At 36.7% G+C, this 144,179-nt stretch overlaps 5 protein-coding genes across 18 annotated transcripts in view; 3 read left to right on the top strand and 2 right to left on the bottom strand.

Moving 5' to 3' along the window:
• limch1a (LIM and calponin homology domains 1a) overlaps positions 1 to 4,438 on the top strand; it is a 52,719-nt gene extending 48,281 nt beyond the window's left edge. For all 7 annotated transcript variants that reach the window (XM_079851283.1, XM_079851285.1, XM_079851284.1 and 4 more), the window contains 3 exons: positions 403 to 511; positions 592 to 694; positions 1,646 to 4,438. In XM_079851283.1, coding sequence (XP_079707409.1) covers positions 403 to 511; positions 592 to 694; positions 1,646 to 1,671 — 238 coding nt within the window. In that variant the 3' untranslated portion in view covers positions 1,672 to 4,438. The remainder of the gene's footprint in view (positions 1 to 402; positions 512 to 591; positions 695 to 1,645) is intronic.
• A 316-nt stretch (positions 4,439 to 4,754) lies between these two features.
• Positions 4,755 to 7,120, bottom strand: phox2ba (paired like homeobox 2Ba). The gene is made up of 3 exons (XM_079897885.1): positions 6,996 to 7,120; positions 6,255 to 6,442; positions 4,755 to 5,156 (listed from the first exon to the last, which is right to left on the bottom strand). The coding sequence occupies exons 1-3, from the start codon at positions 7,033 to 7,035 to the stop codon at positions 4,857 to 4,859; spliced, it is 528 nt and encodes a 175-aa protein (XP_079754011.1). The 5' UTR covers positions 7,036 to 7,120; the 3' UTR covers positions 4,755 to 4,856.
• Positions 7,121 to 9,367: 2,247 nt separating this feature from the next.
• On the top strand, positions 9,368 to 13,773 carry exosc9 (exosome component 9). The gene is made up of 12 exons (XM_079846548.1): positions 9,368 to 9,517; positions 9,625 to 9,719; positions 10,030 to 10,149; positions 10,234 to 10,336; positions 10,944 to 11,081; positions 11,178 to 11,260; positions 12,303 to 12,435; positions 12,583 to 12,671; positions 12,849 to 12,995; positions 13,210 to 13,328; positions 13,455 to 13,518; positions 13,641 to 13,773. The coding sequence occupies exons 1-12, from the start codon at positions 9,452 to 9,454 to the stop codon at positions 13,663 to 13,665; spliced, it is 1,182 nt and encodes a 393-aa protein (XP_079702674.1). The 5' UTR covers positions 9,368 to 9,451; the 3' UTR covers positions 13,666 to 13,773.
• Positions 13,774 to 14,250: 477 nt separating this feature from the next.
• ptpn9b (protein tyrosine phosphatase non-receptor type 9b) lies at positions 14,251 to 28,693 on the top strand. 2 transcript variants are annotated; one of them, XM_079847490.1, is made up of 13 exons: positions 14,251 to 14,321; positions 16,208 to 16,351; positions 16,466 to 16,555; positions 17,864 to 17,988; positions 18,079 to 18,184; positions 21,671 to 21,781; positions 21,912 to 22,768; positions 22,893 to 22,989; positions 23,839 to 23,908; positions 23,998 to 24,076; positions 24,953 to 25,103; positions 27,484 to 27,691; positions 27,773 to 28,693. In XM_079847490.1, the coding sequence occupies exons 1-13, from the start codon at positions 14,289 to 14,291 to the stop codon at positions 27,994 to 27,996; spliced, it is 2,295 nt and encodes a 764-aa protein (XP_079703616.1). In that variant the 5' UTR covers positions 14,251 to 14,288; the 3' UTR covers positions 27,997 to 28,693. The 2 variants fall into 2 exon arrangements, with proteins under 2 accessions (XP_079703616.1, XP_079703617.1); XM_079847491.1 differs by lacking the exon at positions 14,251 to 14,321 and adding an exon at positions 15,024 to 15,093.
• Positions 28,694 to 35,228: 6,535 nt separating this feature from the next.
• Positions 35,229 to 111,300, bottom strand: ptprdb (protein tyrosine phosphatase receptor type Db). Of its 7 annotated transcripts, XM_079851038.1 has the most exons (35): positions 110,958 to 111,300; positions 106,774 to 106,796; positions 104,307 to 104,388; positions 99,604 to 99,643; positions 78,539 to 78,682; positions 74,974 to 75,119; positions 74,601 to 74,742; positions 73,024 to 73,209; positions 69,188 to 69,205; positions 66,238 to 66,348; positions 63,576 to 63,845; positions 62,049 to 62,630; positions 61,795 to 61,937; positions 61,549 to 61,690; positions 54,022 to 54,119; positions 52,409 to 52,665; positions 50,966 to 51,059; positions 50,572 to 50,781; positions 50,181 to 50,341; positions 49,843 to 49,854; positions 49,618 to 49,733; positions 49,449 to 49,487; positions 47,985 to 48,082; positions 47,610 to 47,733; positions 46,893 to 47,068; positions 45,430 to 45,453; positions 44,705 to 44,824; positions 43,084 to 43,238; positions 41,852 to 42,137; positions 41,431 to 41,609; positions 41,170 to 41,296; positions 40,327 to 40,452; positions 38,491 to 38,645; positions 38,046 to 38,181; positions 35,229 to 36,054 (listed from the first exon to the last, which is right to left on the bottom strand). In XM_079851038.1, exons 5-35 carry the CDS (start codon positions 78,624 to 78,626, stop codon positions 35,986 to 35,988), a joined length of 4,590 nt encoding a protein of 1,529 aa, XP_079707164.1. In that variant the 5' UTR covers positions 78,627 to 78,682; positions 99,604 to 99,643; positions 104,307 to 104,388; positions 106,774 to 106,796; positions 110,958 to 111,300; the 3' UTR covers positions 35,229 to 35,985. The 7 variants fall into 7 exon arrangements, with proteins under 7 accessions (XP_079707164.1, XP_079707165.1, XP_079707166.1 ...); XM_079851040.1 differs by lacking the exon at positions 69,188 to 69,205 and having other exon boundaries at positions 35,230 to 36,054; XM_079851042.1 differs by lacking the exon at positions 45,430 to 45,453 and having other exon boundaries at positions 35,231 to 36,054.
• Between the last annotated feature and the right edge of the window lie 32,879 nt (positions 111,301 to 144,179).

Below are 144,179 nucleotides of genomic sequence, written 5' to 3'. Positions count from 1 at the left end.
TACTTCCCTACTATATAGTAGATGAAAAACATTGTCACAATGTCCAAATTCACAGTACTCATATAAAGTAGGCAAAAAGTACCCGGGTGACCTACTTCTTCCGGCGAGATACTGAAGTGAGCATACGATGGACACTTTAATATCCCATGAGGCCACGGGAGAGGATTTATGAATGGCGGAGAAGTGACGCAATTGGTGCTGGAAAGTCACGTGATAATGATAACATGGCGAATGTAATATGTCCTGCGGTCGTGAAGTAATTACTTATTCAAAATAAGTACCTACTCAAAAGAGTATGCGATTTTAGACGCAGCCTCTCACAGCCTCTCACACCCTAGGGACGCTAGGGAGCTGATTGAGACCCACCCAATAACATATGGCTTTGTGTGGCGCCCTCTGCAGGTCAGTAAGTGGAAAGAAACTTTGCTCCAGCTGTGCACATCCGTTGGGTAAAGGAGCAGCTATGATCATTGAAACCTTGGGGCTGTACTTCCATATTCAGTGTTTTAAGGTAATTCTCGTTTGTGTTAGTGTCTGTGTATACGTGAGTAACCTCTACGTCTTCTCATATGAATATCTGATGTGTTCTAGTGTGGCGTGTGTAAAGGGTTACTTGGCGACACAAGTGCTGGGACTGACGTCCGAATTCGAAACGGACTTCTTAATTGTCAAGAATGCTACATAAAATCAAGGGGTGAGTCAATGTGTTTTAAGTGTATGATCCTAAATGTGCAGGATATTGTGATTGTAGTTTTTCTGATTTTGTAAGATAATGTGTGATCAAAAACATGTTCTAAATAACATTAGCTTTTAATCAATTTTAATAATTTTAGAAAATAATCTCAATATATTTGTCAATATGTTTTTCTCCAAAACACATTGGGAACAATTATCTGCCCCCTTTTATTAAATACTTTATTACAGTCTTATCCTAAAATGCCTGATGAGCTTGGAGAACACCTGACAAGAGATCAAAGACCATTCCTCCATTCCCAATGTGTTTTGGAGAAAAGCATTTATTTCATAATGTGATTTCCCCCCCACTTTCAATTCTTTTACTTCAATAAAAGGTTAGATTTTTGCTTTTTTATATATATATATAAAATATCAAAAGGATAAACAATGCAGATTTATTTTTTACAGCCATCTTTGATCATATTTACCAAGGGGGCAAATGACCAGCACTGTGCATTTGTAATTTATCTAATATATCTAATTATAATATTTTCACACTTTTTACATAATTTGGCAGTTTGACTGGAAATTATGCACAATACAAATATTGTGATTTTTTTTATACATCACATATCCCATATTTCATATCAATCTCTTCATTGACATGCTCTCCTTAGTAGTTCTCTATTTGTTAATTATTCATTTATTTTTTATAACTTTTTTTGTGGTAAAATTGGTGTTCGTGATGGAAACCGAGGGACATTTATAATTTGTGTAATTGTTTATGTAATTGGTTATGATTATTTTATCTTCTTAGATTATCATAGTTTTTTCAATGTAATAATATTTTTGTGATTGATTTTTTTTTTTTTTTTTTCATATTTTAAGGTCCCCTGGGTCTGGGACATGGGTAAAACGGTACAATACATATTGTCAAGACAATTTCTAATGCGCTCCTCCTTCCTTGCAGCTGCTGGCCAGCCGACAACATTGTGAGGCCTCTGCACTTCTGACAAGGAAATGGAACCGGAATCAGGTTAAACCAAGCCAGGACCAGAACCAAGAAGAACGGATTTTATGTTTCTACAACATTTCCAACTATTTTCCTTACAGCACAAGCACATATACATCAACATCAGAACTGGAATCATGAACGCATGATGGGTTTTCCTCTGGACTTTGACTGTTTTTGTGCTTACTGAAATATGATAAAGAGTTCATAAAATATACGACAGCGAGTCTGTTAATACTGTTAGTTAGTTTTACACTTTAGAATGAGTACTGGTGGCACTTTACCTCACAGTGGCCATGTTACACACAGTTCAATAGCAATAAGGCCAGAAACATACTTTACGCAAATGCAGATCAGTAACAAACCTCAGTACTTAATGGGGCGAATAGAGATCATGTCAAATGCCTGTGCCATTAGCCCAAATACAAGCCCATTTCAGGAAAAGTTGGGACATTTTATCGTTAACCTTTACTTGACTGACAAAAGTACAAAGAAAAGATTTCCAATGTTTTCAACAAATTTTGATTTTGATGGCTGCAACAGAAAGTTGGGACAGAGGCGTGTTTTCCACTGTGTCACATCACCTTTCCTTTTAATTACACTTTTAAATAGTTTGAGAATTAAGGATACTAATTGTTGCAAAGTGAAATTTTTGCCCAATCTTACCTGATACTGTCCAGCTGCTCAGTGGTCGTCGTTGTCTGATTCTCTATTTTATGATGGGCCGTACATTTTCAATAAGAGAGATCTGGACTGCAGACAGTGTGTGTGTCTAGTGTCAGAGGTTTCTTGCCCAACAAGGACTGAGATTTCTCTGGATTCCCTGAATCTTTTCACAATATTATGAGAATTGTTTGGCAATTCTCTCATGAAATTGGGCACAAAGTGGTGAGCCATGACCCGTATTTGTTCACAAAGACTTTGGTGGATTGTACTATTATTCCCAATCATGATACCCTCATCTAGTACCAATTCACTTGCTTATTGTGGACTGTTTCAAAACAGTTTAACTTTTATTTAGCCTCTGCTCCAACTTTTTTTGGAGTGTGTTGCAACCATCATCTTCAAAATGTGTTTCTATTTAGAAAATAGAATTAATTGGTCAGTGAAACCATTGTAAATCTTTGTACTTTTAAAGGTTAAAGAGTATGAACAAATCACAGATTCTTGATTTTATTGCATTTTACAAAATATCTCAACTTTCCTGGAAACGAGGTTGTACTTATTTAGTGTACGATAATGACATGGAATTAAAAACGTTGTTCTTTTAGTATTACTCAAATACACTGTAACATGGGCACTGTAATGTAGAGTGTGACTGAATCCGTTTCTATTGTTAGGTAGCACAAACGTCCAGTTTTCATCCAAGAAATTTTTGCATCTGTTATTTTATTAATAATAAATAATCTCAGTTTTTGTAATGGTCTTGCAGGTCTCTCACATTATTAATAAACGTTAGGCAACTGTTGTTGACGAACGCATGACGTGCGACTCTTAGGCCTAGCTGATTTGTCCTGATGCCTTAACTGACAACATGAAATGAATACTGATAAAATTGTCCTTATTTATGGTTTGAGAAAACCTTCTTCATGTCTTCATGAACTGGAGTGGATTTGATTGAAATGTTCCTTCCTCCATTTTGCATTGCCCGTTTTCTCCTGTTTGATAAGTGAGGGGTTTGATACTTTATTTGTGCAGTATTGTTTAACAACCCATGTAAACAGCATGTTGCTAGCAGGTAGATCTTACATTTCCATTTGATTATTTTTCCAACTTTATGTTATTAATATTTATGTTTTGCTCTGCATTTGAATGGTAAGACAATTGCATGATCCCAGTAACTTTCCTTGGTGACGCTTTACATTACAATGCCAATGTTACACATACATTACACGCTACTAAAATGAATTCCTGAAGTAATAACATTAACAGTGTGCAAAGCAGCTCTATAATCAAACATTTTATGTAATAACTGAAGCACTGTAATGTAAAGTGCAACCCTTTTTTAGCTTTTAAAAATGTCCCGTTAAAATCGGTTTTATGTGTTCTGTTGCCTTTCTCTCTTCTGCAATGTTGTGCCTTAGAAATACGCTCCAGATAACGTCTAGTGTCGGCCACCCTTGCACCCAAAGCTTCAAGTTACCAATGTGTATTGGTGAGAGTATTATGCATATGCACTGAGCACTCTGCTTTTACCCTTGTACTTTATTCAAACACTATGAATGTGCGAGCAAGAGATTAAAAAATGAAAAGCACACCCTTTGTAAGCTTTTCATGTCCATTTAGAGATGTAAAATTGTTAAATATCCATATTTATATTAATCTAAATCAGCTGGAAAGGATTCCATGTTCTGTTGAATGTCACCAAAATATCAAATACAACAACGACCGATTTTATTCAGCAAAAATAGCATATAATTTCTGCTTTTATAACTTCTTCTTTTGCTTTCTGTTAATATTTGAAATTTGATTAAAACACATCATCATTTAGATACAGGGGGTTTTGACTGTCGCTTGTATATCATTTGTTTTATTTTGTGACATTGTAAGAATATGAACTAAAGTAAGGCAATAATTACTGGAAAGATTAGCCAAGGATGAGTGAGATGTGTGTGACAAATAACTTCATATTCTGTATTTATTATACCCTTTTAAAAACGAGCGATATAAGACAACCTACAAGACGCTGAAATGCAATGGCTTTTATAGCAAGTGTATGTTTTTAAATAAACTATAATAAACTATTTTAAATGCACCTCCACCTTGTGTTTGTGACTGTAAGTAGAAGACTGAATAATGATGTGGTGAAGATTTATTTTGTAACAGCACCCTATAATATGAATATAATTTTAAGGGGAAAAATTAGCAGTTTTGTCACATACTATTAGTTGTTATAAATCACTGGAGCAAAGCTCTCTCTTTTAGAGCAAAAAGCAGTGAACGATTACAGTATGTGGAATGACTTTCCTATCCAACTGTATGAATTCAATGCAATAAAATAAGATAAATGTAGCATGCATGTCTCATGTGTAGGCCTACAAACTTTTTTTTTTAGCATTGTTGGTCATCAAAGAAGATCTTAACCGATAAATATAAATAAGGTTAGGAAATGGCACTAGCTGAGATCTAAACAGTGATGTTTGAAATGGCACTTCATGTCTTTTACTGCTCAACACATGCACACAGTAGTAGCACAGTGAGTTAGGTGACCGCTTGACCTCTGTGCTTCAAGAGAAGTTATGCCTAACAAGGGCAGATCTTCTGGAGCTTGGCCCTCTCTGAGACCGCTGTTGTCCTGTTCCTGGTCTTCGGTTAGGGTTAGAGTGGGCTGTGTGCTGTCTGGGTCAGGAACTGTCATTGTTTTGGAGCAGGCATGAGAAAGCGAACTGTGCACTTTGGATGATGACTCAATCCATGTGGCCGCACGCTCCAGTTTACGAAATTTAGCTCGTCTGTTCTGGAACCAGACCTGAATAAAATAAAATAAAATAAATTTTATATACTGTAAAAAAAATTCTGTTAAATTTACGGTAACAAACTGGCAGCTGTGGTTGCCAGAAATTTACCGTAAAAAATACAGTAGCAACATTTTAGATTTTACAGACTTAAGTTAAATTTACAGTAAAAAAAAATTTCATAATCCGATATAATGTTAATTTTCCGATCAGTTTACGTTTTTTCACTGTCAATTTTACAATTACTTTTTCACTTCCAAAAACGTAAATTTAACGGTATTTTACTGTAAAATTACATGAAATTAACGGTTAGATCTATCACATTTTTACCGTTAAAATCACGATAATTTTTTACAATGTGCATTTTTCATAGGGGTTCAGTATTTATTGTAGTAGCACAGGCTAATTGTGTTTTGAGGACAACTAGAACACTGTGTCAGATTCAACAGGCATTCACAACCAACACTATTAGATATTTATGATAAATAAAAAGAGGTTAGCCTATATATCCTCACCTTCCTAAAATAATTGCCCAAGTCATTTTTTTCAGGTTTCTCATGCAGAAAACACAAAAAACTGAACCTTAACTTCAGAGGTTGAGTAGATTTGCATTCTTCTTGATGCAACTGCCATCTTGTAAAGCTTGTAAAATTGCCTAAGTCTCATTGTCTTTTGACTTATAGGCAAAATAAAACGGCCTAAGTCACACTCTTGACATAGGCCATTATACTACAGGGGTAGAATTGCATGATCTGTTCAACTGAGGATGTGGGCGATTTTACCAGAGGTGGCCAGCATCATGAGGAGATGACTTATGCAAAAAAAAAAAAAAAAAAAAAAAAAATTGTCAAAAATTGACTTAGGCAATTATTTTAGGAAGGTGACGATATAATATCTCTGAACATGTTGAACCCCCCTCTCCCCCCCCCCCCCCCAATTATATTATTTTATTTCTTCCCCTTTCTGGTTTGTAGCTAATACTTTCTGCCACTTTTCTCTAAAATTCTGAAATGGTAAGCTCTTGTTTAAATAATCGGTTTTACGACTATGAAGGTGGTCTTAAACTCTCTGAGCCTAAACGGAACGTAAGAGAAGAAAAGAAGAACATATACCTGAACTCGAGCTTCAGTAAGATGGATCTCCTGCGCGAGCTCTTCTCGCGTGTAGATGTCTGGATACCGAGTCTGTGAGAACACGCGCTCGAGCGCTTTCAGCTGCGCGCTGGTGAAGATGGTGCGGACGCGTCTTTGTTTGCGTCTCTCCTGGACGCCTCGTTCATAACTCAAAAGATTGCGATGAACTGAAAATTAAATGAAATTTTAACTTAACACAAAAATAAATGTTGTACAATTAGTAAATAGACTGTATCTACACTAAAAATGTGTGGTCGGTAAGATTTTTAAATGATTTTATTGAAAAAAAGTCTCTTACGCTCACAAATGTTGCATAGATCAAAATACATTGTAATTTTGTGAAATATTTGTACAATTTAAAAAAAAAAATTATATTTAAATATATTTTAAAATGTAACATGTTCCTGTTGTGGCACATCTACATTTTATGTAAAATCTTGAATTTATTAATGATTTTATTAATTGCTGAATAACATGATTAATTTCTTTAAATAATAATAATAAAAAATAATAAAACCTTAACCCCAAACTTTTTAACGGTATGTTATAGATAGGCTATAGACTATGAAAAAGTATTAATGCTTTTTTTTCTGTAGTTCTAGGCTAGTTAAAAGGGTTATAGCTCTTTCAAGTTTTAAATCTTAGTCAAATCTCAAATGCAAATAATTACATCCTTAATTAATGTAATATACTAATTAATGAATTAAAGCACAGACCAACCTGTTATGTAATGTGAGGGTTGATGAGAACCGGGCGCCATGAAATGGCAACTGGTTGTGTTACCTAAATTGCACCTGTTATATTGGAAGCTGAAGGGCTGACTGCAGGAGCTGATAGAAGTTCGGCCAGTGTCCATCCCAGACTCGTATGCAGACGTTAGGTAGCTGTACTCCATCATAAGTATTGCAGTATTGAAGTCTCTCTGGTGCAGTCCTCTTAACTGTTCTTATGCGAGGGCTCTGTGGCTTTTATTATCCCCGAATTCAGCTGATTAAGTCGGTTACTGACACGTGGCGGTGGGTCTCATTGTATTATTCTTTTGACATGTCTCTCCATCATCTCTGCCCCCACCTGCATCATATCATTCAGCAGCCTATAATGATCCATTATAGCCTCTTATATTTTGTATACAAAATTTTCCCACTGTAAAAATAAAAAAAAATCTGACTTAATATTTTAAGTACAATCAACTTGGATGCTTAAGTCATTTCAACTTAAATTACATTAAACTGACTTAAAAAAATTAGTTGAATCATATAACTTGAAAGTTGAAATATACAATGAAAATTGCTTAACTTATTTTGATGAGTTAAAGCAATGTAAAAGCATAGTCATAACTTATTGATCATATTGGACCTTTTTTTTTTGTTAAAAGTTATAAAGCAAATCTCTGTGTGAATATAATAATACCCGAGTTTTTACACAACTCAAAACATATTTGTCATTTAATAGACTATTTATTTATTTATTTATATTAATTCATTCATTTAGTCAGCTTAAAAATGAAATAAGAACGTTCCACACCTCTGAAGGTTTTTTTTGGTATTGCCTTTACCAGAAATATTTGTGCATTTGTCATTAAAAGGACTAAGAATAACGAGGTTGTAAGCAGTTTCAGAAATAAAACATTTTGCATATGCATTATGCTTTTATAGTTAAAACCCTGGTGAAAATATGCAGCAATTTTTCACAACCAAAAATGTTGTATAAAGTTTCTTCGTATGCTTTGTAGGCCTTTAGCCATTCACATTTATTTGATCTTACTTAGTTTGAACCTTGCATGACATTTGACATGAACTAGGTCAAATAGTTATTGTGTCTTGTAAGTTTATATGTAGGTGGAGAAGAGAGACAGGAGATGATAGAGTGGGTTTTGATGCAAATATCCACGCGTCTTTCTTTGTGCTGAACAAGCGGGTATCACGTTGAGCTGCTCAAAAGATTGGCGAGTGTGCAGTCCATCCATCATAACGTTATGAGAGCAACAGTCCTACACAAGAGCACCAGCTGAACAATATCTACGCTGCCATGATTAGTCGTGTACGGCTGGTACCATTAACAGTGTATTTAAAAGGGACATCTGCGTACGTGTGAATTTGCCACAGGCACATTTGGGCTTAACAAAAGCTTTCTAATGATATCAAATGATAAATCACATTATTTTGTTACAGATTGCACGATATTGACCCATCAAACGATCTAAATTGCTGCACTGGAAGGGGGGACTGGTTAATAAATCAGTCTAATTTTTAATAAACGCTTAAATTCTTAATAAATCATTTTTGTTTCCATATGTACAGAACATTGTCTAGGCCTATGCCTCGTGCGTCGTGCACACGTCGACGTTTCTTACAACAAAGTGATTCATCTATCAGTTAAAAAAACAGTTAAAACACGTATATTGCTGGCCACTGCAATCAGTTTCACAGCTGGATAGCCTAGATAATGAATTTTAAAATGATAGGCCTACATAATAGATTCACATGCAACCCAACAACATTTCAGAATAAGATTATGAGTTTCTCACGCACAAAATCACCAAGATATTCGAATCTATACAACAATTCGACAAAATTCGACTGAAACTAGTTCCTGATAGGTGCACGTGTGCATGTATTGACCTAGCGCTGATAGCTTTTTTTTCTTCTGTTAAAATCCACAAGCCTAGCTATAGGCCTACTAGCCTATAATATGCACTTCAACAACAAATTATAACCATTTACAACAAATTCTATAACAATTATTTTCATATTCTGACATGCTTCGGAAAACTGAATGAATTCCTTGGATTTTTTAAAACTATATTTATCGGGGTAATACCATAGATATATGGGTAATACTACAAAATGTCTTACTATTATTAAGAAAATACAATTATTCTATGGCTACAACTCCGTCTCCTTATAATTTTTAATGGCGAATTATATAATTATATATTATATTTTTTTTATTTGTTGGAATAGGAAATTTCAAACAAACGGAACGACTGTGTTTTATGTTTTATAAATTCTAAAACTGAGCCGTCGTTCACCAAGCTCATCTGATGCATACGCAAATACCGTGCGCCAATGTTATACTTACGTCATAACATCGCGCAGGTTCTACACTGAAATAAGCGTGTGAGAGTATGCAGCGGTGGTGGATCGAGTTGTTTATGTGATATTCAAGCTGTCAAAATGAGGGATACTCCGCTGTCAAACTGCGAGAAGCTTTTTCTTCTTAAAGCTATTGAAGAGAAAAAAGTAAGTTGCACCTTGTGATTATATATTTTGACTTAATTAGTAATGAAAAGTTGTGATTGTTGTCATTCTACATCTCTAGCTGACTAGTAGTTTTCTATTTTCTGTAGCGCTTAGATGGGAGACAGACATACGATTACCGAAATATTAAAATCACCTTTGGAACCGATTATGGCTGTTGCATCGTGGAACTTGGGAAAACAAGGTATCAGTTATAGTTGCTTTAAAAATGACAAATCACCGATTATGAAGTCATAACAATCTCTTGTTTACTATCTAGGAAAATTTACCCCCTGTTTCACAGAGAAGGCTTAAGCCTAGCCTAGTCCAGACTAAAATGCATCATTGAGTGGAAAGCCACTTGCACTGATATATCTTAAAATATGTCAGTGCCATTGTTTTGTCTTAAGATGCACACCAGTAATGCTTTTTAAGGCTGTGAAATCAGGCCTTAGTTTACTTTGTTTGGGTACTTTCTCGAAAATCCCATTTTGAACACGTGTTTTTCCTTTCAGGGTGTTGTGTCAGGTCACTTGTGAGTTGGTCCCTCCAAAAGATTCACGTCCCACAGAAGGCATCGTGTTTTTTAATTTGGAGTTGTCTCCCATGGCATCGCCAGCCTTTGAGCCCAACAGGTTCACACTGTCACACACAATCATGTAAATTATTCTCTTGTGTGTTTTCTTACCTCCTAATTCCTGTTTGTTTGTGTTCTATAGGCAGTCAGAGCTGTTGGTGTTGCTAAACAGACAGCTTGAGAGGTGTCTACGGAATTCTAAATGCATAGACACGGAGTCTCTATGTGTAGTTTCAGGAGAAAAGGTGATATACATACCTGTCATATGATATATGCAATATCATTCAAAAGTTTGGAGTCAGTAAAACATTTTTTAAATGAAATTAATGCTTTTATTCGGCAAGGATGCATAGCCTAAAATTAAAGTGACAGTAAAGATATTGTTACAAAAAAAAAAAATCTATTAAATATTGTTCTTTTGAACTTTGAATTGATCAAAGAATCCTGAAAAATGTATCATGGTTTCCACAAACATATTAAGCAGCACAACTATTTTCAACGTTGATAATAATATTAATATTATTAATAATAAAATGTTTCTTGAGCACCAAATCAGCACATTAGAATGATTTCTGAAGGATCACGTGACACTGAAGACTGAAGTAATGGCTAATGAAAATTCATATTCAATTAAAAATAAAAAGTTATTTTAATAATATTTCACACTTTTTACTGTTTGATCAAATAAATGCAGACTTGGTGAGACATTAGAAAAGAATAAAAACGTACCGACCCCAAACTTTTAAATGGTAGCATAATTTTTTTATTCTCATAGTAAAAACCAGAGCAAATAATTCATCCTATTTGCCACATGAAATGTCCCTTCACTCACTGTACCTCTGTTATCGACAGGTTTGGCAGATACGGGTTGATGTCCATGTGTTAAATCATGATGGAAACTTGATGGATGCAGCAAGCATTGCTGCCATATCTGCACTCTCACACTTTAGGCGGCCAGACGTCGCTATTCAGGGACGAGATGTTACTGTGGTGAGTCCTGAAACCCCATAATGGATGCATTTGGTAGGTGATATCTTTGTACTGGTGGTGTATTCCAATTTTTTTTTTCTTTGGTGTTTTGAGCAGTTCAGTCCAGAGGAGAGAGATCCGATTCCTCTGAGCATTTATCACATGCCCATATGTGTCAGCTTTGCTTTCTTCCTGCAGGGGTAAGAAACATCACATGCACACAATTTCTTACAACAATCTCTTTACTGATATGATTTTGCTAGCCTGGGTTTCCCCATGCCGCCTTGGGCGCAGCGCGATTTTATTCACGCTGCTAGGCAGCCTGGATACCATGGACCAGATTTTCGCCTCAGCGAGGGGACCAATCATAGAACGGGGAGGGAGCAGCAAGACGATGACGATGAAACGATTGGCTATGAGCTACGTACAGGCGCATTTGATAGACATTCGTAGCGCCCAATAAACGGCTCTGGGCATTCGTAAACCACGCCTCAAATACGAGAAAATGAACATGTGGTTCCCAGACCACGTCTCAATGAGAAGAGGTCCGACGTTAGCCAGGCTATGATTTTGCTGGAAATTAGGAAAATGGATTCTATGGAAGCTTGTTTACGCTATGCAATAAAAAAGTCTTTCTCTCAATTTAAAAAAAAAAAGAAAAAAAAAATTCTAACAATTGTTTACGTCTTGTTTATAACCTGAGTTATAATGTCAGAATTGTGTGATATAAACTTGCAATTCTGACTTCTTTTTGCTTTCAATTGAAAGTTTATATCTTGCAATTCTGACTGCTTTTCTCAGAATTGTGAGATATAAACTCGTAATTGCAAGCTATAATGTCCAATTCTGAGTTTATATCTCACAATTCTGACTTCATAACTTGCAATGGTGTGAAAAAAGTCAGAATTTTGAGGAATAAACTCGCAAATTAATTGTGAGTTATAAAGTCAAATTATGAGGAAAAAAGAATGACTTTCTAACGCAATTGAGACACTATAATATGCAATTCTGAGGAAAAGAAAAAAGAAAAAGTCAGAATTGTGAGATATAAAGTCGCAGTTACCTATTATTTAGGGGTGGAAACAAGCTTCCATAGAATTCACTGCAAAATACTACTATGTATTGAGTTGCATTTCAAACTTGCCTTTCTCTTCTCTTCTATTCTATTACAGTAATTGCTTTGTTTTCATTTGACATAAGAGATATTGTTTTACAATCTTTGTTTACTTATTCCTTCCTAAGCTCGTATTTGCTTGTGGACCCTTGTGAACGAGAAGAGCGAGTGAAGGATGGATTGTTGGTGATAGCCATGAACAAACATCAGGAGATCTGCTCCATTCAGTCCAGTGGCGGGATCATGCTACTGAAAGACCAGGTAAGAGTGTGTGTTAGTTATAATTTCTTTAGTCTAATTTGACTTATTTTTAGTTAATGTCATTGATTTATCACATACTGAACTTTCAAAACTGTCTTACACTATTAATCTGTACTGTAGAACCATTAACATTTTGTTTTCCCACAGGTTTTGAGATGCAGCAAAATAGCAAGTGTAAAAGTTTCTGAAATTACACAGCTCATCAACAAAGCTTTAGAGAATGACAAAAAAATCAGGTATGTGTGTATTTTTTTAAATTACATTTAGATTTTAGAATTTGATCTTCCAATTCTTACAAGACCTTTTATCACTCTTTGTGTCATATTACAGCAAATATAAAGCATTAGAATAATTAAAATGTATATTATACATTTATATTAAATTGATTTACTGGTTTGTTTGTTTTTTTTTAGAAAGGAGGGTGGAAAGTTTGGCTTTGCTGAGTCCATGCCCAAAGAGCGAATCACAACTCTTAAGAGAGAAGAAGCCCCGGTGGAGATGACAGATGTCAAAGAGACAGCCAATGACATTGTGACCAGAACAGAAACCTCCACAGAAGCGTATCTGATTGCATACACGTGGGGGCATGGGGAATAGCCAGTTTTAGAACTCATGTTGATTGAGAATGTTTTAATATCTTGTTTAGGAACGCAGAAAAAGCAGTGTGATGGTTTGACGTCTCATTAGAGAAGCATGAAATGTTAAAGGAATATTGTATTGCTGTGCCAGGTGATTTTTTTTTAGCCGAATATTACTCCTTAACCCCAGAGCCAGTGTTTCCTCTCCTGTTCTTGTTGCTACGGGAACTGCACACGTAGGTGAGGGTATTGTAAACTCATGGGGACTCGATGAGGATGAAGAGGATGAACCTCAGACAGAGGACAGAAAAACAGGTACGTTGTGTGAGAGACTTGTGTTTTTTGTGATGTAGAGTAATAAACACATTATATATGTTTGTTCTAAAATCTGAGAAGAAAAACTGTCTGCCCAAAAACACGTGTGTGTGTGTGTGCGTGCAGATGAAGTGATGGTAATCTCAGACAGTGAAGAGGATGAAGTTGTCATTCTTAATGAAGAAGCCAAGTGAGTATAGTCAATAAATCTGTTATCTTAGTTACCTCACTCATAAAAGTACAACAAAACCACATAATGAATGCATACCCTCATACAGTGTGATATAACCAAAAATGTTCCTTTTTTTTAAGGAAATCCAAAAAGAATCGAAAATGAACTTCAGTGCTGCAGAGGATAAAGATGATCATATAATCAGACTCCCATACCACTGGACACTATTAGATATTTTTTGTATTACAAAATAAAATAAAATATGATATGGAATTCTTTTGTTTTTGAGTTATTAAAGTGAAATGAAAATACATAATGCTTCCAGTCATGTTAATTAACCGAATTACAAATATTTCAACTTAAGTTTTTTAAGATCTCTCTCATTTAAAATCATTAATGTTATAATAAAACGTCTTCTGGCCAGTACGGGGATCGAACCCGCGACCTTGGCGTTATTAGCACCACGCTCTAACCAACTGAGCTAACCGGCCAACTTGCTAAATGTAGTGGTACACACGATAACAAACTTAAACCAGTTGATAACTGTTGTACAAATAGATTGCCACAGATTTAGAACATCTATCTTGAAAAATAAACTGTTCCCAGTCTATTCTCCTCGTGCCTACTTAATTATTTTTTATAAATATCTTGTGTGCTAACTTTCAAGCATGGTTTCACCACATTACTGCGCGTGCGCGTCCATCCTGATGCACGCTTGACAGGCACCAGCGGCGCGTTCCCGTCAGTAGAGAGGGCGCGCCCGTAGACGTTGCTGCTCAGGCTTCAAGATGGCGGAAGCCCTGACAACTCAAGAGGAGGTGGTAAGATACCTAAATATTTTCACTAGTCCTTCGTCGATTCCGTGGCGTTTCACGCTGAGCCGCCACAAGCTCCTTTTTAGCATGTGTTATGGTGATATGTCAGATAATACAGTTTGTGGTTTATTTATTAACGCGAATCGCGGCCCTGTAGCTATTTTTTAAGGTGGCTGAGGTTAATGCTAGCCGTGTTAGCGAGCTAGCGGCGCTTAACAGAATTTTGAGCGCTTTATTAAATATTTATTGACAGGTATGATTGTAGATTTTTGGAGAGCTGGTTTATTGTAAAACGACCCTTACATGTGTTGGACTGAACACCAGCTGTCTAGCAGCTAGTAGCATTAGGTTGGCATACAACGTAAATGTGACTCGCGTTATTTAGTCTGTTTAAGTTAGTCTTATTCCAATATGACTGCATTAAATAAAAGCTGTTATAACACACTTCTGCATCGCTGTCCTGTCATATGTGTGGATATATGAATGCCCATGTCGCTGTCGGTAAATAACAGTGAACCGGGTGTGTGATGTGCTCCAGTGCTGGAAAATGTAAGACAGGTAACGTTAACGTTAACCTGTCTCACCACCGTGTGAACACTCGTATATAGTGCTGGAGCCTGGAGGTGCCATTTGTTCTGACTCGTTGAGGAAACCGTGTAATTATGAGTGTAGCATAACGTCTGTCAACACGATCCGTCTCTCTTTACAGATGTCAGATCATCCTCCTGCTTCTTCACATGCATTTGATTGAGTAGTATCATCTTTGGGCACTGCAGAAGTAAATGCTTTTTGTTTTTGTTTTTTTGCATTGGCAAAACTGGTTCATTTTTGGAAAATCAGGTAATGTGAGGTAGATAGACTGGAACGTTATTAGTGCATTAACTAGTGGAATTTAATGTATGGTAATATGGATAACTAGAGGGTGGGATGTACAGTAATGTTATTTTAGCCTGGTAAATATATAAACTACCTTTCTTATAAAGTTTGGGGTCAGTAAGATTTGAGTTTTTTAAAAGAAGTCTCATGCTCACTAAGGCTGCATTTATTTGATCAAACATACAGTAAGAAAAACAATAATCTAAGATATTATTACAATGTAAAATAACTCGTTTCTGTTTTAATGTAATTTATTCTTGTGATGGCAAAGCTGAATTTTCAGCATCATTACTCCAGTCTTCAGTGTCACATGATCCTTCAGAAATCCTTAGGCTATATGCTTGATTTGGTGCTCAAGAAACATTTATATTCAGGATATTTTGATTAATAGTAAGTTCCAAAGAACATCATTTAATTGAAATATCTATTGTGTCCATCCATGCTGAATATAAGTATTAATTTCTTTGAAAAAGTTTTTTACTAACCCTCATTTTTTCAATGTACACTGAAATTATTACATAAAGATTGTCAAAATTTACTAAAACTATCTGAAAACAGATGCATTATTCATTGACAAGGCTGTTGGTAGATTTTGAGTTTGTTGGTTTGACATGGGAGAGTTAATATTTTTGTAATAATACCTGGAGAAAGCCATCCGTTAGCATTCCTATTCATCTTAGTGTATTTTGCCAAGAATAAACAGTGACTTTTGAATGGCAGTCAATGAAAAGAATGCTGTTTGCAGCCAGATGGTGTCATGCTAATCAGCCAAACTTGGCCGAGCAGCACGGTTATTGGCCATAACGATAATCTCAGAATGCCAAATATCAACTGATTTATCAACAAGGTTTATGTATTTTTATCATTAGGAATAGCGGTCAGACAAAATTAACACTATATAGGAAAACATTTATTATAATAAATATACAAAAAAAAAAATAGATGATGTGAATGGGATGTGTAACTGTCATTAACATGTTTTTTTTAGATTAAATTTGTGTTTGTGTGTGCGCCAGGCGGTGGAGGAGTTTCTGGCTGAGCTGAGATGTCGGGAACAGTCTCAGAATGCAGATCTTGTCAGTCAGATGACAGCGGTTAAGTTCCTTATGGCAAGAAAGTTTGATGTTTCCAGAGCCATTGACCTCTTCCAAGCTTACAAGGTACAGTAACCTAACATAAAATGTGTGTGTGTGTGTGTGTGGTTGCTCATATGATAACATCCAATATACTGTGTGAGAGAGTCCATTTAAATTCTATCTTGTGTGTGTCTGCAGAACACCAGAATAAAGGAAGGCATCTACAATATTAACCCAAACGAGGAGCCTTTAAGGAGCGAGTTACTCAGTGGGAAATTCACAGTTCTGGTGAGTGTGATTTCAGATGAATGTAATGTGTGAACATTGCTAATGAACAGATCAGCTTTTGGGAGGCTGTTACCAGTTTGCTGTTGCTTCTCTACTGAAGGAACATTTTAGTTGTACAGATTGGAGATGGCATGATTTATAAACTCAAGTCATCGTTGTTTTTGTGGTCAGATCAGCTCTCGTAGTCGGATGTTAAAAACTATTTCAAACTATTTCAGATTTTGGACATTTTCAGTCATCTGAGCAAATAGTTCATCACTTACATTTACAGGAATGTAATGAACTTTCTAATACATTTTACAAAAATGCTGTGGGTACACTACTGTTTAAAAGTTATATATATATTTTTTAAATATATATAAATGTATACTTTTATTAAATACTTTTAAAATGTTACAAACGATTTGTATCTCCAATAAATGCTATTCCTTTGAACTTTCTATCAAATAATCCTGAAAAAATGTATCATTGGTTTCCACAAAATATTAAGCAGCACAATGTTTCCAACATTGATAATAGTAAGACATGTTTCTTAAGCACAACATCTTCAGCATATTAGAATGATTTCTGAAAGATCATGTGAAACACTGAAGACTGAGTAATGGCTGCTAAAAATAAGAAATAAATTACTTTTAAAAATACATTAAAATAGCAAACAGTCATTTTAAATTGTAATAATATTTCACAATATTGCTGTTTTTACTGTATTTTTTATCAAATAAATGCAGCTTTGGTGAGCATAAGAGACCTTTTTTCAAAAACATAAAAAAATTCCCAAACCTTTAAACAGTGGTGTTTATCTGCATTTGCACTTTTTGAAAGACTGATGAACGAAAGACACGCACTAAGAAACCCAAACTTTGGCCAACTGCTACGACAAGAAGAATTTGGACACAATAAGTTTTAAACACTTTCGGATTATGCGAAAGAAAAACTATGCAAGTCGCAATCATTCATATTTACTGTTCCTGTAAATGAAGCAGAAAATAAAGGCCACCATCATTGCTAAAGTGACGGCAAAGGAAATTTAATCTCTGATATCACACCATCACACACACAGCAGTTCCATGATCTTTGTTTAGTCTGGTCGTTACTGTTTGGTTCAGCCATTTTTCATTCAGTATCATGCTGTATACAGAGTTTGCGCAAGTGTTTGTGTAGGCAGGTCTGATGTATTCATCACATCTTAAACAGTTTGGCTACATTGACTGGTTTCACATGCACTTGCTGGTGATGTGTGTATGTATTAATTAAAGTATGTTGTGTATGTAAGTTGTATATGCATTAATTTGGCTTCTTTGTGTATAGCCCGGCCGTGACGCGAAAGGTGCAGCTTTGGCACTTTTTACGGCACGTCTCCATCGGCCAGACCTCACTACCCATAAGGCTGTTCTTCAAGCCATTATATATCAGCTGGACAAGGCCATTGAGAGGTAAAATAGACCACATCCATAAATCTGATCAAATGTAATGTGGTTAACTGCTCTGCATCTTCATCTGAAACATTTTTCTCTCCCCCTTAGTGTTCAGACACAGAGAGATGGGCTCATTTTCATCTATGATATGACTAACTCTACATATGCCAACTTTGACTATGAGCTTTGCGTCAAGATTTTGAATCTGCTTAAAGTAAGTGTTGTTATGCTGTCAAGACCATCTGTCTGTTTCACAGTGTGTTCATCAGTAGAACTCGGTGGGGTTTGGATTTGCTCTTTTGAGATCTATTAAGCTTTTCATCTGTCATATGTATTTAGTGTTATTAGGGCTGCCGTGATAACGGCATTACTGTAATACAAGCAACCGCCGCAACCACGTTGTTCACGTTTTTTATTTATTTTAAATAAGGCTCTGCCATTCTTGTTTTACACTTCATGCATGTGTACTGAATGTTAAATAAGTTAATGATAACAGAGTGAGGAATGTATTTTTTCCGGCCAACTGGTACTTTTTTACTTAATTAAGACTCAGTGTACAATTGTGATTTGTACAGAGGATCCGTAGATTTGTACTAAAGCTTAAACAGACCGAGAGTGAGAGAGAGACTGAGCAGGTGCGATTACCTGCGTCTGCCCTTCTTCAGGTCAAGGCATATATTTGTGAAAGAAAAGAAAGTTTGCCATGTCTGAAGAGGAAAGCGAAATCTTTGTCGTAGCATCCTGTCAACGTTTAAGGATATTTCCCATGAATGGCATCAGCGCTGGTCTATGCATTGAATCAATGCCATTGGTCTCTATGAGAGTTGAAGCGTCACCCCGGTGACACATTGCTGGTCGGTTGAGCCTTGTAAAGTGGTCCTCAAAGAAAAAATTATTTCAACATCTCGTTTCATTACTGAATGAATCAGCGTTTTTGAACGTATTAGTTGAATGAAAGGTTTAATGACTCACTCAAAGACTGTCCCTGGCCGCCACATAGTGCCGTAATAATGTAACCTGCAATGACTGACAGCCTGTCTAGAAAACGCAGAGACTAGCAATGCTGATCCTGGTGAAATATCAGCAATCTTAGAAATCCTCTCATCCAATAGCCCAACAAGCTATTTGTCAGGTTTCTATTCTGTTATTGTGGACCCTTATTTTGACATTCTGTTCTGTTTCCTTTAGTTCCTGTTTCCCCTCTCTGTTTAGTTTTGGTTTCGTTGGTTACTGATTATGTCTTCGTATGTTTCTATAGTTACATATTAGACATACTAGACAGTATATGATTTGTACAGAGACAGTATGTCTAATTTCCTTTGTTCTACCCGTTTATATAGCCCTGTGTTTCAGTTGTTCTTGGTCAGTTCTCGTTTATGCATTGTGTGTTTTGCATTATTGTCCTGCATGTTCATTCAGAGTGTTTGGATTATTAATAAAGCCTGTTTTGTTTTTGAATCTCCTTCATCTTGGTGCCTGCTGACCACACTGTAACACTTATTTATAGCAAAAATAAAATAAATAATATAAAAAATTGGTAATATTGCATATCACGATATTGAGCAACTCAAAATACAAGAAGGGCTGGTGATATATTGCATTTTTACAATATCATTCAACTGCATTTTACATATCGCAATGATTTTATTTACTTCCTTGCTACTTCCTTCAAAATCGTTGGTTTTCTTGCAACTGGCAAGGGTTTGTAATAGTGTCTTGAGTTCAGTTGCAAAAGCTACTGAATATGTTAGTGAACAAAAGGTTGATAATATTGCTGTTTGCTATGTGACTTTTGTTCATATGTATTAACATTCAAAGGTTTGGGGTCACTAGTTTTTGAAAGAAGTCTCTTGTACTCACCAAGGCTGCCATTATTTGAACAAAAATACAGTAAACAATAATATTTTGAAATATTTTGTACAACTTAAGTAATTGATTTCATTTTTAATACATTTTACAATGTAATATTCCTCTGATGGCAAAGCTGAATTTTCAGCATCATAACTCTTCAGTCTTCAGTGGCACATGATCCTTCAGAAATCTTCAAATTTCTCAGAAATATGCTGATTTGCTGCTCAAGAAATTTTTTATTATTATAAATGTTAAAAACAGTTGTGCTTAACGTGTTTGTGGAAACCGTGATTTTTTTTTTTTTTTCAGGATTTTTGATGAATTTATTTGAAATAGAAATCTTTAGTAATAATGTAAAGGTCTTTTCTGTCACTTCTGACTAATTTAATGCTTCTTTGCTGGGTAAAAGTTTAGATTGCTTTCAGAATCAAACAAAAACATTCTGACCTTCATTTGAATGGTACTGTAAATGAAAATTATTAAGCGTTTTTAGTACTTGTGCTCATTTAACTAGATTTCCAGTGTTTTAGTTCTTGCATTTTGAATCTTCTACTTGGAAACAGTGGTTTGTTTGGTTCCTCTGGTTGAAAAAAGTGGCAATGGAGGAAATAATGATCAGATCTTGAGAAATTTCCTGAAAAATGGGATTGTTCAGGTCGTTGAGTCCTACTATTTAGGGAGACTGTTGACCTTAGAAGGATTATTTTGAGAGTGCAACATGAGACAAAGTCTCTTTGCTTTGTCCAGAAATGGTGAAAAGTATGTAGACATTCCATTTTAATTAACCCAGAACAGGTGCAAAAAAATCAAGCATGCAGTCACACGGCCTCCATAGACAAACATTTTAGTAGAAAGAGACGAGCCTTTTTTGTTCAAGCATTACAATGCCCCAGTGCACATAGCAAGATCCATTAATAGATTATTTAATGAGTTTTGTGTGAAAACTTGACTGGCCTGCACAAAACCTGGATCTGAACTTCACTGAACACCTTTGGGATGAATTGGAACGCAGACTGCAATCCAAAAACCCATCACTCATCTTAACTGCCTGGCCTCGCTGATGCTGTACTCTCTGAATGGGAGCAAGTCCCCAACAATAATGCCTTCCCAGAATAGTGGAAGCTGCAGCAAAGAGAGGATGAACCGCTTATTAATGCAGATGGTTTAGCAAGCACATGGGTTTGTAGGCATACGCTATATGTCTATTCAAAGATAATCCACCCCTGAGAAAGTTGAGTCAGTACGTTTTTTTTGTTTGTTTGTTTTTTAATACGGTTTAAAACTTTATTCAGCAAGGACACATTAAATGAATCAAAAGTGACAGTAAATACATTTATATTCAAAAAAAGCATTTATATTTCAAATTAATAAACTTTCTATTCAAAGTATCCTGGAAATTCTTTCCACAAAAATATTAAGCAACACAACTGTTTTCAACACAGATATTTTCTGAGCAGCAAATCAGCATATTAAAGTGATATCTGAAGGGTCGTGCGAGATTAGAAAATTAAAGGCCGTTCACACCAAGGATAACTATCATCTTTGTGTGAATGGGCCTTACTGGCTGATCACCATCACAGGAATAAATCAACCAGAAAAGTTATTTGAAATTGTAATAATCTTTCACACAATATTATTTTTTACTGTATATTTGATCAAATAAATGCAGCCTTCATGAGCATAAGAGACTTATTTTAAAAACATTTAAAAGTCTTACTGACCTCAAACTTTTGAACCATTGTGTATGTTCCTGATTTTGTAGATGGTTTGTTTAATGGGTGGGTCTGTGAATGGAAATACCACAGTCCTTTGTGTATTGTGCTTACTGTCTGTCTTTTTTGTGATTTAGGGGGCTTTCCCTGCTCGTCTGAAATGCGTCTTCATTGTGTCGTCTCCGCTGTGGTTCCGAGCACCGTTTGCGGTACTCCGTCTGTTTGTGAGAGAGAAACTGAGAGAGAGGGTATGTCTAGAGCTCTGAATGACTGAATATACAAACATTAAACTTTTTGAAACTCTTGGAAGGTTTCAATAATTTGAATGTGATTGCTTATTTATATTCATGTGAATTTCTTTTTTCTCTACCTCTGCAGGTGTGCACTGTAAGAGCCCACGAACTGGTTAATCACATCCCGGTCAACTCCCTTCCAGAACATTTGGGTGGCTCATCACAGTATAGTCACATTGCCTGGATCCAGTCCTGTGTCAACTCCAGCCCCAATCACCCCAATAACTCTTCCTACGTCACTGCGGACTGCTTGGGCAGCCTGCTCCGCTCCTACTCCATGGAGCATGGGCAGAACACCTCAGCTGACCCCTTAACTGCCAATACTTCAGGGGCCACCCTCCTGGGGGACGGACTGAACTCGAACTGCACCTTACTAGATGACGGCAATGCCAACCTGCAGAACCACAGGGCTGCAGGGCATGCGCATTGGAATGGCTCTGTGCTGCCAGGTTCCGGGGGCATTTCGGGGTCCAACGCCAATGCCGTCAATGGCCGTGGCCGTCAGCCGCCCCCACAGTCAGACACGCCACCAGACACGCCCCTACATCACAAACACACAGCCGGTGCTGTATTACCAGGAGTAGGAGGGACTATGGGTGTGGAAGGAGCATGTTTAGACGACAGTAGGCAGGATGGCAACGGTGCTGAGGACAGCCAACAGGAAATGGAGTTTCTGGAAGAGGAAGTGGATGGAGATGGCGTTCCACCCCTCCCACTGAAATCAAGGCCGCCACCCCTCCATCACAGCCCCACTCCAGATATGAGCTGGTTCCCGGGAACGACGACGGAAGCGGCTGCGTTGTCGGTGCACGTTGCTGAGCCGGGCGGAATGAGCCTGCAGGATCTGGTGCAGCACGTGAAACGCAAAAAGAAGAAGGGCATTTATCAGGAGTACGAGGAGATCCGCAAGGAACCTCCTGCTGGAACCTTTGACTACTCTAAGTAAGAGACATTTGCATTTGGTTGTTTGACATATGATAAACTTCTTTGTCTGTAAATGTATTTGACGATACATTTACAGACCAAGAAGTGTTTGCTTGTATAAATATGATATTTATTCTGACAGGAAAGCCTCTAACCAGATAAAGAATCGCTACAGTGACGTCCTTTGCCTTGACCAATCACGCGTTCGGCTCTGTCCGCTCAATGATGAGGACGACGAGGTCAGAGTAATGCCCATTTCCCCTTATGATGATCTTCATGGTTGTCATTGTTCATTGCAGTCATATTATAGTATTAAGTATTTAATATTAGCTTCTTTCTTTTTTTAATTTTAATCTTAGTAAATTTATGTGTGTAATGTTAGGGATGCACTGAAACCGAAAATTCTGGAAGCACTTGGCCGAAAACCGAGAAGGACTTTAAAATAATGATTAATTTCTTATTTTGTATAATTGTATTAATATTAGACTTTTTAATTAAATTCAATAAATATATTGAATCTGAATTTAAAAAATACAAGCCAATAAAATAAAAATGACCATACTTTTATTTAAAGTAACACACCAAAAGGCTTCGACTCACCTGCTCGGCAGGGCTGTGTGATTTGGGGAAAATATCTAATTGTGATTTTTCTGACCGATATTGCGATTTGATTTGAAATTTAATTTGTAAAGTCAAGTTTCAGCTCAATATTCTCAGTATTGTGCAGCACATACTCTAAATTAAAGGAGTACAACATGCCTTTAATTTTAGACCCCTCCACTACCTTGTAGTCTAGCAGATGCAGTGTGCCCACTATTAAAACAACTGCAAATAACACTTATTGTCATACAGAGCTGCATAAGTGCAGTTATTCAATAACCACAGTCTGTCTATATGCTGGGGCATATATTTTCGGCCTTTTTCCTCTTTCGGCCAAAAACCTTAAATTTTCGGCGGGCAAAATTTCGGTGCATCCCTTCTAATGTTTATGTATTTTCTGCTTTATATCAATTACTGAAAACAATTTTTAAAAGTACTAGCTACCGATAATAACACATTACATTTGATTATTATTTTATTTTATATAGACGTCTGACTACATCAACGCTAGTTTCATGGATGGTTACAAGAGGAGTAATGCTTACATAGCTACTCAGGGTGAGACTTTTTGTTTTTCACAACTAAACATTTTTTTGTGAAGTACACATACAGTAAATGTGCATATGTCAAATTTTGGCTTGTTTCAGGGCCTTTGCCAAAAACGTTTGGAGACTTTTGGCGAATGGTGTGGGAGCAAATGGTTTTAATCATTGTTATGACTACAAGGTTAGTTTCCTTCTATAAAAAGTTATATTGCTTTTTCTTTAAGATTTTTTTAATGATGCTTTAACAGGATTTTGGACACAATAATAAAGGGCTGCAGCCTGCAACTGACAAGTACAATACCGTTCAAAAGTTTGGGGTCAGTAAGATGTTTGCTTTTTTTCAGCAAGGATGCATGAAATTGATCAAAAGTGACAGTAAAGACAAACATTTTTACAAAAGATTTCTATTTCAAATAAATGCTGTTCTTTTGAACTTACTCTTCATCATAGAATCATGATTTTTACAAAAATATTAAGCAGCACAGTTGTTTTCAACATTGGTAGATTATAAGAAATGTTGCTGCTGAAAATAAATGACCTTTTAAAATATTAAAATAGAAAACAGTTTAATAATATTTCACAATATTACTGTTTTGCTCTATTTTTGATTAAATAAATGCAGCCATGGTTCTTTCAAACCAACATTATAACATTTTACTGACCCAAAACTTTTAAACGGTAGTGTACTGGTTTGTCAAATACTTCAATTAAAAAAAGCTTTGTTGTTTTTTAATTTAATCGAACACATTCCAGATTAGCTCTAGAATGAAATTTGACAGACAAAATGGTTGCGCTCCCTTCCTTTATGCTGTCCATTTTCTTTGACATGCAGTTACAATTGTGGTAGAGTTATATTGTTGCAGCCCTATGATAGTTATTTACATTTTATGCTGTTGAATGACGGAAATAGTCATTTAAACAATATGAATTGATCATAGAATGTTTGTCCTTTTATTCCGTTTATTTATCTTTTGTCTTCATCATATTATTATAAGGATTAATGTCTGGTAAAGAAGACCAGTATAATTCTTGACAATCTTATCTTTGTCCATCTCAGAGTTGTAGAGCGAGGCCGAGTGAAATGCGGACAGTACTGGCCATTAGAGGCTGGCCGCACTGAGGATTATGGGTACTTTTTGGTGAGAAATGTCCATATTGAGATGTTTCAGGACTTTAAGCTATCACACTTGGAGCTCTTCAACACTCAGGTCAGTCCCTCAGTCTCTGTTTTTATCTTTTGTTGCCTATATATTCTTTTTACTGTTTTTATTACGGCTGGGCATTGACAAATGTCACGATTCGATTTCTGTTCATAAGCTTGTGATTTGATTCCGATACATTACTATGGTTAAAATGAAAAACTGATTTGTATATAATTGCATATAATGCATTTTTTATAATAATAACTTAATATAGTGTAATAATAGGAATATTATTATAAAAAATATAATAATTAGTATAATAATGAGTACAAATATGAATATCCTCTCCTTTCAATATACTTTCGGATGTTCGTTCATGTTTATTTTGTGCTGTAACTAGTAGTAAAGAGGAAGAGATGATCGGTTCACGTGCCACTTCAACTGAGGCTATAGCGATTTGTCATATGAAAGAGCGCCAAAACCACATTTATTGTTTGAATTTAGTTGTAAAATTGAAAGAATTGAGACTGCTGTCTTGTCTGCCGGTGCGTCCTCTTTGCTCTGCAATGTATTCTGGCGTTTGGCATGAGATCAGGGTTGTTGTTGTTGTTTTTTTTGTAGGTATGTTAGGGATGTTAACGATTAATCGACGATCGATTAATTGTCGATAATACATTTAATCGATAAAACTTATCGATCATTGATTAAGCAGGTTCATGCGCGTGTGCTGCTCAACCGCAAAACATGTATAGCGAGCACGCCGGAGTTATGTTTGGGACCATTTTATACCTTCATCATGACTATAAGTTTGCATGTGCATTCGCAGCCTTTTGTTTTGTGCAAATGTAAGTTGTAATGTTGTGTTTATTTTGTGGCCTATCTATATCTGATTTATCTCATATAGGATGCATTTGGTTAAGAATTAATGTAGTAAAGCTTACGGTGATCCTCTTCAGTTTCAGCGCGCGCAGCTCAAACGGGAATGCACGACTAATAATGACTATTGGACTGTCATATTACATAACATTATAAAGAGAACAATATTGTAATAAAATATTGTGAATTATTTGGGTTTAGTTGCCATAGTCGCGTTGCTCCAGAAATAGCGCGTCCACAACATGAGTCATTCTGAATGGCACGTAACTTAGTTCAAGTTCACTTGTGCATTCGCTTCATTTTGTGCAGATATCATTTGTAATATTATGTTTATTTTGTATATATCTGATTAATCTCATATAGGATGTGTTTCTTTGAGTTAAATAACGCGCTAGCAAAGTGCTCCAGTTTAACGGTATTTATTCAGCGCGCAACTCAAACAGCAGTGCACGGTTAATAATAACTATGATTAGGACTGTCATATTACATAACATGAGAACAGTGTTTTATTAAATCGTTGTGAATTCATTGGGTTTAGTTGCCATTTTCAGCGCGTTGTTCCAGGAAGAGCACGTCCACAACAGTCACATATTCCAAGCACGCATCTGAGGCGTTGGTGACACTTTTCATTAGTCGTTATATTTGATTATTAAATAATTAATTTAATTAAATGATCAATCACATTGAAACTTTTTACAATCCTACCTGCCCTTTATGTAGATTAAAACCCGTTCTCATTCATTTGGTGAGGAACATAGCGTTTTGTGCAGTATTTGCACACCCTGTCATGGTGTTGGCCATATGCCACTGCAGCAGACTCATAATGCAGTGTTACAGCTAACAATTAATAGATTAATTGATCGTTAATTTAAGCAACGATCGATCTTGGGAATTTGTTCAAATTGACATCCCTAAGGTATGTAAAATGTTCCCTTACTCTACTGGTTTGGCTTTGTTTGTACTCTGTGTCTTCTGTTGGAGTGCTACAGCGCCCCACTGGTCGAAACGCGTTATCGCTTTAAATTAGGCCCTTTGAGAGAGACTATTCGAAAAATAGTCGACTAATTGTTTCAGCCCTATTTACCAGCTGATAATTCATGAAGTGCTTATAAAATGTGTAAAGGAGTGAAAACAGCACCAGGAATCATTGCGCACACAAATGAAGATCTGACATAAGGAGACAGTGTTTCCGATGCCTGTGTCGAACCGTAATGGGCAATGTAGCTCCTATGACGAGAAAGGAACGAGAAGGTTTGCTTGAGCATTCTGTCCTTTTTAGGATCGCGTCTTGTGACATCGCATTCTATTTTTGGTTTGTTTAGATGTCCTTGCATTCATTTTTCAGTCAAACCACACCAAGGTTCGGTTGGCAGCGTTCACACTTATTTAAATGAACTGCACTAACAGAGAAATGGCGCCAGAGTTCGATTCAATTGAACCAAATCTGCCAAGAGTGAACACACCCTTAGATCACACACTTACTGTGTAGTTACAAGGGATACTTTGAGGTCTTTTATATGTATGTTAATGTCTATAATAATGTAAATGACAGTATAAGCTTCTCTTTCAGACAGGGGAATGTAGGGAAGTGTCTCAGTATCTCTACATGAGCTGGCCAGATTTTGGTGTTCCGAAGTCAGCGTCAGCCATGTTGGATTTCCGGGCACACGTGAAACAGAGACAAGAGTCCTCATTACGAACACTGTATCCTGATTGGACGGGCCCCCCAGGAGGCCCCCCAGTGCTGGTGCACTGCAGTGCAGGCATCGGCAGAACAGGTGAGTCTACATTCTTTTCCATCTAATTTCTTAACTGCACTATAGCGTGTCTTACAAGCTTTCTTTATTCTTCTCCCTCAGGCACGTTTTGTACTTTAGACATTTGTCTCTCCCGTCTGGAGGACATCGGGACAGTGGACATTAAGCAGACGGTGCGTCGCATGCGGACGCAGCGTGCCTTCAGCATCCAAACCTGGGACCAGTACTACTTCTGCTACAAAGCAGTGATCGAGTACGCCCAACAGAGCGGCCTGCTGCAGCCCGTGGAGTGGTCCGACACAGAGCTGGAGACCGACAGCGAGTGAATCAGGAAAAACAGAACTCGCACGAGAGGGCGCAAGAGGCACAGAAGGAAAAGAAGTGGTCTTTTCCCCTCTCCGGGCTACAGGTAGACTCCACTGCCACCTCTTTTCTTCCGAGGAAGATGCGGAGATAAAGAAACGAGGAGCGGAGGATGCTTTTATCCTGCCACTTTTCAAGCCCTTCTTTTTACTCTGATCTGGACGAGATCAGAGACTGTGGCTTGGCGTACGAGTTGTAGCATTTTTTTTATACATCTAAATATAAATACTGACTTGCACATGTGGAATGACAAACTTGAAAAATCCAGTTTATCGTATTACCTGCTCTTTTTTTGCTCAAAGTGTTGTCGAAATTCAATATCACTCAACTTGGGGTTAAATTCACACTTTTTATCAAAGTGTAAGAACATAAAACTTGAATATTCTTTTTTTTCTCTCTCTCTTCTCCGTCACATTTAAATAGCAATTTATTTGTGTCTGAACAGGTTTCAACAGTTTTCTCTCCTTTTTTTTTTGTTGATATTATTTGTGTACTTCACCGTTAAACTAATCTTCAAGCCAAAGGTATGGTGTCGAATGCTTGGATGTATCCGTAAAGATCGTTGTGACTTAAACCCTTGTATATCTTGTAGCATACATTTATATATTGTGCATAACAACCTTTGAAAAGCCTTGTTTTAATATAATACTCTTAACTTTCTTCAGAATTATGTGTATCTATATACACATCTATATATATATATATATATATATATATAAAGAATATATGTATAAGTATATGTTGGGTTAAAACAAAAGGAAAAGAGGAGGAGGAACACAACTACCGGTATGTTATATATGGTGTATCTTGGTGACTGTTCTGGAGGTCCTGCAGTTTTAATTTTTTAACTTACCGTAGTCCATGATTATCCAGCCTTAATGCAGGGCATCTATTGTTCACAGAGCGTCTCAACTGTTAGATTCTCTCTGAATTCTGGCCCTTAACCTTCAATCACTGCCTTGCTCCCTCTAAAGTATGAACTTTGACTCAGCTGTTTTTTTTTCCTACCTAAAAAAAAAACAAAACAAAAAAACTATGAGCCCCAAGTTGAAGTATCCTGAGCCGCACGGACACTAATTCTGTTACCACGATTATCTAAAGTGTTCCGTTCTGATGTGAAGTGTTGGAGTCATTTGTTACGAGTGAGCTGGGGGTCTTCAGCTGTGTGGTGTGTGGAGTCCTGGGGTCAAAAAGCCTCAGTTTTTGTGCCTTCAAGTTTTCCGTAGCGCAATGTGTAGTTTCAGGCAACGAGTAGAACAACTGGTCTCACATGCATATAGGGAATTTATTTTAATCTCAGGGGTGTACTTGGTGTTTTCCTGCTCTCAAAAACGTCATTTGCCTCTCTGGTAATTATTTCCACAAAAAAAAAACAAAAAAAAAAAAAAGAAGGAAAAAAAAAAAAAACTAAGTATACAAATTTTATTTTGAATTTTATACAGCATCATGTATTATATTCTGTTTTTTATTTATGCCTTTGTAGAACTTCAGCAGTATTGAAATTTGAATGTTGGTACGAAAAAATGAACAGTCATACTATTTTAAACAGATAAGCTAAAGAAATCAAACCGTAAAACAAAAGACTGATCAGTTTTATTTTAGTTTTTTTAAGTTGTTTTAAGTTCCGTGTGGAGTCATGTTACTCAGCATTTTGTTTTGGGAGAAAAAAACCTCAGTTATTTTTCCAGATGCCTGTAGCAGAACCTTTTTCATACTCTGTGAACTGTTAAAGGGCCAAGACTGAAACGGACATGTGACCCATCAGCACGCCTGCCACTAACAGTTTTTAACTATTTGCCAATCAACAAGACAGAAAGAGGTTTTACATGTAAGAAAACCAAAAAGAAGAAGAAGAAAAATAAAAAAACAAGATATGAACTTGAATGTTATGATTAGATAAAAACCACGTTGTCTTTGGGAGAACTTTGGAATGCTTTCTCCTTGAATATCAATGCTTGTATGATGACACATGGTAGTGAATGTGTGAAACGTCCCTCTCATCTAATGTTTACTTGTTGACTGACTTGTCCAATGCAGGTGTGCAGAACATGCTTGACTGTTTTATACAGCTGATTCCTGCTTGAATGAGATTAAGTGGAAGACACACTTGGCTCTGATTTATTAAAGCAGTCGGGAATGCAATGTGTGTCTTTCTTCTTTTGGTGCCCAAAGTTCTTGTGATTGAGTAATGGCCTTTTTACCCGACATCTGCAGTAGTGTCGTAGTGAACGTGAATATTATTCTGAAAATGAGCGTGTGTTTGTGTGTTAAATGTTGACGAGGATTGAAACTTGAAACAGTGACTGTATAGAAATATATATAACCGTTTTGTATTCAGAAAAGATGGATTTATTTCAGAATCTGCTACAGTTTTGTGTAATTTTTTTGAGCTAAACAGTAGTGATGTATGTCTCGAGACCGGTCTTGGTCTCGAGACCGGTCTCGAGACCACTTTTACGTGGTCTCGGTCTTGTCACGGCCTTGACGGTCTTTGGTCTTGGTCTCGGACCTCTTGGTCTTGGTCTCGGACCTCTCGGTCTTGTCTGGTCTCGCTGTCTCAGACCGACATAGTGGTCGGGGGATTTAGAAATACAATACTACAATATCCACGACGACACAACGTTCGATAATGCAACATTATTATCTGCAACGGAACGGATTGAAGCGCGCGCCGGATTGATGACAGTGCGGTGTGTGCGCGAGCCACACGAGAAAACATTTTATCCGCGCCACTGATCGCAGCGGCAACGAGCACTTTGATCACTTGGTTTAAAAAACACATATCAGTGACATGATGGGTATTAACTTCATTCAGGAGTCATTCATTTTGGGTAACTGCACAACTACACAACTGACAGATGACTTTGAGCGCACCGCCAACGGTGTGTGTGTTGTGTGTGTAACCATAGCGACAAAACGACCAACTTTCGGATCCCGCACTTAAGCCTATAATTTCGTTTTTAAAAATGTAATTATGTATTTAAAAGTTGCAGAATGGGTTAATTTGGAGTCTGAGACTCCGAAATCGGCAGAGATAGGCAGGCATTTGCTTGGATGAATTTGTGTCTTTGATATCTCTAGAGATACAGATTACAATGAGCTCACAGTCACACACATGACATGGTCTGTCTCTGTATTGTTCTGCCTGTGTAGTTGAAGTAATACCATCTAATATGTATTGAATGTAAACTGCGGCTGAACCCTAGTATGCTGCTGTTCTTGAATTCACAAGTTATTGCTTAGCTTCAACTAGTCTGTTTTTTTCCCCTCCGGTCTCGACTTGGTCTCGGTTTTGGTCTCGACTTGGTCTTGGTCTCGACTTGGTCTGTCTTGGTCTTGGTCTTGGTCTTGTCTTGGTCTCGATACCCTCTGGTCTTGGTAGTGTCTTGGTCTCGGTTTAGGCGGTCTTGACTACAAGTCTACTAAACAGCACTTTGACTTACTTTGGATATGATTGATTGCTGGTTTGAAAACTTCACATACAAAAGTAGTAATGAAACAATCAAATTGATGCCTGGAACTTAAGAGATTTGCTTGTGTGTGTGCTTGCTTACTTTCAGACCAACAGAAAGCTGCATAGGAATTATAATATGGATTTTTACTTGTTCATAACAGAAGGTGGATGTTATTCTCAGCTTCTGTATAGCCTGGAATTAGATATAAATATAAAAAGCTTACCAGCACTCTGTACATTGTTCCCACTATTGATTTAAACTAAAATTAGCTACCTTGTTTATACAAAATATTGAAAAATGATTGGGTGACTGCTATAATGCTGATAGTATATTATACGGTTTAAAAGCAAAGGAGATATACACAATGTTAACATGTTTACACAATATTTAATCAAAATGTACATTAAAACTAATATTAATGCATTATGAAGACTGTAGGTATACTGTTGAACTGACGCTAGGGGGCGCTAACAGCTGTTAATCCATAGGGACCAGACCTGCGCAGGAAGTAAAGCCAAGAGGTCCAAATCAACGCCCCGCCCGCCCTCACTCTCCCTGCACTGCTCCGTTCTGCTCCAATTTTGATGTGTGTTGAAGTGCAGTGCAGTGCGACAAGAGGCTTGTTAAAATAAAGTAATTACAATCTCCTCAGTCCTCCGAAAAAAAGTCCGTTGGTGCTTCAGTGACTACATCGCTCAGAGAACCTGTCAATCACAGCTGTCAATCATGACGTTACACCACCGTTTTTATAGCATCACGTAACTAAAAACAAACTTATTTTAAAAACAGACACTTGAACTTACATCGGCGTGACAAAAACGTAATTTAATTGTTTAGTTGGTCTCACGTCCCGGAATAACACGGGGTTTATGACCTATACTAGGACCAGTCACTGGGGGGCGATCGAGATGCTTTGGCTTCACTTTTCAGGGCTTGTGCGGCACGCTTGTTCAAGACACGTTCCTATGCTCGCACATCCAAGGGGAATGAAATGATTATTTTTCATTATTAGTATTATTTCACTCCAATGCTAAAACTCTGTATGACAATTACTTTATAAATTAATACAATTTATAATATTGTTGCTGTCGGGCAGAAGCTTGTATCTCCATATTTCATAATTACTTTTGGTCAGTCTGTACGTTTGTCTGTGGGTTTTGCAAATATGTAAACAATGAAAAGTATTGAAAAGAGCTTGACTACCTCGTAACTCCATTGGCTCCTCAAAACTCTCGGTCAAACCTCTTAATTCCCGCCTCTATCGTGACTGAAGTGTCAGTTAGGACCGTCTCTCTGCTTGTTTGCAAGGGTAAATAAAGAAACTGGTTATTTAAATAATTACAGCGTTTTCTTTACTCAAAAACACTATATATAAAGGCTAATGTTTATGTATTTGAGGAACGGAGAAGAGAGTCTTGGTCTAGCCTGGCTCCGCCCTCCAACGTACTTCCGCTCAATAGGACCAGGCTAGCACTTCATCTTTTATAAAATTAGATTTTGGCCTAAATAATGACAGAAAAAGTGAGCGGCGACATAGCTAAAGTAAACTTTATAACCTGTAAGTTGATGAAACGGAAATGTATTTTGCCTATGTCACTGCCATATCACTGGTCAATATAACCAATCACTTACTGTGAAGAATGGAAAGCCCCACAAACCATTACCAAGAGGACATAATGACTCACTGGACTATTCTTACCATTTTATTTGTAACAAATAAAACTTTTCCAGTACAATTGTATTCTCACACAGCTGTCCTTACAACATAAAGTAGGAAAATTAAAAAAGAAAACGTCCTCTGAAATATTTACATTTACTACAAAATCAGAGGTAAAAGATTTTCCCTTTTGTGTTTCACATTACTTGATGGGTGAAATTGTAAAACCACTCACAACATTTGACAATATGAAAATTGTGATACAATGCATATTTGGTCAGATTACATGATATAGATTGTGCTAGTTTATCACATGAAACAATGTCATGATTCATCAAAATCAGATGGTGCCTTCGTATTGTACAAATGGGGACTGTCATGCACTGGAAAATAGATGAATTTATTTCTTTTTTGACATTAGCAGATAATGTCCCATTACACAAATGCTAATTTATATCCTCTTGAAAAAATAAGCATAGCTAGTTTCAACAAAAGTTGAAATTTGAAAAACCCTGAAACTTGGTTGTGATATTAATATGTTGTAATGTGTAATAATAAGGAGAAGGTAGATCTGCAAGACTCAAACTCAAAACTCAACTCTCAAAAGACAAAGATGTTGCAAATAAAGAAAAATGTCCTTACACTGAAAGTAAAATGAGCTGAAGTTCGCAGTGACCAGACTTCCTTGGGAATTACTGAATGATGACTATTAGAAGGAAAATCACTCATTTTATACCACCCTGTCATCTTAAGAATTCAACAATAACATTATGCGCATGTTTTCTTAAGCTTTGTAACCAAAACTGATTTTTCTCTTAACATGCACACACTGTGAGCAACACTGTGAAATTAATCTCATTCAATACAAAGAACATTCTGTGTTGAAGAAATAGTAAGGGTTAGTGCATAGAACAAGAGTGCAGTCATTTCCAAAACCATAACCAGACTGTCATGGGCCATGATACTCATACAGACACGTCAGGGTCACTTTTATGTGTTGTAATACAAGTTGTAGGTCTAATTTGTCATGCATTGATGTTTTATGAATCAAATTCGAGACATCAAACTAACAGTGAACACTTTTCAATTTAATTTAGTTTGAAGCAACTAGCTCTGGCTTTGAAATCTCGTCATATCGTCTTTTTGTTGATGTTCACACACCAACATCACTGATGCTTTCAAACATATGTGAAGATGATGACACCTCACAACGCTGATAAACAAGAAAGCAGACATTAACCGTTAGAAATGAAAGTTTCCTGCAGCGGTATGGACTGAAACTGCGAAAAACATTACTGAATTATAATTATAATTTCAAATACAAATCATTTATAATGTAATAGCTATTATATATGTAATGGAATATGCAGTTCTCTTGGCCCAATATAGATGCAATAAACGTGTGCCCTCTCAAAAATGGACACATATTGGCTTTCAATAATATAATTGTCTAGTCTTCTTGGCAGTAATTCACTTGAATGAATAAACCGCACTGGTACTTAAAATTGGTCTGTGTGTGAAATATATATTAAAATTCGCTCAGGTGGATATAACTGTATTTGATTCTGTTTTATTACGCATTGTATATATATATATATATATTGTTTTATATGTGTTTTTTTTAAAGATAAATCAGGTTCATATCCATAAATATTGAACATATAACCATTTTAAACATGTGACTATGATAAGGCACTACCAGTGTCAAATGATCCATTATGTTATTGTTTTGAACACATCAGCTCATGTTTAGAGAGTTTAGTTTCGACATTTTAACTTCCAAACCTGATTGAAAGCATCTAAATAGTTGTTTTGGTAACAGTTTAGTGAAAAAAAAAAAAAAAACTCTTTAAATTTTACTGCAATCAGTACTTTTCTTAACGTATGTGCATTGACAAGAACCTCACTCACATAGTATAAATATCACTCAATACATTGACAGTTTATATATATATATATATATATATATATATATATATATATATATATATATATATGTATATATGTATATATATGTATATATGTATATATATGTATATGTATTGCTAATATGCATAATAACACATTTGTTTTATACTTTATATCATATAGGATTAATGAGACAATATAATTACAGTGAGAATATCTCTAATACTTGAGTGGTTTAAAACTTGAAGGTGCCGTCACGTTCAATATTGCACAGTTTTTGAGACAAATCTCCATTTTCAGCTTGTTATTTTTCCTTGCCTTAAATCTGTGATAGATATGTACGTATATCTATGTGTGTGTGCTACAGATAAACGAACAGGATACTGGCGTAAGCACCAATACTTAGGGTTCTTTAGAATTTAATTTTGTATGTATCACTTAAACAAGTGAGTTGGTGGATCCACTATACAACTGGTGACAAAAAAACAGTGGAAACTCTAAACCCCGGACTGCATCCCCTTACTGCTTTTTTTTTTTTGTTAAACAAATTATGACACATAAGAAGTACCATCAAATTGTTTGATTGTTGTCGTCTCCCACAATTTCAGAGTCTCATTGGTCTGTTGAATTGGTCCAGACGGCACATGGTTGGCTTCAGGAGATTTCATTGGATCTGTTGGCCTGTTAGCTGTAATGCCAAATCTGTACTCAACCCCAAATATGACTTGACAACTTTCAGCTATATGATTGCAGCTACAATGTGTTGTGACAATTCTGTATCTCAGCTGCCCTCCCTGGCTGGCTGTTAAATTGTGTGCTGTCTAGAGAAATCAAACAGACTCTGGAGCTGTGGGCAACACAAAGAGGCAGTCAGATTGATCAGACGCAGGTCTCGGTGTGTGATGATGTGGCCCTTGGTCCAGGAGAAGGTTTTAGGTTGCATAGTGATCAAAACTGCCCAGGTATTCCAGCGCTGCACGATAGCAGAACTGGTACTGCTCCTGTGGAGGGCACACACACACACACACACACATCATTTGATCCGAATCTCAGAGCTGATCTGTATACTACTGAAATTGGTGTACGCCTCAGGGTAAAAGTAAAATTGAAAGTAATATAAACTTGTAGATTTTTTGGGAAAGATGCAATTTTGAGATATGAAGTCATAATTATGAGTGATAAAGTCACAATTGACCCTTCGCTAAGCCACGGCCGAAAACCGCCACAGGTCAATCTTGGCTTAGCAACCGTAACTAGGCGCAGGAGGTCTGGCAAGCTTTCGAGCGAGGGAAACATGCCGAAGCGTTGTGCGTATGGATTGTGCAAATCCAATACTCGGTATCCTAAAAGTTTGGACGGGGTGGTGGAATTTTTTCCTTTCTCGAAACCTAAAACCCAAGGGGAGAAATGCCGGGCGTGTGATTAAAGGCAAGACGGAGGCTCACTGACATATTTTAAAATATATTTCAGCATTTTGTTAATCAACGGCCTACCCCTGAGTACCCCAATCCTATCGCGGCTCTCCCGGTGTTAGTTCTAAGAAGGGAACATCAGGGGGCTTGCCGGAGATCTCCAGGGAAAAGGTTGGTATGCAAACTTAATCAGTTCATTAACAGTAGACACTTATGTGACCCACGACGTGTGAGCAGTAGCCTGGCGCGCTAAAAATATAAGAGGGAGAATGTTTTCACTGCAAAGTGGTCAGGCTAATGTCTTGTGTTTATTCCACAAGATTTATGAATAAGCTGTTTGATTTGTAATTATTGGATTATTTTCAAATTTCACTTACCCTGCTGTGCATGAATATGTTCATCAATTTATGTTTCCCATTTGAATGGTCAGGGTATGAGGCGGCTGCTTGCACTGGGACATATAGGCTTTAGCTTCAATTTTGATGAAATTATTCTCTAATCGGTTGCATATTATGTCGTGGATATATCCTTCGAATGAATACTGCAGTCCCTTTTGTCTTGCTCTCTCAGATATTTCACCTGTTTGCCAAAAATGGCTAATTATCTCCTTGGGAATGTGACACCGGTGCATACATACTGTAATAGACGTGCCAGGCACGAAAGCTTGTCAGGCGTAGCAACAGTAACCAAGGAGGGCGGGGCTTAGCGAAGGGTCAATTGTAAGAAATAATCAATTACGTCATATGAAGTCACAATGAGAAATAAAGTCACAATTATAAGAAATAATGTTGTAATTATTATATATAAAAATCAGTTACTAGAAAGTCACAGTAGACGGATATAAAGTCATTATAACGAGTGATAAAGTTACAATTGTAAGAAATAGTTAATTAAGTCACAATGTGAAATGAAGTCATAATTATAAAAAAACATTGTTTTTATTAGACAAAGTCACAAATGTAAGAAATATAATTATGAGCTATAAAGTCACAATAACACAAAATATCTCATTGGTTTTATTTCTTACAATTGTGACTTTGTCTAATAATTACATGAATAACAATAGTCACAAACAATTGCAAGAAATAAAGTAAATTATGAGATATACAAGTAATAAAGCACAATTGTGAAAAATAAAGTCACAATTGTAAGAACTAAAGTCAACTATTAAATAAATTAGGAGATTATGAGAAATAGCAGATAAAACGTCACAATAATGAAAAATAAAGTAAATTGTAAGAAAGTTGTATTTATGATACATTAAGTCAAAATGATGAGAAAAGTCATGTGTGAGATATAAAGTCACTATAGTAAGAAATAAAATAAATGATGGCATATAAAGTCACAATAATGAAAAAGAAAAAAAAACACCTGACATGTCATCGCTTGAGCCAATGTTTCAAAATAGAGCAAATAGAGCTTTTAGGGAGAATCAACCAACAACTGCATGTTAAGCTACGATAACATCAACAGCAGTTTTAAAAGTGATTAACTCTGACTAGTCTAAATAAATGATGGATTTACGAGTAGTTCCATGGAACTATGGGTAGAAAGACATCAGCACTGCGTGTAAAGCTTACCTCTGTCTGCACCATGGCTGGTCTTTGAGTACGCAACATTTTGACAGTCTGGAAGATGTCGACCACTCCCTCATAACGCATCCTCTCCAATACTATACTCAGGGTGATAAATACACCTGTCCTGCCAACGCCAGCACTGCACACGCACATCCCAGAAAATGTGAGAATTCATTTTATTTCACAGCTCTTTGTAAGACTTGACTCTGATTGGCATTTTGAATCATGACATTTCGCGGTTAACTATTTTTGTACAATGTTGACCTGAACTGCAAGCACATAATGAAGTCATTTGACTAAAATCTACTGTATACATGTCATTTTTTTTTTATTCAGTAGGTAACCTTGCAAAAAGATAGAAAAGCCGAAATAACCCCTGAACACAGACTACTACACTGAACACATAATAGAAATACATCCTAAATTCTTCAGCACTTATTTTCCTCACCTGCAATGTACTGAGATCGGCCCATCCTGACCGAACTGCTCTTTTGTTTTGTGCACTTGACCGATGAAATCAATAAAGCCTTCGCCAGATTTTGGCACACCCTGCTCTGGCCAATCCGTGAACTGAAACTGCCGGACCGTTCTGGATTGACCGTCCTAGAAGAGAGACACACCAGTGAGAGACAGACAGCAGCAGCATTTCAACCTGGGTTCTGTGTGGAGAAGTTATATAAAACATGGAATCATATTACATTTTCATGACATTTCTAACTAATAAATAATTTGCCAGCTGACTTTTAAGCATTAGCCTATATATTGTAGTAATGTTAGTTAATGTTCCAAATTAAAGTTTCATAAAGTGTAATCGAAAAAAAATAGCTTTTTTATGCTGGAAGCCTCTGGTCTGTAAAAGTTGGAAATCCCAATGCTAATGATTTATGCAGACCAATCAATCTGACTGAATCATTCAAAAGAACCAACTCACACCATGTGTGTGTGTGTGTGTGTGTGTGTGTGTGTGTGTATATATACCAACTCAAAGCATCAGACTGCACAAATTTTCACACAAAAGCAATAAAAGCCAGTTAACTCTTTCTCCACCATTGAAGAGATTTTCCATTATTTATGACATAACGCTTCCCCACCCTACATTTTTCCAGTAATCTGTGTTTTCACTGTTATATGGTAGGAGGCACTGTTACAGATTTTCCGAAATAGTACAACATCTCAGGATTCAAAAACAAGTTAAGAAGATCTGTGTAAATCAGGGCTGTGTCTGAAATCGCCCCATATACCCTTAAATACAGCCATTTGTAGTGGTGTCCGAAACCATAGAGGACATTAACGAGTACATTCATTCAATGCCACAATTCACCATAATAACGAGTATACAACCAATGTACACTCAACGCTAGAGAAAACCCATAATGCACTGTGAGTGCCGCGTGCTGAATGAATTCCCGCGTCTGACCAGAAGGTGGCGCCTGCAGCCGAATCATCCATCCATCCATTTTCCAAACCGCTGGTCCAATGTGGCGACAGCATAATATCATACAGGTATAAATTCCTTTTTAATTAATTATTAAATTGTTTAATTAAGGTTTATACATAGGTTCATACATATATTTTCACCTTACTACTGGAGCTGCCAGTTCAGCAAACGCAAACTATGCAAAAGCTGCAGCCCTTCCGGCACACTCGGTGTCCGAATTCACTCGTTCACTCCCTCAAGTGGACTATATTAGAGGACTACTGTAGGGAATAGTGAATGAGGGTATAGGGGGCAATTTCAGACACAGCCCAGAAGAATCGGATAGAAGTTGCTTATGCGCAAGTAAGCTAATATGATCATCAAATATTCAACAGCATATAAAATCAAAACTGCCAAAAGTTACAGGGAAAAATGTCGATCCCACAAAGAGGTATAGGACTCTGAATCTTTGGGGGTGTTGATGGTGTCATTCTATTCTATGTTTAGATCATCGTTCTGAATCTGATCTGGGCGAAGTCTTTGAAAAAAACAAGATTTAATAAAAAAGATTAAAAAAAAGATAAAAAAGAATAAATGAAGCTAGAATAATAATAATAAAAAAAAAAAGCAGAGGCTCTCTTTTGTTATATTAACTTTTTACATATTCATACAATAAAATATTCTGGGGGCCATGACATTGTGTGAATATGATCAAAAATGCTGGCACTAACTGGCAACTTTTTTAGTAAATGCTGGTGGGGAACGATTTGAGAATATTTTAATGGCCAGGTATTACTTCACAGTAGATAGGCAAATGTATATTCACTCTATAAGTTTCCATGATATTTTAAAGAGTGTTTGACCTACCCTTGCATCTGTGACTTTAAACTCTCGGAGTATATACTGAGGCATGTTGTACTCCGCCATGGGATCCACCACAAAGTACTGATACCGTGCTGACCTGTCAGATGGCCAATACTGATGACATTTCTCCTGCATAAGAAAGAAATTCACACATTAGCTTCTATTACCGTTACCTAAAACTAAATCTATTAAAAACATTTTTCTCAATTTAAATTCAAAAACAAAATATAAATATTAGATGAAAAATGCAAATCAAATGAAAATTTAAAATGCTCCCTAACTGGAATTAGTTCACAAAAATTACTAACTGGATCTAAATAAAAAGTAATACTGAAATCTGAAAACTGAAAAATTAATTAAGCCTAAAAAGTCATATTTAAAAAGAACAAAACCTAATAAAAATGACAAAAGCACAAAATCAAAACTAAAACCTATAAAACTAAATTCAATATAAATGAATAAACAATACTAAAATAACACTGATTAGCATCAACAGGGATGCTAATACCACCTCTACACCAAGGATGATAACTATAATGATAAAGATATAGTTCTAAAAATCGTCCACACCACAAATATAACAATAACTGCACAGAGAAACGATATTGTTGGAATCACTTTCAAAACGATTTTTTCCAGCTGATGAATGATAAAAACATTGAGAGCCAATCAGAATCCATCCTGCTTTAAAGAGCTCGAACATTTAAAGGGGCAGACGACAAAACAGAATAAACAACGATATCGCCCGCTGGTGTGGACACTAATAAAGTTATCATTATAGTTATCGTTCTTGATGTGAACGACAGCATCTAAGCACTATTGACGTGAGTGTATGTGTCAACTAACCCTTCCCATTTCTCTGAGTTTAGTAAGCATAACTACTATAGTAGAATTATGTTCCCAAAGCATCCGCCAGTAATCTTCAACAGTCTCTGCCAGCGGCCCCTGAGTTCCAATATACGCCCTCTGTTGCCTAGAGAGTGATGAGAAAGAAATTAAAGCTTCAAAAATGGAGAATTTCACCAGCAAATGTTGATGTGTCAGTGGTTTATTTTGTAGTTGTGTTGTTTTATTTTTTCTAGCAAATATAAAGAGATCACAATGTACCTGTAGCCATCTATAAAACTGCCATTGACATAGTCTGAGCCCTCCACTCCTCTGATTGGCTGCAGACACACACGTGTGCTTTCATATGGCATGATATTGACCAGTCGGTTTTTGAACTTATTGCATGGAAGGCTGGCACTGACGAATCTGGAGTTATGCGCTTTGGCATTAGCTAACCGCTGAAAAGGAGATACAGAAAAAAAAAAAAAATTTTTTACTTTATGAACAATAAAAAGCAATGTACAACTGCCAGCAACAAGAAATAATATAGTATTTTATATTGCTTAGAAGCTAAACGGATCTAAAAACTTAAACTGTTGTGCATTGTTACTTTTTAAAATTATAATTTTTTTGTTGTTTTTGTTTTTAATGTTTTCAGTTCCCTTTAAATTCACGAATTACAATGGTGTGATGAACTCACTTTAAACTCCTGCTCCATTCCGCTGATGTGCTCTGGCGGCTCCGTCTGTGACAGTCTCTGGATGTAGGCGTAAAGGTTTCGTGCCGGAACCTCTGTGTTGCCGCAGGAAACGGCCTCCAGCAGCGCATCATAAATAAAGATGTACTGCTCCTCTGTCTGCACCATGTAGTTTCGCTGAGATCGCATCAGAGTCACATGACCATAAACATCTATCGCCTTCTCCTGCTTCACACGTTCCAACATGGCATCAATCACAATGAAGCAGCCCGTTCGACCCACGCCAGCACTGAGAAAGACAGAGAGAGAGAGAAAATGCTTCTGTCACAAGCACTCACAGTTGCGCATTCTGATTTAAAGGTTGTATGAAAAAATATTTGTGATTTTCTTTCGCTTAACAGTTTGATATCATAAAAACATTCACATTTCTCCTTGCTTTCTTCTTTTCCCATGTATTTTTCCCCTCTATTGTTGTAAGTGCCTGCTTTGTTCAGTCAGTTTTGTTCATGTTGTCAGTGGTTACAATGTTAATAAAAAAGATTTTTTTATTTATGTTTATTTACATTTCTATAATAACCAACGCAATCTACCAAGAGCAACGCAAATTAGAGTCTGGTTTAAGACATACTGTTTTGGGGGTGGTAAATAATGGCGCAAATACCAGTAAGTTGACTAGTGCAAACCTTAGTAAATCATCTTGAGTGATTCATGTAAATAGTCTCCTCCCATAAATGTTGCGTCTGAAAATAACCCTGTACACGCCTTTGCAGCACTCATTTTTCACTGCGTGCCTTTAGTAAATCCTAACAGTAGTTTTCAACGTCAAAAGAGGGTTTGAGCTGGCGCAAGCTGTTAGTAAATCTGGTACTTGGTACTCAGGTATTCTGACATGTAATTTTATGTAATCTACATTTTTCCTGTGTCAGTTCATTTGTAAAAACCATAGCGATGTATATAGTAATGTTGCTTTGTTGTGTCCAAGCAAAATAAATAAAAAACCTCATACTCTACAAAAAGCATTGAGTGTATGGACAGAGACAAAACACTGAGCTACAGCATTTTCGGAATAGTCAATACAATTTAGGCCAATGATTTGATACTCCCTCCAATGTAAGAGCCCAATTCATTGGTAAAGCGAAAAACAAAACAAAACAAACTTACCAATAGTTTCTCCGAATCGTACCCTGCATGTCTGACTGGATATAATTATGTTAGCTTAATTCTGTACTAATTACCTGCAGTGGACCGCGATGGGTCCGGCGTCTGGGGGGTTGCAGGCTTTTACCCGTCTGAGGAAGGCCAGGAAGGGAGTGGGATGTTCAGGAACCCCCTGATCTGGCCATGCTGTAAACTGGAATTGACGAACCTCCCTTTTCTCACCACTACCACTCTGCACATAGAGACAACACAATTCAGTACAGCACCATATACTTCTAGATTAGAATAATGCATTAAGTCCATTTATAAATGCACAAATCATAACATCCAACAAAATCTCATCCAAACTACTCGTCCAATCAGCAGCATGCCGCAACAAAATTAGTTCAATCTTATTTTATTCAGCATACTTCCCATCTAGTGTGTATGTTCATAACAGTGACAAGCTAAAACAAAACTTTACAGGATGACTTCTGAATAATCAACACATGACAAATAATTGAAACAGTTGACAAATACAATAGCATAAAAAAAGCTCAAAATAGCAAAACAGTAACACAGTAATCTGCATAATTTATTCATGCATTGCAGTGAATATGAATACTGTTTTATCACATGTTTTATCCCCAGACTCCATAGCTTGCTCAAAAATTCCTGAGCTTAGCAGAAAAATAAGCTTAATGTTTAAAGTAGGGCTGTCAAAAGATTAATCGCGATTAATCGCATCCAAAATAAAAGTTTGTGTTTACATAATATATGTGTGTGTACTGTGTATAATTATTTTGTATATATAAATACACACACATGCATGTATATATTTAAGAAATATTTGCATACATAAACTGTATATATATTTATATAGTTTACTTTATATTATATATAAATATAATTTTTTTTATATATAAATAACACATTTTTCTTAAATATATACATGCATGTGTGTGTATTTATATATACAAATTTAATTATACACAGTACACACACATATATTATTAAAAACAAACTTTTATTTTGGATGCGATTAATCGCGATTAATCTTTTGACAGCCCTAGTTTAAAGCACTTTTGTGCTTTTGTACGACTTTATCAAGAACAATATGGAGAAGAAAATCAGACATTGCCGAAGTGATGCGAGAGCATTTCATCTGCAAAATGTAAATTTTCTATATATTTTTAAGGTGTTGTATATACAATATATAGGTTTTGTTTAAATTATTTATTCATTATTGTAATATAAATACACATATGTATTTTTTTCCTCACTGACAGTGGCTGTACCTGAATGGTTTGACTAATGTATTCACTTTTGAACATAGTTTAGAGCATTTACATAGTTTTGTTTTTTACGATAATTTTTTTTGCATTTAAATACATAGTAATATCACTACATAGTTATGCAGTGTGACAAATAGTTTAAAAAGTATAAAAAAAACTCCATTAAATGTAATTGAAAGTTGATTAAAAATGTATACAAAAGGTTACAGTACCTAAAATATACACCTTCTTTCAAACATTCCAAGGTAAAAACAAAAAAGTGATGTGCTTTTATGTTATGACAATGTTTCCACCAGTAGAATAACTCATCCTAACTCTAGGGTTCCAAAAACCTACAGGTTGACCCTGCCATAAGGTTACATTTGTGAGAGCAATGAAGTGTTGGTATACTGTGTTTATGCGCTGATCACTGCTGTTTCATTACCTTAAACAGGGCAAAAGTCCTGACGCAGTAGGTCGCAAGCTCCACCGTGTCCAGTAAAGAGACTTGCATGAGTCCGTATGTCTCTGTACCTCTGCTGGGCCAGTACTGATCACACTTATTCTGCACACAGTTCAGCAGACACTTAGTTAACCTCTCACAGCTGCATATGTCTCAGTGATAAAGGAAACATTAGAGGAGAGCTGAAGAGCCAGCTGAGATAAACTGACAGTCAGCTGCTCTTAAGCTTGGCTGCTTTCCATCAAACAGTACTCACTATGGCTATGTGTCAGTCTGCTCACTAGTTCAATAGTAGGTATACTACCCAGGGAGTGGGTTGCCTCATTATTAAAATCATTCCAGTGCATTGAACAGTTCACTCCCTAGAAATTAAGAGAATGCCTTTTTAACTCAACTCATTTTTACTAATTCCCATAAAAGGGAACTAGGGAATGGACTGAGACACACCCTTTGCGAGTACATTTTGGCATGCAGTGATAGTGTGATAATCAGCCAAAAATATCAAGTTACACTTTGTGACTTGTTGCAAAATGTGTCTCTGAAATCAGTGGGAAAGAGGAAGCGAGGAGAGACAGATCAGAAGAAGAGAGAGTAGGTGTAAATAAAGGATGAGGCAGAGATAAAAAGGAGTAAGAGGTGAGACACGAAATATCAACCATTCAAGTGAAAAGTGAGAGTGGTCTAATTAGCCAAGTGAGACGTCTTGCCTTTGAGAAGAAATACGAAGGCATCTGGAGAGTAACAGACAAACATCATAAGACTTACTCTGCTCCGTAACACCACACAACAGACTCACTGAGAAATATGCAAAATATCAATGCTGTGTTTGATTAAAACAAGGTTAGTAAGGTTAGTATGTATGTGTATATGTATGTATCTATGTATGTGTGTGTGTGTGTGTGTGTGTGTGTGCGCGTGTGTGTGTGTGTGTGTGTGTGTGTGTGTGTGTGTGTGTGTGTGTGTGTGTGTGTGTGTGTGTGTGTGTGTGTGTGTGTGCGTGTGTGTGTGTGTGTGTGTGTGTGTGTGTGTGTGTGTGTGTGCGCGTGTTTATGAGTTTGATTAAGTGTTCAGTGTCTCAGTAGTTCTGTTCCAAAATCTAGTCAGCTGCCTACCTTGACAGCCTTTTAGCCATCCTGATGCAAAGACTGTTTCAGATTTTAGTCAAACAGTTTTTAGTTAGTTTAATGTTTTGGTGAGCTGCATAAATGGCCATAGCTTCTGAAAATCATTTACATTCCTGATAAAAATGTGATTTTGACAAGCATTTAGCTTTCTTGCTGTTAAAACTTTATGTTCTGCGGTTAGTGTTTGCAAATAAACTACCGGTAGTTTTGGGTTGGAAAGATTTATTTTAAAAAGAAATTAATATTTTATTCAGGAGGAATGCATTAAATTGATCAAAAGTGACAGTAAAGACATATATAATGTTTTATATTTCAAATAAATGTAAAAATATTAAGCAGCACAACTGTTAATAATTAATAATAAATAATAAACATTAATAATAATAACAAGAAATGTTTCATGAGCACCAAATCAGCATATTAGAATGATTTCTGAACTGAAGGCTGGAGTAATGATGCTGAAAATCCAGATTTGCCATCACAGGAATAAATTGCATTTCAAAATATATTAAATTAGAAAATAGTTATTTGTAATTGTAATAATAACAGCTGGGTAAAATCATACTGACCCCAAACATTTGAATGATAGTGTACATTGTTCTGTAAGCTTTAAGATGCACTACTGCAGTGTAATCATTGTGAATAGAGCTTAATACAGTGTTGCAGATATCCTTCACAGAATCCACTGAAACAAGGTCAGTGAAAAAATCTAAAAGGTGAAGATAAGAAGTGATTAGAAATACAAAATCTTTATTTTATTAAATATAGAAAATGATTGATAAATGTGTGTGCAGAGTATTTTTGTGCTTATTAGACTATGTTGTTGTTAGCTTAGCAACATGCTAACAACAGGAGTGTGCTTTGAGGAGCTGCTGCTAATGTCTTTCAAATGATTCAATCACGAGGTAAGTGTGCTTTTCTTTTTCTTTTTTCTTTTTTCAAGATTCTACCTATATAGGTAGTAGACAGTAAGGATTTATACTAGGTTTTGGAACAGAGCTTGTGTGACTCCACACATGGTGGTATGTATAATTTAGTGCTCTCACCCTGGATTTCTCCTCAAGTTTGGTGATCATGATGATATTTGCTGTGTGTTGTTCCCACACCATTCTCCAGAAATCACTAAACGTGTCTGGCATGGGGCCCTGGGTGGCGATGTAAGCGCCCTGTCGGCGGTACCCGTCTATGAAGTTGGCATTGATGTAGTCACCGCCAGGAACACCTGCATAACAAGATGGAATGGGAAAAAACAAAATCACATTCAACCTAACAAGAGAAAAAGAAAAAATCTAAAATGCCTTTCATTTAATAGGTGTAAATGAGATATATAATTCAATTCCATAAGTGGTGTGTCAGATCTAATATTTAAAAATTAATTAGCAGCACAAATCAAGCTCAGAAGTCCACAGTATATGGGATATTAACAAGAAAATGAGAACAGGATTTAAAAAAAAATCTATCAATGTGTCAGAGACGATTTAGATCATGGACAAAGTCATATGCATCAGCGTTATTTTACTATTATTTATGTACAAATCATAGTATTTATTCATATTTTAAATCAGCTTCATTTAGTTTACTGAAAATGGCTTTTACTGTACCAACACTGCGACCATTTAGAGATAACAAACAGCAATGTTGCTAGATGCCATGTGAACAGGAAATAGCTTTGATTTCCCATGTTAATACTCCTGTACGATTAAAACATGTTATTTCTAATGAATACACTCAGAAACAGCCATATTGAGCACACACGCTCTCACCATCATTGTTGGAGAGTGATACTCTGGTGTGGTCGTAGGCGATGACGTTGGCATATCTGTTCTTTGACTTGTTAATCTCAAGGTTAGACTGTTCCCATGAGAACTGTTGCCCTGGATCAATAGACTACAAGAGAGAAGCACGCCATGAATTACACATCACGCTGAACATGCCCCATACTGTACTTCACACGTTACAAACATCACATGGCCTATGCAATGAAGTTAGTGCTCACACACACAAAAAAAGTACATGAAAAAGAACTTAAAGCACGCTATAGCATGCAGAAATATGGTGCTAATGTACATCATTCATTGGCCAATATGTTTTTAATGTACATCCGCGGGGTTTGAATGTATGTGTGTGTGAGATCTGACCTCATACTCTTGAGAGAACCTCAGGTTGTCATTGGCTTTCATCCTCTCTATGTGAGCTGGCAGTTCTGAGACAGATACTGGAGGGTGACTGGTCATGCCTGTCAATCACATCACACAAACACAAAGATCAGTTCACACTCTGAGAACACGACATGCTACTGGATTAAGTGCTCTGAGCAGTGTGAGAGAATGTTAGTGATATCATCTATATTTTAACACTTGGGTTCATGAGTGTGTGTGCTTTGAGGATAGAAATTGCTAAAAGAATGTAAAAGGATTTGTGTCGTAGACTAGTTGTTTGTACCCAGAGATTCATTTTCTAAATGTAATAACACTGATGGTTTAGACCAATTTAAATGGAGTGGACAGTTTGGGCTAATTGTACTTTTAGGGGGACATTTGTAAATAGTTCCTGTTTTAATACATTTAAATGTGCAATGAACAGCTATAAAACAGGTAATTCCACATAAAAGATGTTGTTTTTTAATGACAAAACCTGTAAAGTAATACGATTAGACATCTATAAATTAATTAATTTGAATAATACTATTTAAATACAATTGTTTAGATTATTTACTTTTTACCTACTCAGTGGGAAAGAATATACACAAATGTTTTATTTAGTGAAGTAAACAGCCTCACAGAAAACTTGATTAATATTATTTCATGATATACACCTTTTTTTTGGTGGCTGTGGTGGGCAGGGTCTCATATTCACATCCCACTATAAAATCTCTAAAAAATAAAGTCTGAACATTACTGAATAATGTGTGTTGGAGGGTATAGATTACAATACAGTCAGAAGTATTAAGCAAGATGGAATTAGCATTGAAATTGCTGAATCAGATCAAATTAAACTTAAAGCAAAAAAAAATCAATATTGCCGCATTTGGAATATAATTGAGAAGAGTTAATTTAATGTCTGCAATAGTTGTCTGTTTAACAAAGAACAAAGTCATAGATCAACATTGATTCAACACCAAACTTGTGATTTACTGTAATCTTTATTATAGATAGCTTTATTTGAAAATGTCTCTGGCATATCCTCCTGTAGATAACTAGTTATGTGTGTGTGTATTTTAGATCAATTTCCACTATCATTAAGGGGACTAAATGTCCACAACAAACAATAAACAATGTCTTAATGAAAATCTAAAAACGTAGAAAGGTTTATGTGAGGGTTTAGAGGAAGGGTTAGGGGATAGAAAATATCATTAGCTAAAATATAAAAATAAAAAAGGAAAGTTCAACTATATGGAAAGTGTGTTTGCTGGTGTGTGTAAGGTGTTGTGACGTCAGTCAGAGCAGAGAGAAAAGCTTCACACGCTGCAGCAGGTGTTCACATACACCCCTATTATGACTCAAATGAGTTAAGAGGATGAAAAAAAGCCAAACCAGTTACTGCATATGTGCGAGCATATGGGGGTTAATCAGTCAATATAGACTACAAAACACATAACTAACTTGATAACCGTCGATAACCGATGATAGATGCACGCAAACCTAGAAAAGAGACAACACTGTGTTGATACCGACAGTGTGTGAGCATTAAATAGGGACTGGAAAATTGATTCTTCAGCACTCTGTACCTGTGTGTGTGTGTTAGTGACATATCTTTTCATCAGTATATTACCAGCCGTTGGGAAGTTGATTCTACGCAGCTCCACTGGATCAGATGGATGCTGGGAACTCATGGCTTTACTGCTGCTGGGAAAGCTGCACTTCCTGCCCTCCAGCTCTGCCCGCTTCCTGTAACATCACACGCGTAGGAGCATTAAAGCAACACTCACTTAGTAGGAAATAGTTTATATTGCATTTCGAGCATAATTAGATTTACAGAGAAACATAATACACAGACCTGTCTGGTTTGCTGGTTTGTGAACAGATAAAGCGAGGGAAGACAAAAGAAATAGGGATAAATAAAATCAGCTTCTGCGCAAGTAAAATATAAAACATCTAGCATTTTTTATTCCTTTGCTTATCATCCTTTTTAAAAAAAAATTCATTGACAAGGATTGACTGAATTGCTGGTTTCAAGCATAATTAGAACAATGCATGTTCAGGATGATTTTTCCATTTTAAATTTGAAAATTCTCTGATATTTCCACTGTGGGAACTCCCATTGATGCCATTTAACCTACATTCACCTTTTCAAATTCTAAATCACTTTCCTTCTCAATTCTCCTTCAATCTCACCTTTTAAAGAGGAGGATGAGGATGACAATGCTGATGATGAAGATGACAGCCAGCACTGGCCCAACCACCCACAGAAGCCCCTCCTCCTCGTCTACGATCGGCTGCGGCTCAACATCGGAGAACAGCACGGCATCAGAGAATGGACTTGTGGAGTACACAGTCTGTCAATCAAGGATCAAACAGACACTTAGCATATTAGGATAAAAATATATAACATTTTAATATAAAAAAAAGAGAAAAAATATTACTAAAAAAAGAAAAGGTATTGTGAATACAGAGACAGCTGAAGGGTTGCAGGCACTGTACTCAAAACATAATATTGTTTTTAATAAATTATTGCTTAAATATTGAATTGTGGACCTTAAAAATGAGAGAGAAAAGAAGGACTTACGTTCTGGCCCAGTTCAAGAATAGCCAGCACGAAGCACACATACTCCTGTCCATTCACAAGCGGTCGGTTCATGAATGCTCCATACACACTGCCATCTCCTAGTTTAAACTCGGCTGGAAGATTCTGGAAATGAGAACTGATGTATGCCTTTGCCTCCGCCTGCCTCCGTAGACGCACAGAGCGACCGGTGCCATTAATCTCCCTCAGTAGCTTGAGAAACCAGAAAACAGGACAAGCACATGACATGAGCCACGTTAACCACAACAGACACTGCATCTACCTTATGAACACCATGAACACATGTTGGTTCAGCAAAGACAGTGAACGACTTGATCAAAACTGTAAAAAAATATTTAAATTGCGACATCAGCATTTCATTACAAAAATGTAGTACCTCATCAATGTTCATCTCATCTGGATCACTCCATAAATTCTGGAAGTTTCCTCCTCTCTGCCTCTTCACAGGGACAACCACAATGTAGAAACCCCTTCAATTAAAAACATGATATTATATTATTATGGGTGAATCTCATGAAGAAAAGTCTGTTTATTTGCACGCACAAAAATCAAATGAAGGCAGTTAAATATTTTTACATTGTGAAAATATGAAAAAATATCATTCTAAAAAATATATATATTTTTTAAATTAAAATTAGCATAAACTGAATTCAGTACAATACAAACTGATATACTGTATATATATATATATATATATATATATATATATATGTATGTATATGTATATATATATATATATATATATATGTGTATGTATGTATGTATGTATGCATGTATGTATATATAGTTTCAGCATTTATTAAAAAAATATATTTTATATATATATATCTTTTTTTAATAAATGCTGTTCTGAACTTTCTATTAATCAGAATGTTTAGAGTTTCCACAAAAATATCAAGCAGCACAACTGTTTTTAACTTGAATAAAAAATAAGATAAAAAATATATAAATTTTGCAAACCATATCAGTAGCCCACATTAGAATGATTTCTGAAGAATAACGTGACACTGAAGACTGGAGAATGGGCTGCTGAAAGTTCTGCTTTGCCATCAAAGGAATAAAAATATATTTTGAAATATATCAAAATCTAATATATATGATAATGTATAATATATTAAAACTGTTATTTTAAATTCTATTAATATTTCACAGTATTACAGTTTTTACTGTATTTTTGATCAAATGCAGCCTTGATGAGCATAAGAGAGAAAATCTTACTGACCCCAAACTTTTAAACAGTAGCGTATATTTAATACATAATAATATACATTATTCAGTTGAGTTTAAAATTCCGAGACCACACTGAAAATCTGGACTTCAAATACACTATGCACGAATGCTGCTGACGTATTTCCAGTATAATCTCAGCCAGAGTCTTTACTTACGCATAGAACGTTCTATAGCGAAGTGTACTAGCGGCAAAACTTTCATAAAATTTATTTTCTCTGAAACTGAGACAATGATTTTAGAAACCAATTCGCTAGTTGGATTTTGCATGATATGAGAGAATACTCACCCTCAAAGTTGTCGATGTAGCTCGAAATATATAATTTAAAGCTCTTCTCTTTCTTACTCTTAGGTGTGACAGCTAACTGCCTCACAATATTGTTAACATCATTCACGTTAACCGCTGGAAGTTCTTATAAACAGCAAGTGTAATTTGCCATTATCTCCACCACCGAATGCAAAAACGGATGTAACTGGGCGGGCTGAGACAAAATGCAGAAGCGATCGTGCATAGAGCCTATTCTTATTTAAAGCTGGAAATAAAGAGTTAAAAAAAAAAGTCAGAAATCATTTTGAAAATTTGAATGCTGACCTGACATTAGCCTGTCCCTGGACAGCGGGCAGCTGTAGGGTAGCGATGCTCTGAGAGCTAGTCTTGTCCAGGAGCTGGGGTTTCTTGGTCAGCAGGTTTGGAGCGGTCATGGCGTCTGCGCGGTGCTGCAGGCCTCCAGTGCCATCAGCTTTACTGGTTAACAAGAAGGTGTATAGAGACTGGGGCTTCAGCTTAGTCACTAACTTCTGCCCGAGCCGCCCATCCACCTCCACACTTTCACCATCACCATATGAGATCTGAGGGAAAAAGAAGAGACTATGAGCATGTTGTGACACACACACTTTCGAGGAAGGCAGAGTGAGATTAAGACTGACAGCTCAGACACTTGCTAACATGCACACGCTCGCACGTTTATACCAACACTGTCGTACACAATTCCACCTCAATATGTTGCATGAAGGGTAGCAATGGAGGAACAACACACACGCCCTTGTTTGTTTTTATACTGAGCTAAAAATATTGTCTATCACATAACCCAGCCGTTATGGGGACCACAAGATGAATTTAAATGATTTAAAATGTAAAAAAAAAAAAAAAGATAACACAGCTAAAAAAAAAACAAAAAAAAAACTGACATCCGGTTTCTTATTTTAATGAAAAATGGGATATACAGCATGAGGAAATTTTTAAGTGTGATTTCTAGACCTGGAAAAGAATTTATTAAAATCTTACGGTCATAAAAACTTGGTCACACTTAAGATTAGGGTCCAATTCCATTAACTACAAATTTTGCCTCAATAAACTCCTAATTGTTAACTCCTAAATAATAGTTAGTAAGAAAGATAAGTTGTTAAGTTTAGGTATTGGGTAGGATTAAGGGATGTAGAATGTGGTCATGCAGAATAGGGCATTAATATGTGCTTTATAAGTACTAATAAATATAATATGCTACTAGTAATATGCATGCTAATAAGCAACTAGTTAACAGTGAGTATTGGACCCTAAACTAAAGTGTTACCATAATGTCTATACTGAAGGTAATTTTTTTTTTAGTTAAGACAAGCTCTAAATATTTTAGCATGTAGAAACTACTGAGAAATTGCTATTTTGAGTAAAACATATATTTAAAAAAATATAAAACAAATGAAAGTAATGTCAATGTATTGCTTATAAAGAATGTGAACCCTGAAAAAACATTCAGTTCTTGAAACTTCTAGAATAACCAAATTTAATTATTTTAATGTGGATTATTTATAATTATTGTATTTTATTATGTTATGTTAATATATTGCCACTACTAGTTAGTGTTAATACAGACGTTTAACAATACAAAAGGTCTGCACTCTAACATGAATTTATTGACTTAAAACAGGATATACAAAGACAAACCTTTTGGCTGTTCTGCCTTAGTCAGTCAATGCAGAAGTTTGAAAACAAGCTGAAATATCTTTCTATATGAGAGGCTTCTGAATATTGTCTTGGATAATGACAGGCTTTGGAGAAAAGGTTGAGAACCACTGCCTTAACTCTTTCACACATTTAGATTTTCAACATCAAATTTCATGTTTATTAAGCTGTTTTCTTCATGTAGACCCAAAAATAGGCCAAACCTGACTCGTGCAGACACATACGCAGTTTTTTGCAGTACTTACAATGAGAGATTGTGCTTTATTACTGGCGGTTCGTGGCTCCCAGGTCAGCAGCACAGAACTCTTCATAGCAGCTTTCACTCTGAAGTTCACGGCAAACACTATTAAAGAGAAATAAAACAAAAGATCAACACAACAAACTTCAATACTTCAGCTCACCTGAGCAGAACCTCTGGCCTCCAGCATGAGCAGAACATCAAAGAATCTTTTCAGCCGTTTCTACTAAAAACATTTACCACATCAGGTTGTTATCTACAAAGGGTGCACAGAGCCGAAAGGAGAAAAAAGAGCTGGTCAGTCTTTTCTCATACAGTAGTGCTGATAAGAATTCGCCACTCTTTTCCAAGGGCTCACCTTTACCATAGTTGTTTTATGAGATTATGGAGCACTCCACGTTTACCTAGACCCATTTTCAGAAAGATTCTCACCTTTTATCTCCGCTTAGTGAACGTCACCAAACAAGAGACTCAGACCAACAAAGACAGACAAAAATGACTAGACATAAACAGAAAATATCCTTCCAGAGTAAAGAAAATGTAGTGGTTTTGATCAGGAAGGGTTGCCTGAGAGTAAATGTTTGTATGTGAGGATATACAAGTGTCATACCTTCCTGTGCTGGTTGTGTTTTGATGGATATGGGGAGACTATAGGCCCCAGGGCCGTGTTTGCTAAGCACGCACACTCTCGCCACATACTCAGTATTTGCCCGTAGGCCATTAAGAACCACTGTAGCCTCCGAAACGTCTGATTCCATGGCAATATCCGTGCCATTACTATAGGTGACAGCGAACCACACGCGGTAACCTTGGATCTGGTCATAGCTTCTTGGTCGCTCCCATCTCAGGATCACAGATGAGGAGTTGATGTTTTCAGCCGTTAAGTTAGCCAAAAGCGGCAAGGTTTCCTGTATGCTCACATTTTGACCGTCTGTTGTCCACGGGATTGTTACCATGTCATCTGTGGTTGTTTGCACCATGTTTGGTGTTAAAAATGTGACCTGAGCGCTTGAACCATAACCCCATATGGTACGGGCCGCGAGCCGAAACACATACAGCACCCCTGCACTCAAAGAGGAGACGGTGTAGGTGCGTTCCTTAGCGTCTAGCTCCTGCACCATGAAGGAGTCTGAGGTCGGGTCAGCCTGGCCATATGAGAGCCTGTAGCCCAGCACAGGAGACAGACCAGCAGGGGGAGGCCGCCATTTTAGTAGGGCAGTGCCATCCTCTGATGGCGAGACTGTAAGCAGGGGCAAACCTGGCACTGTGGAGTAGAGAACAATACTTTAGATCAACACTAAATATGTAGCGCTGTAGTGAAATCATGATGTGTTAAGTTGAGTGAAATACTTTCAGGTTATTACAATAGTTCACTCAAAAATGAAAATTCTGTTTTTATTTTCTTCACAGCTCCAAAAAAGACTTTCTTGCACAATTCACAAAGACAGTGCTCTTTTCAACTGAATTACAATGAACAGGGACTGAAGCTTTCAACCTTTAAAGGGGTCCTATTATGCTTTTCCACTTTAGTAAGTGTGCAATGTTGCTGTTTGTGCATAAAAAAAAGATCTGCAAGGTTACAAAGCTCAAAGTACCTTCCAAAGGGAGATATTTTATTTAACATAGAATCAACTTTTTCAAGAACTACAACGAACGGGGCTCGTTTGGACTACAACGCGATTTTTCCGGATCTTATGAAGTCATAATGTTCCTCATTTAAATAATCTCCGCCCACTGAATACCCAAAAAAGGGGACAAGGCCTGGATGAGCTGCATTAGAGAAGACAGTGTTGTCGCTATGTCAAAGAGATGCTGCTTTGCCCACCCCGTTTCCAAAGCTCATTTGTTTGACCTTACTAAGGCTTAACGTTTATCTGTGCGCTGCAAATTTTATGGAGAACAGCTTTTGTAAGCTCTCACTTTTGTAAGACGGTTCACTGCTCGTTAGGAAAATTAACCATAGTTTAGTGATCAATTAATGTTTGTATTACCTTAGTTTTCTGACAAATATCACGATTAAATGGTGGATAACATCGTTTCTATAATGTAGAAAATTACAAAAAACATAGCACTCTGAAACGTCCTCTGAAATCCGTGCTTTCAAAGTCTGTGCATGAAATTCATTCTGCATGATTCTCTTGTTTGTTAACATTGTCAGGGTCTGAATCGGGCTCGAATTGGTTTGAAATTGACGCCATCATCAATATTTACACTAGAAAAGAACTCGCCGTTATAGAGGGGCGGGACATTTCCCGAACACGTGCTAAGCACTGCCAATCACAGTACATTTCGTATTCTAGAAAGGAGGGGCTTCATGGAAAACGATGTGTTCGAGGCAGAATGGGGAGAGAAGTGCTGTAATAATGTAAAATATGTGAAAAATAATGCGTTTTTTTAACAATCAAGCATGAAAACATACTCTAGTACACCCCAAAAACAAAATCAAGACTTCGTAAAAGGGCATAATAGGACCCCTTTCAAATGAAAAGACTCACTAAAAAATTAATTAATTAATAAACTTGACATTTACCATAGCTTTAATAAGAGAAGTAGTCCAGTTTGTTAACAGATATTTCTTTTGAATCAGAATCAGTTTGATTCGGCTCACAAATTTGGTCTAAATGGTTCGTTTATGAATTGAAAAGTTTAACTCATGCCTTAAAATTTGTAAAGTTGAAATCACAGACTCAATATCCAATATAGATAAATCACTAAAATATTGACACACACTATCAGTAGTAGTCCAAGTTGTAAGCAAATAATTATTTTTAGTCAGTGAATTGTTTGATCAGGTTCACAAATTGTGTGAACTGAAAATTTAAACTCATGGACTCAAAATCCAGTGTTATTCACTGAAAATCTTGACATCTGCCATAGCTTTCTTTCAAGCATTTTTAAGTTAATAAAAGTAGATTTGTTAGCAAATAATTATTGAGGCAGATCTTTTCAGTGAATCAATTCTGGTTCACAGAATAGGTCTCAATGATTCGTTTATAAATCAAAAAGTTGAGCTCACACCTTACAATTTGAAAAATTTAACAGCTCACATGAGGGGAAGGGGAATTGTAATTGAAAAGAGCATAAAACTATTATCAAATTTTCTCCTTTAGTGTTCTGTGGAAAAAAGAAAGTCATATGGGTTTGGATTTGGAATGATATGATGATAAGTAAATGTTTTTCATTTTTGGGTGAACTTTCTATTTAACCCTGAGATAAACATAAGTGTGTATACCAAAACATGAACGTGTATGTATGTGGGAAGGTGTACACACATGATGGTTTAGTTCTGATGACGATAGGCTTGCTGCGTGCTCCATCGCCTTTTGAGGTGAACGCAGCCACGGTCACAGAGTATTCAGTGTTTGGCCATAAATCAGTCAAAATCAGGTCCTAATAAACACATGCACTTACTAAAACAATACTTCAAAAAAAAAAAAAAAAAAAAAAAAAAAAAAAAATCAAAGAAACTAAATGTCCATTTTATTTGAAATTAATTATTGAAAAATAATCTTGACATACAGATTCCATTTTTCTCCAATTCAAGTATAGGAGCTGTACATGCCTATTGCCTAGATAAAATATAGCTGTCTGGATTGGAACATTACCAAGATGGTCGCAGAATGAACTGATGTGCCTTAAAAGGGACTTTGGTTCAAGTAAATGTATTAAAATTCTGGGTCATGTTCAAAATAGTTATACTCACATATTGTTTCGAGTCATTCTGTGGCTGTTTACACACACACACAAAAAGAAGTCAAATGAATTTGAATGCCAAGATGTAATACGATTATTCCCAACAACACAATGAATAAAGGTCTACTGAGAATAAATAGTGTGAAAGGTTCACTGGAACAATTACATAGTGGTTTTAAGGCTCTTAGATTCTAAGATAGTTATCGGAGGTTCTGTCTCAGCATGCGGATAATAAGCAGATACTGATGTTATCTGATGATTAAAGCAAAATGAAAGTCCATTTAGAGAGCATTAGCTGAGCTAAGAAGCGTAATTACTGACAAACAAACAGCTCATCCAGATCAAGTGATAGTTAGGATTCTACATCATGTTTCTAGTCAAGTGTTACTGGCACTACTTTAAACCTTGAAAAATGAAACATTTTCAAACTATGTGAAAACATTTTTTTATGACTTTGATCAAGTTGATTTTGGTATGTGTGAATTTTTATATTTTATGTGATGGAAATGACCTTTTTTTAAGTTTTTAGAGAAAGAATTGGATAAACCTTGTACTTATTAACACAACAATTAGCTAGCAATAAATTATGAGTATATAAAATAAAGAAAATCTGCCCAAATGTTGTACCAACCAGTCAAGCACAGTTGTCTGGGAAAAAAATGCTGAAATGTTAAGGGTTTGTGAGTTCACAGCATACACTGCAGCATGCATACATTATGTGGTTACGGTTATTACTGTTTGCTGACTCTTTGTTTAAACTTTTGTTTTTTTTCAGTATTATTGTTAGATATTTGTTGTGTTGTGATGTTAAGAGCTCATCTTTTTACATGGTGATTGTGACTGTTATTGTGTGTCAAGTGTTAAGGTCTATGTATTATATCCTAGACATCTTTACTTTGTAAAGTAATTGCACCATTAGAATCAAAGTTCACTTCACATATTGTCATATAGAACTATATATAATGGCTAACAAAATTATGTTGAATGAAAATGTGTTGAACAGGAAATCTGTATAGTTGCCTTGATGAATTTATTGGTTGAATGAGACATTTTACATTTAACAAATTCAAACTGACAAAAAGTAGTGTTACTAAGGACCATTTTTAAGAAAGAGAACCTAATCTGAATGCACGAAGTTGCCAAAAGTAAAGTTTACCAAAAACTTTAAAATATGATCTCATTTCTTATGAAAAGCCACATTTACCTACTTCAACACTTTTTATAGATTTACTGAAGACTTGTTTAAAAGTTTGAATAATAAAACATTATTTTAAGATTTTCTACGCAACCAGAAAAAAACTTTTGTCAAATGTCTTTGAATTTTGAGAGTCCTTGATTTTTGAGATCAAGCATTCGTTATTTTCAAACTGAGAACAACTCAAAAAATAAACACCACATTTCGAAAGAACACACATTGACTTCAGATGAGTATTTGTGTGTGTGTGTGTGTGTGTGTCCATGAGGTGAAGTCTCCTACCTGTGGCTCTCCCAGTAGGTGTTCCCTAATTCTGGGAGAGACTGTTCTCTCCCCTGCTGTTCGTCTGGCGTATGTCACCTGGTAACCACGGATCTTTCCATGCTGTCGCTCAGCAACCGGAGGTTTCCATGACACTCTAGCAGAGGTGGCGTTTAAGACCACCACATCCACACCCCGTGGCGGTGCGCTGGGCACTAAAGGGGCATTTGAGTAAAGGACATGTAGTCACAGCTGAACATTCCTTTCAGCTCACAGGAGAAGGACAAGGAAAGGTCAGGAAAAGAGGTGTTATACTGGGGTTCAATTATCTTGATAAATCCTTTGGGAAAAAAGCTTTAGCCATGGAACGGGATCTGAACATGTTATCACCAGGGTGAATAAGCCAAAAATGCAATTATTTATGCAGATGGAAAAATTCTGAAAGAAGAAAATCCAAAGAGGAACTTGGGAGAAGTCAGAAATATTGCAACCACTAGGCTTCAAGGCAAATGTTGAAGGACTTTTGGGAGAGGCTCAGCTTCAGGTCAAGGGTCAAATTAAGGCACTGTCACATACCGTCTTCCTCTGTGCGGACCAATATTGGTAGGCTCTCAGGCCCTTGACCTGTGTCAGTGTGGGCAGCAACTGTCACAGAGTACAGGGTCCCTTTCTTCAGCCCCTCTATCCGGTACCGGAAACAGTTAGATGGGATGTTCGGGATCCTCTGCACGGGGTCTTTCTCCCGTTCCACTGCCACATATCGAATGGAGTATCCTGTTATGGTTCCGTTTTCATCTGTGAGGGGTGGAGCCCAGCTGAGCAGTAGACTTGTGGAGGAGGGGCTTATGCATGTGACTTCCTGGGGAGGGGGTGTGGACTCTGATTGGGTGGTTAGAGAATTGGGTGGGTTTAATTGTGTGTGTTGAGGCAGCGATGGTTAGTTTAAGTGTTGTTGTGGATGATAATGTGTGGAAATGAAATGAAATCAGAGGAAAACAAAAACAAAAAGACATAAAAGGACAAAATTGACACGTAAAATGTGGTGTCACGCACAGGTAAAATAAAGCAAGACATCAAACTGCAAATGATCGTCCACATATGGTGAACTGAAATGAAAAACGAATACATTCAACGTAAAACTTACTTGTTTGACTCCCTCTTCCCAGATCCTTTCATTGAGTGTCTCATGTTCTTACCTGCTCTTTACACTTCACTAAATTTTCAATAGCCTGACAGCTGTTTACTGTATCTTTCCCAAACAACTTCTAACCAGTAGCAGAATCCAAGTCTTTACAGCCGAGTGAACAAAGGCAATGAAAAACATGCTCTATAAACTGTACTCTCTATGTCTAGCATGAAAAAATCTGATTCATTTAAGGAATCAGTTCATACTGATGGATTCAGTGAGTATGCAAGTGACGTGTTTCTGATACAGTTATAATTCATATAAATAAAAATCTATAGTTTTTTAGTTTTATTAGCTGTATATATCTCTTTATGTTTAATGATTCTGTTCAAGTTTAATGCTGTCACCCCATTTGAAGTTCTTGTTTTTTTAAAGATACACTACCATTCAAAAGTTTGGGATCGGTGAGCCTTTTTAATGTCTTTGAAAGGAGCCTCTTATGCTGCATTTATTTGATCAACAATACAGTAAAACAGTAATATTGAGCAATTTAACTGTTTTCTATTTGAATATGTTTTAAAATGTTAAATGTTTATTCCTATAACTTTTGTCACCTCAACTTTTGAACCTATTGTAATGGATCACAAGATATTACAGGCCATAACAATATAATATTTTCTGTAAAAAAAATTCTTACAGAGCTTAAAATAATGATTTCTTGTTGTTTGAATAAGTTAGAGTATTTATCCCATAATGCATCATTGTGCAATCAAAATATTTCATTTATAAAAGCCCTAAATAGTCATTTTCCTAATTCTACAACATTAAATTATTTAAAAATAACTTTTATCTTATAAAAATGTGTTTATAAATCTTGTGTCAATTATGTTGCCGCACCAACCTTTGCCTTTAAATTAGTGGAATTATCTCCCACAACTATGTAAGATATACGGGAAATGATGTCACTTTCCCACTGATAAGATCTGAAGCACTGAAAGGTATGTGTGCTCTCTGAGAATATATATTAATCTAAAAAGTTCTTACACAAAGAGTTATTTTATAAAACCTGTTCTGTTACCGTCAAACTCTGTTACCAAGGTAGGATAATGCTGACAGTAACTTATGTTTGGCAAGCACTGAATTATTAAAATTGAATACGTTTTCAATAAGATACTGGAAATAACTTCTGTTACTGAACAGTTTTTTTCCTTAACTTTTTGAAATGCAAAATGTAACTCCAATTATAGAATCGCTCATACGTGTCTGTGGAGTCTGAACGGTGATTTCACTGGTGAATGCCCCCAGGCCGTGTTTACTGCGCGCTGCTAGTTGAAATATGTAGGTGGAAAATGGCTTCAGATTCTTCAGCAGATAACTGGAGCTTGGATCAAATGATATTTTCTGGAAGAGAGAGGTTTAAAGGAAATAGCATTAAACCAGACACTACAAAATGAAAACATTTTGTATGTGTGTGTATGTGTGTGTGTGTGTGTCTGTGTACGTACCTGCTCTGGCTGGTCTCCAAGCCTGTAAATGAGCTCATAGCCAGTGATGGCATCTGTGCCGCTGTGAGCAGGAGGGATCCACGACAGAAGAATGCTAGTCTCTGATTTCACCTCTGCCTTCAGTTCTGTGGGCTGGGATGGGACTAGAAATGAGTCGAGGCAGAAAGACAATGCTTAGAGAATGATGCAACCGAAATAAAATAAGATGCAATATTAGAATCTATAAAAAAATCCCAACTTCACAAACTGCACACCTCCTGTCTTGGCAATGATGTGCAGATCGCTGGAAAGAGGTCCATCTCCGACTGCGGTAAAGGCAAGCACTCTAATATAATATGTTTTGTTGGGTGTCAGGTCTCGTATGTTTAAAAAATTAGCCCCTCGAACCATTTCCTTCTCCCATTGGCTCACAGACAGAGACGAATCCGACGTGTAATACACCCTGTACCCAACCACCTGACCGTTGGCTTCCTCTGGCTCCTCCCACTGCACCATCGCTGTGGAACCACTCAGCATGCGACCTCTGACACGGCGAGGAGGGGAACTAGGCGCCTGTTCGGCTGTGCGAGCTTCCACGGTCTGACTTGGTGGGCCGCGGCCAATCGAATTCACCGCCATGACCCGGAAATGGTAGTGCGAGTAGGGGCTGAGTCCACCCACGCTGTAACGAGTTGTTGCTATGGCATCAATTTCTTTAAAGGTGTCGGTGGAGGAGGCGGGACGATACTGAATGATGTAATAAGAAACAGCAAGTGGATTTCCACTGTCCCACATCAGAGTAATGCTGGTGGCAGATCGCTCCATGACAACTGGAGCTCCTGGAGGATTGGGGAGGGCTATGGAGTTGAAGAAGGAGAGAAATAAATTAGGGAAAATTTTACAAAGATTTACAAAAAAAATAATTTTATAATTTATATTCATCACAAAATCATGAAAAAAATGTCTCACGATTTCCACAAAATATTAAGCAGCACAAATGTACTGTATTATAATATAATATAATACAATATAATATAATAAAATGACACTGAAGACTGAAGTAATGGCTGATAAAAATTCAACTCTGATTTAACAGGAATAAATTACATTTTAAGATATTTTTAAATAAAAAACATTTATTTTAATTTGTAATACTATTTCACAATGTTACAGTTTTAATGCATGTTCAAATAATTGCAGCCTTGGTGAGCATAAGAGAATTCTTTCTAAAACATTTTTAAAAAATCATACCGACCTCAAACTTATGAATGGTAGTGAAAAATAAAATTACTTACTTTCAGAATAATTTAAATACTATTTAACTTATTTAACGTATCATGAAATGACATGACATATAATAGCATTTAAAGGCATTACAGACGCTCCTACTGCAAAGGTTGTAACAAAAGATAGACAGCAGTTATACTGCCTCCTATATAATAGCTAATGCTTGCCAAATTCTGAAGCAGAAACTAAAGCAATTTTTATGCTTATTTCAGCTTGTTTGCTTAAAAAAAAATGAACAAACCTTTTGAAATCAAATACATGTGTTTGATGTGCACTCAGAGTAAGTCGTAGCCTATGAAGATTGTTCCAAGTCATTGACTTATATGAGGTTACATTTTAGTTAGCCAGGCAAGAGACAGCAGGGCAGCTCACTAGGTTTTGGAACACCCATCAGCCCCCCTGCTTCCTTAATATTGGCTCCTCCTATGGAACTTATTGTTTAACTAAATGTTTTTTTCTTCTTCAATAACATTAGGCATTTTCTTTGAGAGTCTTTTAACATCACTCCTGTGTACCTTTAACTGTGATCTGGGCAACAGTTTCAATAACTCCAAGTGTAGACATTGCCACACACGTGTAGTTGGCAGACTGGCGTACATCGGTGAGCTCCAAAACATTTCGCCCAATAGGCATGTCATCTTCTGGTGTCAAATCCTCGGCTCCCAGCATCCACTTGACATATGGCATGGGAACGCCCACTGCCTGACAGGAGATATTCACACTTCCTCCCGGCATGATCTCATAATCCATCGGTGGCACTGAGAACCGAGGAGGGATGCGACGCACTGAGGGTGTAAAAGACAGTGAGCCATTTACTAACTCATGCTAAAGACATTATTAATGCTACAGAGAGCACCGCTTCTAATAAGATACGCCCTCAGAGTGTTGTACACGGCAGATTATTAATGTGTTATGTAGAAGTTAGGTTTAGAGTTAGGCTGTGTCACCTCTTTAATGGGTCAAACTATGCATAATTGTTGTCAGGTGACTATATACTAGAAAAAGCCATCAAATATGTATATAAATGTTATATAAAGAAAAGAAGCCATCAAATACAGCTGCCTGTGATCGAGAGATTAAAAAGTGATATGCAATTTTTATGCTAAACACTGTATTTGACATGTCAAAGTACATATACTACGTTTTTTTTGATAATTTTATCATTTTTTAATCAAAGCAAATTTATCCAAGTCTAAAAATATCATATTTCATAAATATAATATAAGGTCATGTATTAAGGTGAATTGCTGGAGTACAAATACAGGTACATTTTGTTAAGGATTGGCCAAGCATTGGTAAAGTGTGCCAGATAGTGATAGTGAGTTTGTCTTTTAAATGTTGAAAAAAGTTTTTAAAATACTGGCTTTTATTGGCTGGTTTATGAAAATGCTAATAACAAAACTGGGATGCATTAGTAAACCCCCCTTCCCCTCCCTCCCCCCTCCAGTATTTATTCATCTTTGTTAACATAAGTTAATAAAAATAAAACTGTTCATTGTTAGTTCATGTTAGCCAATGACCATTAAATCATTTTAACAGATACAATTTTTGATTTTAATAATGTAATAGTAAATGTTGAAATTAACTTATTTTGCTGGTTACGTTTTTTTCATTCATTAGTTCATGTTAATAAATGGAACCTTATTTTGAAGTGTAACCACTTTTTCGGTAATATTTTTAAATGATGGTCCTATGTTATATATGATTTCTTGGTGAGTCCAAGGAAAATCTTATTTTCCTTTCAAAATAAATTTCCCACACTTTTCCCTGCTTACAAATTGTGAAAATAATTTGCCTTGCCTTGCCTTGCCTTGAAAATGGAGAAGTAACTTCACAGTATACTATTACAAACATACAAATAACCAAGGATGAATGTATGAAATAAATTGTAATTTTGTAAATTGTAAATGGACAGAAGTTCAGATGGGTACATGGCATTGCTATGATATCATTTGCTATCAGCATAATGTTATGGAATGCGGTTAAGAAGGATCAGGTAAAATGTGGTGGATTAGTGTCAAATGACATATGCAGTATTAGGATCTGGAAAGTGAGTTAGACTGTCCAGAGGGAGGGAATCCCAGTGGAGGAGAAGGATTATGTAGATGTGAGGGTCTGAAACTCAGATTAGAGTAAGAAACAGAGCACTGGTTTGAAGAGCACTCACCATCTCTTAATTCTACACAGGGGTCCAGCAGTGAGACGTGAGCCAACAGGGAGAAACAAACAAACAATGACAACATGTCTAAGGTACGCAAGAGGCAGGGCCGTAACCACCATAGGCATTGAGGGGGACAAGTATTTAATTAGAAATGGACAAATTGCCCTCCCCCCTCCCACCCCCCACAATATATGATATTTCTTAATGCCGTTCTCCATTACACACCACTCTGTTTGTTGTTAGGATGACAGAAAGTTTAAAAAGTTAAATTTTTAGGCTGGTCTGCCTCAGCGGTCTAACAGCGCTTGTCAATGTCAAAACGATGGCCAATCAAATCAAAGAAGGCGGGGCTTACTATTCACTGAAGACGAGTGAGAATTCCAACGCAACACTTTTAGGTTTTACAGTGAAAGAGTGTGTGCGTGTAATAAAATATAAGTAGCTAAACATTTAATAATTGACAACAGTTTTACGACAGATATAGATTTAACGACCCATAGTAACATACAGTGATGCAATCTACTCAACTTCTTTGCTTTAATTTCGGCATTTTGAATTGAAAATAACTGAATGTGACGAGATAAGAAACGTTTTTGTTTTTTTTTACATTTTTGACATATTAGACATACAAACAAGAGTGAATGTGTGCATATTTTTAAATAAAATATTATTTGCAAAGAGTTTAAATGGATTACTTCACAACTATATAGGCTACAATTAGACCTGGAACTTTTTTACGTTCTTATTTCTACTTTATTCCCTTAAATTCATTTTAATCCTTTAATTATTTAATTTCTTTAAATAAAAACACCAAAAAAGAAATGAAAAAACTTTGGTTCCCCCCAATGTTCAAGACATGGTTACGACCTTGATAAGAGGAGATGATCTAAGAAGAATCAGACAGATCAGACTACAGAGATTTGCTTTGACATGTATCTATCTATTCATAAGAATGTGTAGTTACAGGTTAAGTTTTTTAATTCTACAGCGCTCAAATAAGTAACTTAAAGCTGTACCTCTGACGTAAAGGTTAGCTGGTGTCGAGTAGCGCGTTCCTTCACTGTTGGTTGCGACACACTCGTATTTACCCTGATCAGTTTCTTCACTCTGATCAATCTGAAGTGCACCTGGATACATATGCACATAAAAAGGCAAAACATTTACAACAAGACACATGCACATACTTTGTCACCAGCCCAGTCCTTTGGATCGAATGTTCCATGTTCTGTACAAGTTAAACTCTATTGACAATATCTGTGGGCCTGTTGTTGTTGATCACAGAAAATAATTTAACTCGCCAAACAAAGACATTTTATACACTGTATATTGTTTTGTTTAAGTTAATATACTTACTGTAATTTCATATACTTTTCACAACGTTAGTAAGAGATTCTATAACGCTAGTGTAATGTCATATACAGTAGCAATACTTTCGTACATATTACATTTTTTCCCAGCTAGAAAAATACAGTGTCTTGCACAACCAAATTATTAGTCGAATCATGTGTCAGAAAAAAGTCCAATATAAACTAATGAAAAAAAAAAAATGTAATTTATAATTTTAAACTAATCTATTAAAAGGAAATTATAAATTCTGCACACATTAAAAAAAGTTATTTGCAACGTATCGATCAGTCGACCTTTCTCAGGCTTGCCTTGCTCTATTGACATCTATTATGAGTGCATTACACACAATTTCTGTTTGTTTTCAAACTAAGCGATGAGTAAAAATTATTTTGCATGGAAAATCAAAAGTATGTCACAGATGCTGTCCATAGAGCTCAACAATTTTGTTAACTGTAACTCAGACACACCAACACCACACAAACTGATTTACATGTAAATATCAGGACAAAATTACAGTGGCCAAGAGAGTTAAAACAACATATAAATCATCAGAGTATTTAGAAAAACTCCTGGAACAAGTCTGCCAAGAATAAAATAAACAAAATATTGCCTTGATATCTAAAAAACAAAGCAATCAATTAAATGTTTTTACCAAACAGAAACAAAGCAGTCAAGTCTCTTTCAAAAAATTTTTTTTTTAAATATTAATATTTAGATATAGACACAGACAGACAGAAAAGACACAGGCTGTTGCACAGCATGTAGAGCAGATTCTAAAAAGGCTTCATTAAAAAGACAAGATAAAAATAATAAAAAGCCTGGTTTTTCATCCAAGTAGAAATTTCTAGCTGAAAAATGAAGTGATGTTTAATTAGAGAGAGAAAGAAGTGAAAAGATCCGCAGAGGGATCAGAAGAGCGTGAGAAAAACAGCAAAAGCAGGAAAAATGTTTTAATTGGAATAAATTAACAGCATTTCAGAAAAATATCAATATTTTCTGTAATGTTAGTAACAGTAAAATGAGTCACGGAAATTACTAGAAAAAAAAATCAGATTTGGTCTATATTTTCACAATATATTATAAGTTAATTTAGCTAATCGCTTCCCTTTTCCCATCATTAATCTGGAAAACGCATAAAGGCCCCGATATACTCACGGCGAAGTTTAGGGGTAAAACAAAGTTCAAAATATGTGACCAGCGATGTACTGTTAATGAACATCTGATGCCGCCCATACTGCTGAGAGCAAAGTTTAGATGAATATGTAAATACATGCTGCGCGCTTTCCTCTCAATAATAAAAAAAAAAAAACACACAATGAAACTGAGACAGCAAGAATTTTAATAAAGCATAAGAAAAGTATCTGATCAAAGCAACGTGGATATGTTTGCACAAGACCTGCAATTCGGCACTCCAGTAAAGTTACGTCACGTTTATATAGCACTTTATACAATAAATTGAAGAAATACAACTTGATTTTCTACTTTAAAGCAGCTCTCCAGTGTGTTCATGTTTTTCTTGCGGACGTCTGACCTCAACAGACTGAGCAGGAGAAATGAACCAGAAAAGATTTCCACGAGAAAGAAGGCGGAGCCTCAGTGCACACCCATCTATTAGATAATCGCCACGGACCAATGGAGGTATAAAGGCGTTTACCAGCCGTAGCAAACTTTTCCGGAAAGTTCGCTTTGGCAAGCTGTTTTGATCTCCCAAAACGAACTTCATTTCATCACATCAGTTCGTACTTAGATTTTGCTTGAAGTATATCGGGGCCTTAAGTCATCTCTGATATCTGCTCTACTAAAAAAATTATAGCATATCAATTTTTTTTTTCAGTTTTTTGATGCAACCATTCAAAGGCTGGAAAGGGGACTAAACATAAAACTTTAAAGATCCCATAAAAATTTTATATTCTAAAAATTTAGTCCATGGCAGTTAGCTTTGAATTTGTTTAAATGCTATGCACTTTTAGAGGATACACACATTTTAAATGTATAGCATTTTGGGACAACAGGCCAAAAACAAAAGATGACTCATCTATCAATTTTTGGTTAGAGAATATGCTACCTAGAATGAGAACATCCCTCCTTTTAATACCTCGTACATGCGTTTTAGGGATGAGCCTTTCAATATGTCCTGCCCATGCTTCCTTTTTCAATAGGTAATACATCACCACAAGAAAGAAAACGGCATCTGACAATGTCATGGGGCCTTTAAAAACCATATTGAACAACCACTAAAGTAAACCCTCTTTCATTTTTCTCCCCTAAAGTGGAGATTTCAAATCTGTTATCAACTCACAAAATTAATGTCTATTTGATTTTAATTCACCATGAAAATAACACATTCAGATAAGATCTGCGTAAAGGGGAGGTAGTTTTATCATGGCAACAGAACCCAAACATTAATCATGATAAACACAATCTCTGAAAATGACACGGTTAGTCAAACAATCAGAGAGAGAGAGAGAGAGAGAGAGAGAGAGAGAGAGAGAGAGAGAGAGAGAGAGAGAGAGAGAGAGAGAGAGAGAGAGAGAGAGAGAGGAAGAGAGAGGGGAAAAGGAAGAAAGAAAGAGAGCGATAAGGTGAGGATAGATGTGGTGGGTTGCTTTAGTCTCTTACCTCGGATAGGCGTACCCCCTGGATGTGTGAGAATGAAAGCAGATGGGAGATTAAAGAGAAGACGAGTTAGTGCAGCGAGGGAGAATGAGAAGAAAAAAACAAAGTGACAGAGAGAGAGTGAAAAGTAGATACAGAGAAAGAAAACAGAAAGATAGAGGGATAAAATAGAAACAGCAAAAATAAAGTGTGCAAGAAAGAGAAAGAGGGGAGGAGGGAGACTCTTCATGTCTTAAGTGCAAAGTGTAGTTGGGATTTTATGAGATGGCAACAGAGGTCGTCTTAAGCAAAAAGAACTGAACATTTTCCGTCATTTAGCACGTTTTAATGATTATAATGGTTATACTTTATAAATATTTTCAAATATGATAACAATTTTACAAAGAATTAAAAAATGCTTTAATAAACAAAATCTGGTCTATTGTGTATCCCTATTTCAGAAACATTTTTAGCCATTCCCATAGTAAAATATGTGGTAAGTAACACTTTATTTCGATAGTTCACTGTAGACAATCTAACTATAAGTTCCTTTGCAACAACATGTCAACATGTACCAGTCATTAGAGTATTAGTAGACTGTCTGCTTAATATCTGCTAATATTTATTTTAATGGTTCCTCTTGGTTCCTCTCCAATGGTTCTACTTCATATAAGTAACTTTGCATGTACATGTCAACTTATTCTACTCTAAACCTAACCCAGTCTACTAATACATTAATAGTTGACATGTAGTTGCAAAGTTACTTATAGTATGCAAATAGGGATTAGAAGTAGAGATGTGCCCGAAGCCGAATATGCTCGGAAAATAAATTACGCATTCTACGGAGCCTATAAAGGGACATTTAGATGTAAAAAATACGAAATGGGATGAAAAAATATATATTTAAATGCTTTTGCGTTCTTTCGCAATTATTTAGTTGGGTAATTATACTGTATAGAATTTTCGGGCATCAGGAAATAGCTATCAATATACGGGGTATTGAAATCACTTTTGAATGCGTGCTCGCTTTTCACTTTCCCTTTCGAATTCGCAATCATGCGTGCGGTACGGACACCACATTTTCCAAGATAAGATATTTGTCAATGACGCTCAGGATCTGTTCTGCACCAAATCTTCTAACATCGTCCTGTCAGTTATCTCTCCTACTATCTTCACGTGACAAGTGAAATCTGATGTACTGTAATGTAACCGACTACCGCTGCAAGCCTAACCATGTCCCTTTAGGGGCTCCGTAGAATGCGTTTTCTGTGCCTTTGTGAATTTGGATTTAAGCTTTGGGCACAACCCTAATTAGAAGTAAAAAAAAAAAAAGGGGGAAAAAAGTTTTAGGTTCACACTTGTAGTTTGCTTCACACTTTGGAGTCTCTGAACCAAAAAAGAAAGTGATACATTTAGTCCTGTTTCGCTTAGCGTTCACACGTGTCATTTTGTAAACCTAAAGATACAAAACAAAGAAAAAAAAAAACAGCTTTTATGACATACATGTATATTTTGAGACGGAACTTACCGAACATCCAAAACAATGCTGTGTACTAAATGTGCTCCTTGTATGTGCATACATATGATGGTATTTTTACCAGCTGAGAACTCACAAAGAGCTTATAAAATGTGTAGGCTAAAGGAATCAAAAGAGCGCCAGAAATTGCTCCGTTGCGCACACAAACAAAAATGCTGAGAGGAGACGCTGTTTCTGATGCCTGTGCCGAACTGATAAACAACGTAGCTCCTATAATGAGAAAAAACACGTATGCTTGAGAATTCTTTCCTTTTTAGGCTTGCATCTTGTGACATAATCGCATATTATTTTGGGTTAATTTGGATGTCTTTGGTCCGTGTTCATTTGAAAAGTTAAATAAGCTCACACTTATTCAAATGAACCACACTAAGAGCAATCGCACCAGAGTTTGTTTTTAATTGAACCAAACCTGACAAGTGTGAACATACCCTTAAAGAACCCCTGTGAAATCTAAATGATTATTTGAGGAGAAAAACAATAGTTTATTATTATTGTTTATTAAATCAGATGACCAGATTATAAAAACAGAGAGTGGAATAAAAACCAAGAAGAAGCCAAGAATCTGCTACTAAAAAACAATTTCCACTAAAGTTATTGTAATATCAAATTCTCAGCAAAAATACCAAGTGTTTGGTCATGACGGAAAAATGTACAACCAAGTCCTCTCAGTGACGGATAATGATTATTCGTAGCACAACCTCTGGATGACACCTGTTTTCTAAAAAAGTTGATCATGAAATTCATGGAAAAGAACACAGAGACTTAAGACAGGCAGACTCGAGCCCAGAGAAAGAGGAAAGCCAAAAAGGCCACGGTTTTGGGTGAAAAGCCACTGTAACATTCAGCATTAGGACATTCAAACCTATCTAGGCAACAAAGTAAGAGAAAGAAAGAGAGAAAGAGAGAGATCTGAAAGAGTGAGAAGGGGGTAGTGATGCAGGAAATCCAATGCCAAGGGCAGTGAGTGTTTGGAGAAGTGAAAGAGTGAGCTAGTGAAGGAGGGAGCAAGAAAACGTAAGTGAGAGTGGAAGCGAGAGGCTCAGTACCACACGTTAGAGGGGCAGCGCTCGGGTAAGGAGAACTATCTACTGTACGTGAATACTGTGTTAAACTATGTTCTGACTATATGTGTGTGGAGAGAGGGTGACTATATTGTTAGGGGAAATTCAATATGTACTGTAGATATATCATGCGCTTTACCAATAACGACATGTTTGTGTGTTTTGTGATTGAACATGAGTGAGTGTGTGTTGTGCCTCAGAATAACACACTTACCAAAGGACTCTGTAGATTAAAACACAGAAAGAGAGACAGCACATTTATCACTTAAGGTCGTCACACAGCAAAAACAGTGTGTTTGAGACTGTGTGTGTGTGTGAAAGGACATTAGGCTACAGGATTTCTTTAAAGATGCACTCAGAGAGGTTATGTGTGTAAGTTTGCGGCATGGGATCTCATGGATTGTTTCATTGGTCTTGCAGTGACTGCGTTTCTGGACATTTAATTTTTCCCATTGTTATGTTGTGTCTTTTATATGTCTATTGTATTGTCTGGTTTCCTTGTTTACAGGTACTTTTATAATTATGTTTTTTTAAAGTATATTGTATATTATATGTATACGTCGGTTCCACGTTGATTATCGTCCAATACTACAATTTTTTAATTTATCGGTATCAGCCGATATTTTAATTGTGAAAGCAATTTTTTGGTTACATTTACATTACATCTACCAGCATTTAACCCTCACTTAAAGTTACTCTTTAAAAGCACTTACAATTTAACTTGCACTGTTAGATCTTTTAAATCTTTAACAAATTTTAAAATAAATATAGTTTTTTATACTGTACATTATAATGCTGTGATGCATACATTTATTTTTTTAGCATTTAAGATGATTTATTTAGATGATTGATTTTAATTTATTTAGACACAGTAGTATATCATTTTAATATTAGGCACAACATGAAAAAATGATAGGCTTTCCGGTATCGTATCAGCCAGAATATTAATATTGGTGCATACCTCTTATTAAGTAACATTATTATTAGTATTATTTGTAACTTGTTTCAAGCTCAGCAAAACACAGCTGGTCATGTGACATCAACATGGCTGTCCCCATGAGGAGACCAGCTCCATGCAGACTGAACCATTTTTTTATAAAGCTACTGATATGACTCTTCATCTCATGAGAGTATACATAATTTAAAACGTATTTATAAAATGTACTATTTATTTTTTAAAGAGGAAAATTAGCTAAGTGCACCTTTAAACAAATGACGAGAATAAAAGAACAAAGACTGTAAATCCTTCAGAGCACACACACCTGAGCGTAGTTGTTTGATCCGGCCATGAGTGTGTGTATCTATGGGGAGGTAATCTTTAAACCAGGTGATCTCTGGGTCAGGTGTTCCGCTGGCTGCACACAGCATGGTAGCGGTGCGAGAACGCTCCACCACCTTCAGCTGAGGACCCATATCAATATTAGGGAAACCAGCGGGAAGCTGGTCCTCTGAAATAAATAAATACAAACAAACATTACGCTCACACCTCTGTTGATATTGGAAATCACCAAAACAAACACGATGCAACACAGGCACCTCCCCCATCATGAGTGTATACGCTCCCGCTAATTTGTTTGCTCGTGCAAACAATGAAACTAGTGTGTTTTGGTTCTTGGTCTGATCCACTTTAACAGTGTTTCTCAGAAATCACTTACTGCACCAATTCCTGTAGACCGTAAACAGCCAGTACTATTATAGACCACAAACTACAAAATAACTAGTGATGCACAATATACAGTAACTAAGACAATTTTTCAAGCCGATAATTATTTGAAATTTTTTTACAAGTTGTTCACTCATTACAAAAAAAAAATATGTTTGGGGTTTGTCAAAGTTAACATCTCAATATAAGATATTAAATGAAATATACTAGGGATGCACAATATATCGGCCACCATATCGGTTATCGGCTGATATTTGTTCATTTTTAATATTATCGTTATCGGCCCAATACAAAAATTTGGCCGATATATTAAAGTCGATAAATATTAATAATATCAAGGATTATTTCCTTGAGCTGAAACGCTTCAGATGCTGAGACACTGTTCGTCATGATGGTTTTGAATTGCTTGAAATTTGATTGGAATCACTTAAAAAAATGAAAATACAGTTAAGTGCAACAAGTTCTGTCATAAAGGCTATCATATAGGTTACATAATCATATCGGTGCATCCCTAAAATATATTAATTAAATGATTTACACATATTTATCCAAATTTGATATTGTTACTGAAGTCAGAAAATACAAAATGCATCACAATTATTTTATTCTATAGACATGTTTGGTTTTTATTTCTTACTTAAAATTAGAGCTGTTTTTATTAAATATAATATGCGGTCAACTTAATAAAAAGTACATATTTAAATAACATTTTAAAAAATTAGCTCTGGCTTTAGTATAGTGAAAACAAAAAAGCAAGCTTTTGAATTTAGGAAATAATGTATTTACAACATTCTAAACATTTTTTAATTGGTCTTTATACATGAAATCATACAGCTGCTGATGTTTCAGGAAGGGGGTAAGGGGATCATCATATTTTGTCACTTAAAAAAAATGGTTTAATGCATAATATCTGCAAAATTTACCACAAAATCAGCATAGAAACTGTGTAAAAAGTGTAGATTCAGTGTTGGCCTATAGCTGTATATTGGCCATTATATTGATTATTGGTCACTGCATGAAAACAATTATTCTAATTACTTCTTATTGGTATTTCCAAAAATTCTGTGGTAATTCTCTAAAAATGCCATGTATCAGGCAAGCTTGACAGAAGCGCACTTCAGAACTCCAAGCTAAAGCAAATTTTTGAAGAAGCTTCCAGTCAGATCCATTACCTACCGCGGAGAACACTGAGACGTGTGGAGGCACTGATCTCCCCTCTATCATTAGATGCCACACATTCATATATAGCCTCATCTCGCGGAGTCCGTAGCGGCTGCACTCGCAACACAGACCCTGAACCATCCTCAAACTCTATCACCTACAGACAGACAGAGAAAAATGTGTTAGTAACTCCCTGAATAGCTTGTGTGTCTTTATAGACCATGTGTAAGGAATCCACTGAGCCAGGACAAATGTGTGAAATTACAGGAAGTGTACTATGGGAATCTCACTTTAACAGTGTTACAACCTCATATCGCTGCTTGCAGCAAATGTGTAAGCAAGCAGTCTGTACGGTTTGTGTTTGTGCATTCGGGGGTCGGGAGTTTACCTCAAATCTCTGGTTGGTGACTTTTTTGCCTTTTCTGCTCCATGTGATTTTGGGTAGTGGATCTCCTGTGGCTTGACATACGAAGGAGGCCACGCCCCCCTGAACACCTATCTGATCAGTGGGCATACGAGTGAACCGAGGAGCACCTGCCAAGAAGGACAGAGATTGGTGGTTTGTATAAGGTGACCCATAATTAACTATGACTGGGTCAACACAAGCCCAGTTAAAGAGATAGTTCACCCAAAAATGTAAATTCTGTCATCATTTACTCACCCTTCAATTGTTCCAAACCTGTATGAATTTTTTTTTTCTGCTGCTGAACACAAAGATATTTTAAAGAATATGGAAAACCAAACAGTTGATGGGCCCCATTGAGTTTTACAGTATTTTTAAATACTATGGAAGTCAATGGGACCAATCAACTGTTTTGTTACCAACATATCGATACAAACATAATCTTTTGTGTTCAGCAGAGTATTGAAATTCATACAGGTTTGGAACAACTTGAAGGTGAGTAAATGATGAAAGAATTTTCATTTGTGGGTGCAAGTGCAAAAGTGTCTTCAGGATGGGGAAACTCTCTTCTAGTATTTACAGTTTTTCTCGATTGCTTAAACACATTTCTTGAAACTATGCCTCGAATTCTCAAAATTATAAACACAAATCCATAACGTCTCTCTCACCCAATTCCCCAAACATCCTATTTTCAGGTCAAAATGAAGTTCTACACTCAAACCCATTCACTCTTGCTGAAAAACCAAACTTTGCCCTCAGACAGGACACACAAGCCCTCAAAATCACACACACTACAACATAGTCTAAAACACTGGTGCAATAAATTCAAAACAACATTTCCAAAACTGGTAAGTTATGTTGCTTGTGGTTCCCCATCACAAACCTTTTCACATGATGAACACAAAAGACACAACCAGTGGATACATTGGCACATTTTTATTCATACACAGAAAACACACACACACAAAAACATTTTTTTTTTCCTGTTTTACTCTTTTTTTTTTTACTCTTTTTTAAAAAAAAGATTTATATTTACTTACAGTAAGATGTGTGTGACCAACATATGTCAGTAAAAGAGCACACACAAACCATATTCTAATATGGAATTCGAATCGTATTGGATGGTAAAGAGTGTTGGGACGTAACAGGAGGGCCTCCACTCAAGGATACAATATGATGGACACGTCTAAGAATGTTCCACACATGGTTGAAATACCATCATTTGCCTAGAAAGATAACATTCTGGGAGTCAAGACTATAAAGGAGAAAGGAAGCCCTCCCTTCGCGGTCACACTCTGTGCCGCTCTGTGTGACTGTACGACTGCTGGCCTTTTCTTGCAAGAAAATACACCTCATCAAAGACTATTGGAAATGTTTGTCTCTTATTCAGTGATAGAATTTTGTTTGCCACCACACCTCCATGAAGGTTCTCGAGGCGATGGTAAAGCGACTCAAATTTGGCCTTACTCGTAGCCCAGCCTCCCTCATAGTCATACCATTGATAAAGACATGGGCAACTAGAGTGGCTTGAATTTCATCTGAGACGGCTTGTCTTCTTGTCCTTGCCCTTCCTCCTCCTCATTCTTATCCCTCTTCCTTCATGTCTTTCTGGATCCATTGTTCCAAAACGCAATAAACTGATTTGGGCCCTTTTATATATCTATTGAAGGTTCTGATTGATGTGTGTTAAATTTTGACTCTTAGTGTTTCCACCTGGGTAATTGTGTGCTAACTGAGCTGAAGCTATGCTGACTTGAGTGAACAATTTTGAATGCTAGTGCTTTCTAAATGACAACATGGTCTAAGCAATGAGAAATGAAGAGATTTGTGAGTAGAGTTTTGCAGTGACAGTTCAACAAATCTGACTCATGTGTCAAAACAGGGAATAGTGTTTATAGTTTAGAGAAATGGGTGTGCTTTTTGATAAATGGCGTTATGGTTTTGAAATTTTAGTTCAAAAGCCTGGTTATAGTGTTTAAGCAATCGAGAAAAACTGTAAAATCTCCAGAATGAATATGAATGCATCCATACATTTTTAAGTTCTCATATAGTATAACTTAAAGGTAGGGTTTAAAATGAACAAGTGACAAATGCACTTAATATAACAGTATAATAAGTTTACTGCATATATATATATATGTCATGACATGCACAGTTAAGCCAATAATTATTTTCATGTTTTAAATGCTATTGGTTTAAAAAAAACAAAATAAAATATAGAATTTTGCATTTAAGTTACTAAAACTTTATGGACCAATTGGCAAGAAAGTTTTACCTGCATTTGGCGCTTGTTAATTTTAAACCCTGCATGTAATTGTCTCAATTAAATTAAAAACTCAAATCAGTCGTTTTAAATCAAATAAAACAAAATGGATTGGATGCAATTAGATGCAAGAAAGAATCATATGTGTATAAAATAATGACCACATTGATCGCCATTGTTGAAAATGACAATAAACCTGACTTTGACTTAAAGTCATAAAACCTCTTTAAAAATCAGGCAGTGACTTTATGCGTGCATTAAAAGTGCATTACAGTTAATACGAAAGACAGAGTGAATTAACTTGTAGATGAGGAAAAGTGCGGATTAGCAGTGTGATTGACACATTCAGCAGCGCTTGCTAATCCACTCGGTCTACGGATGTCACATTAATCTGGTCTATAACCCACTGACCAGCAGCTCTGAACTAATGGCATGTGTAACTAAACAAAGGTTCAGCTCCGGTTCAAACAGAACAATGTACGAGCGTGGTTGAATGTTCATGTCATCACCCCAGATGATGTGCAATGAAATCTCTTCATCTTAACTTTACATGCTTTAATCTACACAGGCGCAGGTAACATTTGCACAACAAAGCCATTGAGTGCAACTACTTTTCCATTTTTATATATATATTTAGATTCAATTACAAAGACCATAGAGAGATTAGAACAATACAAATTTTATAATTATTATTATAAAATAATTAAATAAAAATAATTAATAAAATAATATTTTTTTTACACCCACATAATAAATCTATTTAATAAATTAAATGAATACAATTAACTCAATTTGAATGAAATGTAATAATTTTTTCTGCATTTAAATTCTTAACAACTAAAAACACAATGGTATTTTTTCCCTCATCTACTAGAGTATAACAAAATGCAAGCCTGATTATCTGCTTAAATGTTTTGCCATGGTCATCAAATGAAAAGATGTATTAAATCCATGTATTAAATGTTGACGTCATTTCTTTACGTAGTCAGCGAAGGGCGCAGTTGTCTTGTAAACACTGATCCGGACATTTGGTGCAGTGAAAGAAACATTGGAGGATAGTATTATAATCCATCCAACTGGTTTAGCATTATGAAATTGCTTAGAATGTTCACAAACCTTATTTTTTTAATTACATACTACGTTGTAAGCTGCATTAAAGTTTGCCTTTATCCTTTACACTGGTGGGGATTGGGGAACTAGAGTATTTCATGAAAAGAGCCAGCAATTATTCTGAGTTTCAGAGGATTCTGCCACTGTTTGATATGTTTTTGATGCTTGTATACTCACTTTGTGTATGCGCCAGCTGGAGCACGCTCAGTAGAATCAGTAGTACCGGCTGGTAGGCGCTTCTGTAGATCATGTGACCTCTGGCCATCCTCTCATTGGCTTGTCTGTTTATGTGGATCACCAAGCTGTAAGTGCACTCATAACCTAAAATACACATGTGAACAAGCAACCGTATCTGTCAGTCACATGTGTAGGCTGCAGCACATGACATGAATCGATCGCATTAATCAATTAGTACTCTGTGTGTGAGACTTTCTCTGAGGATCAGATAACAAATTACTGAGTGGTCAATCAATTCCTGAACAATGAACATATCATTTAACATAGAGCCTTCACAGGCAGAAAGTAGTCTAGCTTGCATTAAAGGAACAGTTCACCCAGTTACACACACTAATGCTGTTCCAAACCGAATGGGGGGCTGTTGAATGAATGAATGAATGAATGAATGAATGAATGAATGAATGAATGAATGAATGAATGAACGAACGAACAAACATAAATAAATCTTCTGAAGCTGTACAACTTAATGAAAATCTTTACCTAAGTTCTGTCATTCATGTTTAGGGATATTCAAATATGGTGCAACAAGGCCGATTGTCGTTGACATCAAAACTGGCACAAATTATTGATTATATAATATGACTATATGATTTTGATAGATTTATTTAAAATCATAGTTTTTTAAGCTTGACAGCCCTAGTCCCCATTTAATTTCATTTACAGAAAAGTTCCATGAATACATCCTGCAATAGATATCTTCATCAAATATGAATTGAGGTTTCCACAAAAATATTAAGCAGCACAACTCTTTTCAGTATTGAGAATAATAAGAAGAAATGTTATTGAGAAGCAAATCAGCATATCAGAATTATTTTTGAAGGATCATGTGACACTGAAAACTGCAGTAATGGTTGCTGAAAATTCAGCTTTGCCATCACAGGAATACATTAAAATTTAAAATAGACAAGAGTTATTTTAGATTGTAATATTATTTCACAATATTACTGTTTTTACTGTATTTTAGATAGAATAAATGCAGTCTTTTGGAGCATAAGAATCTTCTTTCAAAAAACATCTTACTCAACTTTTGAAGAGGGGTGTATGTGTTCATAATGGCATGAGGGTGAATTAATGATGTTCCTTTTTGGATTAACTATTTCTTTAATTTAGTTCAGAGAATACTGACAGTAATTGTCCTCCAGCGTGCTAAACATTTCTAAGCGATAAACTTTAAAACAATTTGCCATTTCTCACACTTCAAAGCTGTCAGCCGAGTTAGCGGAAACGTTTTTTGGGGGGGAAATAGCTGATAGTTGGACGAACAAAAACTGTTAACATCTGTTCTGGTTATAACAAAAGTGGGACAAAAAATAACTGGGAAGTTATACAAAGTTCAGATTACAATAACTCTGTAAAACTTTAAGTAAAAAAAACTGCATGGAATATATGATAATACATGACAGCTCCTAAAGGCCTCTCTCTCTCCCCAGCGGGCCGGAAAACTTTACCATAAACTCAATAATTATAACCTAGAGCCCATAAATGTATAATGTATCTTACTTCTGAAAATATAACGAAGAGAACGAGAAAGAAAGAGAGAGAGAGAGAGAGAGAGAGAGAGAGAGAGAAAGAGTTGGGTGGGCAGTTGAACTGCACTAAGTAAAAGTTGCATTAAATATGGATGCTGTGCATGGGAGATTGCCACAGATGGGGGTGTGTTGGGAATCGCTATGGTAACTCTGCCCCCATGAGCACCACGCTTGTCACATCACATCACATCATTAGGAGAGAGAGTGGTTGCAGACCCCCTCATCCGTGCTGCCTATCCATATTTAATTCCTCCACTGCACTCTGAGGCTTCCTTCACTTTTACAGTGCTGAGAGAGAAAAGACCACACGTGTTACTTCCTGCAGGGAATCGTGATGATGTAGGAAACGGGGAGTGAAGGAGGAGAACGGTGACACATACAAACCCCAAATGAGTGTGTGTTTCCACATGTCTGGATTCGACTGTGGAGGAAATGGGTCAATCTGATCTCTGACTCATGTAAAACTGAAGCCCTTCAAACCCCTAAACCTACACACACACACCATCTGCCTCATTTGGAAAACACTCCACAGCAGCTTAACAAAATCCCTAATACACATTATTATCAGGAAAATACGTAGATGCACGCAAGGCATACGCAAACGCACAAATACACCGAGTATATCCACCAAAGATACGTCACATCTAAAAGTCTAAGACCACTAATGAAAATGCTTATATTTTCTTCTAATTTATATATTTATAATTTAATGAGTATAACAGTTTCTGTAAAAAAATACATTATTTAACAATAAATAAATAAAATTCAAAGTCAGATAGAAATTAAAATGGAGAATTTTTCCTTTTTTACAGCATGCACTCAAGCTGGAATAAACTTCACAAGTCTGATTATCCATGTTCAGCACTGTTTGAAAGAGCATCTTCTTTGAAAGAAAATCTGACTTTTTGCACAAAGGTCACAATAGTGCTGACTCTTACTGAAATATGTATCCTATAACTAACTGTTTATTTACAGGTTAAATAAGAATTTATTTTTCGATTTGGACAATGTGAATATTGTGTGTGTGTGTGTGTGTGTGTGTGTGTGTGTGTGTGCGTTTGGTTTATATTACATTGTGGGAACCAAATGTCCTCACAAGGATAGTAAAACCTGATATCACCTCCATTGTGGGGACCAGCCAGTGGTCTCCACGAGGGAAATGGGTTAATAAACATACTAAATTATATTTTTTTGAAAATGTAAAAATGCAGAAAGTTTTCTGTGATGGGTAGGTTTAGGGGTAGGGTTAGTATAAGGAGATAGAATATACAGTTTGTACAGTATGAAAATCATTAAGTCTACGGAGAGTCCCCACAAAGATAGTGAACCAGACATGTGTGTGTGTGTGTGTGTGTGTCCTGGTAAACCCTACATTATCGGGACAAAATGGTAGGTTTAGGGGAAGGGTTAGTGTAAGGGGATACAATATACAGTTTGTACAGTATAAAAATCATTGTCTATGGAAAGTCCCCATAAAACATAAAAAAAACCTCAACAAGTGTGTGTTTGTGTGTGTGTACATGTTTTTCTACCCCGGTGGGGACTTCAACCTGAATGCACACAGACTCATGGTGACTTGTGTCACACAACTGAGGTCCCCATGAAGAAACAAGCTTCTAAATCATACAGACAGAGTTTTTTTGACAATGTAAAAATGCAGAAAGTTTTCTGTGATGGGTAGGTTAGGTTTAGGGGTCAGGTTAGTGTAAAGGGAGATACAGCTTGTACAGTATAAAAACCATTACGTCTATGGAGAGTCCCCACAAAGATAGTAAACCAGACGTGTGTGTGTGCGTGTGTGTGTGGGGGGGGGGGGGGGGGATTATATTCCTCTCCCCTGTGTTAGAGCCATATGCTACCCTGCCTAATCTGAAAAGAACAGAGATCATTATGATAACCTGATATTTCCTGCTTCAACTCCATTTGTGTCAGAAGTCGATAGCTAAGCTTTGTGGCTACGTCTGTGCGCATATGAGAGAGACAGAGAGAGAGAAACATAAGAGACTATGAAAGTAAGCCATCAGCAAGCGTATATATGTGTGTGTATTTGTGGAACAGCGAGACATAGCCTAGCTACTGACTAATCAAATCTGCATCTTAATTACTTATTCAGATGCAACGAGTCAAATAATTGATATTTATTACTAAGGCACCAATCATGTTAACATGCACCGACACAATTAGCCTGCAATTAGGTGATGAGAGGGCTAACAGCATATCAAACAACAGTGAATGACGAGCTTTCTTTTGAGAGACCCTCGTCGTCCATTGTTAAAGGGATAGTAAAAATTACACTTCTTTTAGCAGTGTTGTAGTCGAGACCAGCTCACTCGAGTCCGAGTCGAGACCGAGACCAGAGAGGGTCGAGTCCGAGTCGAGACCGAGACCAAAGAGAGTCGAGTCCGAGTCGAGACCGAGACCAGAGAGAGTCGAGTCCGAGTCGAGTCGATACCGAGACCAGATCGGTTGGATAACCTAAGGTTGGGTCTAAAAACCAGACCTAAAGATATCTTCAAGAATATGTAAAATATTTGGTGGTAACAATAAAATTGGCACCATACTCATACTCAAACAGTAAATCAAATATACCATGGAATCATGTAGCCTACACTGTAATGGTAAAAAAGGCTCCTGCTGCATTTGCGTGGCGCGAACGTTAGTCTCAAGTCATACGCAGTTGCGCACAAGAAAGTCAGCAATCATTGGACGTTTAAATCAAACAACAATTTAAAGAAATATTAACATACAGTAACAATCATGAAATATTTTGAATGGGACTCGAGTGGACTCGGGAATAAGTCAGAGTCCTAATATGTTCGAGTACGAGTCAATTCCGAGTCAAAATGCACACGAGTCCATGACAAGACCGAGACCATTAAAATATGGTCTCGAGACCGAGTCCGAGACCGAGACCGAGTCCGAGTCTCGAGTACACAACACTGTCTTTTAGTATTTATTCACCCTCATGTTGTTCCAAACTCGTACAGCCTCCTTTCTTGCATGGAACACATTGAGATATTTTGAAGAATATCCTGGCTGTTGACCAGTTTACATGTAGATTTTCCCCTACGCACAAGACTTAAGCCTGGTTCACACGGCAGGATAATTAGGCCGATTTTAGCCCAGATTCACCCCTTCCGACAATCTTAAGGATGCTCCGATTATCGTAAAATAATCTGATCAGATATTCCTACCGTGTGTGGTGTGTTAAGACGGCTCTCGTCTGCGCGGAAGGACGTCGGGACCGCTCCGATCTCAAATCGGGGATATCCAACATGTTGGATTTTTTTGGCCCGATTTCTCCTCGTGTGTGTGGTGTCCCCCAGGGACAAACGAGCACGCAGCCTGTGGACTGTAGCCAATCAGAAAGCGAGGTGACGAGGCGGCGAGGAAGCACCGGGAAACAAAATCAAAACAGCCGGCGGCATGGCGCACCAGAAAGTTCGGTGGACGTCGGAGATGGAGGACCAACTGATAACGTTTTTTTTTCGGTTAAAAACAAACTACAAACTATCGCCACTGCATCCTCTTCGTCCGCCATGATTGTTTACTCTGAAGTCACGTTTGATCTTGAGGGATTTTGCAAGATTTCCCGTCTGACCTGGGAATGCTCGGGAGTCAAATCGGTTCGTGTGTGATGTGTTGATTTTGCCGTGTGGCAGCGCACCACACACTGTACGACCAAAACTGTTAGACCCGTGATTTTTTATCGCCGTGTGTGGGGTCTCTCAGGTTTGGAAAATCGGCCAACAATTTTAAAATCGTCCCGTGTGAACCAGGCTTTAAGTATACCTGGGGCGTCTCCAGTTGACACCCAAGCGTCTATAGTCGACACTTGCAAAATTATACTCTGGTGAATTCACCTCTGATCGAGTTGGTTGATGCCTAAGATAGCTATTCTGAACGCATATAATAGTTACCTGACCGCAAACTAACCCTTCCTAAGAGTCTCACACTAAGTCGAACGACGTCTCGTTCCTTTTTTAACACTATCACTTGGGAATAAGGTCTCTAGTGTTCCACTAACCTGCTGCACAGCAATAACTAAACAGACTCCAGACAATGCCTTCGAATGCCTTCACGGACGGAGGATCTCAGACAAATTTCAGAGAGAATCCCACCAGCAAAATGAATACAACAGTTTTTATAGAATAGGAGCATGGCAAAGGTGACATGATACATTACATCATTTTTCCTACAATAAGATTGGTTCTTCATTAGCATTATTCAGCAAACCTTTCTGATACTAGGTAGAAGCAAACTCTGACTTCTTGATTTACTTTGTTACTCGAAGTCATGAGTTTATAAATTTAGATATCTGTCTAGTTTCATTTCCCCTTTTGTTATCTTCAGACATGATTCAGACATGATTCATGATTCAGACATGATCATACATGCAAAACAATAACCATGCAATGCAAGATCAGGTTATTTCACAGTGGCGATGCCAAAATGTAAGCATTTATGTATTCCACCACTCTATTATATTCCATTCAGTTTTCGATGATGTGAGTTGTAATGTTAAATGTCAGTAGGAAACTTGTACACCCATATTCTCCTCTCATGTTTGCAATTTCTATGACTGTACTATTTCTCATTCGCCTACACAAGATGAGAATACATTTTTATAATTTCTTGGGTATTTCTATGATATATATACAACCAGAAACACCCACTCTGGTTTTATGCGCTTATATCTGCAGGAAGGATGCAAAAATCTAGTAGTGACGATTGGTTTATTGTTTAGCAGTTTTATGCTAATAAAGGAAAATGGTTTAATGCGTTAGCATGACCACAGGTGTTTCAGCTTACTAAGCATGATCGGTTTAAGAACATGCATGTACGTAAATGCACTCACTGACGTTGGTCACAAGATTTGTAAGAAGCAATGCTGTTTGATGCCATTGACATTTAACCTAACACAACATCTAAATCTGTCACATTTGATAATGATGGTGCTTTTTGTCATCATGAAACACACTCACCGGCGTTCAATCACAAGATATGCGAGAAGCAATGCTGCTTGATGTCTTTGACGTCAAACCAAGCAAAACATCTAAATCAAACCTAACACAAGGTCTACATTAAAAATCTACATCAACATCTAAATCTACTTTTTCTAAATCTAAATACATTCAAAATCTGCCACATTTGACGATGCTTTTATAGTGTTTTTTGTCATTATGGAGCACTTTTCATTATATAGAAATGACTGACCAGGATATGCTTTAAAAGTTCACCTTTTGTGCTCCACAGTCCACATCAGAAAGAATGTCATATGGGTTTGGAATTTCAAGAGAATTTGGATGAACTATTCTTTTAACGTCTACACAACTTTTATACTGTATTAAACCACGTCCCCTGCATTTCAAGTGAAAAATAGAACCAGAATAATGTAGGCTTTGAATGACTAGTTAAAGCTCAATAGACGAGCCACTAAACTCCCTCGCAAACCCTGACTGAGCGATGCACTCTTATTTTGCTGAACCACTTCAGTTTTTAACTATTAAATCAATTTGTGCTCTAAGGTCCATGGACATGAGCGGCAATTTAAAATGTAGCTTATAACTATAGATGGAGCTGCAATACCAATACATACAACTTCTGATCTATTAAAGGGATAGTTCACTTTGAAATTAAATTTTGGTATGTTTTAGCTTACCTCAAGGGCATCCAAGATGTAGGTGTCTTTTTTTCCGCAGTAGTTTCAATGTTGATATTTTTAGGTCAAACCGTTCTTGTCTGACAGTCATATCATGCAGGTCTATGGTCACGGTCTCAAAGAGCATGCTCAGAGTCCAAATTAAAACAATTCCCCATCGTCCAAATTAAACAATTCCCCATCGTAAGTACACATTGATGGTCTAAGACACGAAACGAGCAGTTTGTGTGAGAAAACGAACAGTATTTATATCGTTTTTACCTCTTATAACACAACCACGTCCAAGTGATCTGAGGGCGCGGGCGCTTCCTGCTGTGTGACGTGTACGCAGACTGGTGCATAGATATATATACACTAGATTTCGCATTAAAGACATTCGTTCCAATGAACTGCCGTAGCCAAGGCGACCTCTAGTGTATATATCTATGCACCAGTCTGCACACACGTCACACAGCAGGATGCGCTCGCGCCCTCAGATCACTTGGACGTGGTTGTGTTATAAGAGGTAAAAACGATATAAATACTGTTCGTTTTCTCACACAAACCGCTCGTTTCGTGTCTTAGGCCATCAATGTGTACTTACGATGGGGAATTGTTTAATTTGGACGATGGGGAATTGTTTTAATTTGGACTCTGTGCATGCTCTTTGAGACCGTGACCATAGACCTGCATGATATGACTGTCAGACAAGAACGGTTTGACCTAAAAATATCAAAATTGAAACTACTGCGGAAAAAAAGACACCTACATCTTGGATGCCCTTCAGGTAAGCTAAAACATACCAAAATTTTATTTCAAAGTGAACTATCTCTTTAATGCTGAACAGCAGGGGTCTTCAACGGGAAGTTTGTGACAGTACTGCAGTAGTTTTTGTAAAAAAATATGGTGAGTAAACTTCAATACAATTAAGCTAAAGTTAATAAAATGAAGCTTAGCTAAATTATGTATTGCCCCTTCCACAATAGAATGCATTAAGTAAAATTAAACTTAAAAATTAAAACTCTCTGTACATAGTTAATGATCATTTGAATGGTTATGTAATGTAGCATTATAGCATACATTCATTTGATACTATACGCATATTTGAAGGCCAGACTTCAAATGTAACAGGGGGTCCCTGCTCCGTCTTTTATCCACCAGGGGGTCCTTGGCCTGAAAAAGGTTAAAGACCCCTGCTGATCTTCCAAGCAAATCTGTTTATTCATGTAGAAGACTAGTGAAACTTGTTTATATTTGTTTGTGCATATAGAGTGTAGTGTGTATGTGTGTGTGTGTGCCTCAGATGAGGACATGGTAATAACGGCAGTTACATAAGGTGATTTGCAGCATTGGGGAGAAAAATTGCTGTGTGTTTCCTAATGTTTGTTCTCTAACATACAAAAACGCACACTGAATCGGATATAATCACTAACTGGAAAGAGAGATTACCATTGTGTACTAGGTACCTAGTAGCTGAATCAAATCCAAGTTTTCTCATTTTCAAACAGCTTCTCTAATATGCATCCCATCACATGAGCACTCAAACATATAACAGCAAGGAAAAACAATTCTTTGGCCATATGGCCGCTGTAACTCAACACAAGAACATGTAAGTCTGTTACAAACTCTACAAAACCCCTCATTAAGTCTCAGTACAACAGATGCAGCTGTCAGGGCAAGAGACAGATGAGGACAAAATGACATGTAGATGTGGGACAGTCTTGCTGGCAGGCGCTCATTGCCTTGACAATGCAGAACTCCAATTAGAGCTACTTTGACATGGAGCAGCTGAGACAGTTAACAGGTACACACATCTGTCTCACCCTGACGAAAAGTGACCCGAAGCTTCTACATATGGAATGACACAATCATATGGGTCCTCTGCGTACTTCAAGTGGCTTCTGTTATACTTCAATGCAACATTTAAAGACCTTCTAGATGTTACATTCCACATTTTTTTTCAACAGAACAAACAAAAAGAACTAGCCTGGATGTGCAGAACTTACAATTCATTACAAATAAAATGTATGCCTAAATAACTTTATACCATGGTCTGTCTCACTAGACTCTAAATACTCAATTCTGATTGGCTGGAAAGTGTGCATTAAAACAGTTTAATGCACAGTAGGGCTGCACGATATATTGTTTGAGCATCGATATCACAATGTGTCACATCGCAGGATGTGCGATGTCAAGTAGTGATCGTAGCTGATCCATGATACGTACAGGCTAGCTTGATTCCTCTTTCGTGTCTTCTTGCGCTTGAATGGACAAACACACAAAAAATGATGTCCAAATATCCTTGTAAACACAGTCAGTTATGTCTTTAATGAACGTAAACAGTTGAGAAAGAAAACACATGTGTAACAGTATATTGGATCTGTGCATTGTCTTAAAGTGACAGCAGGCTACTGAACCTGCTGCTGTCTGTGTCATTACTGTTAAATGAATTAAATAAATGTGATGGAAATTTTAACATAGTAAGTTTTAGAATTTGTTTTGTCCAATATTAAGGAAATTAAACCAGACGGGTGAAAAACATGTTACACCCTCCCTCTGGTTGTCTTGTGATAAACATATTTGGTGGCTCAGCCTTGAGCAATCTATGTGCATCTTTTTTTTTTTTTTGTAAGTGCCACATGTGCAGATAACAGAATACCATGTAAGGAGCTGTTTTACCTGACTAATAGGAAGCTCTCACACATCCACTGACCACAGGGGATGGGTGGCCTTTAAGTGTTTTAATGTGAATTCCCTTTTGGTCTCTTCTCTGTATGTAAGAGGGTCCTTCTTGCAAGAATAAAAACCTTATAAAAGACACTTTGTTGGTTTTTCCAAATCTGCCTTTGAAGTTTATTTTTCACTCACTGATCTTGAATGAATAACTTTTGTAACTTTAATAAGGATTAATCTTTTTAATTTGATTTCAATTTCTGAACTTGAACTTGTTCAGTTATATTTATTTGTCCAGTTGCTAATTTGTTCTTTTGTTCTTACTGAACTTTCATAATGTTTTTTTTTTTCATAATTTTTATTAGTTTGTCTATAGTTTATTAATTAGTTCTTTAGGCTGCAGTTTTTTTTTCATGATATTCAGCTGCAACAGAATGTTTTGCAAAAAGACAGATAAATATGCTTGATATTTAAATGTTTGACTTTTTTATATTGGAATCGAAAATCGTTAAGAATCGGGATCGATAAGCAGAATCAGAATTGCTCAAATTCAAACGATACCCAAACATAATCGCTACATTCTTTTTCTCAGCAACGAGGGGGTAACATCGTTGTTTTTGAAGGAATTAAACTCGCTGCTTCATTGATGCTGCACAGATGCAGGTAATTCACGTCTCATCTATCTCTCTTTCTCTCTCAATCAATGATTAGGCTAATTCAAATAAATGCAATATTTCATTCATTCAAATTAATGTAATCTTACCACACTACAATATCTCTGTCTGATTTAAAGAGGGCAGAATGCTAGATCTAACGAGCCATAACTGACGGAAATATCTGTCATTTTTATCCTTCCAGTCAAATATTGTGCAGCAAACAATAACAGCTTTAACTTGTTAATGCTGGAAAATGACAGTTTGAATACTTCACGTTGGGTGATTCCTTGCCTCCATGTCACATTAAAATCATTTAATGCACAGCTATAGCCATAGATTATCCCTTACATACTGTATGTAAGTCACAAATATACACTGCAAAAACATGTCCTTCCTCAGTATTTTCTCCTGTTTTCCATTATAAATATCTAAACATTCTTAAGTCAAGATACATTTACTTGAGAAGCAAAATGACTTAAGATATTAAGTATTGTTTTCTGAAAATATCATCAAAATTAAGTGAGTTTAAGCTAAAAAAAACAAGAACAATATCTGTCAAACGGTTCTCCTGCTTCTCAATTAATTCTCAAAAAAAAATTAAGATTTTTATTTTTATTTTTGGAAAACAAGACAAAAATACTGAGGAAGAATTTATTTTTTTTGCTGTGAATAAACAAATGAAAGCCTGTTTATTTCAAAACTTCAGTTCAGTTTTTATGTAATTATTGCTAAATGATTCAAATAGGAAACAAAGATCTGAATACCCCCAAAATACATATTTTGAGAATAGATTAAAATATTCTTAGATAATTGGGGAAAAAAACATACTTGAGAAAACAAACAGCTTGTATAAATGGATTACCAGAATTTCACGTTTTATATCCTACAAATGGGGATTGCAGCACCAAGTTAAAACAAACCATAATCAGTTACAAGCCTTTTTAAAGTGCCTGATCGCTAGTGACTGAGGATTATTCTTTTTATACTTTTACACTTCTTTTTATACTCCTATATTTGTTTTCAGTGGAACATGGAATGTAAAGCATAATACATAAGTTAGTTTCCATCTCCATATAGTGGGCAGAAAAACTAGAAATAAAACTATAAACCACTCATGGATAGTTCTAAACAGGTTCCAAAGAGAAATGGGCCAACCTCGAATCAGACTTCACCATTCAACAGGAACAGTGCTGTAAGTAACAGTGTGTTCCTTTATGTGGCATGAAGATAATAACATATTAGGGTGTAAATGAACAGACTGAAACACACAAAATTACAGTCAATACGATAAATACTCTTTAACTGGTTTAACATATTCCAAAATATACAGCTGAAACATATTGTTATACATACATATATATATATATATATATATATATATATATATATATACAGTACTGTGCAAAAGTCTTAGGCATGTTAATATCCCCCACCCCCCGTCCCCCCCAAAAAATGGTTTTAAGTCAGTTATTTATATCTTTTGCTGTAGTGTGTCAGTAGGAAATATCAGTTTACATTTCCAAACATTCTTTTTGCCATTAATTGTAGTAATCCAGTGAGATTTGTGTATGCACAAGGAGTCTGACAACAGCTAGGATGATCTGATCTCCCCATCATCGCTTGAAGAAACCTTCCTGCAAAGCTACCTGAAAAACTATGCGCAAGTGTACCTGGACAAAAGCCGTTTTAAATGCAAAGGGTCGTTACACCATATATTGATTTGAATTAGTTGATAGTTAAATCATAAATAAATTCAATTTGTGATTTTATTTTTGAAAGCATTCTCACTTTACAGCATTTTAACACAAGTGCCAGTACTTTTCACAGTACTGTAGCTTTGCAGGAAGGTTTCTTCAAGCATCTCGGAGATGTTCCTGCAGTTCTTTTGGATTTAGTCTGTCTCAGTTTTTTCTGTTTCTTCATGTAATCACAGACAGACTCGATGATGGTGAGATCAGATCATCCTGGCTGCTGTCAGACTCCTTGTGCATACACAAATCTCACTGGATTACTACAATTAATGGCAAAAAGAATGTTTGGAAATGTAAACTGATATTTCCTACTGACACACTACAGCAAAAGATATAAATAACTGACTTAAAACCATTTTTTGGGGGGGACGGGGGGTGGGGGATATTAACATGCCTAAGACTTTTGCACAGTACTGTATATTCCCTACATCATGTTAAAATACGTAAACAAATCACTGAATCAAACTGATTCATGAAACAACCAGTTTGAAAGAGCTGAGAGTTGTTGAATTGAGCATTAACTCATGAGTGATTTAGACCGATTCAGTGTGTTTCGTGAATCAGGTGCAATGTTTCATTAAAACAACATGTCAGAATAACTTGAATTGCCTACCACATTAAGCCATGGTGATTATGTAACAGTTGGCTCCACTATCCAAAAAGAGGCAAAAATGCTTTAAAAAAGATCTGAAACAGGTTGATGAATTGTACATCACTACAAGGTCTCCTTGATCACCACTCTTTGATGTTTAGCTTATGGAAATTAAGCTAGAAAATGCTTGCATCCTGCAAGATCTCCCTTTAAGTTCATGGAACCTCACATACTATGAGCTTTTTTAAAAATGGTAAATTGTTCAATGTTAATGTACAGACAACTAGAAGCTATAGGTGAATTTACTGTCACTTTCAAAACATTGCTCTGTTTACTTCCTGACAAGCCCGAAATACCAACAATGGCTGTTAATGGCATATATTTGGGGCGGAATTATGTTTTTCTGAACAATGGCAGATGTTTGGAAAACTTGTTTAAAGACAAAATTTTGCGGTGCCATTTGGAGACAATAGTGTCATTGAAATTACATGCGTCACCTTAAAAATGTTAAACTGGTAAGCATTATGACTGAAAACAGATGTGACATGAGAGAAGTAAAAATATAGCCTCCTAGATAATTACTGTATGTTAATGCTAAAAACATACAGTAGACTTACAAGTAAGTGATAATGTACAGTCAGCCAGTCATTACTGGAAAATAAACCCCACTTTCGGATCACCCTGTTGAGGTTTACTTTGCAATAATGATCGTCTCTGTAAATTATCCGACTGTATTTTGTCATGTAAGAAGCCAAAGTCAACAGAGCTAACAAGAAACTAGCACAGCTATGTAGTATGTAGGAAATCAGATGTCAATTGTACAGTTTAGCAGTCATTTTAAAAAATACAGAAAGCAATGAAATATTCCAGAAAGCCATGCTTTATTCTGTCTCTTATCTGTAAGCAACAATCTTGTCTCTTGTCTGTAATCCTCATCATGCTGTGAGTGAGCTGATTGTGCATGCTCAAATATTACAATAATATAGTCACAGTCAAAACAGGACTCAACAAAAATGATTGAACAAATACAGACAGGTCACATTTTTCCGGCCCATGAAAATGAGTTTTTTTCAACAAAAAAACGTTTTATATTAAACATTATGGCTTCTTTAAGATTTACAAATTTACATCAAATTACAGAAAAGAAACAAATATACAATTTTCTGACTGAATATTCCATTCCACAAGTAAGTTTGCAAAAGTAATGTTGACTTTAAGATGGTGAACGGACAGGACGCGCTCCTGTTCTATACTTTTTTAATTGTTGTCAACATTAGACATGCATCAAATAGACTTCTTTGCAATTCATCTTACTGTTTTTTAGCATCTAGCGCCACGAGCGTTCAGTTTTTAAAACTCTTCTGTCAAGCACAAAAAAGTATTCAGAAGTTCTGTTCTATGTGCTTCGTCTAGCTGTATTCAACAGCCGGAATGCATCACACGTTGACGACTCCTCACTCTTTTGTATATCTATTACTCAACAGTATAGCTTTAAACACAGAAGCACACCCAAACATAACTTACAGGTCTGGCATAAATACAGTATTGCAACAATTGAGCCAGTCACAGTCCCATGAAGTTGTTTGAAACTCAATCATACTTGTCCTGGTCCATCAGGCCAGCTTTACCACTATATAATGGCTACTGAGTGCAAGCTGTTCTCAAGAAGGTTAGAAATCATACAAAAAGTACTTGAACCATATGGTTTTGACAGTAATGCACATGCAGAACACTTGAGCTGATCAAGCTTTAAGCACTGAGCACATCAGTGCTATTAAAGTCTTCTCCAGTTTCAGGAAGAGATTTTACAGCTCGCTTTCAGCTCAGTGTCATAAGCACAACTTTCACTAGCAGAAGCACTTAAGACCCACACCTATAAATGGTATCAAAGACGCACGTCTGGGCAATAAGCACAGGGATTGTGCCTCTGTGATATCTACATTATTAATATAAACCATATGCCACTGAAGCTGAGGCAATCTGCTTTTCAAATAGTGCAGGTTTTCAAGTGTGCTCTGAGCAACCCTTAGTCTGCAGGTGGAATGAAATAAATTATTCAAAAGTCAGAAAATCACTCTCTCTCTCTCTCTCTCTCTTTGTCCATCTGTCATTTTCTCACTGCTCATGCTCTGGGCATTACAGGTCAAACTTTTACACCTCAGACCAACCACCAAACTCTCCGCTCCTTTCCTTTCTCTTGCATATGCAAACCTTAATACCCTAACATCATAATATCCCTCACTCTCTCCCTGCTCCCCCTTCAGTCTCTCTCACACACACTAAGAGCATTACGAGGTATAGCAAAAGTCATCACACATAATCCCCTTCAACGTGAACTTTGTTCAAATGTAGAGTCATTCAGTTTATTGGTCCATTAAGAATATGCTTTTAATGATCCGTGGAGAACGTTCCGTCATAAACAGTAATACTTTAAGCTCAGCATAATACCCTGGAGCACTGGGTTCCCCGAACATCACTGAATGATCTAAAAAGCAGTGGGGAAACCACCACAAAAATGCATGCCATTTAAGACAATTGCAATTGCCTAAATTATCATTTAACAACATATGCTTGTATACTGTATACTGTGTGTGTGTGTGTGCGTGTATATATATAGATGAATAATATATATTTATAAATAATAATATATATGTGATTTTGTAAAACAATATGACAAATAGAAATATTAGGAACATGATGCAATACTCCGTCCTTATCATAATGTTGATATGCTTGCAAAGCAGCACCCACAAAAAGTGGGAATGTGCATGCAATATGGTCTTCTGTATTAGCCTTCCAATGATAAAAAAAATAAAAAATAAAAATAAAAATGACAATCGATTCATCGACTCGAGCTCGAGTGGATGACTGATCATAACAATGAAATTATTTTGTCATTTCCTCTATAATAACCAGGGAGCGGATGAGGCTTTTACTCCTCGCCTACCTGATCAACATCGCTGTCGGGTTCAGGTTTTCATTCGGGTCTCACCGGCTCGGTACCTTCGTGAAATCATCTATAAGCACCAGAGATATAATCCAGAAGCCCGTCCTCTCCTTTCTGATGTTCACCGGTTCAGGGCTGAACTATAAAAAGCACAACAGCAGCAGAAGCACTGCGTGTTTCCAGCGCTCGTAAAGAGCTCGCAGGTCTCTCTTTTTGATGATGCTGATGCTGTGTGTGCAGCCGAGCGCGCGAGCATACAAAAGCGCTCGCGCACACACTCACTCACTCACGCACACGCACACACTCACGCACAGCGGAATATGAGGGACGGGCTCGAGGCAGGACAGAGCGGCGACGGCGGAGTGACGTCAGGTGCCCCGGAATGAATCTCCGGTTCAGGGAAAATAAATAATTTGGAGGAATTGCATTTGCACATCGGAGACACTTAAGGTAAGCGTCCAGAAACCAGGTCACTCATCCAGAATAGTTTTTATTTTATTTTTTTAGTTTGATGTAGGCTACTGAGACCATAGCCTACATGGCACTGTTTTAATTCACAGGGTTCGACTGTCACTATATTAAAAGGGAATTATTCATCTTTTTGAAAGGTAGCCTATATGATAGCCTAATAATAATGTGTGACACAAGCCTAAAGTAACCTGTAGGCTAATAATTTGAATTGGGAGACTGGGGGAGTAAGTTGTCACTTTTAACTCCAGTCAGTTGTCACTTTTAACTCCAGTCATTTTTTTAACATATTTCTTATGTTAAGTTTATTAAGTTCTGTTTAGGCATATGGCTACCAAAATAAGAAGGGGTAAGTTGTCACAATTGATCCTCCCTGCATGAAATGGCCTATTACAGGCTTTTCAGGAAAATATAAAAGTAAAACAATTTTAAAACAGAAAATATTTAATTATGTGTGTAAATGTAAAGCACATTTGACAACCTGTACCAACCAGCACGCTCAAAACTTAGATATAGGCCTTGTGACAACTTTATCATGCAGCATGACAACTAGCACTTGGCTCAACTAAAATGCCAATGTAATAATATTAATATGAAGTAGAATTGATAAAAATAAACTGTAAATCCTTTCTATATATATATATACACACACACACACATACAAACACACACACATTCATAATTATGCATAACTGCATGCATAACTATTATGCAAATTAATATTCTTATCATATTTTTTCTCCAAGCACATTTTACCAATTCCAAACCACATCAATCTTAATAACTACTATTCATTTTGTATTTAATCATGTATAAGTGATATATAATTGATATGGAAGGCTGGAAGTGAAAAACGCCTTATATTCAGGTTTGCATAATTATTAAGCAGGGGTTTTTTTACATGTAAAGTGGCCAAAAAGATTTAATGTAAAAAATTTAAAAATTATTAAGCGCTCATGAGAAGGATGCAATACTAATGCAATACTTGAAATTGCTAAATTAAGGCGTGACCAATGGACAGCAAGATCGGGTCGGACAAAAACAGGCCAAGAAGAAAAGACACATGTTAAAAAATTAGGAATTAAGGTGAAGAATTAGGTGGGAAACCATTAGGAACCATTTAGTCTTCAGCGCCACTGTTTTCCAGAACTGCATCCTAAAGTCTCCAGAAGTAGGTGTCCGGATCTCAGAGACTTTAGTAAAGAATCCTGAAATATGATGCACACTTAATAAGAATCACAAGTGTTGTGAAATACATTAAGAGTGTTTTTTTTTATATAGGCTTTATAGACAGATAGGATGGGAGTGACTCTTGAAGGACCAGCACGACAAGAATTCATCTTCCAGAATCTGGCAGTAAGTTTTGGGAGTTGATTTTAAGTCCGTCTCCTACCCTGAAAGGTCCGTCTTGCTCATAGTAGCAGCTCACAGCACGACTCCCTCGCCACCGCTGCTGTTGTCTGACTTGAACTTGTGCTGGTCCCTTAAAAGTCACTCTCATCCTATCTGTCTATAAAGCCTTCAGACAGATCTATGAACAGTCTGACATAGTATGACATAGTCATAGACTATGAACTGTCTATGAACAGTCTTCATGTATTTCACAACACTTCAGCTTGTGATTCTTATTAAGTGTGGGTCTTATTTCAGGATTCTTTACTAAAGTCTCTGAGATCCAGACACCTTGTTTTTCTGGAGACTCCAGGTAGGATGCAGTTCTGAAAAATGGTGGCACTGGAGACATGGTTTGGATGCATCATCAAATGGATTTTTTTTTTTTTTTTTAAGTACTGTTTTCAAGCATGTTTCCTCCAAACACTAACCCATCTGTCATTGGTCAAACAAATAGATAGCCTCACCCCCAAACAACACCATTGGTCGCTATGTTGGATTTTGTTGATATTATATTCACAAATGGTGAATATTATTTCATCTGGCTTATACTTATTCAAGTTGTAATGCAAATATGTTATAAGGACTTAAAATATAAATATGTTATATTTTAAAATATATATATTTAAAAAAAAATACATATTGTTATATTGTCTCTTTATGTATAAAACACATTTAAATGCAAAAAAATGTTTCTTTTTTTGCAGTCTCAGGCGGAAGCGAGAAATAACGGGGACACTTGTGATGAACTGTTTTAATTAACTGTTTACTGCAGCAGAATTCAATTATATGCAAATTATGGTGGCAACTTTTCTAGTGGGCTGAATTTGAACAATACACAAAATAAATGCAGAATGAAATTTGTTTCTCTCATGCTCACTGTCTCTTTCTCTCTCTCACACACACACACACAAACACACATACACACACACACACACACACACACAAAAAGATGTATGCCTCATCAGTAACCTAGTTCCCACAGCGATATGTAAATGAAGGCATTAATTTGCTTTAGTTGCAGAAAGTGCCCAGGTAACCACAGACCCGGCAGCCCTTGCATACAAACACTAGCACGCACATAAAGAAGAGTTATTTCTGGAAACACCATTAATCGACCATACAAATGTAAGGTTACGTATAATGCATCATACAGATAAAAAAAAAAAAAGTTGGATGTATTCAATGCTTTTAATCAGAATATCATCGTAAGAGCAGAAGACACTCGACATTTCGCACCAAATTAACACCCAGCAAGACACTAAACGTATGCACTCGCACGCGCACGACATCAGCGTGCTGACATTTAATTAATCTTGATCTGGCCTTTGAAAATGAAAGAGAAGAATGGGTAACAGAAACTATCATCTGTGATCTGTATTCTCTGGTGAACTGTTGATTATAGATTATTCAGTGTTCTCCGTCACTGATTTTGTGTTTTAGATGCTCATACGATTTCTCTAAAATGGTTGGTGCTCTGTAATCCTCACACTAATCTGATTTCTTGTGTGAGTGTGAGCACGTGAAAAAGAAAGAGAGAAAAATCAACCCAACCCATCCCCCAGATATTAGTCCTTCCTATCTCTCTCTAACACGCACACAAACAAACTCGTACACTCAAAGATGTGCATGACCAGTGTCTATTTTTTTATGAGCCGAATTATGAGTCATTCTCATACTGATCAACTCCAGCTGACCTTATACTGTACTGGATCCATTTAATTCAAATTAAAAAACAACTAATTGAACAGACTTGCAAAAGAAACACACACACACACACACACACACACACACACACACACACACACACACACACAAAGGGCTGTTAGTCACAGTTCATATATGTGTGATACTAATCTATTTTCATGTTCATCTGAAGTGACAATAATCAGATTATTTACTTATATCCACACTATTGCACACCTAAAAAAACCCACACATTCTCTCTCTCTCTCTCTCTCTCATTGAGTGATTGCATGTGCACAAGTAAGGATCAACGTTATGAATTAAGTTCCCCCCTCAGAGTTCAATAATCTCTCAAATTCAAAGATATATCTTGTCTTTATGAGTAAAATGTAATTTTTTATATTCTCATATTCCATCTAAGAGCCTCAGTCGTGTGTGAGTTTGGAAATTTCTCCAGTCTTACACTAAACTACATTTATTTGGAAAATTTAGTCACACTGGTCATTTTTTTATGGATATATGAAGTCAGTTCCCCTTAAGTTAACCATATCATATTAAACTACACACTATAAACATGTCCCACAATATTTGACAACCAGAAAGTGTCCACGACTTGTCATTTTAAACTAAATATTTATTACTTCATATTCTGAAAATGAACAAACACATTTTTGTGAAATATTTTGATTGAATTGATTGCTTGAGCTACAGAGTATTTCTTTCAAATAAATGCTACTTTGATATCTTCATACTGTAATAATGCAAAGACAAAGCAGCCATTACTTTAGCCATTACTTTAATAGCCATTAGTCTTCAGTCTCACATGATCCTTCAGAAATCATTCTAATATGCTGATTTGGTGCTCAAGAATAATTCATTTTATTATAAATTTTGAAAACAGTTGTGCTGATTAATATTTTTGTGGTGATACGTGAAGTACATCACAAACCGTGAAACATTTTTTTTCTGTATACTTTGATAAATAAAGGTGCATTTGTTTAAAATAGAAACATTTTCTAACATTATAAATTTATTTACTGTCACTTTTGATCAATTTAATGTGTCCTTGCTGAAAAAAAGTAGACTCAACTTAGAAGGTAGACTAAATTTTAATTTATTTTGATTAACTGTTTTGTTAAATCAATATCACACTTGCAATCAATGACGCTGTTTTTAAGTACAATAACACTTGTGGCCTGTCATATAATATAATATAATATAATATAATATAATATAATATAATATAATATAATATAATATAATATAATATAATATAATATAATATAATATGCAGCCATATTTTACCTTTCTCACCTGTGCCAAATTTTAGAGCATGTGCATTACTTTTCAAGTCAAATCTCCAACTAATTTCCATTTTGTTGTAGGTTTGTCTGACTCCAGTCTATTGGGGTGCATATACTGTAACTGAACTATGTGGCCATGGCTATTTAGGCCTACTCCTGAGGCAAAAATGATCTAGCCAGTCTAGTTCATCCTTTGACACAACATGGCAGAACCGTTCCACTTCCTACCAAGATATGAGGAACAAAACTGGCTGAGAGAGACATGGTTGGATACATAATATGTACGATTTATATATAATACAGAACAACAAACTGCAAACCAAGCCTGGATTAACTGGTGTTATGTTGAGCTTGAGGTGTTCTTACCTTTTAATATCCCACATGCTGCTGGTCAGAGTTACGAAAGCTGATATGAGACAAAAAGAAGAAACATATTTTGATTTCTTTTGGCTTTTAAAATGTTAAAATATCAGCCTCCAGAGGAGGGCAGCAGCAGTCTCACAGCATGCAATAATGCCTTAAAATCAACAGTAAAAGTAGTGCCAATAAACAGAAGAGGACGAGGTGCTGTGTCTGCTTTCTCTAATGGTTTATTTGCACCTATTTATAGATGAGCAATTTGGAATATACTATATTCATCTATCACTTTAATGCACTACCAGATTCATAAGTACCACCTCTAATAAAGAGATAGAGAAAGGAGAGTGAGAAAAAGAAAGGGATAGTTATTGAGCGACTGAAAGGAGAGGGGAAAAACGATCTAATGCATCTAATGCAGCTCCAGTTTAGCACATTAAAACAGTCAGACGTGAACACGCGCACACACACTAGAGAGGGCCAGAAAGAGAGAGATGAGGAGTGAATCAAGAAGTGAAAGAAAATAATTGGAGAGAGGGAGTAAGATTGAAAGAAAGAGAGAGACAAGAGCGAGAAAGAAAACCAACACAGGAAGAGGGAGAGACAGAGAGTGAGAGATGAGGTAAGTAAGTATTTTTAGTGGGTTACATCGTCAGTGTCAAAAAGAGTTGGATGCATCTGTGAGTAGCTCTCAATAATGCAGCAGTGTATGCACTATAAAACACACACGCACTCTTAACGCGCTAAATCCGCTGAGGTTTTATGGTCAAATACAGTATTCATGTGCGCGTTATTTGCTGCAAGGCTTGGCAGCAGCTGGACAGAGAGAAGCTACTTCAGGAACAACTGTGTGAGAACACAGGAAGAGGGAAACAGGGATGTGGGGAATACAGAGAGGCATTTGTACTTGCACATGTAAAAAGGAGAGCAGTCTAAAGCTCCTAAGACTGGCTCTGTTCCAAATCCTAATGAGCTGCCTTCTAAGGCTGCATTTTAAGACATCATCAAACATGTAAAGGTTGTTCCATATGGCTGTGCTCCTTCTGATATAGCTAGTTTAGGCTAAATTGTGAAGTGTGTATCATTCACAGAGAATGGTACCACACAATGCACTGCAAAGAGCTTAGCTGCAAATAATATATATTGCTTGTGAGATGACCTTGGGTGTTATGAAAAGGAGCCATTAAATAAAATGCATTATTATTATTAAATACATCCAAGTTGGTGAATAAAGTAAGAGAAATGTTGATTTATAAGATGCATTTAAAATCATTAAAATAATGAATTTTCAGCATCATTATTCCAGTCTTCAGTGCCACATGATCCTTCAGAAATCATTCTAATAATATGCTGGTTTGGTGATATATTTTTTTATCATTGTGTTGAAACAGTTGTTTTGCTTAATTTTTTGTTGTGTAAATCGTGATACATTTTATCCAGGTTCTTTGATGAATAGAAAGCTCAAACAAAGATTATTTATTTGAAATAGAAAACTTTTGTTAAATTATAATGTCTTTACTTTCACTTTTGATCAATTTAATGCATCTTTTCTTAATAAAAGTATTCATATCTTTTTTCTTTTTTTTCTTTTACTTATTACACTGCCCGGCCCGACAACATTTTTATTTTATTTTAATTTAATTTCAATTTAAATAGGCAAATACTTAAAGGGGTGGTATAATGCCCTTTTCACAAGATGTAAAATAAGTCTTTGATGTCCCCAGAGTGTGTATGTGAAGTTTTAGCTCAAAATACCCCACAGATATTTTTATTTATGTTAAAGTTGTCACTTTTTGAGGGTGAGCAAAAACGCACCGTTTTGTGTCTGTTCCTTTAAATGCAAATGAGCTGCTGCTCCCAGCACAGAGGGCGGAGCTTCAACAGCTTGTGTCCTTTTACCTCACACAGACATGCACTGAAAATTTCAAAAATGTTAGCCTTTTATGTTCAAACCGGAGTCGGACAATGATGGAGAGACTCAAGATGAAGTGACAACATGTAGAATGCAACAGGACATTTCTGAATGGTTTGCAAAGCTGTTGTGTAGTTATCTTCAAGTCACTGATTAGCATATTCTGTCTTGATAATCTATGAATAGTGTTCAGGGGGCGGGGTTCATGTAAATTCTAGGGTTAGTGATGTCACTAACCCAGGAGGAATGTTGTGTAGTCCATACCAGCCGTTTGTTGTTGTCAATTTCTTTATAAGAAAATATCTCCCTTTGCTTTGAACTTTGAGCTTTGTAACTTTGCAGATGTTGTTTATGCTCAAACAGCAACATTACACACTAACTAAAGTTAGAAAAGTGAAATCATAATCAACCACCCCTTTAAGAGTCTATACTGGATAATTATTGCAGTGATTATTATGTTTCTAGCATGTTATATGTTTGGCAACAATCTTCTATTGATGGAGCGTGTAGCTTTCCATTTCTTAAACAGCCATAGGAAAACACATCATGGCCATATTCCAGGATGACAATGTCAAGATTCAAATTGTGAAGGGAGCATGAATAATCATTTTCACACATGAATTGGCACCTCTGAGTCCAGACCTTAAATTCATTGAAAGTCTTTGGGATGTGCTGAAGGAGACTTTACAGAGTGCTTGACTCTTGCATTGTCAATACAAGATCTTGACCAAAAATTGATGCACCTCTTGATGGAAACAACATCACAACATTTAATTTGAGCCAGATGAATCTTGGCTTTGTCATCCTGGAATACGGCCATGATGTGTTTTCCTACATGGTTGTTTAAGAAATGAAAAGCTACACACTTCATCAATTAGAGTTAGAAGAACTGTTGTCCACCAACATATAACATGCTAGAAACATAATAATCACTGCAATAATAAACCAGTCTTAAGTATTTGCCTATTTAAATCCAAACAGTGTTAAATCAGTGTTAAAATACTTTAATAAGCTTATAAGATAGTTATAAAGATTGTTATAATTAAGAAATTTGTAGAATGATTTGGGGCAGAGTTATCTTTTTAACTGACCAATAGGCTATACGCTGATTTCACGCAGCCGTTATTTTGAAATCGAAAGCGAGGCTCCGGTGGGAAGAAAACCGGAAGTGTCACCTTTAATCACAGGAGAGTCGTGAATGCGATGGCGTATTGTTGTGTTTAATTATGTTGTGTCAATTCTAAAACTGTACATACATTTCTTTTATACTTTAGACTATATACAGTGAAATTCATTTATAAATAATTTTTTTTTTTTTATATAATTCAGAAAGTAAAAAAAGAAGCAGGAATGAACTATATACATATCCTATATTGGATATTAACATCCAATAGTGTAAATCGCGGCAGCAGCTTCAGGTTGGTAGTCCAAAGGCATTGTTGTTTATCTTTACTTCCGGGGTTTTTCCCACCGGAGCCTCACTTTCGATTTCAAAATGGTGGCTGCGTGAAATCAGCGTATAGCAGATTGTCGGCAAACAATTATTTATATAAAAAAAAAATTGTATACTTTAGCTTAAAAAAATTGTACCATTTTATCTACTATTTGTGTGGGTATAGTATAATGTTGTTAGCTTGGCAACATACTAACGTCAAACTGTATATATATTGTAAGGCCTGCCCAAATGGCCCTACGACGGTTTCCAAAAGAGCGGGTGAAGGGTTACTGCGCGTTCTGTCTTTTCAGTGTGGCATTAATTCCAATTTACTTTTATCTGACTCCATTTTATCGCAACCTTGAATTTAGGTTAGATTGGCAATTGGTTATTGGTCATTTATATGATAATTTATCTAGACATTTGATTATTCTATTTAACTCTTTACTCTTATTGTACTTGTTCATTTGGATACCAATGTCGCTTAGGGTCTCACGCCGTTCGTTTTAACGCGGATCCCACGATCACAAACTCGCCAGTCTTGGTCACTGGACAGAGGTAATTGACTATACTGTTTAGAGGGCCACTCCCATACTTGCTCTCTCTAAAAGTATTTTGTTTAGTCCCCATTGATCTATATAAATTTGAACTAAAGTAACACTATCTTTAGTCAGAGGTCTGGTCATGACCACTACAACAGATATAAGCCGACCAATATTACTTTTTCCTGATTGCTTGAGTAATTTTACAATAAACAGAGGTAAGGCTCACCCTGTTTAGGTTGGTCGAGCAACATTGTGTTGTCCTAAACAGAAATTCCCTTTATTAGCCTTTACAGTCAAAGTTCACTTGAACCAGTGCCAATTTTTAGCCGGATCACTAAAAGTTGGCGTGCCCTATGATCCACTCAAAACTGGACTTTTGTCTGATCTGACTACAAATCACGCTCAAGCATTTTTTTTAAATACCGGGACCAAGACAAAACATTGCCCAAAGTGAGACAGACACTTACAATAGGAATTTGCATTTATCAGGGTCCCAGATCTGGGTAGTTTGCACCTTACAGAGGACAGAAGACAATTTGCATGAAACACCCTGTGAAAGGAGCACACCCACCACAGTAAGCAAATTATTAAAACTCTAAACTCTTAAAACCTTTACAGAGAGTAGCCCTCTCTTGGTCCAGACAGTCCGGCATCAGTCTTACAATATATAAAACAATTGTAAGTCGGGTCACTTGTGTGTTTTACGAGCTGCTGCTGTAGAGTTCCAAATCAGTCGTTTATGACTTAGAAGGCTATAAGCTCACTAGGTTTTGGACAGAGCCAGTGTGTGAGTGAATGTGTGAGAATGCAAACAACTTACATGGGCTATAATGAGTTTAAACTGAGTCTAAACTCAGATGTCTCTCGCTGGGTGAAAGAAGGACAGACTCCACAGGACTCTCCTGAAAGATGAAAAACTCATTAAACACACAACACGCAGCCCTTTTAAATCCTTCTCTCTCAAACATCCACACACTCACTGGAAGCACCAGTTGGGATTTGACTGTTTTATGATCTTTTTCAGTCTAGTTTGGAAACAGCTGACTCAGGTGTTCTAGCACTAAAGCTCTGAGATCAATAGACATCTGTCAGAATATGAGGATCTTACTGTGAGCTAGTCACTTTAGCCAGATGGAATGAAAATTTGCCTATTATTAGACTTTTTGTATTAAGATATACTCTGCATGACAGAAAATGGACCTATATAAATCAGTGTATATGTACAATTTAAAAGTTTGGGGTCAGTAAGATTTTTTAAAAAAAAGAAATTAATACTTTTATTCAGCAAGAATGCATTAAATTTATCAAAAGTGGCAGTAAAAAAAAAAATTATAAGATACGATTTTTTTTTATTTTAAACAAATGCTGTTATGCAAGAATCCTGAAAACAACCATTTAATTTTTTTTAAAGAAAATAATAAATGTATCTTGAGCACCAAATCAGCATGATAAAATGATTTCTGAAGGATCAGGTGACAGGTGACAATTGCTGCAGAAAATTCGGCTTTGCCATCAAACATATTATTTATATTTTAACATATATTAAAATAGAAAAGAGTTATTTAACATTGTAGTAATATTTAATTATTTATTACTACAAATAAATGTAGCCTTGGTGAGCATAAGATACTTTTTTTTTAAACATAATAAATCTTTCTGACCCCAAATGTTTGAACAATAGTGTGGGTGTATGTTTAACGTGTTTGTGCATATGTGCACTGCAAAAAAATTATATTAAGTCAGATTTTCTGATTTAAAAAGCACATTTAAGCTTAATGGACTTTAATAATCTGCCAATGGGGTCAGAAAATAATCTTGTTTTCCCTTTGAATTAAGTTTATTTTTCTGACCCCGTCGGCAGATATTTGTTATTTTTTAAGCTTAAACTAAAGTAATTTTGCTTGGAGCCCAAATGTTCACAAGTAAAAATGCTTCTGTTTTGCATTTTGTCTCTTTAAATGATTAGAATAGAACATTTGATTATAAAATCGACATTGTAATTTAAAATTACTCGAGCTGACAAAAGCTTCCAGCATGATTTGAGAAAATTCCATTGAGCATCTCATGTGCTTCAATGGAAGCAAGAACATCTGACCTTTGCTACAAATTTGTTTACATTCGAATAGTGACCTAGAAATAGTGCTGAAAATATGTCATTATGTAATGACAGTCTCAGAATAATGGACCCCACTTTATACTGTACTTGCAAACATCTGGATAGGAGCTATTTTTAAATGAGGAACACCGACGAGAGAGATCATGCTCTTGTGTGAGATGACTGACAGATGGGGTGTATTTTGGGTTTTAAGAGCAGAAAGGTGTTAATGCAGTAAGAACATGTGGCCACTAGGTTGTGCTGTTCACTTTCATTCATCGATCACAATATTGATTGTGAACAGGTAGTAAATATTACCTGAGAAATGCTGGGAACATAAATTCAGCATCGGCTATTTATTACATAATATGTTTATACAATATATGATCCGTAGGGTCTAATATGCAAAGTGTGCGTTCCTGAGTGAGACAGTATACAGACTGAAGAGTCTAAAACAGTCAGCCCTTTGTGTGTGTGTGTGTGCGTGAGTGTGTGTGTGTGAGAGAGAGAGAAAGACCAAAAGGGTTTAGTGAGAAAGAGAAGACATTTCAACCCCTCAACTGAATGGAGGTTTTATTGATCTCAGTGGACATCAGCGCCTTCTAGCATGGCCTTGTACAGAAAGGCACATTAAAATGTCTAAACAGTGTTAGAGCGTTGAATATGAGACAAGACAAGCCTTATCTACTAGCTATGAAAGAAAAAAAAAATATGCAAAAGTGGCCTTTTTATGCTTTTAACTGCTCTGGATAAGCATTCTTCATATTTAGAGAAGACAAGAACTGTAGATGAAACAACTGAACTGAATACCATCATTTTCATGCCAGGCCCAGAAGGAATCTGCTTACTTTTTTGCATTTTCTATGCTGATTTTAGTGGATTTAAACATAGTAAAATGTGTTAAATGGAGCTGATAGTACTACGTCTTCAGTGATAGCTGAAAGCATTTTCAAATTATGCAAAATATTTCCTGAACAAACACACAAGAAGCGGCATAAGTGCAGACGGGTGTTCCAATTCTGTGGAGTTCTGCGCAGATTCCATTCGTGACTGTTCAAATATCTTGTAATTAAAACAGTTTCTGGTTTCAGAAATGTAAAGATTGATCTTTGTCGTGCCACATTTCACCTCTCATTCCTACTCTGTCACCCTGCTTGTTAGTTTTTCAAGCTGTTAAAAAAAACTCTCTTACCTCTGTGTTCTATTTGAGTCAATCTGGAAGAGAGAGAGAAAGAGAGAAAAGGGAGTGAGCTGAATACAGTCATCCAAAATGACAGCATTACACCAACACTTCATTATCATGCAAACTGTTTTCCAGACAAAAGATCAAAAATGCAGTCTCCATGAACTGTGGCAATTTCAGATGCTCTGTCATAGTTGATGTAACGCAGTGATTCCCAACCAGGGTCACAAATACCCAAGAGGATACTTGGAGAGATTTTGCTTTTGCTTTTTTAAACCTGTTAAAACAGGAATCACGACTTTAAAATAAAATATATTAGGGCAATCAAATTGTTAAAATAATGTTAAACAATTTTTGCAGATCAAACTTTTTTTTTAAGGAAAAAAAAATGTGTATCAGTTTGGTCAATTTGTGACATGGAACATATTTGCATATATACAACTACCGTTCAAAAGTACAGGGCCAGATTTATGCATAAGCATTCTGAGGAGACATAATATATTTTTTTAATTATTAGTATTATTTCAATCTAATGGTAAAACAATTGTACGACAATTACTATCTAAATTAACAAAATTTTTAATATCCGGCAGAAACCTCGTATCTCCATATTTCTTTCTTTTTTTTCATAAATCATTACTATTGGTCACCCTTTACATCTGTTTATGGGTTTTTGCAAATATTTAACCAATGAAACGTATTAAAAAGAGCTTGTGAGTAAACTTCATTATCTTCATTGGATTCTCAAACTGTCGATCAAACCTCATAACTTCACCCGCCTCTATAGAGTCGTGTTAGCGAGTTAGCATTTTAAAGCGAGTTAGCATTTTAGCACGTCCGGTTCCATCGTCCCGAAGTCAATGGGTTTTTTGAATGGGGTTAAATGGCTGAAATAAGGTCTATGGTGAACACGGCATAAAATACATCGGTATTACCCCACTCGTGATTTCTGAAGCTGCTACGTGTCTTGAAAAAGGCGGTTACTAACAAGAGGCTAAATTGGACTACAGAGGCTGTCGAGGAGATTAAACGTCATCATGCTGAACAGGTAAACTCAATCTGGTATAACAGCCTCATTATGCTTATAATTGTGCTCATAAACTATTCTAACTCAAACGTTCTGGGAAAATGTTTTTAAATAAAAACTGAAAGAGTTGTCGGAAGCTTATTGGTGGTGACGTTGAATTCGTGGGACCGTGGTGTAGTTCGTTTATAGCCTACATTTAGCTTTTTACTTCTGGCGACTACAATTAGGCTTCAGAATTCAGTTGTGTTCATCTGTAAAAAATGATCTGGATGGACAAAACGTGTAAGTATCCTATTGGATAAATAAAATCCTAAAATCCTATTGGGTTTTTGTCGAGGGAACCAGTGTGATCCTAGCCAGTGTGACGTCGTACATGCACCACTCTTATACTGCATGCAGTTAGGACCGTCTCTGCTTGTTTGCAAGGGTAAATAAACTGGTTGTTTGAATAAGTACATTGTTTTCTTTACTCTCTTTATATAAAGGCTAATGTTTTATGCATTTGAGGAGCGGAGAAGACTGTTTTAGTCTAGCATTTGTCATCTAGTCATATCAATACTGTCATAAATAGCCTGTGCGCACGTAGCACTTCATCTTTTATTACATGAGATTTTGGGCAGATTACAATAAACTTTAGAACCTTGATGAAGTAACCTTGTAAGTTGATGAAAATGTAATGCGATGCACCTTAGGTTCGGCCGTTCAAATGCAAAACACGTTGGCTATATGTCCGACATTCTCCATTTGAGCTTGATTTCAGTATTGTTAATTATATAATGACACATGCAAGTATCTGGCCAAATAAAGCCGCAGTATTAACTTTGACAACACAATGTTAAATTGTTTTTTTTGTTTTTTTTTTAAATACAGTGACTGTTTTCCATTTCCTGAAAAATAGCGGTTTCCGCCCGACATGTTAAATTGATCAAAAATGACAATAAAGACATTTACATCATTAAAATTTCCAGTTTTGCTTTTGTATTCATTCAAGAATTCCAAAATAAACATGATCACACTTTCACAAAAATATTAAACTGCACAACTTGGGCTGTATCGTATTTACTGTAATAAATATCGTGATAACTATTTATGCTTCTCTCGATTAATTAAAAATAATCGTCATGATATTTGTCCCTCTGATTATTTGTCCTGAAAACCTTATTTTATTCTATTAAGACGTTTCCTTTGTCTTGCATTGGTAACAAGCCTCCACTGTCTTTCCTGCTTGGGGTTACCAGATGTCAAGAGAATAAATTCCCCAAACAGGACTTTTTTCTTTAAAGGATACATTTTCTGCCCAGTGCTTTACTGTGCTCTGTTTTACTGTATTATTGATCAAATAAAATTCTAGTTTGGTGTTTTACTTAAGACCAAAAAAAAAAAGGTTGGGAAACACTGGTCTAATGTCTCTCTATCCCCCTGCAGAACTGCTACGGGTCGGTAAAATCCTTTAGGGATCAACTGCCTGACAGGTCAAGGGTCACATCACGTAAACTCACTGACCACCAAACGAGTCTAGTATGTATGTTTGAGTGAAAATGGAGCAGGTCAAGACTGTGACCCAGGCCTGTCAATCATGAACTCAGAAAGAGAAGATTTTAAGTTCCTTTTCTGTTTCTCTCTTTTTTTTCACACTCATCTACTCCCCCACATTCGTACACACACTTTCACACCCACATCTTCAGAGAGTTGTTTGACTGTGTGCCTAATGATAATAGATGAGGTGTCAGGATGAAGGTGAGAGACACTAAGTCATCCTCGCAGCACGAGGGAGAAACAGCTCATTTCTAGCTCTCTCTCTCTCATTTTCACTTCGCCTAAATCTACAGGCGCTAAAATAGGAGAAAAAGCGCCTATAGAGCTTCTATTCTAAGACAACACTGATGTTTTCCATTTGATTGCTCTTACTTTTTAAATAATATGGTCATGTGTCTGAGTTATAGAAGGGAGGACGTGGATATTCAAACTGGGCTGTCGTTTCAGTATACATTAGAGCAGCGGGAAGAAGTCAGCACTTTACAAAAGTCTTGTGAGAAAATGTCAAAATATGACAGGGCTGAACAGAAATAAAAAACTGCTTATGCAAGCCTCTTGTCTCTCAGAGTATTTCTAGACTAAAGTGACCTCTGGTTCTCAAGAGCATTCATATACATTCACAGGCATATATGTAAACATTATTTAATGTCATTTAAAAGTAGATGGCAAAATACAGACAATAGGTAAGCAAAAATAATCACACACATATTTACATTTTTTTACATTTAGGGGGAGGGAACTTAATTGTAAAGAACTGTAAAAATACAGTGACAGTGTCACAAGATGCATTTTGGTGACTGTATATGTCATTAAACTGTATATTATTAGTATACATTTCAGCTATTTGTTTCTGTGAAACGTGTTAATTTTCTGTACAAAGACATAATTGTCACGTGATTACCCAAAGATAAGTTTAATTGGCCTCTTTGGTGACTGTGCTACACCACAGAAACACCATAACAAATACGACACTAAAATAACCATAAACATGAACTAAAAACATAAAATATAGCCTTCAATTCATAGCCTACTTAAAATAAGTAACATTATTTTAACAATAATAATAGGCCGTAGACTTATAACTTTATTGTTAAATACAAAATGTAATGCGAACATTATAATAATTGATCAATTAACATGTATTGTAAAATGTATTACATGCAGGCCATTACATGTATTGTCTTTTAAAATGTAATGTATTTTGTACTGTAGGCCTATATGCTAATGTAACTTACAGTTTTACTGTAGCACTTTGGCATTATTCCAGTTAATATCACGAGCATTTTTACAGTGTGGTTTGTATGTAATAGTCCGCAGTCAGTGCAAGTTTGAAAACCAACAAAACTTCTAGACTTTTAATGAGTTCATCCTGTCCTAAAACGTTCGACAGCCCGTCCAAATCGAATAAATAATTCAATTTAAGAGCGTTCTGCACATTGTGGCTGAATAACGACATGTTCTGTGAAAGCACATCCTGGACATTTTTTTCTTAACTGACTGCCTAACAATAGTTTGTCTTTCAACGAATACCACAGCTCTCACACATTCACACGTGCACACACACATACACACACACTTGACCAAAGGACCGGACGACCTCGCATCATTTTGAAGCTGCGCGAGCTCTTACCGGATTCTCCAGGTACAGTCGCGGTGCGAGGAGATTCCGGTGGAGATCAGTCTCTCTATCCGCCCAAGTGAGAGTCCAAGATCCGCTAACTCCGACAAAAGACGAGTGCAGTCTGCACGGTTCTCAAAAACCCGATGAGTCCACGCGCATAGCCCAACAGAAGTGAATGGCTTTAGAAGCTTTTGAAGTGCTGAGCTTCAAGCGACGCGCTCGCACCCTGCTTTTAAAAATACTCTCCTGACTCTCAGGTGGTCTTCAGGGTCGCGAAAAGGCAGAAGAGTCGAAGCGCAAGTTGATTCTCAACACATATCTGATGAAGACACGAACAAAGATATGCAGGATGCAGCCCATACACACACACACACGCGTGCGCGCGCGCGCGTAAAGGGGGGGGTGACGATTTAGAATAGATTTTTTCACATAAAAGATTTCAATTACATTTAAACTGCATTTTAGCAGGAAATCCTCTTGTTTTTGTGTGGGAGATGTAACAAAGAAAAGAGGGCCGAATTAACAACTTCATGTTAATACAAGCCCAAAGGGGAGCTCAGCTCAGAGCAATAGAAATCTCATCATCGTTCATTAACTCATCAAAAGACAACACACACATACACAGACACAGACACACACACACACACACACACACAGTGCATCTATTCCAGGACATCCCATGGCTTCATTAGATTGAGTGTGAGCTCATTAACAACACAACACAATGCTTTAACAGCATACATATTCAAGTATATTCCATGAGCACCACTGTGCCGATGTATGATATTTATGAGTGTGGATGTGTTTGTGTGAAAATAAAAACTAGGTCGTATAGCCCACCCAGTGCTTCCTGTGCTTATGGGGGCTGTGTAAAGAAAACACACACAAACACATCAAACACTCAATTGCACAACATGTATATGACCTAATACCAGCCTTCATCCTATCTTCATCTCTTGTTTTCACATGGATAAATAAATATATATAAGAAACAGATGATGAGAGAAGGTGAATAATGAGCAGGCCCAGACATAATCCTTACCCGGTATTTTTTTTTTTTTTTTTTTTTTTTTTCTGCACAGATTTTGGGGGAGAATCTGTGGAATGGAAATATAATAATCAAATATGATATATTACATGAAGGGAGCTGAGAGTACTGTACACTTTTATTGGAAGCTGGAAGCGTTATCAAATGAGAAGGGAAGGAGAATATGCAAAAACCTGTGAATGATGGCAAGAGTAAAAACAATTATTGTTGAAAATGTATTTGGATTCACATAAATAAATTGTATAAAAAATAAACCTTCTGTCATCCACATGCCGTTCTAAACCTTTCTTTCTTCTGTGAAACACAAATGAATATATTTTAAATAATAGTGTCCCTATTATGCTTTTTCAGATATTAGCTGTACAATAGGCCTATAGCTCTTTAAGAATGTCGGCAAAGTTAGCCATTCGTTTTTTATATGGACAAAAAAACAAAAGAAAATACAGATTTGGAACGACATTTTTGGATGGGCTATCCCTTTAGCTCCTTTGACCTCACACCCAGAGGTTGAGTCTACACCTTTATTAAGGTCCGAAAACACACAAACGCACATATTGAACACACTTGCAACTCAGCACCTTGCTCTAATAGATGAGAGGTCAAAGAAGCACAGCCATAACTCTCTATGAATCAATCCCCTGGGAGTGTTTACTTGCGTGTGTGTGTGTGCGTGCGTGTGTGTGTGTGTGTGTGTGCCACTATGTCAAGGAATGTATTAAAAACACTCAAGAGTAAAGAGCATTTCGAAATAGACAAAATATAAGATTTTGTATGCAAGCCCAATTAAGAAGAAACACCTTTCTTCTCACTTCTTGTCTCGCTTTGTCTGAGTGTGAGATAAGGAGACAATGCATGTGAGGAAGGAGAATGTGTGTTGATTGTGTACATGTGTGAGAGAGAGCTTATGTGTGAGTATGTGCGGTTGTGTGTGTGTCTCATCACCATACAGCTGAGACTGCAGGTGGTGGATCTTTCAGTGAAAGACTGTCTCACATTTCTAATAAGAATCACTGCCAGATAACACACACAGGAGCCACTGTTTATCGCACACGCATACACACATCACTGCAAATGAAGAAATAATCAAGCCTGATCATAAAGCATGTTGGACACATTAAACACGATTACAACACGGAACTCCTACACAGATGTTTTAGAATGTATTAAATGTCTATTGTTTATAATTCTCTAAATAACAATAAAATAGGTATCAATTAATCCTATAAAGCAGCCTCAGCTACACAATTAAAAACAATGAAATATGAATTATGGGATCCACTATTGATCAATAAAAAAATTCAACCCATCTTGGGTGTTTAATGTGTTTGCCCTCAAGAGAAACAGTGCAGAGATTAATTAGGGTCTGAACACGCTCACACACACACACACACGCACGCGCGCAAGTGACTTTTCATAATTATAATGATTTTTATCCTGTACAAAACTGTATATTCACTAAACCTACCCCTAAACCTATCCATTACAGAAAACTTTCTGCATTCAAGAAACATCACTTTGTGATTTATAAGCTGTTTACCTCATGGGGACCACAAAAAATGTCTCCACAAGGACAAGGATTTCAGATATTGCCAAATTTATGGAGACATTTTGTTCCCATAATGTAGGGTTTACCAGGCCACACACACACACTGCTCAATGCACTGGGTATTTTCACTGCATTTTGTTCCTGTCTTATATCCAATCGTCGCTATATCAACATTACATCTTTATCACTCTCTTTTTTCATTTTTTCTCTCGCACACAGCCTCAGTTTCATGTTCCTCTGTCTTCTTTGTCTCATATTCTCCTCCTTCACAGGCTAAAACAGTAGAGGGACCATTAGACGTATAGCAGAGTCCCAGAAACAGCTTTGATCATCTGTTCATTAGATCACATGGGAATATCTTGGAGAAGAAGACAGATACGGGGATGGGCGTTGGAGCATTTTTCAATAGGATGCACCAAATTTGTAATGTCAGATTGCTTTGCGCCAACAAAAACCCATAATAAAATCCATTTTACCCGTTTAAATTCACATGATCTTTTTTAAATCAATACAAAGTTATTTTACAAGCATGTTATTCTAACAATAAAATAAATATTGACATTAAAAAAAATTGTCATTAAAAAAAACTAGTTTAACATTTTTTTTTTATGTTTTTGAAAGAAAACTTAAAACATTTGAAAGAAAGAAAGTCTCTTTTTGTCACGTCTGTTTATTGGTTAATGTTCATGTCTTGCGATTTCCAGTTCCCTAACTCAAGTTTTCTTCCAGGCTACGGGGCTTGTGTCATGCATCCTTCACAAAGACGTTGAGGGGGGATATGTCACATCTGTTTGGGTTTTGTTTATTGGTTAAAGCTACACTGTGTAATATTTTAAGTTGATTTTTAGCAAAAAAACACGTTGTTATTTCAAGATTATACGTTCTCATTAATGTGTAATCACTTCAACCAACTAATTAGTATTCTCGTAAGTGTAGAATCTGCCATTTAGAATACATACGAGCGAGTCGCTCGAATGGCGGAAGCCATGTTGCGCATCCATCTTGAAAATACATTAGACAAAGAGGGACATACAAGCTTCGCCTTTCGCGTTTAATGCGAGAGGGAGAATTGCTCGCGTTTGCCGGCAGATTTGAAATAATACGGCCACCGTAGGAGTTAAAACGCCCTCGGAATGGGAGGGGCTAGAAAGTAATATTCAGTTGGTAGTCATATACAATTTCACCGCTAGATGGGAGTAAATCCTACACAGTGTAGCTTTAATTTTCATGTCTGCGTCCGAAATCGCATAGGCCTACTCTTTTGAGTAAGCACTTATTTTGAATAAATAATTACTTTGCGATCGCTAAAAAAGAATGCTCTATAGTATGAATGCGTGTAGTATGAATGTAATTCGGACGTACTACATTCGCCATGTTGTCATCATCATGTGACCTACTGTACGGCGCCAGTTGCAGCGCCTCACTGCCATTCATAAATCCTCTCATGGGATAGTAAATTGTCCATCGTATTCAGAATCTAGTAGGCCATCAGGGTATTTTTTACTCTTTTACGAGTACTGTGAATTCCGACATACTTCTTTTCATGAGTTCACATCTACATATAATTATTACGGTAAAGGTTATGCGTATTGGGCGTGCTGTCTGGGTGGATGGCTCCGAGCTCGGAATTTCTGCCCGAACCCCGAGTACTCCCCCCGTTGGTAAGAGTAGATGGAACTAGAAGTGAGGAGATGGGGTGGAGGTGGGATGCTGATAAACTGTCAAGGAACAGAGGTGGGTTCTGCTGTTATTTATCTTGTCCTGAGTTGATTACTGATTGATCTCCACTTGTGCTAATTGGGTTAATTATCTGCACCTGCTCCTCCCTAACCTTGTTAATAAAACATCATTTGTCACGTACTGTTTTTCACCTACTATATTGTAGGGAAGTATACGATTTTGGATGCAGCCAATAGCTGTGCAGACCAATCGGTATGACATCAGTGTACCGTGAGAGCGATTCGAAAGCTAAGTCCTGGTACTTTAGTTTTTGTATTTTGTTCAATAAACTGCACATGAGTTCTCAACTCGACTCGCCATCAGTGGATAATACGTTACACTTATGTTCACCAAGGCTGCATTTATTTGATCAAAAGTACAGTTTTTTTTTAAATAGCTGTTTTCTATTTTAATTTATTTAATTTTAAAATGTAGCTTAGTCTTGTGATGCCATCATAGCAAAGCTCAGTTTTCAGCAACCATGAAAAATGACCATTCTTATCATCACTGTGAATTGTGTCAACTGTCGGCACACTTTTTTGATTAATAGAAAGTTCAGAAGAACATCAAATATTAATCTTGTGTAACATTATGCATATTTCTGTCACTTTTAAACAATGTATTGTGTTCTTGCTGAATAAAAGTATTAATTTGGTTCAAAATAAAAACAAAATCTGAATTTTTTTAATGGTAGGCCTAATTATTACGTGAAACGTACAGTGTATCAAACTGAAAAATACTGTATGTGTCGTGCCCTTGGTCATCTCACAGCTAGACCATACTACACCACTCTACTTTTGGAATGCTACAATGTCTTGTATCTATTCCTACCCCCAGAGTAATGGCACAGGAGCCCAGACCACATGACCTATCTTATTTTATAGAACAAAGCCAGTGTCCACCTTTTACAGTAGTGCACATACAAGAATGGTTCACCCATCTGTCCTCTCAGATGACTTTAGTTCACCATTTCCCCCATTTCTAGATCCGACTGGGGCTTATTTTTTTTCAATCTGGCAATAGAAAATGAATGATTGAAACCCATATCAACTTTCTTGAGGCAATCCACATGGACTGTAATGACATCACACCAGAGGCCTGTCATTCAAGGCACCACTTCCCCCACTGTTTGGCCAAGGAACCAGATTCAGATGTCATGTTGATGAAATTGTGGCCACAAAAGCAGGATGTAAACACCTGTTCTTTCATTTTGTACAATCGACGACACGACCAGACCACAGTACTTAGACTTACACAGATGTACATTTTTTCATGTTAATATTAAACTTTATATATACACAAGTAAAAAAATTTGAGTAATTAAAAAAACATTTTTAATGTTTTGAAATTTAGTCTCTAAATCTTTTATTTGATCAAAATACAGTAAAAACAGTAATATTGTGCAATATGATTGCAATTTAAAAGAACTGTGTTTTATTTCATTTATTTTAAAATATAACGTATTCCGGTTACTGTATGACATATGTAACGTATGTCAAAGCTGAATTTTCAGCAGCCATTACTTAGCATGACATGATTCTTCAGAAATCATGCTGATTTGGTGCTCAATTATGATTGTTGCTCAATTATTAATAATGGTTGTTGTTATTATTATCAGTTATCAATGTATATTTTGACCGGTAGTCTACTTTCAGTATATAGTAAAATTAAGTGTCAGATTGTGTTAATTAAAAAACAATTTAGTAAGTTGATTAAGCCATTTTCTTCGTGGGAACTGTTAGCTGGTCCCCACAATGTCCTGTAGCTGATTTCACGTTTAACTATCCTTGTGGGGACATTTGGACCCCCAACAATGTAGGCAAAATGTGACCTACACACACAAAGAGCCAGAGAACCTGCTGTTACGCTCGGGACAATCATTCTTTCTAACGCTATAACCTTCAGTCAGTCGTTTACTTTAACATCCATCCATCTCACATACTCACACACACACTCAAATCCATTAAGACTCAGGAAGCTGGGATAGCTGGCGTTACAGTTATGAGTCATTAAAGTAAATCTGAGACACATCAGACCTTAAGACATCACTGGAAAATGTAATACCGCTATACACTCAAGTGCAGCTCTGGTATAGAAACACACACACACACACACACACACACACACACACACGCATACTGGTTTTTGTGAATTACCAGGACACTGCAGCCCAAACAGGTGTGTTGGTGTATTAGGGGGACACCCCTTTCCACTTGCTGTACAGAGATGTGGTGAAGATCAAAAAATCTATTTTGACCCATACAACACAGATTTCACTTTAAAGTTTGTTTACACAAAACACAATCTATAATGTAACAACCTGAAAATATACACAATTATGAGGACAATTTATAATTTGATACACAAGCCCCACCTATGACACAAAACGTTATTATAAGGACTAAAGTGATTTCTGAGGACACTAGATATACAACACACAAAAGTGTCATTTGAGTGTATTAAAGGGACATACCTGATATATGAGGACTAATGGCTTAACACATACACAATAGTAAAGACTGTGTATTAAAGGGACATACCTGATATATGAGGACTAATGGCTTAACACATACACAATAGTAAAGACTGTGTATTAAAGGGACATACCTGATATATGAGGACTAATGGTTTAACACATACACAATAGTAAAGACTGTGTATTAAAGGGACATACCTGATATATGAGGACTAATGGTTTAACACATACACAATAGTAAAGACTGTGTATTAAAGGGACATACCTGATATATGAGGACTAATGGTTTAACACATACACAATAGTAAAGACTGTGTATTAAAGGGACATACCTGATATATGAGGACTAATGGTTTAACACATACACAATAGTAAAGACTGTGTATTAAAGGGACATACCTGATATATGAGGACTAATGGTTTAACACATACACAATAGTAAAGACTGTGTATTAAAGGGACATACCTGATATATGAGGACTAATGGCTTAACACATACACAATAGTAAAGACTGTGTATTAAAGGGACATACCTGATATATGAGGACTAATGGTTTAACACATACAAAATAGTAAAGACTGTGTATTAAAGGGACATACCTGATATATGAGGACTAATGGCTTAACACATACACAATAGTAAAGACTGTGTATTAAAGGGACATACCTGATATATGAGGACTAATGGTTTAACACATACACAATAGTAAAGACTGTGTATTAAAGGGACATACCTGATATATGAGGACTAATGGTTTAACACATACACAATAGTAAAGACTGTGTATTAAAGGGACATACCTGATATATGAGGACTAATGGTTTAACACATACACAATAGTAAAGACTGTGTATTAAAGGGACATACCTGATATATGAGGACTAATGGTTTAACACATACACAATAGTAAAGACTGTGTATTAAAGGGACATACCTGATATATGAGGACTAATGGTTTAACACATACACAATAGTAAAGACTGTGTATTAAAGGGACATACCTGATATATGAGGACTAATGGTTTAACACATACACAATAGTAAAGACTGTGTATTAAAGGGACATACCTGATATTTGAGGACTAATGGTTTAACACATACACAATAGTAAAGACTGTGTATTAAAGGGACATACCTGATATATGAGGACTAATGGTTTAACACATACACAATAGTAAAGACTGTGTATTAAAGGGACATACCTGATATTTGAGGACCAATGATCAGACTCAGAACATGGTGCAGGTATTGTGCAAGTATGTAAAATATTTTTGTATAGTGCTGTAAATATGCTACCTTACCTTTTATAGTGTGTATTCAAGGATGTACTATTTGGGAGTGACATAAGGGACTGTCTGTCTGTCTGTCTGTCTGTCTGTCTGTCTGTCTATCTATCTATCTATCTATCTATTAGGGGTGTAACGATACGCGTATTCGTATCGAACCGTTCGGTACGAGGCTTTCGGTTCTGTTTTCGGTACGCATTTTGGCTTTCGGTTCGGTTTTCGGTACGCATTTTGGCTTTCGGTTCGGTTTTCGGTACGCATTTTCAAACCGAACGGTTCGTTGTACCATTTTTCCTGCCGACCAAAATTTGCTTATTTCAAATGTAGGCGCATGGCAAGCGCGCTCATAATGTAAGAGACGCCGGCGCGACCACAACATTGTCCAACATCAAATGGCAAACGTAATGCAAACGGAACGAAACTGCTCATTATTGCGTGGTTGAAGGACCGTTTATCAGTTTGGACCTGTGCAGCGCGAGCATATTGTCTATAAGCGCGAGCATATTGTCTATGAGCGCGAGCCGGACATGATCAAGCGACACTGTTACTTACACAGCGCTAATAAGAGATCCGGTAAAGAAAGCATTTGAATTCTCCACAGAATAAACATTTACATTTCTCCTTTATTAACGGATCAAACAGCGCTGACGTGGAAACCAGGAAGAAACATTGTGCCTTGAATGAACTTGTCCACAGATCAGCAACATTCACTATGGATATATGAACTAAAACAAACCCGTTTATAACTCTAGCCTACTACAATATTACATTTAATTTTTTCCAAGGAGCTGTTTGTTTTATATGCTCCTAGTCAATCATAGCTCCAGAATTGCTCAAAGTAATAAAAAAAAACGTGAATTTTGTGAACCGTTACACCCCTACTATCTATCTATCTATCTATCTATCTATCTATCTATCTATCTATCTATCTATCTATCTATACACATAATGTAAATCTAGCCGGTTGTTTGCAGAAAAACCCAGAGTGGGTGATCATATTTAAGCGAAGAAACAACATTCAAACAAGCGGTGCAGACATAACAGTATGCACATTCTGTGAACAAAGAGCAAAGTTTATTTTGTTCTTGTTTACAGCAAAATTACTGTAGTTGCCCTTAATATTTTACATCACAAGATCATTTTGTGTATCAAGAAACATCCTGTGTGTACTGTGTGTAATGAAAAAACAAACGCTCTTACTGTAAGTGTAAAGAGAACAACTTAAATATTTTAACTGTTCCTAAGCATAACAGCTAAACTAAACATTGCTGAAAGCATACTGAATCCATGAACAAACTTTAACAGCAGAAGAATATTCTGCTTACATATAAACAAAAAGTAAAAAACAAAAACACCTAATGAGACTGTTTCTTTTTTAGGGTTAAGCCGCGATTCCTGACAAAATCCCTAATGTTTTGGAGCGTGCGAGTAGCCAAAGCTGGATGCTCAGCATTCTTGCACTGCTGGCATTCAATTTTAGTGGCGAGTTTACCCCTTGCTATGTGGTCGCGGAAATGCCTCTGTACTGCTGCAATTTCAGTTGGAGACCAGGCTTGTTTCTGCTTCCTTTTAGCATCATCCAGATTTTTTTCAGCAGAATTTTCATGATTCCCTACAAAAGAGGAAAACAGGTTCCTGAACCCTGGGTTGAACACTATGATGGCCAGAGCTCCTCTCCCTCTTCTCCCAACCAGCCACACTCTTACCAACCCTTGTCTTTAGTCAAGTCTTGTTGTATAGGTCACTAATCCGTAAGAGTAAAATTGGTTTTAACTGTTGGCCCAATGTTACATTCCTCATACATCAAATATCAAATTGTAAATAAAAGAATAAAATTAAAGACCTGACTACATGGTTGCTTATTTCCTAATATAGATTTAGGCCTGTCACTAGGGATGCAACGATAAACTGATTTCACTATTAACCGTGCTTTAATTCGTCACGGTTAATTAATCGTTAAGGCTTCTCAACACAGCGTTTCTTCTGCACGGAATAAAACTGCTGCAACTAAAAGTTTTTCCAACTGTGCGCTAGCTTAAAGTTCAGAGGTCAAGACTGAGCACTGAGAATGTGAACATGCTTACATTTCTGCACTATAATATGAACAGAAAGGACTGAAGATAAGTGTGCAATTTGAGGGCCATGTTGTATGTGGGTCCTGCAGCTTTTGACTCCTTGTTTTGTTCCAAAAGGATATGTATAGCTTGCTAATATTCAATACCAGAGATGTGTTTCTTTTTATTTATTTTCACTGTACTGCATTATTCATTTTCAAAAGGAGGCTATATTGTTAAGTCAAAAGCCAGTTAGAGCTTTTTTATTTTCAATGTTTCTACTCTGGTCCAAAAAAAATGAAAATACCAAACAATTTTGTAATATAGTTGATCACAACTTAAAGTGCATTTAACTACATTTGTCCTCTTTAATAGGGAAATACTTAGCTAATATTTAGCTAAGATTTTATACAGACAAATACTATTATTTTTTATTCTTATTTTTATTTATTTATTTATTTATTTATTCATTATTCTGTTATATATTTTCAGTGTAAAATTATTACAGGACTGGAAATGGACTATTATTTGTTTTAACTAATAGTGTTTTAAAATGAATTAATGAATAATAATTACTGTGATAACTGTGAAACCGTGATTATTCCTCAGACTATAATCGTACAGCCAAAATCTATAATCGCTGCATCCCACCCTGTCACGATAATCAATATATCGACTTATCGCACAATAAATGTACATGATCTCAATTTTTGCCAATGCAATACATCACCATTTATATTTACATAAAAAACACAATAACATAAAACATAACATAAAACATAAAAAAAGGAAAAATCTGTAGATGGAAAAATCTCCATAACAGTTCTTCGTCCATTTGTCTTTTTTCTATTTGTAAGAAAATGTGGATTTACTATTATTATTATTTTTTTTTACTATTATTCAAGTTTTTTAAGGTATCTAATATTTGGACACTTCATTTTCATGATCTAAATCATTTATGAATTAAATGTTTGTTTATTAATTGAAAGTGTGTGGCCTTCTTGCATTATTATGCTGTTATATTATTATTTTACATTCACTGGCATAAAATGGTCTTAAAATGACAATAATATCACTTATCACAATTATTTTAAGGGGCAATATATCGACCAACAAAAAGTTATCATGACAGGCCAATATAGATAAGTAGTTCTCATTATACTAGTAGTATTCTCATCATACCTTGAGATGAGCCTCCAAAGGAAGTCTCAATATCTGTGAATAGACAAATAAAACACTATAACAAACAGTAGTATTGCTTGGTCTGCATGAATTGAATCAAACCTTAATGGATATGCTGGCTGAGTGAGGTAGATGCTCATACCATCTGAGGTGCCTGTAGGGTTCACAACAGGCCGCCTAGCTTTCTTCATTCCTGTGGTATGAATAGAATGGCTCAGAATAAAGGTTCTGATGGAACATACTCAAACATTTCATAAATTATTCTACACATTTAAGTGGAAACTGTAAATCTCTAGCAAAAAATCCTCCTTTACTATAAAACCAGCTAAAATGATTGATCTAGAGAATTCCCTAGTACAGTGTTCTTTCTTTATATGATTGTGTGCTTTTACCAGGTTGTTCATGCTCCTCCCTCCTGCTGTGATATTTGTCCTTCATGCAATGATCTTTAAAAAAATAAAAATAAAATACATATTCAAAACATGGTAACACTATGGCAAGTGTGAATCTCATGAATTATCAGGAACTAACACAAGCTCAAAGTCTTTCATTCATGACTTCATGGATGAAAAACACCTTAAGGCTATGTTCACACTTAGCGTCTTTTTTCGAACTACCAGCGTCTGTTCTACATTATAACCCTATGGAGTAAACCGTTTTTTCAAAAAAGTCCTGAGCGCTTTTTTAGACGCCACCGCCGGCGTCTTTTTCTGCAGCTCAGAGCGTCTTTTTAAGTTGAAAAAAGTTCAACTTTTATGAAAAGAACGCCCTACGTCAAGCGCCTTTTTGACAGCTGACCAATGACAAGCGAGTAGTGAGACCTGTCGTTTCCATAACAACAAGAATAACAAGAAAAAATGGAGACAGTGCCGGTAGATAAACTTATCGTCCTTGTTTCGGAGCACAAGGAGCTCCATACAGTTTCCTTTCCCGTATAATGTCGTGCACCCACAAACGTCTTTGTGAACCGACATTCTCCTCCCCGGTAACTTCAAAAGCCATCGCAAGAGCCAACTTTCTCTTTCTCGACATTTTTTGCATCACACAGCACTAGGCTACTGTTGCAGCTGTTGTTATAGCAACAAAAGACGCGCTCGGCTGCTATTTGTACCCGAACGCTGCCAGCGTTTTCTTTTTTGCTAAAAAAACGGCATTGTCAACTTTTTCTTGTCAAAAAAGACACTAAGTGTGAACATAGCCTAAGACATTAAGACAAGTACATCATCATGATTTATATTTATTATGCATGATCATGATGTTTTCATTGTTCACAAAAAACAAGGTATTTACTATACATTGTAGATAAACCTATAGTCATGGCACATGATTCAAAATACAAAAAAACATTTTGTGCATGTAAGACTACTTGAATTATTAAAAGGAATATAGAAAAATAATAAATATTACCTCATGCATGCATACAGGCTAGAAGAGTATATCAATTAATGTCAGAACTCATGTTTTTCATTAAAGATGAGGTATCAAGCATGTTCATGTCTTCTTCATAGTAGCCTGTAGGAATATGGACAGAGCGCAACACTGGCCAATCACAGCACAGTGTGCAAAATTTGTTGACATCTCAAACAATTCATCACCACAGGCACTCACAAATCAGGCAACCAACTGGATCTGGTTTACACACGCAACTGCATCACAGACAACATCTTGGTGAGACCTCTCCATGTTTCAGATCATTTCCTCATCACTTTCAGTCTACAACTCTCTGCCCCTGCACCACCAACCCCACCACCAGTCACTTTCAGGCGAAACCTGCGCTCACTTTCTCTCGCCCATCTTTCATCTGCCGTGTCATTTTCTCTTCCCTCACCCCCACAATTCTCATCTCTGGATGTGAATACCGCAACTGATACCTTCTGCTCCACTCTAACCTCTTCTCTAGACAATATCTGCCCTCTTTCCTCCAGGCCAGCACGCGCTACTCCCTCTAACCCCTGGTTGTCTGAGGTTCTTCGTGAACACCGGACCGAACTCAGGGCAATGGAGAGGAAATGGCGCAAATCAATAGACACATCTGACCTGAGTATGTATCAATCTCTCCTCTCTTCCTTTTCCGTTGATGTTCATGCTGCAAAATCTTCCTACTTCCACAACAAGATCAACAGCTCCTCCAACACACGATCACTCTTCAAGACATTCAACTCTCTCCTCTGTCCACCTCCACCACCACCCACCTCCTCTTTAACCCTCTGGGGTCTGAGGTGTTTTTGGGGTCCTTGAGATGTTCTGACATGCCCTGACATTTGTGCTTTTTTCAGTTGCTTATAAACATATTAATGGCAAAAAAAAATTACACACTATTTAGCACAAACAGGGCTACCATAATATGTGAGCAACAAGAATGTACATGTCTGCATTTTTGAGAGAATAATGTTTATGCGTGGTTATTGAAAAAACTAAAAACTAAAGTTTCTGAAATAAGGCCACAAAACACATACTAAATATGTGGCAATAAGACTTTTGACTAATGGATTTCATCGCCTAGTGTTTTTTCTTCAAAATGATATGAAAATCATCCTGCCTAATCATCCACAAAAAAACGATACATTGATTTTAGTTTTGTGAAACACTTTTAGTTTGGAAAGCCAATATGCGGATGGGGCGTAAACGCTCCAACAGCATCATGCATATGTAGTAGTTCACACCTGGTGAGACTACGTCCCTGCATACTTAATGAGCCATTCATTCAGGTGACGTGTCACCTATAGCTAACTTAAATATACAAGCTTCATAAAAATGATCATTCTAGGAGAAAATTTCAGATGGCATTTAGAGGCTTTTGCATCTGAACTCTTCATATATACACACACACATATATATATGCATGCACATACATACTTTATAATCTTTTCAAAACTAGTCAACGTCTTTCAAAACTAAAGTATACATTTTATCATACGTATTTCAAAGTAAAGGATTCATTAGTTAGTTGATGACTTTATTTTTGACAAAACACATACAGTATATATTCCTCATCTCAGTATAGCAATAGAGTTTGCTAAAAGCTGTTCATTCAATACAGCAGTATTTGAAAATCGATCATATTTTGTAAAATTACATTTATATTTGCATTTATGTCAAAACCTAGACACTTTTAAACATCAAAAGGACATTTATTAATATGTATTCGTGTCAAAATGACAAATAAACAGATTTTCCTATTCAATTTTGCATGGAAACGCTTCCAAGACGCTTGCGTGTCGCGTGAAAAATAGGCGTCGGTTCTATTTCTAGAATGCACGCGTTTTCCACGCGGCTCGTGCCGCGCCTGAGACGCGTGTCTCACACAGGCAGTGTGCAAACTCTAAACTGTTAACATGGATGGGAGCCGAAATAAAAACGGACACGCCACGCAGCTGAGACGCTTACGCCACGCATCCAGTGTTTCACCGGCCTTATCCAGCGGATGTGGGCGTTTCACAGGTTTGTATGGATCGCCTCACATTTGCGTTTGAATAGCGCGGTCTCCGTAGGCGGAGTCACATTAAAACTTAATTAGCTGAGATGAGAACGACTGACATCTCTCTCTTTACATACATATTATATAAACTGTGAATATTTGTTTTTTATAAAAATTACTTCATTTGAAAGAAGATAATTCAAGCTTCATGCCTGTGTGACTGTATGCCTGTTTGACTGAGTATTCGCTGAGTTACAGTTCATTTTCGGACGCGTTTCAGAATTGACTTCACTGACGGAGAGTAGGCAGAACTCGCATCATGTTTATTTTTCTTTATTTGGCGAAAAGCACAACACTTTGTTTTTATTATGAGCATACACAAAAAAAATACACACTAAACAGGATCGATTGATGTATAACACAAGCATATAAGATACAAATTAATATTTTTTATTTATTTATTTTTTGCACTCATACGAAAAAAAATGAGCCTATCGCGCCGGCGCGATAGCCGACCTCAGGGGGTTAACTGCTGACGATTTTGCGAACTTCTTCACCAACAAAACAACAACTATCAGCAGTCAGTTCTCAGCTCCTCACACACAGGAGCACAGACCGACCCCTTCCACAGCCAATCACCCTCTCTCCTCCTTCTCTGCGCTAACCGAGGAAAAAGTATCTACACTTCTCCTCTCCAGTCATCCTACCACCTGCCCTCTTGACCCCATCCCCTCACACCTTCTACAAGCCATATCTCACACACTTCTACCAGCTCTCACACACATCATCAACTCATCCCTCCATACTGGCACTTTTCCTACTGCATTCAAGCAGGCTCTGGTAACTCAACTGCTGAAAAAATCAACACTTAACACATCACTTGTAGAGAACTACAGACCTACCTCTCTACTTTTCCTTTCAAATTACTAAATGTAAATGTAAATGTAAATCCAAATACAGTAGTCTTACATCCAAATACAGACTGTATATGTCACTCATTGTTTACACAGTGCAGAGATTGTGAATACAACGGCTAAACAAAATTCGGTTGCAACAATCAGGATAAGCACAAGTAATTACCATTCTGATTAGCTGTAGTGACCACAATCACTCTGCACTGTATAAACAAATAAGTGACCTATACACAAGATAGAATACTACTATGCCAGAGCATGTATTTGGTTTAGTCTGTGCATGTTTGGGACCCATTGACTGCCATTATATCCCAGATGACACACGCAAGTCTGCAAGATGTCTGTTAAAGATCTCTTGATCTGGAAACATCCGCTGTCTAAAAACTTTCTTTCAGATGTCAGTTTTACATACATTCTAAATTATAAACATCTTAAAGACATCTAACAGACGTCTATGTGACATCTAAAAAGAGACATCCAATAGACGTATTGCAGATGAGCAAATAACCTAAATAATACATCTTGCAGATGTAAATGCAGACGTCAAATAGACATCTTCTAGATGTACGTGCGCTATCAGGGATATGACTGAAAGACTGCAGCGGTTTGAGTTAAAAATCTTTGAGTTCTACTGAAGAAACAAAGTCATCTACATCACTGACTCCTAGGGATTAGCAGTTGAACCTCACATTTTCATTTCTGGGTGAACTATCGCTTTAATAACACACTGTTTATCAGTATTTCCAGAAGACCAAGTTACCACTTTACTTGAGGGTTCACACACGATGAGGTCATAAGAAATTAATGCTTAGTTAATGATGACTACTGTATTTGGATGTCAACAGAATTCACATACTCTGTGCTGTGATTGGCCAGTGTTGGGGGTCTGTCCATTTACATGCAGGCTGCTATGAAGAAGACATACTGTATACGTGCTTGATAACTCATCATAATTAATGAAAAACATTAGTTCTCACATGAATTACTGTTACTGATATACTGTTCTAACCTGTATGCATGCATGAGGCAATGCAGATTTTTGTATATATTATTATAATAATTCAAGTAATCTTATTTGAGAAAAAAAAATGTTTTAGTACATGTACCAAAAGCATAGCTTTATCCATAATGGATATTAAAAATCTTGTTTTCTGTGAAAAAGAAAACATCAAGATCATGCATAATAACCTATTAATCATGATGATGTACTCATCTTAGTGAATGTCTTAAGGTGTTTTTCATCTATGAGGTCATGAATAAAAGATTTTGAACTCATGCTAGTTCCTGATAATTGAGATATTAATGGATGAAGTAATTCATAATTCTCCATTAATTTATGCATTAATTCATGGTAATTCATGTACCCCTACTGTAAAGTGCTCCCCAAAAACTTGCATCATTTACACAATGTTATAATTTAAGCAATCAAAAGCAACCTAAACTGCATTTTAAACATTTCTAACAGTCATTTTGGTTTCAAAAGTATATATACACATGTGGGTTTGAAGTTAAAAAAGTTTTAGTATTGTCATACCTTTAGATGGGCCTCCTAAGGCAGGATCAGTATCTGTGAATAGAAAAATAAAATACTATAACAAACAGCAGCGGCGCTTGGTCTATATAAATTATGCTTCTGTGACATCTCTGAACTACTGTATAATGTTTTGGTGCATCATATGGTGCACTTCTTACACTGACTTTACTGATTTGATGTTTGTATGTTTATGTGCTTTTACCTGTTTCTGTTTGTGTCTGTGGATGCGCCTCCTCAGCATCACTGTCTTCACTATGTTCCGAATCAGAAAAGTCTAACTTGTCTAAAAAAAAATTTGAGTATCAAGTAAGCTTAACATTGCTAATGTTAGAGTAAAAATTGAAGACATAGTGATAACTCTAATATCTGGTGAACATTACATTAAGATCTACGTTAGGGATTATCTTTAGGATATGAATATACTTAGTTAACTTCAAAATGTCATTTGTAACAACTTTAGTAGCATTACCTTCAATTTCAATTTCTTCTAGGGTTTTGCCGTGGAGATTTGAAAGAGAACCTTTCTCCATAGCGAGGAGTAACTTTGAAATCTTGGCCAGCTGGGTTGTAGCCTCCGGAAGTCGATAAAATTCTCTGTGCACACGAATATCGTGGCCCAAGAAGTCCGCAACTTGGTCCAACTCGTGGTTTTTCAGGTTAAGCACCTGCGACAAAGTTGCCACATGTTTGCGCAGTTGGGTCGACCGGAGGAGTTCCGGGTTTTGTGCACCACACTCGTGTGCATAGATCCTCAGACAGTCTTGTCCTCTATAACAACTCAAACAGCTTGGTCGAGCAAACAGGAATTGGTTTTCCTCAGGGACTCCACATTCCCTTCTTCTGCTTATGAGGAGGTTTAAGGCATCAACCATGTCTGGTGACAGCAAAACTGCCACTTTTCGCCCTCTTTTACCCCTAAGTTCCACCCGACTAAAATGTGTACAAAGTTTTTGTTCAAACTTTGTTAGCCCAACAGCAACATCTTTGTGTAGGGGAGCTGTATCCCTCTCTAGAAAACCTTTGAGTTGCATTTTTGCAACCTCTCCTCCACGTCGCCGGTTGAACACAATTATTTTTGCAAGAGTTGCTTTGCATAGGTCGCCATAGACTTGTGCTGATGGCATCTGTTTCAAGTTCTCAGAACCTATATCAACAACCTTTTCAAGATGCTGGTGAAGAAGTTTTACATCCTCTGTGAAAGGGAGGGTAGACGGCTTGTTAAAGCGCCCCTCATTCAAGGTGGTCAAAGCTGTGTGGGAAACGAGTTCAGACCATTTAGCATCATACAGCTTTTTGAATGCTTGGGTTGACTTTATCCCCTCACCATCTTCTGCCATTAGAGCTCGGCAATGCACAATGTCACATATCTTATTCAGTGAGTGGCCCAACTTAAGGGCAAGGCTTGGAGTCTGGAATGAGTGTTTTACATCATCAAACCCAGATACCTTTTTGACAGCCTGGATAACCACATTGAAATTTTTAGGTCTCACAGCATCTTCAAGAGTCTGTACAGAAAATTCCTTTCTCAGAATCAGCAGAAGTCTTCCAACTTCCCGGAGTTTCTGTCGAATATAGTCAAATTTAGTGGGATCTTCCCCATGTTTATTGTAAAATGACTGGGCCAGCTGAAGAATGCAAAAGTCACTCCGCACAGCAGCAGAGATGTCATCGTCTTTCATCACAGTTAGCAGTTTCCAAACACCTTGTGATATTTGTTGGCAGAGGGCTGCATTAGACATTGTTGCCAAAGACAAGACCCTAGTTCTTCCTGGCTCTGCCTGATCTTCCACTGGTTTGGAAAGACAATTTCGAACGTGTCTCCAGAGATCCCTTCGGAGAAACATTGCATGGCAATACATACAGTGCACATAATCTTTTGAATCATATCTTTTCTTTGGCTTACGTCTGAGTTTTAACAATCCAGTCCCATTCGCTAAAACATCTGCATTGTGTTCATAGTTTCCTTTGTTCCGCAGTTTGTTCAGAAGTTTTTGACGCTCTTTGGAATGTTTTGGTAGAGCCAAAGCCCGAGCAACATCGACGTTTGAATTCTCATGGACTTTTAAGTGGCGTGTAAATTTTGACTGCGGTTTTCCACAAATGTAGCAGTAATTCTTCTTGCTTACTGAAGAGGATATATTTGAAGATTGTAAAGATGGATCTTCCCCTGTGCCTGTGCTATCCTCAACAGTGCTTTCAGTATTGCCATCGCTGTGAACTTTCGATATTTGTACTTGTATGGCTTTCCTACTAGGCATTTCAAGCTGTGCCGTGCAGACTGGAACTTTTGGGAGTGAACCTATGACACTTTCTTGGCATGGTCTGCCATTTTGAATTTCTGCAGTAGATTTGATGCAGAACACTTCAGTATTTTTAATGTTTAAGAGTTTTTCTGGAGACGCTATGCTTACGTCTGAACCTTCTGAGACAGAATTAGGTACATAGTCCTCATCCGACATGTTCTCACTGGAAAATTCTACTTCGGAATCCTGAAATAGTAAACATATCTTTTGTACATACTCAGAAAGTTTAGTTCTAAGGAAGAAAATTGCTGAAAAATAAAACATATCTGACTATTCAATAAATCATACTTACGGATGTTGAGGGGTCAGGTTTGGGCTTCACATTTTTCTCGTAGCAAGTTTTATGCCAGAAGCGGGAACAAACTAGATTGAGCATATAATAAACAAGGTTGGTTTCATTTGAATAAAAGGTGATTCAAGAAAAGATGCTTTAAAAAGTGATAGATAAAGCAGTGATAGATGATCAGTGTGTTTGAAAGTGTGGCTATAAGATGGAAGAGAACAGAGAAAGACTAATATAAATATGAATCGATTACACAATTACACAGGCAGACAGACTGAGCAAGACAGAAAGAAAGAATGAAAAGTTAACTTTTTCAAGCTAATTTAAAGATGCATTTAGAACGTCAAGATTACACAGTTTTAGGGTTTCAATGGTAAAGCATTTTTAAAAGTATTAAAATTGTCTGAACAAAATACTTACCCTTACATCTCACACCAGCCCACTTAAAAGCGGAATAAGGACCACTACAGCAATCACATTTATTCAAGCTTGATACTACTGCAGATATTATGACATGTTTACAGTTCTGTTGAAAAAAAAAAGTTATAATTGATTAGAGGAAATTATACTGTATTACTATAGTTAGGTGTTAAAGGCACAATAGAATGCATTAATACAATATTTAAATTGGTCTCTGATATCTATACAGAAGGTATGTGGCTTAGGTAAGGGCAAAAATCATTTAGAAACAGTTTTATCTTTCCATATTATTCAACAATGCCAAGGTAAATTTCAAGGTTTTTCATTATATGGCACCTTTAAGACATAGGGCTAAGGTTTGAACAAGTTATTTTAATTTCACAAATAACAAAATGTATATCACAAATGTACTGCACTGTAGTATGACAAAAGCAGTAAGTATGGGGACATGGTGCAGTTTGACAAAACACACACTGAACTTCTACCCATCCCCCACAACATGACAAAAGCAGTAAGTATGGGGACATACGACACACAAACCATGGTGCAGTTTGACAAAACACACACTGAACTTCTACCCATCCCCCACAACATGACAAAAGCAGTAAGTATGGGGACATACGACACACAAACCATGGTGCAGTTTGACAAAACACACACTGAACTTCTACCCATCCCCCACAACATGACAAAAGCAGTAAGTATGGGGACATGGTGCAGTTTGACAAAACACACCCTGAACTTCTACCCATCCCCCACAACATGACAAAAGCAGTAAGTATGGGGACATACGATACACAAACCATGGTGCAGTTTGACAAAACACACACTGAACTTCTACCCATCCCCCACAACATGACAAAAGCAGTAAGTATGGGGACATACGACACACAAACCATGGTGCAGTTTGACAAAACACACCCTGAACTTCTACCCATCCCCCACAACATGACAAAAGCAGTAAGTATGGGGACATACGATACACAAACCATGGTGCAGTTTGACAAAACACACACTGAACTTCTACCCATCCCCCACAACATGACAAAAGCAGTAAGTATGGGGACATACGATACGATACACAAACCATGGTGCAGTTTGACAAAACACACACTGAACTTCTACCCATCCCCCACAACATGACAAAAGCAGTAAGCATGGGGACATACGACACACAAACCATGGTGCAGTTTGACAAAACACACCCTGAACTTCTACCCATCCCCCACAACATGACAAAAGCAGTAAGTATGGGGTACACAAACCATTGTGCCATATGATAAAACACACACTGAACTTCTACCCATCCCCCACAACATGACAAAAGCAGTAAGTATGGGGACATACGATACACAAACCATGGTGCAGTTTGACAAAACACACACTGAACTTCTACCCATCCCCCACAACATGACAAAAGCAGTAAGTATGGGGACATACGACACACAAACCATGGTGCAGTTTGACAAAACACACCCTGAACTTCTACCCATCCCCCACAACATGACAAAAGCAGTAAGTATGGGGACATACGATACACAAACCATGGTGCAGTTTGACAAAACACACACTGAACTTCTACCCATCCCCCACAACATGACAAAAGCAGTAAGCATGGGGACATACGACACACAAACCATGGTGCAGTTTGACAAAACACACCCTGAACTTCTACCCATCCCCCACAACATGACAAAAGCAGTAAGTATGGGGTACACAAACCATTGTGCCATATGATAAAACACACACTGAACTTCTACCCATCCCCCACAACATGACAAAAGCAGTAAGTATGGGGACATACGATACACAAACCATGGTGCAGTTTGACAAAACACACACTGAACTTCTACCCATCCCCCACAACATGACAAAAGCAGTAAGCATGGGGACATACGACACACAAACCATGGTGCAGTTTGACAAAACACACCCTGAACTTCTACCCATCCCCCACAACATGACAAAAGCAGTAAGTATGGGGTACACAAACCATTGTGCCATATGATAAAACACACACTGAACTTCTACCCATCCCCCACAACATGACAAAAGCAGTAAGTATGGGGACATACGATACACAAACCATGGTGCAGTTTGACAAAACACACCCTGAACTTCTACCCATCCCCCACAACATGACAAAAGCAGTAAGTATGGGGACATACGACACACAAACCATGGTGCAGTTTGACAAAACACACCCTGAACTTCTACCCATCCCCCACAACATGACAAAAGCAGTAAGTATGGGGACATACGATACACAAACCATTGTGCCATATGATAAAACACACACTGAACTTCTACCCATCCCCCACAACATGACAAAAGCAGTAAGTATGGGGACATACGATACACAAACCATGGTGCAGTTTGACAAAACACACCCTGAACTTCTACCCATCCCCCACAACATGACAAAAGCAGTAAGTATGGGGTACACAAACCATTGTGCCATATGATAAAACACACACTGAACTTCTACCCATCCCCCACAACATGACAAAAGCAGTAAGTATGGGGGACATACGATACACAAACCATGGTGCAGTTTGACAAAACACACCCTGAACTTCTACCCATCCCCCACAACATTACAAAAGCAGTAAGTATGGGGGACTTACGACAAAAGCAGTAAGTATGGGGGACATACGACACACAAACCATTGCGCAGTTTGACAAAACACACCCTGAACTTCTACCCATCCCCCACAACATGACAAAAGCAGTAAGTATGGGGGACTTACGATACACAAACCATTGTGCAGTTTGACAAAACACACCCTGAACTTCTACCCATCCCCCACAACATGACAAAAGCAGTAAGTATGGGGACATACGATACACAAACCATGGTGCAGTTTGACAAAACACACCCTGAACTTCTACCCATCCCCCACAACATGACAAAAGCAGTAGGGGGACTTACGACAAAAGCAGTAAGTATGGGGGACATACGACACACAAACCATGGTGCAGTTTGACAAAACACACCCTGAACTTCTACCCATCCTCCACAACATGACAAAAGCAGTAAGTATGGGGACATACGATACACAAACCATGGTGCAGTTTGACAAAACACACACTGAACTTCTACCCATCCCCCACAACATGACAAAAGCAGTAAGTATGGGGGACTTACGATACACAAACCATTGTGCAGTTTGACAAAACACACACTGAACTTCTACCCATCCCCCACAACATGACAAAAGCAGTAAGTATGGGGACATACGACAAAAGCAGTAAGTATGGGGGACATGCGATACACAAACCATGGTGCAGTTTGACAAAACACACACTGAACTTCTACCCATCCCCCACAACATGACAAAAGCAGTAAGTATGGGGGACATGCGATACACAAACCATGGTGCAGTTTGACAAAACACACACTGAACTTCTACCCATCCCCCACAACATGACAAAAGCAGTAAGTATGGGGGACATGCGATACACAAACCATTGTGCAGTTTGACAAACACACCCTGAATTTCTACCCATCCCCCACAACATGACAAAAGCAGTAAGTATGGGGACATACGACAAAAGCAGTAAGTATGGGGGACATATGATACACAAACCATTGTGCAGTTTGACAAAACACACCCTGAACTTCTACCCATTCCCACAACATGACAAAAGCAGTAAGTATGGGGGACTTACGATTAGGGCTGGGCGATAAAACGATAACGATATGTATCGCGATAGACACGTAATCAATATCAATAAAAAATGCGTTCGATAAAACGTTCGATAATTTATTTATTTTTTCGTCGGAAGAAACCAGCAAAGCAAGTTTGATTGCATGAACAAAGGCACTCACTCTCTAGTACCTAGATAAAACAGGAAAAGTCAGCTCGCCTGACTTCAAGTCTGACCGTAGTCTGACCAATGTCGTCTGCAGATTATGCAAGACCGTCGTCAGTTTCTCTGTTATTCGCGTACTGGTGCGCATAGACATCATATGCTGGTGCGCTGTTCTAACGTGTGCGTCTCTCAGCGCATACATGTGAAGCTCACATGCACTGAAAGCCTGTCTACCAGCGCCTGAATACTGGACTAAGTTATCTTTCGAGTCTTATTGTGCTAATACTGTTATATACACACAAGGTTTACATAAACTAGTCGGATATGTCTAAAGTGAAAGCAAACTTGAGAAAATTTAGAGAAAATCTGCTTGTCAAATGCGTGTATAATAGACGCGTCGCGCGCAGCTCTTAAAGAGACAGTATAGTAAACACGCTGCCGCTTGTCCTTAAAGGGATAGTTCACCCAAAAATAAAAAATATCATTATTTACGCACTCTAATGTTGTTCCAAACCTGTATTAATTGCCTTCTAATATTTTCTAATATTAATATTTTGAAGAATGTGGGTATCCAAACAGTAGCTGGTCCCCATTGACTTCCACAGGAGAAAAATATACTATGGAAGTCACTGGGGTACATCAACTGCTGGTCATTCTTCCAAATAACTTTTATTTTCAACAGAAGAAAGAAACTTATTCGAGTTTAAAACAACGTGAGAGAGTAAATTATAAAAATTAGAATTTTTAGGAGAACTATCCCTTTAATGTTAATAAAACAACAAAATGTAAAGAGAAAATCACTCACTGCTCTTGACTAATAACTTTATTAATAGCTTTAATAAGTATCAATCTATAATTTATACAGTGAAGTCTGTTTTGTTTTATTTTCATATTTGTTCATTTAATTACTTTCTGCAATGCTACTGTTAAACACACCTACTGTAGCTGAAAACATAAAGCACTGTTTATTTAATTTGTATATTAAGTTGTGTATGTGTAATGTGTATCTTTGATCTTAATATTTAATAACAAAGAAAATAATGAGAACATTTTTTATCCTCGCCCCTGTCTGCCATTCTTTTTTATTATATATTTTGTTACCTAAGGCTTTGTTTTTAAAATATGGACATTAGTTTGGCTGTAATGCTCAGTCACAAAATATTAAAACCAACATAAAAAAGAATTGTGATAAAATCGTGAATCGTGATTTTCCTGAAAGAAATCGTAATATTATATTTTTGCCATATCGCCCACCCCTTTATAAAGCATTTCTTACGTATTCTTTAATTTTGCACCTTAATGTTAAGAGATAATTGTTAAGTGTTCATTGTGATTTTAGACTTCTGAGTTTTCCATGGTTGTGTTGACATTTCTGCCTTTATAACTGATGGGATTATAATCAGAGGTAGGTTAAGTTTAAAATAAAAAAATCTTTAAATGTAATATATTTGTCTCCTGGACTGGTCCTTATTTTAAATATGTTATAAAAAAATTCAATAATTATCGATATCGACCGATATGAAACACTTATATCGTGATACAGTTTTCAGCCATATCGCCCAGCCCTACTTACGATACACAAACCATTGTGCAGTTTGACAAAACACACACTGAACTTCTACCCATCCCCCACAACCTGACAAAATGGGGACATACGACAAAAGCAGTAAGTATGGGGGACATACGATACACAAACCATGGTGCAGTTTGACAAAACACACACTGAACTTATACCCATCCCCCACAACATGACAAAAGCAGTAAGTATGGGGGACTTACGACAAAAGCAGTAAGTATGGGGGACATACGACACACAAACCATTGTGCAGTTTGACAAAACACACCCTGAACTTCTACCCATCCCCCACAACATGACAAAAGCAGTAAGTATGGGGACATACAACATATGATACACATGCTAGCTCAGAATGAACCATCATCCATATACCATTGTAAATTAAACAATTCCTATGACTGATGATACATGGGGCAACTTTATGAGCAACGTTGCGGGGCAACTTGGATTAATGTTGGCATCAGTGGGCAACCAGAAGAGACACAGGGCCCATGACTGATTTAAAGTCTGAAAAATTTTTTTTTTACCCATTCTCAGTTGGGAAAGTGCCCAAGCAACATTGTTCAAAAAAAGTTGCCTGGCAAGATTGCTCAAAATGTTGTCCTATCACTATCTTTTTTAATTCTTTAAGTTTGTAATTAAAAATCACTGTTGTTGCCAACTAAAGAACATTTAAGAAATAAATGCTTATTAAATGCTAATTTTTAATGGAAAGTACATTACCTGTTGAGTGTTGTCATGACATGTCAGCTGAGAATCAGACGTTGTTGAGATCTGAAAAGGTTTGAGTACTGAACATTAAATTTGGATAACACGGCAGTACATGGTGATGCTTTGAGTATCCAAAACAACTAATGTGAAAATGACATAATACAAGTGAATTCTTAGATCAAACAATCAGGGCATGTGAGAATTCATTGCAGCACACAGTCCTAATCGTCTGTAATGCTAAGGTAATGATTCTACATCATCTTACCAAAGTTAATGGAGATTTAACTACCTGTTGAGCATTAGAAACACACACTTACCTCCTTTGACCCGTCTCCTGCTGCACAGCTGACCAAAGCATGCACCTGTTGTTCAATCTCAGAACAAACCTGTGAAATATGAAAGATTTGTGTAATCAGATTGACAAAAGGTCAACTATACTATGCTATAAAACACTTTTTATGAAAATTTTAAAGAAATCAATAGTTTATAAGGATTTTGCATCATCTTACCAAAGTTAATGGAGATTTAACTACCTGTTGAGCATTAGAAACACACACTTACCTCCTTTGACCCGTCTCCTGCTGCACAGCTGACCAAAGCATGCACCTGTTGTTCGGTCTCAGAACAAACCTGTGAAATATGAAAGATTTGTGTAATCAGATTGACAAAAGGTCAACTATACTATGTTATAAAACACTTTTTATGGAAATTTTAAAGAAATCAATAGTTTATAAGGATTTTGCATCATCTTACCAAAGTTAATGGAGATTTAACTACCTGTTGAGCATTAGAAACACACACTTACCTCCTTTGACCCGTCTCCTGCTGCACAGCTGACCAAAGCATGCACCTGTTGTTCGGTCTCAGAACAAACCTGTGAAATATGAAAGATTTGTGTAATCAGATTGACAAAAGGTCAACTATACTGTTATAAAACACTTTTTATGGAAATTTTAAAGAAATCAATAGTTTATAAGGATTTTGCATAATCTTACCAAAGTTAATGGAGATTTAACTACCTGTTGAGCATTAGAAACACACACTTACCTCCTTTGACCCATCTCCTGCTGCACAGCTGACCAAAGCATGCACCTGTTGTTCAATCTCAGAACAAACCTGTGAAATAAGAAAGATTTGTGTAATCAGATTGACAAAAGGTCAACTATACTATGCTATAAAACACTTTTTTATGGAAATTTTAAAGAAATCAATAGTTTATAAGGATTTTGCATCATCTTACCAAAGTTAATGGAGATTTAACTACCTGTTGAGCATTAGAAACACACACTTACCTCCTTTGACCCGTCTCCTGCTGCACAGCTGACCAAAGCATGCACCTGTTGTTCGGTCTCAGAACAAACCTGTGAAATATGAAAGATTTGTGTAATCAGATTGACAAAAGGTCAACTATACTATGTTATAAAACACTTTTTAAGGAAATTTTAAAGAAATCAATAGTTTATAAGGATTTTGCATCATCTTAACAAAGTTAATGGAGATTTAACTACCTGTTGAGCATTAGAAACACACATTTACCTCCTTTGACCCATCTCCTGCTGCACAGCTGACCAAAGCATGCACCTGTTGTTCAATCTCAGAACAAACCTGTGAAATATGAAAGATTTGTGTAATCAGATTGACAAAAGGTCAACTATACTATGCTATAAAACACTTTTTTATGGAAATTTTAAAGAAATCAATAGTTTATAAGGATTTTGCATCATCTTACCAAAGTTAATGGAGATTTAACTACCTGTTGAGCATTAGAAACACACACTTACCTCCTTTGACCCGTCTCCTGCTGCACAGCTGACCAAAGCATGCACCTGTTGTTCGGTCTCAGAACAAACCTGTGAAATATGAAAGATTTGTGTAATCAGATTGACAAAAGGTCAACTATACTGTTATAAAACACTTTTTATGGAAATTTTAAAGAAATCAATAGTTTATAAGGATTTTGCATAATCTTACCAAAGTTAATGGAGATTTAACTACCTGTTGAGCATTAGAAACACACACTTACCTCCCTTGACCCATCTCCTGCTGCACAGCTGACCAAAGCATGCACCTGTTGTTCGGTCTCAGAACAAACCTGTGAAATATGAAAGATTTGTGTAATCAGATTGACAAAAGGTCAACTATACTGTTATAAAACACTTTTTATGGAAATTTTAAAGACATCAATAGTTTATAAGGATTTTGCATCATCCTACCAAAGTTAATGGAGATTTAACTACCTGTTGAGCATTAGAAACACACACTTACCTCCTTTGACCCATCTCCTGCTGCACAGCTGACCAAAGCATGCACCTGTTGTTCGGTCTCAGAACAAACCTGTGAAATATGAAAGATTTGTGTAATCAGATTGACAAAAGGTCAACTATACTATGTTATAAATTACTTTTTATGGAAATTTTAAAGAAATCAATAGTTTATAAGGATTTTGCATCATCCTACCAAAGTTAATGGAGATTTAACTACCTGTTGAGCATTAGAAACACACACTTACCTCCTTTGACCCATCTCCTGCTGCACAGCTGACCAAAGCATGCACCTGTTGTTCGGTCTCAGAACAAACCTGTGAAATATGAAAGATTTGTGTAATCAGATTGACAAAAGGTCAACTATACTATGTTATAAATTACTTTTTATGGAAATTTTAAAGAAATCAATAGTTTATAAGGATTTTGCATCATCCTACCAAAGTTAATGGAGATTTAACTACCTGTTGAGCATTAGAAACACACACTTACCTCCTTTGACCCGTCTCCTGCTGCACAGCTGACCAAAGCATGCACCTGTTGTTCGGTCTCAGAACAAACCTGTGAAATATGAAAGATTTGTGTAATCAGATTGACAAAAGGTCAACTATACTATGTTATAAATTACTTTTTATGGAAATTTTAAAGAAATCAATAGTTTATAAGGATTTTGCATCATCCTACCAAAGTTAATGGAGATTTAACTACCTGTTGAGCATTAGAAACACACACTTACCTCCTTTGACCCATCTCCTGCTGCACAGCTGACCAAAGCATGCACCTGTTGTTCGGTCTCAGAACAAACCTGTGAAATATGAAAGATTTGTGTAATCAGATTGACAAAAGGTCAACTATACAATGTTATAAAACACTTTTTATGGAAATTTTAAAGAAATCAATAGTTTATAAGGATTTTGCATCATCCTACCAAAGTTAATGGAGATTTAACTACCTGTTGAGCATTAGAAACACACACTTACCTCCTTTGACCCATCTCCTGCTGCACAGCTGACCAAAGCATGCACCTGTTGTTTGGTCTCAGAACAAACCTGTGAAATATGAAAGATTTTTGTAATCTGATTAACAAAATGTCAACTATACTATGTTATAAAACACTTTTTATGGAAATTTTAAAGAAATCAATAGTTTATAAGGATTTTGCATCATCTTACCAAAGTTAATGGAGATTTAACTACCTGTTGAGCATTAGAAACACACACTTACCTCCTTTGACCCATCTCCTGCTGCACAGCTGACCAAAGCATGCACCTGTTGTTCGGTCTCAGAACAAACCTGTGAAATATGAAAGATCTGTGTAATCAGATTGACAAAAGGTCAACTATACTACGTTATAAAACACTTTTTATGGAAATTTTAAAGAAATCAATTCGTACAACCTCAGAACAAACCTGTGTGGGTTCAAAATCAAATACTAACACTTCTCCACATGTAACTGTAAACTGTGTCTTTAAATTAAAGTAAAAGGATTATTTCAATCTGTTAATACCTTTCTTCTCCATGGCCAGTCAGAATCTCCATAGTTATACGTTATCTCTTCCCCAGGACTTATGTCCTTTACTGCAAATAAGCACAGATGGGGCTTTCCGTCCACTCTGATTGTTTTCATTTTGCTGTTGGGGTTCACATGATCATCATTGACGATTCTCCCTAAAGAAGCATCTTCTCTGGCAGCATCAACCCTGAAACAGCAAGAACATAGTGCTATCTCCACGGTGTAATATTGACTGAATCATACAATAGGAAAGTTTCACAGAATAATAATAATAATAATAAAAAGTTAATTCTAGTTTACCACTGCTGCATCAGGAAATGCAAAGTTTATACATACCACAACTGTTTTCCATCACAACGAAATTCAAATAAAAAAACTTCAAGTGCAGCATGGTATACTCTGTGCCTTCTTTCATATTCTTTTTTAGATATGATTTCCCCTCGATATTCAATGAGGAAATCTCCCTTCTGAAAGTGGCGACAGCTGAACACTCCTCGACCTAACCAAGAGCAGATCAGTCAGGGTAGAAGTTAAAACAATACTTAAAACATAGACAATTGTGTTACTCACCTTTAAATGAATTTATGTATTTTATTTCAAACCCATCCTTATCTTTGAGCCTGGATGAAAAATATGCAGCTTCATCCTTTGGTTTTAGTTTGGCCCTCCGGGACCTTGTTCCTGCCATTTCCTGCAAAAGCCAGATGATGTATTTGGTCACTTGATGAAATTATAATAATTATATGTTTTTTTTAGACATCACTGACCTAATCAACAATGAGTTTATACTTTTATTTGCTGTAGAGGGCTTAAATATAAACAATAGGGATCATTATGTACTACTTGCAGGTCAGTAAACAGCACCAGTGAAACAGGAAAGCATCTTAGACCTTACAAATGTGTTTAGTATTTTTAACAATCTGAAACATGCTGCTTTTCTCCTTCTCAACTACACTGTGACTGTCCCTAAAGAGAATGCTAATGCTAATTTTTGCTAATGCTAATGCTAATTAGCTAAAATGCTAATTTTTTGAGATAGGAATTTTGGGTTTTCATGAGCTGTATGCCAAAATCATCAGTATTAAAACAATAAAAGACCTGAAATATTTCAGTTGGTGTGCAATAAATCTAAAATATATGAAAGTGTAATTTTTATCATTACATTATGGAAAATAATGAACTTTATCACAATATGCTAATTTTTTGAGAATGACCTGTATACAGTATATGAAACCTCTACAGACACCTACAGCAAGGTTAAAACTAACAGCAGGTCTGATAAAACAACACCGATTACCCTTACTGTACTATTACAGGAATAACCTTCACAAAGAACTGTAAACAATAGAGCTCCGGACGCCACGTGACCTATTCTGTTTACACCGCCATTTTGGCAGTAAAGAGGCCGTACGAGACGAGCGTGAACGGATGACGGCAGCATGAGTTTTAAGGCAACAGAGTTCACTGCGCACTTTAATTAAAAAGATATAGACCTGTACATAGCAAAACTTAATAGATTAAACATAACAGATCCCTATAATGCCCCCGGGGTGCTTTTCATGTGTATTAATAAAGGAACTTATAGCTTTCCTGAACTGCAGTATCCTGATATAACGTTATATAACTAACGTTACTTCATTAACTTTTCCTCGGCCTATTCCGGAGACTCTTTAAAGGCCTACAAAAGCCTGTTTTTTTTTTATGTTTATGGACAGTGTGTGAAAATGCGAGTTTATGTCCAATCATAAACCGGTGGGATAATGTATCTGATATATATATTAGTGGTGGGCCGTTATCGGCGTTAACGCGCTGCGTTAACGCGAGACTCTTATCGCGCGATAAAAAAAATATTGCCGTTAATCTATTCCCCAAGTTGGGTTGGGAGATGGCTCTACTACACAAGCTATGATGACGCAATCTACCCGCGGCCGCGAGGTAAACCCGGCTGCAACGCATATTCGTCGTCATCTTAAGTAAACACGGCTGAAAGAGAAAGCTGCAACATCCATTATTTGGACTTGATTCGGATTTAAGCCGTCCGACAAACAGCAGCAAACTATCCGAGTGTGTGGGGTAACGGTTCGGTAAGTTAACACACGACTAATCCGTTCTACCACCTCAAATTCAAAACGAAACTGAAACTGATATCACTGAATACCAGCGCGCGCGTATTATTCTCAATCCAATATATCTTAGTGGTGTAACGTTAACACATAATCTCTGTCTACGCCCGATTTTAAGAATCGTTGTTGTGTTTCTTTTTAACTGAAAAGACATCAGTTAGACAATATTATAACTTTAAATTTGGGGTTTCATAAGCTCAAAGCTATAATAAACATTAGACCTACTTAAGATCTCTGCAGCTAGTGTAGGGCCCTATAATTTCCGCGATCACGGAATCGCGGACGGAATCGCGGAATTGGCAAATTAACGCGGAATCTAGTGTCAACGCGGAATTTCGCGGAATTTTACAGATTTGGAATAAACTTCTGTTTTTTTGTGGGAGAAAAACGTAACTTATGTCTGAGGAAAAGCGCATATTAGCTGCTACTGAAAGAGCGAGCAGAGAGAGAGGCCCGGTCGCGCGCGCGTCTTCAAACTGTCTTGCTCTCTCTCACTCCCTCGCGCTTATTAATCTAAATCAATTGAGAATTGACACAATGGTAAAAGATCGGAAGAACGAAGTTTCACATGGAGCATTCGGATATTTTTTTCCTGAATAAGGCTACCGCTGGGTGTGAATTGTGCAAAAAAAAAAAAAAAAAAACTTTTTTACCTTGCCTTTTCTGAAAAGCGTTCCGTCCATTCAGCTGACATAAAGAACGCTTTCAATAAACTAAACAAAACCTTTCCAATGATGAAATGTTTTCGGTGTTGACAAATCTTGTGCGATGTCCTAACTGCCGGGATAATCACACAACGCGTACAAGTCTGCTAATGATACGTCCGTTTCGCGAACTAATGACTCCTTTGAACCGATTCACTTTAATGAATGGTTAAAACAACTGATCTGTCCAACACTGACTCGGTTCGGTGTATAACAAAATCGGTAACACTTTACAATAAGGTTCCATTTATTAAACTCTAGTTAACTAGATCAGTTAACATTAACTATTAATAAACTGCACTTCTACAGCATTTATTAATCTTTATTAATGTTAATTTCACCA

This window comes from Squalius cephalus, assembly GCF_949319135.1.
Source record: "Squalius cephalus genome assembly, chromosome: 2".
NCBI lineage: Eukaryota > Metazoa > Chordata > Actinopteri > Cypriniformes > Leuciscidae > Squalius > Squalius cephalus.
The sequence above is the reverse complement of the archived record's forward strand: the minus strand, read 5'-3'. Positions and strand labels throughout refer to the sequence as shown.

Excerpts from the sequence above, each read along its gene's own strand:
- phox2ba (XM_079897885.1), bottom strand. The coding sequence starts at position 7,035 with ATGGCGCCCGGTTCTCATCAACCCTCACATTACATAACAG. Across the intron at positions 6,443-6,995 it reads ACCCTCACATTACATAACAG|TTCATCGCAATCTTTTGAGT; the intron begins GTTGGTCTGTGC and ends TTTAATTTTCAG. Across the intron at positions 5,157-6,254 it reads TTACTGAAGCTCGAGTTCAG|GTCTGGTTCCAGAACAGACG; the intron begins GTATATGTTCTT and ends TATTTTATTCAG.
- exosc9 (XM_079846548.1), top strand. The coding sequence starts at position 9,452 with ATGAGGGATACTCCGCTGTCAAACTGCGAGAAGCTTTTTCTTCTTAAA. Across the intron at positions 10,150-10,233 it reads CCAGCCTTTGAGCCCAACAG|GCAGTCAGAGCTGTTGGTGT; the intron begins GTTCACACTGTC and ends TGTGTTCTATAG. Across the intron at positions 12,996-13,209 it reads ACAGAAACCTCCACAGAAGC|TGTTTCCTCTCCTGTTCTTG; the intron begins GTATCTGATTGC and ends CCCCAGAGCCAG.
- ptpn9b (XM_079847490.1), top strand. The coding sequence starts at position 14,289 with ATGGCGGAAGCCCTGACAACTCAAGAGGAGGTG. Across the intron at positions 14,322-16,207 it reads TGACAACTCAAGAGGAGGTG|GCGGTGGAGGAGTTTCTGGC; the intron begins GTAAGATACCTA and ends TGTGTGCGCCAG. Across the intron at positions 23,909-23,997 it reads TGCTTACATAGCTACTCAGG|GGCCTTTGCCAAAAACGTTT; the intron begins GTGAGACTTTTT and ends GGCTTGTTTCAG.
- ptprdb (XM_079851038.1), bottom strand. The coding sequence starts at position 78,626 with ATGGCCAGAGGTCACATGATCTACAGAAGCGCCTACCAGCCGGTACTA. Across the intron at positions 40,453-41,169 it reads AACTCAGAGAAATGGGAAGG|GAGAAATGTCATCAGTATTG; the intron begins GTTAGTTGACAC and ends TTTCTTATGCAG. Across the intron at positions 38,182-38,490 it reads CCGATCTCAGTACATTGCAG|TGCTGGCGTTGGCAGGACAG; the intron begins GTGAGGAAAATA and ends GTGCGTGTGCAG.